The sequence below is a fragment of the Lepisma saccharinum genome, chromosome 2 (assembly GCF_977018435.1).
Source record: "Lepisma saccharinum chromosome 2, izLepSacc3.1, whole genome shotgun sequence".
NCBI classification, from domain to species: domain Eukaryota; kingdom Metazoa; phylum Arthropoda; class Insecta; order Zygentoma; family Lepismatidae; genus Lepisma; species Lepisma saccharinum.
The window spans coordinates 126,226,782-126,348,677 of NC_139230.1; the positions used below are offsets into that span (position 1 = coordinate 126,226,782).

The 121,896-nt window shown below is 37.5% G+C and overlaps 2 protein-coding genes and 1 long non-coding RNA gene across 3 annotated transcripts; 2 read left to right on the forward strand and 1 right to left on the reverse strand.

Annotated features, from left to right (window-relative positions):
- Positions 1-24,853: 24,853 nt before the first annotated feature.
- On the reverse strand, positions 24,854-28,187 carry LOC145984490 (uncharacterized). The gene is made up of 3 exons (XR_014441329.1): positions 28,091-28,187; positions 27,361-27,487; positions 24,854-25,692 (listed from the first exon to the last, which is right to left on the reverse strand). It is a non-coding gene; the product is annotated as an uncharacterized LOC145984490 (long non-coding RNA).
- A 5,186-nt stretch (positions 28,188-33,373) lies between these two features.
- On the forward strand, positions 33,374-41,043 carry LOC145984130 (uncharacterized). The gene is made up of 4 exons (XM_083117566.1): positions 33,374-33,459; positions 36,269-36,557; positions 37,234-37,327; positions 38,579-41,043. The coding sequence occupies exons 2-4, from the start codon at positions 36,269-36,271 to the stop codon at positions 39,867-39,869; spliced, it is 1,674 nt and encodes a 557-aa protein (XP_082973692.1). The 5' UTR covers positions 33,374-33,459; the 3' UTR covers positions 39,870-41,043.
- Positions 41,044-72,813: 31,770 nt separating this feature from the next.
- Positions 72,814-121,000, forward strand: LOC145983633 (uncharacterized). The gene is made up of 6 exons (XM_083116697.1): positions 72,814-72,834; positions 74,973-75,065; positions 77,184-77,363; positions 81,478-81,636; positions 118,169-118,693; positions 119,393-121,000. The coding sequence occupies exons 1-6, from the start codon at positions 72,814-72,816 to the stop codon at positions 120,998-121,000; spliced, it is 2,586 nt and encodes an 861-aa protein (XP_082972823.1).
- Positions 121,001-121,896: the final 896 nt, after the last annotated feature.

The following is a 121,896-nucleotide window of genomic DNA, read 5'->3' on the forward strand; positions in this document are numbered from 1 at the left end:
TGTCTATGCCATCGGAAGTTTGATATTCCGATGGTAATTTTAGGTGTCAAAAGAGTGGAGGTGTGGGTCAGGGGACGCTGTTATTACCGTTAGCTTTAAAGAGATGGAAATTTATTCTTAGTTTTCATCGTCTAGATCCGTCGGCATCACCCATCTCAATAATCCACCGATGGTCGTACGAAATCGAAAATAAAGTATTCCCGGATAACGAAATTACGCCCTATTCACGTCAGACAAGGCGCTATAAAGAAAAGTAGCTGGGGATGTATAACAATATCGCGTCAAGTGCAAAATGTATACATATAACAGAAGTTGTATATGCAAGTCGGAGCCAGTGATTGCATCATAGTGGGGCAGAGCGCGGGCGCCATAGTTCACAGCCAAACTAGTGCACGAAAGAGTCAGCCACTTCTGGCTCTAAAAGACCGAAGCTGGCAACAGTGACCAGCATCTGCCGAAGAGACAAGAACCTAGGGAAAATTGTCCCTCTCCCCCTTAAGAAAAGGCGACAATCATTGTGTGGCTTTTGGTTACAACAAAAGGTTGGAAATAGGGTGACCAGACGTCCTCTTTTATCCGGACATGTCCTCCTTTTTAGATGTCTGTCCGGCGTCCGGGCGGATTTTTTAGAATTCTGTAAATCCTCCTTTTCTGGAAAGAGCATAGCATCGACCATAGCAAATGTGCTGCATAGAGAATGCTTCCAGACATAACGATCATCATTTAAGGCATATTACTTAGGGCGAGTTAAGTGTTCGAGCAATGCTCAAATAGCATCTGTGAGCTGAACACGATCACTTTCCTAACTGAATAATTAGTAGGGTGCGGATTTATAGGCACTAAAAACCTCTGAAATAGGCACCAAACTGATGAAAATAGGCACTTAAAAAGACACTATAAATTAGGAAAGGTACGAAAATAGGCACCCTGAAATTTAAAAAAGACATTAAAACAGACAATGAATGTGAACATATTTCAATTTTCTATTTGCAATGCACAATTATACTGTATTGGCACTTCAGTTCATTATAAAAGTGGGATAACGATTAACAAACTATGATCGAAATTCACATTTGCGGGGAATCGTCAATGAAAGTAATTCTCACAAAAAGAGCTTGTGCTAACGACTGTGCGAATTTAAACAATTGATGAAAAAACAATTTGCACCATTGTAAGGAAAAAATATTTTAAACAATGTTCCAATTGAGACCCTCAAATCTGTCGAATACCAGATTTCAGTCAGTACAACATAAACAAAGCCTTCCATCGTTCAATGTAGGGAAAGCCAAAGGAACGTAAAAAAAGCTGAAGTATGCAAATATTGCAGAAGAGCCATTTTTGGCATAATAGAGCAAAATAGGAATTTATAGGCATTATTAAAATGCGTTTTCGGACTAGAAACACCATGAAACGAACTTTAGACATTAAAGCCTATATTTTACTACAAAGGAATATAAAAGGCAAATATGCAAAATTCATCACCCTAGTCGTTAGTATTATTCTAACTCGGTGCTTCGCCTTCTGAAACGGCTAGAACGCACGTATTCTGTGCAGTTCCTTTTCGATTGATTGATTTGGTTTATTTTACTTCGCTTTTCTGTCACTTTTAGCTAATCGCGAAGATGAGGATGAACGATGATATGATTTTGATGAAGGGGCACTCACAAAGAACACACATGCCCAGGCCGGGATTCGAATCCGGGACCGTTGGCTTTGTGTGACGCGGTGTGCTAACCACTCCGTCACGGGGGTCGGCCAGTTCCTTTTCGAGTTATGCATACGCGATACAGAAATGTGTAGTGAGAATTTTGATTATTAAGTGATACTTACTTTTATGAAATAACGAAGCGAAAGTGTAAATTCAACAATGATCGTGCCAGAAAATATCCAGCTTTTAAAGGATGGAAGAAACAAATATGAGATAAAGTGTACGGTGGCTGTCACTTTCCCCTGCTGTTGAAAGAGAGCTAGAAATGTTCGTGGCATTAAAACTATATTTCTCTACCCAATCTAAACTACCCAAAATTTTAATTCGGTTTTTGGAAATAAGTTAGAGCGAATCTTACTTGTTACATTTGCATTCACTTGTTGGTATATTACATTCTAATATCCAAGAATTAGAAAAGGAGTAAAATTCTGTGCTTCAAATTCTAGATATTCTTTGTCATTTGTTAAATAACATATTAGAAGATTCTTTCTTTGCTTAAAGGTAAGAGGAAGTTATTGAAAGAGATCACCTGAAAAGTATCTGTGAGCAAGATGTTAGTAAGATATTTTTATATTGATTAAGTTATGAATAATGGCAAATGTTTTGCCATTTTTTGCGGTGTCCTCCTTTTTATGGATTTGTCCTCCTTTTTCGCCTGCTCTGTCCTCTTTTTTGAATGTGTGTGTCTGGTCACCCTAGTTGGAAACAAATATTTTTTCTCGGGTATCTATACATAGTTTTCAGGCAGATCCGATACGGAAAAATCAGTGAATTCAGGCAGTAAAGCGAAAAGATTGGACACAAACACGAGGGAAAAGCTCTATAGTCAACACTACATCAGCGGAGTAATTCAAATGAAAATATTTTACGTGTTTCGAAAATCATAATTGAAGATTAAAATTGGTAAACCCTGTAAGTGCCACAATAATTCAAACACCGTTTTCCACGTTAAACTGTGAAATGTGCCATGCTTTATAATGTGGTAAACGTGAAATGTGGCGGGTAGCCCTCTAAGTAGTTCAAAGGGCGTGTAAAGAGGTCTCTAGTGTGCACGTTCTTACGGGCTGATGTACGGAAGGATGCGATTTCCCAACACTTTCGCTTTTGGCATTTACAACGTTTACCACTTTTAGTCCTCAATTGTCTAACGCACATGTGTTGACTATATTTAAAAATTGAAACTGTTTATAATCGTCCAGAATTCCAAAAAGTATAATTTTATAATTTAATGTAATCAATGTAAACTTTATTAGTAAAATTTTTACTAACTTCTAAAGTCATTTCTTGAACGACACATGCAAAAGTTAATAATAAAATACAATAACTGTGCATTTCATTATTGTAACTGTTGTGTTGGATATGCATTCGAATAGCATTAATAAATAAATAATAATAATTTTATTTCATTAGTTTAGTAATTATTTATTGTATAACACTTATAACAGTTGTAATTATAATTATAATTATTATCATATCTACTATTCTACTTTCATTACTGGCCTTCACCCCCTACAAAAATTTCTGACGACGCTCTCTCTAAGCCATATGATAAAATAAAAGGGGCTGTGTTTGACTACACAAAGTCGAAAATTATACATTTTACTGTTGTAAAATTTAAGTATTTCAATGTTTATAATTTTTTGTTTCCTGTTAATCTTCATGCAAAAGATCCGGGAAATTGACAATCTTTTCTTGGTACCTTTGTTTCTCTATATCACTAAAAAATTTCAAGTGATCCATTTTGTATCCGATCTTCTATAAGAAAATAAGCTCGGTGACGATTTGTATTCCACTTGCTTACATTGGAAAATTGCCCAAACCGGAAGTTTTTTCCCCGCCATCTATAATCGAATTGTCTGATCGATTATTGTTTGTTTGGTCAGGAATAACCCCCATAGAATATTTCGAAATATTGATATCATCGATTAATAGATATCGATTATGCTGATCCCGAACCACCATAGATAAAATTTCCGAACGCAGTATGTAATCCGCTCTAAATAAAACCGTAACAATTCTCACTGATTACCTTAATACACTAGGTCTCAATATTTCTATACCAAAATCCAAAATAATTATTTTTAACTCGCGAAAAGTGGGTAGTTACTCCCAACAACATCCAAGACATACAGCACATTCCAGTAGTTGAAAATGTAAAATACCTGGGAGTATACTTTGACAGGAAACAAAATTGGGCAAAGCATATACAATATTTAAAGGGAAAGGGGAAACAAATTGTTAATATACTATGCTGTATTTCAACAACAAAGTGGGGAGGTCACCCACACACACAATGTCATTATTTTATAAAGAATGTTTCCGCGCACTGTTTGATTATGCAGCTCCAGCATATGGAGGAGCCACTCAAAAACTTCTTACGTCCTTAGACGTCTTACAAAGACAGGCCCTACGTACCTGTCTAGGATTAATGCCGTCTCATACCCTTAGGTATGTGGGATCTTTTGGGAATGTAGCTCACTAATCATCATTCATCCTTGATGGTAAAGCACTCTCTGCTCGTGGTGAGCTTGGTCGCAAGGCGCTAGAGGTACTAAATTTACACACTTGAATGGCAACACATGACACTTGAGTTTCACACTCCTAAAGACTGGATCAGTATGGGTATACCTGTCTCTGTACTCCAACTGAAGATCTGCTGGGAGAGGTTATGCTTGTGATTGTACGTAGAGTCTGACTTGCGACTCGCGTTATCACGCTCTCCCTAGAACCTTCTCTTGTCTCTCTATTTAGTCGTAACTTGCTCCTCAATAACTGAATTCGAACTGACCCCGAACTCTCTGCCTCCCAGACATTTATTGCAATTCAATTTACTAAACAAATGCACAGTCAGGACTGTAGCTTCTTCCTGGATTTCGTCTGTTTACATGTTTATACCGCTGATGACCAGGAAGAGCTTCAGTGCTGTCTGACACTGCATTCCTGTGATGTTTTTGAATATTTCCTGATTGGAAAACGATGGTTGAATGACTGGAAGTTGGAGTTCGTTGTCCATAATAATTAAAAGATACTACGGATCGCTACGATGCCGTCCAGCCCTAATGTTAGTGCATATTTATAAAGCAATGAACCCTCTTTTTCACAACGTCGTATCAAATTTACCGTTCCATATTTGTTCAAATCGTGGGCACCTTTCAATAAAACATTTCAGATACAAAGACAATGGCATAGCTTTCCGACCCCACCCCAATAAACGTTTATTTTTCCTAAAGTGTTACAATATTGACCCTGAAGCATACCAACGAACCTTTACACATCCCGACCCACTTATATATCAACTGAACATTCCCACAGAACCCCGAGTAGAGATCCAATATGAAGATCATGGCAGACATGAAAAATATCGAGCATTGTGGCCCACATCAACTTTTATTTATACTGACGGGTCGAAGTCTGCAGACGGAGTAGGATGTGCTTTTTACATACCATCCCATAACATAACTCGACAATTTTTCCCCCCACCAGATATGTCTATCTTCTCGGCGGAATGTTACGCTATATATAAAGCGTTACAACTTGCCCTCCAGTTACGACTCGATCACTATTTAATTCTCACGGACGCAATGGGTGTACTTCAAGCATATAAGTTATAGTCCAGTCCCTGGCCATAAGATCCGCAGAAGTTTTGAGGTGGACTAGTTTTCTCTTTTGATCCTGTTAGGGCATACCTAAAGAAAGGAAAAAATCTTGGGTAGATATCTGGCATACCGGGCCCAAGTTTTCTAGGGGGCCATAAATTCAAGATGGCCGCCAATTTACGCACCAACAAAATAAATCGATCATAACTCCTTTAATATTGGTTTTTGACAACTTTGCATAAGGACGTATTTTGTTCAGAATTAAAAACGGAACATAAAATATTCTTACAGATTTTTTTCAAATCTTGCACTGTTATGGAGATATATTCAGTGAAAGAATTCCGTACCCTTTTCTGCAAGGATTCTAAGCAATATTTTATATTGCCAGCTCCTGGTCATAAGACCTGCAGAAATTTTTGATGTGGCCGAGTTTTCTCTATTGATCCTGTTAGGGCATGCCTAAAGAAAGGAAAAAATCTTGGGTAGACATCTGGCATACCGGGCCTAAGATTTCTAGGGGCCCATAAATTCAAGATGGCCACCGCTTCACCACCCACCAACAAATGAAATCGATCATAACTCCATTAAAATTGTTTTTTGACAATTTTGCATAGAGACATATTTTGTTCACAATTGAAACGGAACAAAACATATTTTTACAGTTTTTTATATCTTGCACAATTATGGAGATATATCCAGTGAAAAAATTCCGTACCCTTCTCTGCAAGGATTCTAAGCAATATTTTACATTTTACTTGACATTGCGGCATATAAAGGGCAAAACAATTACTGCCTGTGATACTTTGTTGATACCTACTATTGTGGCGCATGGTCTATGTGACATTATACATCAAAGATGGCTGCCTCTGAAGACATCAACAAAGAAAATCGACCATGTCTCCTTATCTCATTCAGAGGTCATTTTCACCATTTGTAGGTTCGTTGGGTTTTTGAATGAAGGGAAGACATGTGTATGGAAGATGCCTTCATTATGAGGCATGCAATCATAAGTATGATACTAGGTGTTTTGCTGGACAGTGTGTCAAGAGAAGATGGTGTCGAGAATCCAAGATGGCGCCACGGAGGTTTTGAGCATAAAATGCTGTAAATATCCTGATTTAGAGTCGTTTATTAGAATTTTCCAGAGGTATTATCTCTTAATAAATAGCAAGTGAAAATATATTATTATAATTTTTGTAACTACAGAATTGTCCAAAAGTTGACGAAGATATGAGAAAATGTGTTATTGATGAAGTGTCATAACTGCACAAAACATAGTGAAAATTAATCAAAACGTTACGTGAATTAACAATTGTTTTTTTGTGTGAAGACAAAAAGTCGAAAAATAAGAGAATTGAAGATAGCTTCCTTAACAAGAAAAGGAGGAATTTTTCACTGGATATATCTCCATAACGTTGCAAGATATGAAAAAAACTGTAAGAATATTTTTGATCCGTTAGCAATTGTAAACAAAATATGTCTCTATGCAAAATTGTCAAAAAACAATTTTAAAGGAGTTATGATCGATTTCATTTGTTGGTGGGTGGTGAAGCGGTGGCCATCTTGAATTTATGGGCCCCTAGAAATCTTAGGCCCGGTATGCCAGATGTCTACCCAAGATTTTTTGTTTCTTTAGGCATGCCCTAACAGGATCAAAAGAGAAAATCGTCCACATCAAAAATTTCTTTAGGTCTTATGGCCAGGGACTAGATTATTAACGGTGTTTCCCTATGATATCCTTCGCATCATGCTAGAACTTCAACATAAAGGTCTGTCAGCGACCTTTACATATATTCTAGCATACAGTGACCTCAATAAATATCAAGATCGAGTTGATGTAATGGCTAAACAAGCAAGAACGAAAGAACAAGTTACCCCGATGCGCCTGCCGTACACTGACCTCCTCCCACGAGTCAAAATAAAATTAGAAAAACAATGGGACGATTAGTGCACCCAACAACTACAAAATACAAAGTGGCATGCACAAGTCGAAAACAAACGTCCTTGGTTTCAAAACATGAATTTGCCCCATGCAGTATTGGCGTTTACCATGCGAATGCGTACCGGTCACGTCGTCATACACTCCAGTTCATATACCGTGCCTGCAACTTCCTGCCAGTGTGGAGAACCTACACAATCAATCACACATTTGTTTCTCCAATGCCCCCTTCGACAACAGCATCGCAACACACTTTATAAACAATTACAACGTGTGGATATCCCATTTCCGATGTCCCTTTCGACTCTACTTTACGAACCACGGACTGACGTCATGTGGATATTATATAGCTTTGCACGGAAACACAAAATCGTAACATAAACAAACACAGACTTGAAATGTAAACAAACTTTCAAATAACAAAAAACGCACGTGTTTCCACTTTAGCGACATGGTATCAGAAGAAGAAGTGTGTTATTAATATGTAGGTGTTCTTGAGAGAAGTGTACTGTTACCAAATAAAACCTCTGGCAGGAAATCGCTAATAGGCGGTGTCTGCCACACAAAGAAGACGACGACGGTAGTATGTAATCATCTCATTGTAATCTGTGGATGGGCTTTGGTCAAAACAAACTATTGAAAGTGGCAGCACCCCTGTAGTGTCCCCACTAGTGATGGGTTATGGCCATTCCTTTTCGGGAGTCAGTTCGCCGGAGCTCGCTCACTGCAAGGAGTCGTTCAAAGAATCGATGCAGCTCGTTTTTGCGAGGCAGTTCACTGGAGCTTGCTCACTGAGGGAGTCGTTCAAAGGAACGACCGACAACATTCTCCGTTTCTTTTCTTGCAGTTGAGCGAAGGGGGTGGGGAGGATTGTTGCTGGAGTTATTCTGAGTGAAAAGGATTAGGGAGGGAGGGAACTTCGCTACTATTCAACATGAAAAAAAGGAGAAGATAACATACACAGCAGGAAGGAAACAATGTATCGGTCAGGTTGCGAAATCATTGAAGTCTGATGGGGAGGAGGGGGGGGGGGAGAAAAATCTTAATGTATTTCAACTTATAAATTTTTTTGGTGTTACATAAGTTTGTCAGATTCTGCGTCTTCTTTGTTGGATTCAGGTACGTAGCCAGGGGAGCGGCTCGGGATGCTGAAATCCTACAAATGTGTAATTTAAATAGTGTAATATGATAAATAATTTTACTCCCTTAGCAAGATTGAACACCTTGCATAATAAGTTGTAATATACTGAGAAATTCATCTTCTACACCCCTTTTTTCTTCTTTAGATGGCGACTGCTGATAAGATATGAGCCCCTCCCCGAAATGAAATTTCTGGCTACGGGTCTCGTTAGATTCGTTGCTTACGTTGCGTCACATGTGACCATTGAACATGGACGTACGCAGTATTTTTTTCTGGGGGGAAGCAAACGAGTCATATTTTTCCATGCATTAGTGGGACAGTCCTTTAGTTTGAAATTGTCATGTTCCTTTTACACCATTCTAATAATGAACAAGTTACTGCGACCGAAATAAAATAATATGTGTTGAATATACATAATTGTATTTTGCAAATCATTTTTCAGGGTACCGTCGTCCCCTTGCTCCTCCACTTACGGATGTGCATGCAATTGGATAAACGGCCAAACAAACACCCATAAGAGAATGGAGGACACAACGCTAATACTTAGATTGCAAGTAATAGCACTTTAATGCACACGCTCTCCCCAGTTCTCCCGCCCCCAACTTTTCTTTACGATAGTAGTTCTGCCGATTGAAAGACATTTCAATAAAGAGCACAGAACAGGAACCCCGTGTGTTTCATCGGAGCTTGTTTCCGAATTCCCTTTTATAGTTATTCTCACGTTGCGAAAACATGTCACAGTAAGTGTTAAAAGTGAATAAGCAGCCCATCCCTCCCTCCCTCCCTTGTTGTTCAGTTACTGTATTGTTGTTATAAATAGAGTTGCTCGCATTTTTCTGTGGAATACCGCCACGACAATACGACGAGCAGAAACAAAGCACCGTCGCTCTCTTTCGCAGGTACTTGGGAGTGAACGACTGGGAGCGGGAACTGCTGGTGGGAGCGGCTGTCAACACACGCAAAGCTCACGGCCCCGAGGAACGAGGAAAGACCGCAGAATAACTGTTCGTTCACCCCGAAGGAGCGAGCAGTTCACAGCTCCCAAGAGGGAGTCGTTCCAACGTACCCCAACACATTCCCCCCTGGGCCCAAAATAGTGTTGCGCGCTATCACTCACGAGATTACTGTTGTGGAGGTGGTGGCCACAATCCTACCTTTGTCCGGCCGATGTATGTATGTCTAGGGTTACCAGATCGCTGTAAGGGAAATGTAGGACATGCTGTCCCAAAATGTAGGACATTAAGTCAAAATGTAGGACGCAACACATTCTCAATAAATAATACATATTTCTATAGAACACGTTAGGAAGTAGTTGAAAATGTCACTTTTCAGTTTTTTAAAAAATATTTCCCAACGAATGTTTAAATGCAAAATTTCAAAACTTGCAATCATACTAATCAATGCACCTCTTACTACTTGATTTAAGTGGTACTTCTCAGAGGAGACAATTTTTATCAAAATTTCAGGTTTAGTCAAACTATATATTGATGTTAGAGTGGACAGTCAAACTCGTTGAAATTATAGGGACCAATACCAAACATTGTACAGAGTTTATGAAAAATAATTCTCTCGTGAGTCTGTTGTGCTGATGGTAATGAAAGTACTCTCTTAACATTGGAATTACGACCTGTAATGGCAAGCAAATATTCAGCAATTACTGTAATTTAAAATAGTTTCATCTTGGCTAGTTTTTAGTTCAATAACAGGGTGTCTACCAAAATAATACATCCAGAAATCTTGACTTTTCTGGACTTTTCTACATCCTACTTAGGTAAAGTTGGAAATTAGTAATTAAGAAAATAAATATTTTTTTATAATGAAAACCCCTACCAAAGGGCCAGTTAAGATGAAAACCGAAGCTGAATTTAAGAAGATAATTAGATCTGCTATTTCGTATTAATGCATCCTGAACTGTGTTTGGCAGACAAGCGAGGCTTTGGTGTCTGGAGTCACAGCCAGTATAATTTTATATGGGGTTTGTGTCGGTTGTCCATGTTTATGACTAGTATCCATTCATCCATCTTATCTTACCATCATTCATCCTCATCTTCGCGATTAGCCAATGGGACAGAAAAAAGTGAAGTAAAATAAACTAAGTCAACCAATCAATAGCAAAAATTCTTGACCACAAGAATAATTTATTGCCTTTTTAGTGACTTCTTGACCTACTTGTTGCTTTTCATATTTTCTTGACTTCCATGACTTTCTTGACTGGCAGACATCCTGAATAACTTTGTTCTCTATACCCCTGCTTTTCAATCAAATTATATTGAATATTGAATAAGAATGGGCAACACCTTGTTCCATCAGTATAAACCCTAGGGCAAGAAATTCTGCTCAGGCATTGAACAGTGACGTTATCAGAAAGTGGTCCCAAGACTTTGTTCATTAATTGCTTCCGTTTTCCCGTTTGTTTAAAAGCAGGACAAACTTTTTGTGCAATGACTGAATCAAAATAAATTTCACTATTGAGTTTGGAAGCGCAGTCCATAGACTTGTAATTTGCATGACTTTTTTCTGTTACGTATTTTCCTAATATTAGTGCCCAGTGCCCACATTTGTTGGCGCCTGTTGGCAGTTATTGATCATGCCCACAAACTATGTAAATAAAAATTGATCGTGAAATTGTTGGTATTATCAGTTACGAGTAGGCAACAGTGATCTGCAGTAGTGTTATCAAATTGACCGTTGCATTCGTTTTGGCGTTAGCTATTGTTGAAGTACGTTGTAGTTGATAAGTCTACGAGCATGGCGAGTTCCAGAAGGTAAGTTATTTTCTCATTGTTTTTAAACAGGTCTACCTATTATTTGTTAGGGTCATTTTAAACTACTATGATCTATGTTTATTATTATAAAGTAAAAGGTTCTTTGAACTTCATAGCATAGTAACAGTAAGGGTTTAATTTTTACTGCCCACTTTTGTTGGCACTGGTCACAAGAGGGTGGGTGAACTTCCACAGCAGTTTTCGTAGCTATTTTTTTTAACATTGAGCCGTAGACCTATATTTCACATGAATTGTAGTTTACACAAAAACATTGATTGCAAAAGGAACATAGAATATTTACTACATCACATTTATAAATTATATACCAAAACGATTGAAGTTTATGAGTTTTCTTCATTGCGGAAACGGATTTCCTTTGTATATATTTTGTTATATAGCCATCGGTTTTTTTTCTAAATGGAAGGGTATAAAAGGTAGGCTTGGAAATACTGTCATTTATTGCCTCCTTGCCGTTCCTTCTTTTCAAGTTGAATGAAATTTTGTTTATATCTAATAGGTATCAGATAAATACAAGCATTTATTTTTCTTTCCAGGCTAAATGTTGAAGAAATCGCAGCTCTTCTTGAAGAGGATGACGTAATTCATGCGGATGTGTATATTCAACCACCTGAAAATGCATTGACCAGCGATGAGGATAGCGCTTCTGAAGAAGATTTTGATATCACACATTTATCTGGTAATCAGCTTCGAGGTGGAACCATACCAGGGGGCCTCAACAGGTAATACTATTCCTGAACTTGGAGTAGGTGGTTCTGTTGTTACGGAACTGGTCAACAAAATGCAACATGAAACTACATATTGCCTGTACATGGACAATTTCTTTACGTCCCACAGATTGTTTGACTCCTTACTTCAAAAAGGGCATGATGCAGTTGGTACAATCCGAGTAAATCGAGTTGAAAAGGCGCCTCTCATTAATTCCAAAGTGTTCAAGAAGGAAATCCGCGGTTCGTATAACCAGGTCACGGACACAAAATCTGCAATAACTTTGGTGCAACACAATGACAACAACGTTGTAACTGTAGCATCGACGAGCTGTGGTGTGCATCCATTGGGGAAAAGTAAAAGATGGTGTCGAGCAGAAAAGAAGCACATTTTTATAGATCAGCCAGCTTGCATTGCGAGGTACAACACTTACATGGGTGGAATAGACCAAATGGATCAGAACATATCTATTTACCGCATCACAATTCGAAACAGAAAATGGTACTGGCAGCTCATTGCTTATTTTTTAAATGTTACAATGAATAATGCTTGGCAGCTGTACAGATTAACACCCATTGGACACCAGCAGGGTCTAGATCTTCTCGCATTCACCCTCTTTTTTGACTAGATGGTGCTCTTCACATCTTAGAAACCAACAAAACACTAATACGATGTGGAGAGTGCAAGAAGAATACTAGGAAAAAGTGCAGAAAGTGCAACGTGGGATGTCACATCAAATGTTTTGAAAGGTTTCACAGTCACAAATAAACTTTTGAAAAATCGAAGAGATACTTTTATAAATCCAGAAATTTGCATTATAAATTTATTTGAAGCGCATGTAGACGAAATATTTTGGGAGTAATTTACTAAGAAAAAAAAATCTACCATTATATATACAAGGAGATATTATGTAAATTCTAGTATACTTCTTTGCATAAAATGTTTAACAGACCAACTGTACTTTAATAAATTTAGAACCTTTGCATTATAAATTACTTCAAAGCTCTTGTAGAAGAGTGACTTATTATAATTGCTCTATCATAATAAATATCAGGAGATCCATTAGTGCCCAGTGCCCACATTTGTGGGCAAGTAAACATCCCACCCATTAGTGCCCAGTGCCCACATTTGTGGGCCCCCCTCCACTCTTTAACAAGTAAATATATCATATCGAAACTGAAGTTAAGTATAATATTTGACCCTCAATAGCCTTATATTCAAGTATAAAACAGATATCTGAAAAAAAATATTCTGGGCACTAATGGGTTAATATTATGTGACGCTCAAAATGTAGGACATTTACGATATTTTTCAAATTCTTCCCGGACGCCGGACATAAGGCTAAAATGTAGGACATGTCCGAGAAAATCCGGACGTCTGGTAACCCTATGTATGTCGTCCTCCGTCCAGCGCTGGTCCGTGTGCAGGGTCACAGGCAGTGGCGTAGCGTTATAGTACGCCCGGCGTACCCAGTTTTAAAATTTCAAAAATGCGTAAATGCTGTGAATATAAAGTAAAACTTGACTAATTCCATATATGTTTGACCTTCATGGCATTATAATAGCTATTTTTCGCGATCCGCTTGCAATTCTCCACTCTCAACACTCGTTCTAGCATCTCTTTTCAATGCCTTTCCCGGCCGGACGCCGAGCAGGTTCGGCGTAAAAGACTCTATATTCCTTGCTGCCTTTCTGGAGGGAAAGCTTCGATGTCTACAGCACGCGCGTAAATGCTCTCTCGTACGCCAGCGTACGGAGCTGCAGCAGAGGTCTACCGTGATTGGTTTATGTGACCTTCCTGTCTTCTGAAACAGACGACAGGGGTAGAATTCCTACCTGGTTCTTGGCGCTCATGCAACTCGTGTTATGTGATGCTACAATACGCAATATTGACTGACGTAACTTTACCAATCTCAAATATACAGCTTCTTAATGGCCACTGCATTGTATAATTTATCGCACGAACAGCGATGTGCATTTGAAACTAAAACATCAACACAGTTTTTGTCAAATAAGTTGGTGAAGTCCTCGTGGCAGAAATTCAGCCTGTAGCTGCTCTACCACTTAACCCGCAAAACTATTATTTTTTTATTGTTATTATTTTTTCGTTAGCATCTAACTGCTTAATATTGTGTCAATGGAAATGTTTACCATTCATTTGAAAACTCTTAACATCGAATTGTCTCTGGACAAAATTATTTTAAAATGTTTATCAGCATTCTCAAGATGTAATAAACAGTGGTCTGAATTACTAATCGGCACTGTTACGTCAGTAGAGTGTACGATATTTGGATCATCCACTCTGCTGTTCACAGTGCGCCAAGACGACAGAGGTCCCTGGTTCGAATCCCGGCGTGAGCACGGGTGTTCTTTGTCAGTGTCCCTTCATCAATATCATCACTCATATTCATATTCGCAATTAACCAAAAGTGGTAGAAAAGTGAAATAAAATAAATCAAATCAATCAGTAGTTGGATCATCCACAACAATGACGTCTACTGTTGTGCAGAGGCGCTTCTGATTCAGGTAGGTTTTTAATTACTTGCGTCATGAAGAAAGGTATAAAAAAAGGTATAAAACACCAGAGTTCAAAACATTTGTTGCAAAGTGAGGCATCTAATTGTCTAGCTAAAACATGCATGGATGATGTTTTATTGAAAACCCAGCTGACTTCAGGCAAATAAACAATACCTGTGGCGACTCATACCATAAGTAAATTATTAAGCAAGAAAGGGCCGACCCTTCCTTCGGACTTGGCGTTCCCACCCGAAATGTCCATGCTACGCCACTGGTCACAGGATCACAGCGGGGTCGTCGTTTCGAGTTCCGACAGCATGGGAAAGGAAGCCCGGGCAACGACACTACGACTGCGGTCAGTGCGCGGGGTTACACGACCGTACCGAATCACAGTCCAGGGTCACTCGAACACATTCGTAACAGACAGTTCCAAGCCAACTCGGAACCGTACTTATTTGTATCACCAAAGTTTTGAGCTAACTACTTCCGTATATCTTCGCGGTAGTACATCAAGTGTCAAGAAACTAACTTCTCTATCTCACCGCAGTTCTAAGGCAACTGTCCACTTTCCTTGATCTATCGCCTTCGTACGGTCACCTATGATTCCCGGGGTTGCCATATCTCTTGGCGTCATTCCCTCCTTTAAGATGACCACCGAATTTAAAGGGAGGCCAATAGACACTCTTGGATCCGTGGTACTGCTGAAAGCGGCCCTGGGGCAGTTGCTCGCCGGGACCCGATAGATTTATTTGCTGTCCAATGCTGCCGTCTAGGGGACTCCTCCACGCAAACACGCACACACCGACGAACTAAATTTCCATCTTCTTGTATTTTATTTCCATGTTATGTACAGTTACATCAATTAAATATCACCCCCAATACACTGCTTCACTGCACCCAAATATTCCACCTTCATCAATGAAATAACACACACATCCTCTATACAATATCAAAGTCCCCCCTTTAATAACAAATACATGGTTCTCATTAACAAGCTGAACTACCCCTAAACACAACATTAATACTCTTATTAACTGAACTTATGCCGATTGTGATTGAGGGAACGTTTTCGATACGGAATATGAAGTATAATTTGGATATGTAGATGGTGAATTTCTAACGGGGTTTGCGATCCTGCTGAGGGCAAGCGAAACATGGTTATCTACACTGACATGGCAGAAAACAGACCCCTTCTTGGACGCAAGTGCGGAAAGCAATGAATTAAGGCTTCCTTATACATTTCTGGACAGGGGAAGCGGAAAAACGATGCCCACCGGCGCTTAGGTTCAAGGAAATATCGGGCGTCGGTCCTACGTTGTGACTTGTCGTCAGTAACGAAGGACTTAGGCTCCTTTTTTAATACAAAAAAAACAACAGAATTTGGTTGAAGACCGGGAGAGGCTAGCGCATGATTGGGATGGAATAATGGTGCATGCCGATGTTTAGATAGAATTCCCCCCGTACCCGTGAAATTGGGAAAAGTGGATTTCGCAATAAAAAGCATTCCTGGAGCCGAACAAGGGTGTCGAAGAACGCGTTCCTCAACAGGCAGAGGGAGCGAGCAACGAGGCAGGCCAATGTAAAACATATCTATCCACACATACGTAAAATTTATATTTATATATAGCAGAAAAAAGCTGTACATTACAGTACTTTTATTTTTATAGTTGTTATTAATAACTGACTCCTATTTTTTTTACGTGATATCATACTTTTCCTCATGGCTAGTAAATATTGTTATCTATTTTATACATACACATTTATCGAGAAGAATAGTTATTACAAAAATATTTGATGGGGCCTCCCCGATGGCGCAGTGGTAGCGTCGTCGCCTTGTAATCAAGGGGTCCCGGGTTCGATACCCGGTGGAGGCACAAGTGGTTCGGATCCCACATTAAACAGTAGGTCCAGTCCCAATTAGCCTTACTGTGCATAAAGTGGACTTAAAACAACAAATCAAATCAAATCAAAAATATTTGATATTCTGTTTCATGTCTCGCAGCCTCTAGGGCTTTCCTATTTACAGGAATTATAATTTTAAAATTGTTGTAATCCGAAACAAAAATGACAAAAATATGGGGATGAAACGTATGCTTAATACAAAGAAAACAAATGTTAATATTAAGTTATCGGATAGGGCATAGTGTATAATAATAAATATCATGAGCTTACTCACTCAATATTTTTTCTTTGTAATGTGGTGAGTTTATCCGATTTCTACTCCCGCCTTTGAATTACACATATTCGTAAGTCGCAACAAAACAAGAGGAAACATAAAAGCGTAGTGTAAAAATCTTAAATTTTTGTATTAGACTCATGGCAGCTAGGGCGACCAAAATGACGTCAAGTTTAGTGGTCTTTTGCGTAAACATAGTGTATTTAGACCGTCTGAGCTACCCTGCCGTTGCGCTTTAATATATTAATTGTTAGGTTCAGTAGAATGTAATTTTCGGAAACTTATGACTTGCTACATAATCTTAAAGCTTTGCTAAACGAACGCATTTCTGTTATCGATTTGCACGATAAATTCTTACCTTCGTTGAAAATAATGTTTGAATAGCCATCCTATCACTAAAGCTTAGGACAACTAGATGACGAACGAAATTCTTTAGGGACGCAACAGGGGTGGCGCCTCTGGCGGAAAAGTTTGCCAGTGACCAGTAGTGTACGGTGGTGCTTCCCAGTGTTGCCACATGAAGGGAAATTTCCCTTTTGCAGGAAAATTCGGACCGAAATTTTAGCCAAAAGGGAAAAGAGAATTTCGATGAAAAATACCACAATTGCAGGGAAATTTTAAGGTCATCTGACTAAATTATTCGCGATTAAAATTACCACCTGAGCGCTAGTGTCGCTTCCAATATGGCCGCTCTAAGTAGGATAGATCTTTGTTTACATTCAGCAGTAGTACAAAAGAGCAGCGTGTTGGCATGACTGGTATGGTAGAAAACGTTTAAATTACGCATTATTTTTAAATATTGCGAATGCGATGTGAATTCCAGATACTCTAACAAACGTGAAGCTGTACTGAGAACGAAGCATTTAATTATGATAGGCAAAAATAACACGGAAAATGCAGACGAAACTATGTATACGCACTGGTTGTCCAAAGCAGTGCTGTATCATCTGCACGTCATGTAACTGGGGTTCTCGGAAATTATTTGAAAATAAAGGAATTGAAATTGCCCTGTACTTGAAAAGCTGGGACAGGAGAAAATTGCGAACATATCGTTGGAGTTCTTTCTCGAAAGAGAAAGGCTGGTTTAATAATAATATTCACGATTTTATGACCAGGCTATACTCACTGAAAAAGGACATCGTACTGAATGAAACAGTAACATTAGCATGTCCACTTTTTTTCTGGTTACATTTGACATTAATTCATTCTCAAACTATTTTCATCTTCCCTCTTAATCGACTTGCACCTGTTCCAAATTTCACACATACGTAACACCGGTAATACATGGACGCATTGGTTAAGACGCTTCATGATTTTTCGAAAAAAAAAAGCTTTATTTATAAAGTACAATTTAAAACTTTACTTTCATGGAAATATATATTTATCTTTCGATAAATAAAGTAAGCAGACTCGTGCATTCTTCGTAATTTCCTTGCCGAATTACAGTGTTATATCCCCCATACCAATCTTCTGTCAATGGACATTTCCACTTTGACATGAAAAACGTTTTAAATCCATTCATTTTACAGATAATGACACAAACATGAGACGTGCAAAATATCTCGGCGATATTTGTTTCGGTTCTCGAGAAACACGCCTTCAAACACCGCTGAAATTCACCTACTACGTCACGGATTTGAAAACGTCCTCTCCACAGACAGGAGGTCCTCTGACGTCATCACTTAGAAATGCGTGTAGGCGGGGCTTCTGCTCGTCCCGTCAACTTAGCATGAGTCGCGGAATCGACAGCAAATTCACTTGTTACTGTGTAAAACAAGTATCTTACAACTTCCAGTGTAAAAATCTGTGCTCCATTTATTGGAGATGAATTATGCCCTAGCAGTATAGTAGTATTTACCATAATTCAGCCACTCGGTAGAGAGTTTTCCCATTAGGGTGACAAAGCAAACCTTGTAACAGTCAATGGCTGAACACGTGAACAGCCTTGTTCATTGCGAATACGTAGGTTAGTTCTGACTGGCAAGAACTTAATATTATAGGAATGCCTTTTCTGGAATTACAATTATTTTCGTCATAATATTTTCTTCACAAATTTTAAGATAATGCTTTTAGAACACACTGGTTTACACGCCAATTTCTACAATATAAAAGGTGATACGGTATAAAAAGGTACGGTGAGTTTTTAAATTTCCTGCAGTAAATGACAGTTTTCTTCAGTTAATATATATATATATATATATTGCAAATTTTTGTATTTAGCCTACTTTTACGTCGCTTTTCCGTTCACTTTGTTTAACCGCAACAATGAGAACGGATGGTTAATTTATTATGTATCATCTCTAACATCACATTTCTTCCCACTTTTGGCTAATCGCTACAATGAAGATGAATAACTACAAGCAGTATTCGAAGTCGGGATGCAGGAGTACACCCCCCCCCCCCACACACACACACATTACTACCAACTGCACAATCTAAGTATCATCCAAGCTGCCATGCTAAGAGACGAACTTTTTGTTCTGTCCCATCTCATTTTGAAAACATTTACTTGTCCCATCTCCTTTTATGAGACGAGACGGAACATGCCTCGTCTCGTGAGCAACACTAACATTAACAATAGAAGCAACCCCCTAGCTGTCCCCAAAGTCTCGAGCAAACATCCTCCCGTGTAACAATTTCCAGTTCAATGAAATGTCACTCACAAGGAAACAGTCATGCCCAGGTCGAGAATCAAACCTGGAACATGCGACTTCCTCAGATAAATCATGAATTTTGTGTATAATAATTACAACGCCAGTTCATTCCTGGTAATTCTGAATCTGCAGTTTGGTTTGCATATATAAGTAGGATAATATTTAGTTTTCGAGGGCTGTACCGTCGAAACGAGGAGTCAAAATAAAAATAATAAAAAGAAAGTGTTTTTTTTTTGTATTTATAATGATAAGCCTTTGCATACGTGTTAATTCTATATTTGACTTGAGACGAGAACGAGAATTGCTCTTCCAAACCGAGACGGATGTTTATAAATTGAGACGAGACTGTCAATGAGACATTTACAAATAAACACGAGACAGACATTTACAACTCTCAACGAGAACGAGACCAAGGCTGCCATGTCTCGTCTCGATGAGATCCTTAGTGGTGAAGTTGTGAACCAACCAATTAATGAGTTCGGGGTAACGAGATGAGGCGGCTTTTTTCGCAGTACAAAATTCAAAGTAATTATATCGTACCATTTCAGTATGGGATATTGTTATGCACATGGACGTATATATAGTTCACGGGGGGGAGGGATGGATCACCATTTGGTATGATTAGGGTTGCTTTATTTCGTAAGTGAAAATCCAGGACACTGCTGGCCGGAAGCTTGTTGGGCAGCATGGGGGGAGGGGATGTTGGACCCGACAAAGTTGTGTGTTTGTAGTCAGGAAGTCACGCTACTTAGTATTGATACTTTTCTGTTCATCTTTTGTCACTACGTTTTTAAGAACCAAATTTCTTTAATATGATTCGAGGGGGAAAAATAACTGATTTGACAGTCTCAATGCAGTTTCATATCGCAGAAATTCCGAAACTATCAGGAAATTGCAGATATTGGTCTGCAGTCCCATCTGGTGTGTGGAATTACGAAATTTCCTTCCCATCCGTATCCCGTCCTATACGTCTCTAATTTAAGAGAATGAAATAAGTCCGAAGGAATTTTTTATGAACAAGCGGATAGAACAAGGAAACTGGTAATTTTAGTGAACCAAAAAAAGAGGGGGGTTGGACCCGTTGAATCCCCCTTAAATACGCCCATGGTTATACACATTATTTCCTTGTAATGATTATACATAAACTAAGTATAGATATGTGCAACTAATGTAATCTTCTAGTGTATTTTCTCTTATCTGCACAAAAATATTTGATCATAATTTGCACAACAGAAATGGAACACAAACTGAAATTGCTTTATGGTAAAGAAAGTTAAATAGGCTTTATAAATAAAGTGAAGAATGTGAAAATTCCTATTTTCCACTACATAGGTTACGGTAAATATCGATAAATATAAGTTTAGAAAATATTTTTGAGTGTCTGGTCAGCAACCAATTTTATAAGCAATATTTTTCGCATGGCCTGAGAACACACACGCAGCTGAACCCTTTCATTTATCTTGCACGTGAGCAGCACGGATATTTCATAGAAGAATGATCATTACAAAGCATAGCTTTCCTTTCTCCTATCGCTCCTTCTTCCATTATTTAAATCGGTAAAAATTTGTAAAACTGCTGCACGTGTTCGCTCACCGTGGGCTACCCATCCGGAACTGGACGCTCGAAGCAGACGACAAACGAGCTCTCCCTAAGGAGTGACGTAGTAACATGGCGGCGGCGTGTTTTCAGCGCAACGCTAGCCTCGCAACTTTGGAAGACTCGTTTCTGCCTTAAACTGGACGCAGAGAAACGCGAGAACTTGCAGGGGTCAATTTTCCAAGGTGTAGTTTTTAAAATTGTTGTAAAAAAAATTGAGTGGAAATGTCCATTACGTTTTCCCTGATTTATTAACAAATTTCATTTTTTTGATTCCACGGGGTGGAAACACATGAAAACTTTTAATTTGCTCTGACCCATAAAACTATTTAGAGCAAAAAAAAAAAACCTGAACAGTAGACCTTACTTTCTCGCATATTCACCATGCTTTAACGACTTCAACACAACGTATCCTACTTAGAGTACTTCCTGAAAATCCCGGCAGATGGCATATCGGTTAATTTTAATCGTGAATTACAGTTTATGGTTAACGTAGACGTTCCTGGGTGCTTAGTCCCGACTCTCAATACGTGAGAACGGAAACGACCATTTCGTTATCACCCCAACTCGTGATTGGAGAGAAAATCGTAGTCCTGACTGGTCGTTAACGAGTGCCGACTTCGATGGCTTACGAGTTCTCGCTAACGACTGAGAATATAGTCTGTGATGCACTCAAAACAAGTTTGTCGTAGAGGCTACACCCAAAGAACCAATCAGATGGCGAGAATTGAAATCGAGAGTCGTGAAGAATCGATCGATCTTCCTAAAAATCGATTGTGGTTTGTTTACTGTCTTATGAAGTTGCCCAAATGTCGAAATTGATCTTAAATGTAAAACTGCACGGAAAAATAAATAGTGAGTTTATTCGAATAGATAATATTCATGTATGTATGTGAGTGGCACTCCATGCGGATTTTTCGGGAGAAAAAATAAAACAAATCTATGCACTTACCAAATTAGCTAATAACGTCAAGACTTAAAAAAGGAAGAAAAAAGTTGTACAATGTTATGGATGTCCAGCCCAATATTTTTTAAAGATGTAATAGTAGTTTTCTTCACTGCATAGAAGGCAGGGAGAGGGAGGGTTGTTTCTTTCAAATTTATTATGAAAAGAGGTGTTTCAAATATGTGGTCCAAGTTCCGATCGTTTAATTCAAAATTAATGGTATTTTTTACACGGCTCGATTTTTTTATCTGTATTAACACATCGTTACCACACATTCTTTATAGTTTTAGTGATTTCTTGCTGCATCTCGTGTGAAGAACGATTTTTCCCCTTCACACATACCTACATGATTGTTTGGGAGTATATATATATTGCAACATATTGAAGGTTAGGTTTTCCTTGGTAAATAATATTTTACGAAATTTTAATGGCAAAAATACACACATATTCCTAAAATGAATGTTTTGCTTGTCTTTGATACAAATAGCTGATTGGTATCTTACGTTTTAGGTTAAGCAGGTTAGATTTAAGGCTCTTAGAATTAATAAAACATTCCTAAATACTTTCGTTGTAAGGTTGGGTTAGTCAGGTTTAGGGTTCTTAGCATTATAACAATATCTCTAAGTGAACAAAACATCCAGTCTCAAGCACAAAACTCCCTTCGAACCTTGATGAAAATCTGCTAAAACTCCATGTCTTACATAACCGGAAACCAAGAATGATTATTTGCTGCAAATCACAGCTACTCGTGTAAGCTCCTTTAAAAATCGAAGTATCTCGGTTAAATAATACTTTGTGTAGAATTTAACAGTGCTAATTCATTTCTCCAAGCTTCAAACTTACCTTCACATATTGTTTCCAGTATTCCAAACTACTTTCTAATACATCTATAAAATTTGCAAAAATGAAAAAGAAAGAAAAAAGAAAAGAATAACATTCAACATTCAGAACCGTTGCCAACTTCTCTATTAATGGCAGAATATTGATTTTCGGTAGGTAATTGTGGGAGTTTGTGAATGAGGGGTGATTTTCTATGAGCATTGTAGGAATATGTATGCATTTTATCCTATATTTTCCAAATTTTATTTACAAAAAAAAAATATTGAAAAATCGAACGAAGACATCAAACATTGGGAAATACAGGAGTTATCCATTGTTGACATAACATTAAAGTGCAAAAGCAACCTTTTGATGTAATTCTTTTATGGCACATTCCTGGTAAATCCAGGTTCCTCCCCTCACTAATTCATAATTTATTGAATGGAGATGGAAGTATACAGAATTTCTTTGCATTACCAATTCAAGTGTGATTTTCCTCAGTGAAATGTACAGAAAACATACCTCAAAAATGACAAAAATATGCTGTCATACAATGAATTTGCTAAAAAATATGCCTGAGGTTTTTTATGCATTTACATGACAAATGACAGCATCATCATAGCGTTCACAGAAGATAGGAAATTTAATTTGGTGTGGAGAAACAAGCTAGGATAAAAACATGACAAAACTCTGAGGCCTATAAGGGGAAAAAAATCTGAAAATATACTTACTGATTTCATAAAGGTGCTTTGTCAAAAATGAAAATTGTTACTTCTGGAAGTTTATGACAGCCACACAATCTTCATTGTGTACCTCAACCTATCTACTTACCATTCAAGTTAACATTTCTGGAGGTGTGAATATCCTTAGCTAGTTATATGCAATAGCTTATGGCAAGTTGTGAATATGCTTAACTAGATGGCACCTCCATTGCAGGAAGAACACAGTAATTGCATGACAAATTGTATGCTGTAACTTATTAATGCCTAACAGAACCAAGAAGTTACAGAACTGGCATTGTAAATTTACACAGAGATCCAAGTTGTGGAAATTATGGGAGTGCAATACACAGGGTTTTTTTTTTTTTTTGGAAACTCTGTGAGCATTGGCACATAATACCAAAGACATGTTTTTCCATTTCATAAATTTTCAGTCAATTTTAATGTCTCTAACATGTAAATTTTGCATTCCTAGATGCTATTTAATGATTGGTACAACAACTATAATTCCTCAAAACTATTTATTTCAGTCGTTATAGTACCGAGACAGTGATGTGAAAAGATTTATGAATTATAATGACAATCTTAGTGTAGGATTTCCCTTACTCTTTGAGTGGAGTGGAGTTTTAAGTCAACTTTTGTGCACAGATAGGCTAATTGGGACTGGACCTACAGTTTAAAGTACGATCCGAACCACTATGCCTCACCGGTTCTCAAACTTGGAACCCCTTGATTGCAAAGCAAATATGTTACAACTATGCCATTGGGGAAGCACCCGTACCATTTGAAGTAGATGATGTAATAAAAATTATTGTGGATGCCGTATGAAAATTGAAATATAGCATCAAAAGGTAAAAATAATAATAATAAAAAGTCTCTCAAGAGATTGAAAATGAAATCTGGAGTCCCCTTGATGTTGAGGTAATTAAGATTTGACTAATCTATTAATGGGGAGACTGTTCAAAGAAGTCCTCCCATTAATGACTATTGCAATATTGTTGTACGAGAACCAGTTGGACCTAACTTAAATTTATGTAATTTTCACGAGTGATTATGTCTGAATATAAAAAAGTCAGTAATTTGAAGATACTTAAATCCTCTTCACCACTAATGAGAAAAGCTGGACATGGGTGAATCGGATTCCAAACACGGCTTTTTTAGAGTTACGTTCCTCTGGTTCTCACACGGCAACATATGACATGAGGTCGTCTTTATGCACAAAGAAGCTACAGTTTAAAGTGGTATCTGAACCATTAAGTGCCTCTGCTGAGTATTGAACATGGAATCCCTTGATTACAAGATGGCAACATGCAACATTTCCAATACACCAATGAAGAGGCTTGAACTGTCAGTGAGCAAATGAGTAAAGTAAACCAATTTCAGATAGAACAGCACTGAAAAACATATTTGCAATGAAACTTTTCTAAATCAAGTGGGAGGTGATTGTGTAAATTATGAAACATGTATTCATGAAATCAGATACACACTGATGCAGACCTTTTGTACACAGAAAAGGCATAGTTAAAAAAAAAAAAACTGACTACATGGGAACTTTGCATGTAATATCAGCTTTCTAAAACTTCAGGAAAACTCTTTTGTGTGTTCTGTTACAGCTCTTGCAATAACAATGTTCTACAACAACACACTACTTTATGGCAAAAGTAACTAAGGCAATGAAGTACATTGATATTTCATAACGACAAACAAGGCTTAAAAACTGTTGCAAAGGGGAAGCTTTAAACAGAATAAAATAAACCTTTTCATGTTTCATCTTGCATATGAAAATATAAATCTCCTTTCTTTAAAGAAATATATTTTAAGGTAACAGCCATCCAAGCCATATGAAATGGCTGATGTGCATTTTACTGAAAAATTATCTGAAAATTCTGGCTCAAGCAGATATTTAGTTTTCTGTTGGTTGAGTCCCAATCTTCAAGAAAACTTTCCAGCAGGTAGTAAAAATAAATAAGTGAACCATTTAAAGTATTCAATAATTAAATGAAATAAGTGAGGAATTGGCACTGCTAACAATATTGAAATAAAGTTCTGGTGTACCGTTACAATGTTATATTTCAAAAAGAATGTCACAGAAAACCTATTTCACACAAACTTAATAACATTAAAGCACATCTGAAGATTCACACACACACACACACATGCAGAGTTGACAGTGGATAGGAAAACTGAATTTTCTTCCATCCCTCCATCTTTGATTTTTGTTGCCATAGAAGGGTGATAGTGAAGCACCATGTTCTTTAAAAGACACCTCCATTTTTGTTTTAGGATGCCAATGGTCCAAATGGCATTAGACAGCTATGCACCTCAAAAGTGTTTTCACCAGCACCATCTATTGGTGTCATGACCCATGGTCCTCTGGATACCCACTGTTACCTGCAAAGATAAAGAAAGGCGTCTCCTGAGTTTCCACTGTAGATAATAAATATCCCAATAACAATTGAAAGTAACTTCACTTAAAAGATTTTAAAGGATCAGCAGGAATTCAAGTATTAACTTATGAGCACTTCTATAATCTATTGCTTTACTTCAAAACATCTAAAGTGCACATATCCGGTGATGGTCCCCCCAGTGTCTTATGAAACAAACTGTATGTTAAATTTGGCAATCCTCTAAAGTGCCACATTTATATAAATTTTGAGTACTTTCGTTTAACTCGCAATGTCAATGTTTGACTTCCAAAAATACGCAAGTGTTCCACAAAAGCTCTATTTCCATAGCAAATGGAATGTTGAACAAATGAACATGTAATAGCCCCATCTAGTTGCTGCACTTTTTTACACTCTGTGCAGTGCAGGTGTATCCAGTGTCAAGAGTAGTGCAAGGAAATCACGTTCAACCAACTAGACGGAAAGCAGTGTTCCAGTTAAGAAGATTCAACAAATGCCTGTCTGCTGCTTTGAATGGTCATTTGATTAGTTAGCACACACCATGTGACCATACACCAGTCCTAAAGGTAGTGCAGATGGTGCAGACACCAAATACACTACTTGACTCCAAATCAACAAACTAGACAACTCAGTGTTGCACCGTGCAACCAAATAGACGCTTCAGTGCAAAGAGAGTCAAAAAGTGCAGTCAACTAGATGGGGCTAATGTGTTATGACTCCTAGGTGTTTTATAAACTTGCCTACAACATCCTCAATTTACATTCTACAAATTCTATTACATTTCAATAATCTTGTTATTTATATCCAAATTAAACATGTATCATATTTAATCACATGCTCATTGTGTGGCAAACATTATAGATTATGCTAACTGTGAATGTTATGTGAAGGCTTCCATGAAAAGTATTGTCTGGAATAAAAATAGTTATATGATTTTATGAAACATTCACGTAGCATTTCTATTAATAAAAATGCTTCCACATAAAATTGTCCCTAGCATGGTCTTGTTGTATACTGGTAGGGTTTCTTCTTATTATTATTATTACTACTTGTATCTAAGAATAAAACGTTTTGATAACATTTGAAGAACTCAGAAATGTTTAAGTTTAAAATTTACGGATAATGCACATTTTGTAATAATAAAAAGGTGATAAGGTAAAAAAGGTAAAGTGCTCCCCTGTGCTTAGCACCACGCCATGAAGGCGTATAGGGGGTGTGGGGGTAACGCCCCACACTTTCTTGATCCGGTCGTAAGTGGGGGTGATGTGATCAGCATCACGCCCCTGACCGTCTTTACCCCCCAGGTACCCATGTTATTCGACGCTGGGTGGGCGCCGGGGCCGCTTCCATCGTTAGAAAAGTTCCCGGATTTGAACCGGCCGGGGATCGAACCCGGGACCTTTAGCATGGTAGTCAGACGCGTTACCAACTGAGCCACCGTGGCCAAAAGGTGAGAGAAGAGAATACTAGACTTATTGTAGAATATAGATAATTATGAAACAATACTGCACATGTATTCATAATACAGTAATGGTAATAAACATAGTACTTCACATCTTTAATAATGCAGTTCATATATGAGATGAGTGCAATTTAAATACTTCATGGAAAAATTATTAACAATAATTATTCCAGACTTAGAACATCTACATACCTAACAGCCAAGTGTTCCTTGTACCTGCCTTATTCTTATATTGACAAAAGTATCTGATGTTGGAATTCCTCATGTGTCCACCCTGGATACCAAGAGTAGTCACAATATTTTCATTTTAATCGGCTATCTGCAAAAGAGGAAAAGTACTGTAACTTTTGCACAAATAATTGGGTTAACAAGTTGAGGTATTGATCATAATAAGATACTGCACAAAGTTAATGATTTTTTAAAAAATATATATATATATACATTCATGTTATTCTGAATGAGAAATACCATCCATCTGATGTTACACATTACTCAGTTGTTTACTTCTGATTTATTTGAAAATAGCAACTGTTTTGAAAACCCCACAAATTCACCTTTTACTGTGTTCCAATAAAAAATAATAAAATATTAAAAGAATATCACTCTGGAACTGTTATTGCCATGAGCACCTTTGATTTGGTTTGTCTTAACAATTATAATTGTATTGTTTTGTCCATGCAAATAGGAATACGAGATAAAAAGTGATACAAATTTGTTTGCTAATCCAGAACTATATGGATAGTATTGAAAATAAACTAGCATGTTCACTTGCACAATATACCTACCTACATGGCCAGTCAGCCACTCATTTCAGTATTTATGTTTTATTACATTTTATTGTAGAAGCTGTCTAAAACCCACCACATGATGGATGTCAATAGGTGTTATTATAATGAAATAAAAATAACGTACACTATCTTACCTCCTTTTAACATCCAGCTGATCTGCTTGTATCATTGGGAACTTCATCCATTGTGAGGAGCAATAACCACCATAGCACTGCACTGCACACTTGCTCTATACACTGGCTGATGACCTATAACCATCTGGCTGGTACCTCCATGTTGTGAAAATGAGAGCTTCTAGCACCTATAAAATTATTTCAGAAAAAATAAATATAAATTCTCTTACAAGGAAACTTCTATCAAACAGTTCCCACTGACTCAAAGATTTTCATGCTTAAAATAAATTCATGCTACCCACTATCAACACATGACATAAGGTAGTTAAACTGAGTGCATTCTGTTGATGGTTTCATATAGAAAAAAAAAAAATTCCCCTTTTCAATTGATGGTTATGAATACAGTATACCAAGTACCCCCTCCCATGCACACACACATATATACATTACTAATGACATTTTTGTCACAAAAAAAAGTTTTCTCTCACCAGTGTCTGGGCAACCGAATGGAGTACTTTCACTTTTACTGGTGCTTAGGCGTTTAGGTTAGATTTTGTGATTACAATAAAAAAAAAGATAATTTTACATTCCCGTCGTCGTGATAAAAAAATAGATTTGGGATAAATTCTAATGTCCGTAACTCTGTAAATATACGTTTCTATGCCCCCAAGCTTCTGATATAGTCTTAACAACAGTTAATCTTTCCATGGGGAATTTTTCCTGGAAATTCGAGGGAGTACGTAATTTAGTACACTCGACCTGCAATTAATACAACTTAAAACATAGTGTCAAAATTTCCTTTAAAATCTTTATCATCAGTTCACGTACTGTATAAATCATGTGTACCATTTTTCCCCCCCTATATATAACATATGGTAGTGGTGCCTAATTGATGTATTTTATAGTACCGTAATTTCATTTGCTGGTTGCAACAGGACAATATGTTGCAGAAAATTAATTGTTCTTATTTTGTGCGGCATCGTTATTTTACATTTTGATGTGACGTTGGTGGAATGTTGGCATACATTTCCCAGGTGTATCAAAATATATTTTGCAGTAGTATTTTATTTCGCGATTGCTAAGCTTAAGGAATGTTGCAAAAATATCAGCTCTAATTCTTACAAAGTACGTGGAACAATGTAATTAACAATAAGAAGGAAAATGGCACGAAGTATTTAATTCTTTAGGTACATCGTAGCAACAATTCACAATACATACGTATTTCACTCTCCCCCAGATTTGTTCCAATTGTCCTTATGTTCATACCCAATAATATTAATAACATACTAACATGACGTACTTACTCGAAATACGACTGAAACGAAGTGGGCTTGCAATTCTTCTTTCTTCAAAACCATCATCCGCAACAGCTGATAGTGTCCATCTTGAAAATCTGCAGCCGTGAACGAACTCGGTAGGTGCCTGGCTTGTGAGTAGGTTCCACTCGTTTTCTGTTAGCGCGTCCGTAACCGTATTCGTTAACGAAGAGTGGAGACTACACTATATGGCATTCGTTAGCCTTTCTTGACAAAAACGTCACGAACTCGTTAGACCTTAACGTGTTGACAGTTCAAGACTTAGGCCCCTGCTACACCCCTAAAACCGGAAGTAAACAATGTCGTGACGTCATCGATGGGAACATGGCCGCAGTGGTGACGTTGTGTAACTGTAATGACGTCACTTCTATCTAATCTTTTCATTGGAGGATAAGGAGAAAGGAGTGCGGAGGAAAGTTTAAACGTCCGGCATCCATATTGTTCTTTCTTTTCGTGTTTGTGAAAGGAAGTTGCATTTCTTGGTGTCATAGAAGACCTTATTTAGCAGTAGTTTCAGCTATATATTGTAAGTACAAGCTTCGTTATGCTTTCGAACTGCATATGTGTGTGTGTGTGTGTGCCAAATTCGTATCCATGCACGTCAGGATTGGCGTATATGCGGGAATTGCAATCTCAGTATCGCGATGGCTTTCAAATTCAGTTTGTTTATAGATACAGAATTCTTGCGTAAAATGTTCCTCTACGGCTTTATTGCGGCATATTTTATACTCATAAATGTCCGATGGGTTATTAAAAGCCCATTACAATTAAAAACGATGGTTGGCTTGACCTGCGATACAACCCTCCATCCCAGATTTTTTGTCGTTTTTTGTTGTATCTCTTTGTTGGCAGTTTTCAAAACTAATTTTCATAGTACCCGGGAACAAGGAAACGTCTATTTACCTAGTTGCATAGGTTGCACGAGGTATCGTTCAGTAATGGCTATTCCAGACTTCAAAGGCGGTCTTATTTTTGCTTTTTTCTCTCTCATTTTTTAGATGCATTGTCGATTAATTTCATTCCGTTGTTAATTTTTAATTCAACGCTTGAATTATGCATAGCATTTTTTGTCAGTTGTTCGATATTTCTCCCATACCATATTTAATAGGTAGCTCTTTGGGGGTCGTTGACCCACTGTACTCCCTCGAGAAATATGTTGAATTTGTTTTTAATCTATAGATTTCGATGTTTTACGTAATATAAATTTGGTTCCCGAACGGAAAAAGCAAATAATGGAGATATTTGACCACAAAGTATGGCCCACGTAAGTTAAAACCTGCAATTTCAGAGTACTTTCGCCGCTTTTTGTTAGAACTGGTGGTATGCACAGTAAAAAAGCGTAAGAACACGTCAAAAATAACTTGTCAGTACCAAACCTTGCAATCCTAACCTAACTATGCAAAATTATATCTGCTGTTGTGGATAGTCGTTTTGGGTGCTATATTCACTTGTGCGAAGCTTTCGGACTGTTCTGCTACACGTTAAAGTAACAAGATAACAGCCGTACTTTACTTCCCAATAACACATTTTGGCGAGCTAAAATCAACTGAAAACGTTCATAAACAACAAAATCTTCATCAACCATGTAAGATATTTCAGCTTCTCAAGGGGGTACAGAGGGTCAAGGGTACAGCTCTTTGTCAATCAGGTCCGGAAACAGGTTGTGTGATAATGTTCGCAAGTTTTACTAGGAGTGAAGGGTCATTTAGTGGATCGATATTTATGGGCATTATTTGGAAGTTTGGAGAATGTGATTAGTTCAGATTAAGTCATTGAAAGTGACATTCAGTCAGGAATTATGCTGTGGAAAAAAAGTTCTCAAGCTATCATGCTTCTAAGGTCCAAGTTCCGATTGTTAAATTCCGAATAAATCATGGTATATGGGAATTTTTACATTTTTTTTTTTTTCAGATCACATTTTGGAGCTGTGAATTGCTTGTGCAATTATTTCATTTTACACTTGTCATTTTCTGTGTGAATACAATGTCTAGCATGACCACAACGGTAAATGTTTACTATCCTTCGGACACCTATAACTTCTGAGTTTCGTCAATTATTGACATTTCTACTTACCTATCTGCTTCGCAGATCATTTTTGAACGTGTATTCACGTTTTTTTGTTCAATTTTTTTTAAAAAAGTGTTTTTGTAACTGAAGAACGTACGTTTCCGCAAATGGTTTGTGGGGCTATGTGTCAATGGTTCGTGGGGCTATGCGAGAATGGTGTGTGGGGCTACAGATATTTTTTTCGAAACCAATTTTTAACTATTGTGACCCTACCTAACCTAACCTTACCACAAATGGTTCGTGGGGCTATGCGTCAATGGTTGAATTTCCGCTATGAAACATTCCGACATCACACAAAACACCTTCCAGATGTTAGACAATACTACAGGAACTTATTACGGTAAGTAGTTTCTTCTGTAGAAATGAAGAAATCTGTCCGAAGGATAGTAAACTAGTACCAATTAAGCTCTTGTGTTTTGCCAAACCTTATGTTGAAAAACCCATTATATGACTTCAGCATTGCAATGATCCCTACAAATGCTTACTTGATTGTTCTGCAAAGTAAATTGAATTGTTACTAACTTGGGCATATTTCTCAGTACTGCTACGTAACCATAGGAAAATATTTTAACTAATTAAGATGGAAACTGAGTAAATATGACCCACAAGCAAGATTGGTTTTAAAGTCTCAATTATAATTTTTTTAAAGAGCAGCCTATTTTGCTTTGTCCAGTATGGACTGCTGCTTGCCCCATAGCTACACATAAGATACCTCTGTGACTAAAAGAAATATGGTACATATGTTCCCTTGCTTGTCGTTGATTGGTCTGTGTTTGATGTGAGCTTCATTTCTTTTCCTTTGTAAATATTGATTTTGCAAATCCTGCTGTGGTGACCTTTTTAACTGAACTTTTTAATACACAACATTAATCTAAAGTTATTAATTGAGAATGGAATTACATTGTGTTTTTTCATGTTGCAGGTTTTTTCTCCGGAACCGCATACAGGTACTGCTGGAAGAGGACGGAACACTGCAGGAGACACGTCGAGGGATCTATTCCAACATCCATTGTGCATAGGAAGGTAAGTGCTTGTTTTTACGATTCTCGAAGAGTTTATTGTTTATTAAAATTTTGCATGTGCAATTTGACACAAAAAGCTGTTTTTTCTAAGGGGAATGCACACGATGGAGTGCCAGATCTATAAACCGTCAAACCCAACAGAGCAAGGGGGATAAGGAAACCTTTAGAGGGGTCCTTGCCTGTTACATACTCAAATAGGTTTACAATAAATGTAGTATATTGTACAGCTTTTGTCCCAGCCTCGAGACATTCCATAATCAACTGAAACAGGCAATTCACTCGCATTTCGACAGTTTTCAACAATCCACAATCTCCTATAGCATGCCAAGGAAGTACCTTAACCTGTCGTTTTAATTGGTTTATTAATACTCCCAGCTTCCCCATTGTTTTCATTGCTTACCTCAACTTATCATAGTTTCATCTGCATGTGCAATACAATGTAATTCTACATGGCTCTCAAGAGGTATTTCGACCTTCATGGAGGAGTAGTTAGTACAGTGTGTTATGAAGCCAAGAGTACTGGTTCAAATCCTGGCCTGGGCATGGGTGTTCTTTGTGAGTACTCCATCATTTTCATCCTATCATCACTCATCCTCATCACAATTAGCCGAAAGTGGCAGAAAAGCAACACTTTATAACAAAAGCCAAATTAAATTATATCTTTATAGAGGTGTGTGTGTGTGTGTGTGTGTGTACACACTGAATAAACTTAATAATAGCAACAACTTTCACATGTTCTTTCATAAGTACGTGTGTTTTATATAGCAGGGATGGTAAGGGGTGGTAATATTTTGTGGAAGTGCCCAAAACTTGTAGATCGGCACTGACAACATGACCTAATGTTATTGGTTGAGATTGGGATTACATTGTTTTTTCATGTTGCAGGATTTCTCCCCGGAACTGCAAAGAGGGACCACTGGAAGAGGACTCACCAACAGGATGACTCATCGAGGGATTTCGTCCAGCATCCATTGTACATACGAAGGTATGGACTATGAAAGACATTCCTTGCTATTCTCATACTTTGATGAGAAATGTTACGTTTTGATTGGTTGCACCGTAGACAGTAAGCGCGTTCTTCCGAAACATTTGTTTTGAACTTTTTTATATGAAATCACAGGAACAACAATAAATAAAGTAATGTGAACACATAAACATATGTTTAAGAAAGGAATGTTAGTTAGGTATTTAGGTCCACACACCGAAAATGTTAACAGGTACGTTGTAATTTCGTAACTTAGATTTTAATGAGTGCCTACTGACTGCCAATACAAGATTATAAATCTATAAATAAAAACTACTGTTCTAGGTTAGGGTAGTCTGTTTGAAGTTGGTAAATTTAATTATATTAAAATGGCATTTCAAAAGAGGTCTAAAGATGTCCATGCACGAAACGCCAACACCTGAAACTGCTTAGGACCTGAAGCTTTTATTTTTAATAAAACAACATATGTAATCTATATTACGTGATGAGATGGTAGTCGTTCGTAAATGTATCTTGTACATGTAACGGATGATTATTTTTTTCAATTTTTAAGTGCTCTTTGAGTTTGTTAGGAATATGATATAATTTCCATTTGCACTGTTATTAAGTCAGCCCATTTTCAGTATGCTGCATAATAATTGTTTTGATTTTGTGATTATATTAAGACTCACGTTATATTAAATAACATGTTTTATTGTACAGTACTTACGTACAGCTATGAGCTGAATAAGTAAATAGGTTAGGCAGGTTTTCTTTATTTCTGTACTTGGTTAGGTTAGGCAGGTCAGGTTTGGTGCTTTTAACATTTATCTCCAGGTTGCTACAGCTGTCGCTAGCCGCTTGTGGTTGCACACACTGTGATTCACAATATAGAATGAACATTTGTGTCGAGCATTCTCTTCACTGCAAAATCATTTTTTTCCATTATGTTAATTGGAGTAGGTGGTTAATAACTTGAAAAGTTCGAAAGAACAATTCCCTACTATTTTCAAAGATTGCAGGCTACATTGTGTAATGTCAGATTTATTTTACATTAAATGAGAGTACAGGACATGTATTGCCTATTTCTAGGACAGTTGCTTCATTTTAATTTTATCTCTTAAGTTTTCTGACATTTTTCAGTTTAAAAACACCATAAAATTGGAATGGTAGTTATAAGCAGACACAAGCATAAACACAACAAACCATGACCTTCCTCAGTTTCTACGTAATCCACTGGAAAACGGTGTGGACGACGACACCGAATATTTTGGTAAATAACTTTACCTTAACAAATTAAAATATGTAAAAGAAGGTTACATTATTTTAAAAAGTCATGTGATGTTTTGTGTTTATGGTTACAGTGCATTGAAGGTGGAAGCCCAATATGAATTTTATAAAATTCATGTTCGTATAATTAACTATAAACATACATTTTTGGCAAAATTAATAAAATTTGAAAAATGTGTGATGATCACGATGCCATTATTGACAAAACTTTAAAAAGTACATTGATACAATATTTCTCATTTAACTTACATGTGATTTCTGATTTGCAGTACGAATTTATAATATGAAATGGGAAAATTATTTTTGCTGTAGAAAGAAATCGAACTAGTGTACGTTTTGCGATGGTATGCAAATAATGTGTTCAAATCGGTTTGGTATAACCTTTCAACACAACTGCTGGCATATGCAATTTCGCCATCTTATTTCCGACAACACAACGCACTGTTAAGAACTTCAATGAAGCAAAAGAGTGCTTTTAGATTTAACGACGACATTAGAGGTCTGTTAGCCTTAGCGAAAGTTGTAGAAATGCCTCGATGTGTTAATGTAGTGTTAACTTGATTTAACGCTTCTTTAAAATTTAACATGCGTTGATCAAACCGGGCAATGGCCTAATGAAGGCTCGACTGGTAACAGCATGAATAATTTTGCAATACATTCTAATGTACGGCAGGCACTATGATATCTCTGCAGATTTTAGAATTTGGCTAGCAACCGTGCATAAATATTTAATTGTATGTTATTCTGATTTAATGGTACACATGATACAGAAAACGCACAACAATTAAAAAACCCTGCTGCACTCATTATATGAAAAAAGTAATTGTAATTTCCACAAGCGACTCAAACTTTTTTTTAGAAGTGAATTTTGAAAATTCAGGCACCATGGAAACTGGGGACCCTGGTTTTTAACTATGTGGCACAAATATTCACATTCAACCAGATCAGAAACCTGTGTGTGTAATATGTTGCTTTTTCCACACTTTCCTTTCTATCCTGCATCTTCTATGATGAAATTAATTTCACAGCAACTTTCAAGCCTTAACTGAAACAATCTACTTTCCACGACAAAAACTGATAATGAAATTCATCCATCTTGCATTTTTGAAAGGTACAGAGTTCTCCAAAGTGGAAACTTGTCTCTACACTGAGTTTTGGGTCTTGTGAACACCTTTATCTTGTGTTGTATAATAATTACATCGGAGCTCAGATAAATATTAATTTTCCAGTTTTAGCCATAAATATTTTTAAAATCTTGTATTTAATTCATTTTAAGTGTATATTCTATTATACATTCAAACATTCTATACATCATATATTTCACATACATATTTGAAATCAGTCTCGTCTTATAAGATCACAGACACTTCTGGGATGTAGCAACTTCCAATAGGATAATTTAAATGTAGAAATGTCCACAATCGTAGAAGCCAAATTGATATTCAAGTAAAATAGCTTCACCATTGTGAATAAACTCTGATGTTTTTCAGTATATAATATTTCATTCACTTCTACTCACATGAGACTTTTCTAATTACAGATGTTTCTTATCGTTGGACACAGCCAGGTTAAGTACCTGCACACATGTGAAGGTGAAGGGAATGACTACCATTCCCTGGCTTTTCCTGGGTCAAAAGTGCACCAGTTGTGGGAACACATTGAGGACCTTGTGCCTTATTTTGATGTTATTGTGATCCACACTGGAGCAAATGACCTGTCAGAGAGAAGTGGGAGACCATTGACAAACGTTGCAGCTGTATTGCACAACTTTGAGGTCTTGCTGTCGAACATCAGGTCGCTTCACCCAACAGGAAGTGTTGTTGTTTCAGGTATTGCATTATTTCTTTTCTTTTCTTAGTTTTGGGTTGTTTTTTTCTTTTTCACATTTGCATGGTACTGTTGGGGATCAGAAATGCATAAATTCTTTGCACCACACTCATAAATCTAGACTAATCTCATACTTATTAACTGATTTCTTTGTATAGACTACATGATGAAAGTTGTGCAAATTACTCACAAATTTAATGTAAAAATATAAATAACTTACGTTTTGCGAGTATCTAGGTAACTCCTGCGACGTTTCAGGATGCAACTGCTCCCTTCCTCAGGCTGCTCACATTTAGGTTATCCGGGAAACAGCATGGTAGTCTGACATGCACCTGTAATGGCTTTTAGATTTTTATTATTTTTTAACCACGCCCCTTTTACCAATCATATATCCTGTACCTATGGTGAGTTCGACGTGGTTATGATTTATACATAACCTAAATGTGAGCAGCCTGAGGAAGGGAGCAGTTGCGTCCCGAAACGTCGCAGAAGTTACCTAGATACTTGCAAAACTTAAGTTATTTATATTTTGTATAGACATTCAATCGCAAGCCATCTGCCTATAAGTGTGAACTTAAACTCTGTAGAATGGAATGTACGTTGTTTTTTTAAATGTTTGTCTGTTTTTTTTTTGTGCAGATAATTGCTAACTTTATATTTGATTTGTCTTATTTTCAGGGATTTTGCCCAGAAATGTGAACACCTTTGACCTCAACAGCAAGAAGTCTCTCTATCCAGAAGAAATTTCTCGGGTTGGGCTGATCAACGCTTGGTAAATCCATTTCTTAACCTCTTTAATCTGTTTTCTTTATTATTATTGTATGTGGGCCATTCTCAAAATATAAGTTTATAAATTATATGATTTCACAAAACCATAAAATTGTTTTAAAATTTGTAGAAATAATTAAATGTTTTGTTCTCAAAGAACCTAGTCCAATTCTAACCTTGGCCAAGATCATTTGCTCCTAGTTAATCTAAAAATTATAAATTGGTAATAATTGGCTTGTCCACAGAGTGAACTTCCATCTGCATAGTGGGTTTTTGGGTCGTCGATGTGGATTTGTGTTCTATTGCTATTATTTAGTAACATTACTAATAAAATTACTATTAAAAATGAAAATATAAAATAAATATTAAAATAATTAGGTATCGTTTAGCTATCAGCAGGACCATTAATGACAATATGAAAACAACAAAATGTGCTTGCTAGCAATAACTTTTTCATTATATTGCTACCTAACATGGTTATGAGACACCTGTTGCAAATATAAGAACATAATCACACATAATATTGAAGCAGATATCAAATAAAATATTCTAGCTAGCAAGAACATTTTTATTCTATTACTATGTCTATTTCACATTGCACTGGCAGATCTGTAACGAAATATGTATAATACGTAGTAGCTTGCATATGTAGTTTTTGGTGAAAACATGCAATGTAAAGTAACACACTGTAATGTTAATTTTTCATGTTTGAGGGGCGTGAGGTGCATTTTGCTACCATCTTTTGTTATGAAATGAATTGCAAAATGCAAAATAAACTCTTAAACTCATTTACTGACTCAGCGCCATCTGAGGTCTGAATTAGGTCAAATAATGATGTTCGCATCATGGTAGCACCTCCATTTTTCAAATTTCGTTGATCTTTTTTGGTTCTCAACATTACTTTTTGTTTATGTGAATACATATATGCTCAGTTCCACAGTTGGTCGACATGTGGGCATTACACTAACATCTCACAATGTGTTGACGGTGATCACCTCATAGCTCCTAATAAGTTAATGGAACACTCCACCCTATTATATTTTACTACCTGTAAGAAAACAGTTAGACTGCATCTCAGGGAGCTTTCGTGAATTTCAATGTTAGTGGAGCGCTAACATGTCGAACGGCAGGTTAACAGTGTGCACCATAATGTTACTTATTTAGCATTTGGGGGGAGGGTTGCTATATGAAATCTGAACATGGTAACTTTTCTTTACTAATTTTAACATTCTGCTAATGGTTTTCGCTTTTCCAGTGCAAGAAAGCTGAACAACGAGCTGCAGGATCTTTGTTCCAGAACTGGTGCATCATTTCTGGACTGGGGAAGTTTTCCAGGGAAATACCTATCAAAGGATGGACTTCATCTGAATTTTGATGGTGTTTCATACTTGGAGCAGAGGATTCTGGAGCATGTGCAACAGATAAGTACTTGTTTCAATATCTCAAGCATGGCTCCTGATCCTGTCCCCTCACTTTCAGTGTCTAACTTACCTGCTATTCCCGTTCAGTCTCCTCAACCTTCTTCTTTCTGCATCCAAAACCCGCCTCTGACTGATCCTCATACCCTACATAAGCCACTGTATTCCTCAATCGTAAAGTTGCATTCTTCTACCATTCCTCAGAACTTCATTACTACACTATCTTCAAATGCCCTTCATACTCCTTCCTCTCCAGAAATATCTCTTCCTTGCCCCCCACCAGCAAAATCTGACCCTCTGAAGTCTCTTCCTATACCAAATTTTTCCTCTATGAAGTTTTGTTCCCTTTCCACTCTACCTGAATCTGGCCCTTCAAAACCACATCTTTCACAGCCTGTTACTCCTACATTTGTCCCACCAAAGTCTCCTTCTCGTCCTGCACCACTTAAATCTGCCCCACCAAAGTCTTCTTCTTGTCCCACTCCACTAAAGTCTGTCCCACCAAAGTATCCTCCATCCCATCCTGCCCCATCAAAGTCTCCTTCTTGTCCCACTTCACTAAAGTCTGTTCCACCAAAGTCTCCTCCATCTCATCCTGCTCCGTTTAAATCTGCTCCACCAAAGTCTCCTCCATCCCATCCTGCCCCATCAAAGTCTCCTTCTTGTCACACTTCACTAAAGTCTCCTCCATCTCATCCTGCTCCACAAAAGTCTCCTTGTCCCACTCCACTAAAGTCTTATCCTAAGTCTGCCCCACCAAAGTCTCCTCAGTCTCATCCTGCTCCACCAAAGTCTACTTCTTGTCCCAATCCACTAAAGTCTGCCCCACCAAAGTCTCGTCCATCTCATTTTGCTCCGCTTAAATCTGCCCCACCAATTTCTCCTCCATCTCATCCTTCTCTGCTTAAATCTGCCCCATCAAAGTCTCATCCTGCTCCACCAAGGTCTCCTCCATCCCATCCTGCCCCATCAAAGTCTCCTTCTTGTCCCACTTCACTAAAGTCTGTTCCACCAAAGTCTCCTATATCTCATCCTGCTCCACCAAAGTCTCCTCCATCCCATCCTGCTCCACCAAAGTCTCCTACGTCTCATCCTGCTCCACAAAGTCTCCTTGTCCCACTCTACTAAAGTCTGTCCCACCAAAGTCTCGTCCATCTCATTCTGCTCTGCTTAAGTCTGCCCCACCAAAGTTTCCTTGTCGCACTGCACTAAAGTCTACGCCACCTAAGTCTCCTCCTGCTCTTCCAAAGTCTCCTCTTTCTTGCCGTACTCCAAAATCTATCCCTTTTGATCTGTCTACCCCACTGTCTTCAACCTCCCACAAGCCACTCCAAATTTCAGATGTCCGACACAGTACTTTCAGTAAATTTGTTTTGCTTATCTCCTCCCTGTCCGCATCCTTTGTGACTACACATATAATTTGTAAAGTAATTGTTTTAGCATTTATATGCTGTACTTTGCTTCTTTTACCTCCATCTATATTTTATAACACCTTTCAATGTCCTGCATTTCCAACCTTTTTCTCAGCATCAGAATATTGTAGCCATTCTATTAGCCGTGGTTTGTCTCCTAACACATCTTCAATTTTCTCATGCTTCTTCCTTCACTGTTGCCCCATACACGTGATTTCTTTAATGTTCCCTTTAACTCATAAGGTATTTTCTCTGTTTTGTTCTGACTTGTTACCAACCTGTCCAATCTTGAATGTGTGTCCAGAGTGTGTGTGTTTTCTAATTTCTTTCTTTCCAGTAATTCTTATTTCACTGTTTTCCACAGCAAGCTCTTTCATCAAACTATTTGGAATTTGTTGCAAAGTTCAGGAATGTCATTCGTACAGGCAATATATTTTCGAGTCAAAAAACTGTTTAAACCATTGTTCTTCATGTACGCACACCAAACTGTGGGGAGGGGGTGATCTTCATACTGGCATGGAGTTTGGATCATTTCAAGATTTTATCATTGCATTCAATCAATGGTGTTGCGAGAACTTTCAGCCAATGGTTGTCCGAAAGTCTGAAAAACATGTTGGTGATGATTGTACAGAAGAAATTTTGTTGAATTTCCCTATTAGAAAAGCTAAATATTACTGTACCCATTTTGGTAAGCCAAAACCACGGGGCAAAAATATTAGGAGAACACAATCATTTCACGCTTTAGGTTGCACAGCACTTGTTAATGTCAATTTGGTGACCAAACCATTCAGATACAGAATTGGGAAAGTTGATACCAATCACTGCCATGAAATTGGTGAGTCTCTGTTTGCATCGTATAATAGAAATCGGTTATTGACAAAAGAAGAGAAGGGTAGATATGCACATCTCTTTGAGTATAGTGTTAGTACCAGGGAGTTCAAACGTTACATTTTGAATATTACCGGGAAGAAATTAACCTCTCAGGATGTTAGAAATATTCGCAGGGATTTACGAAGAGACAACAATAAAGGTAAGACTGAATCTGAGCTCTTCATTGATGTTGTGCAGAACTTTCAATCCAGAAAACCCTAATGGTAATGTTGTTGTTGGAAAAAATGATGATGATACGTTTTCGTATGTTTTTTTCCAAACTGAAACAATGAAGGAGCTTGCTGAAAAGTACAGTGATGTTCTGTTTGTTGATGGAACCTACAAAGTTAACATTGAAGGTTTTCCTCTATATACAATTTTATGCGAGGATGGGAATGGCAAGGGGAGACCTTTGGGGTATATCTTTGTTGAAAATGAATCAAGGGATGTTCTCTGTGCTGCAATGTCCTCTTTCATTGATGCAAATAAATGTATTTGTACAAAGTGTAAAGTTTTAGTAGTTGATAAGGACCTCAATGAAATCCATGTACTGAAATGTCTTTTGCCTGATACATGGATAATACTGTGTATTTTCCATGTTATTAAGGCATTCAAGAAGAAAATACAAAGCATTGGTAGTGCCGAAGTACGGGATGTATTGATGTCTCTTATCAATAAGATGGTTTATTCCCCACATGAGGAAGATTATAATGAATGTCTACAGTTGTTGGAGAAAACAGATACAGATTTTCATAAATATTTTTTTACAGAACTGGCATTCATGCAAGGAAATGTGGGCCCCTTGCTTCCAACAGGGCTTGTGTCATTTGAGCAACAGAACAAACAACAGAATGGAGAGACATAACAAGCTCCTGAAAGAAGTCTTAAAACCACATGATCACCTTTCTTCGGCTCTTCACAAATTGATACAGTTTGCAGAAAATCTTGGTGATGAATTGGGACAATCTGCATACAATCAACTAAAGACTACACTTGATACGACAATGTTGAATTCCACCACCCTGTCAGTTTCTAGTTGTTGCACGTCCATGGCAAGCAAGTTGATCTTCTCCCAGCTCCAGTGGTATGAGAAGAACAAAGTATCGTATACTGTCTGCATGGAGGCTGACAAATGTACAGTTTCGTTGGGCAAGAAGTCTTACTGTGTATTAAATAACGCATGCTGTTCTTGCGATTTCAATGTAAGGATGGGTCTCCCATGCAACCACATATTTGCTTCAAGGGTCCATTGCCAGTTGGAGACTTTTTCTTCTGAATTGGTTTCTGAAAGATGGCTAAAGTCTCAATTCCTGGGAAAGGTTAAGGTTGAGCCACCAACTGCCAGTGTAATGCAGACGACTAAGAAAAAGCCAAAAATGGACAGTCCTGAATCAAAGTACTGTCATGCAATGGTGCTTCTCAAAGGAATGGGCTCCTTCTTGTCAACCTGTGGAGAGCATGAGTACTGGGAAAAGTACAAAATGCTGGAGCATTTATTCAAGGAGTGGAAAAGCAACTCTGATCTTGTGCTCGTGAAACCTGAAACTCTTGCTGACGAAGACAGGGAAGTTTGTATCTTATCTTCAATTGATGATGAGATTAAGTCTGTGGAAACAAACCCCACACAGGATGTTCAGCATCAAACTGTTGAGATTAAGGAAAGGTGCATGCAAGTAAAGGATTATGAAGAAATCAGAGTTGCAAAGGTAACAGGATCGCCTCAAAATGACAAGCAAGAAGACATTGAGGTGAAGGAAATGTTGATAAATGATGGAATTAATGTTGAACGAAAGATAAATCATGAACTGGAAATGAGCGGCATAAATGGAACCTGTGGACATGTCACATCAAGTAACAATGGTAGTTTGGACAACTTTGTCATCACCATCAATGCTGCAAAGCACAGGCGAGGAAGGCCAAGAGAAAAAAGGAAGGCTCTGCTGAAACCAAATGTACAGATGAAGATGGATGCCTTTCTAAAACCTTTGGAAACATGCATGTCAAACATGATGGCTGCTGAGTTCAATCATACCTGTCTTCCTCCATCAACAGCTTCATCACATGATGCTGTTGATGTTGAGTGCAAACCTCCAGTGAAGAGGGTCTGCAAAAGAAAGGATGGTCCTTCTCAAAAGCCTGCTCTTCCTCAAGACAGCTTAGTTCATGACCGAGGGCTTTCAAAAATTTCGAAAAACGATCAACCGTCACCTATGTGGATTACTCACCTTGATCTGAGGGAAAGTGACAGGTTGGAACTTTTAGGAGAAGGGCTCATGGTGAATGATAGGATCGTGAATGCTGCACAAAGGTTGATTAGAGATCGCTTTCCTACAATTCAAAGCTTGCAAGATTCTGTTGTAGGTCAATGTTTGCAGTTTCAGCCGGTTTCTTCTACAGATAAATTTGTGCAGATTTTACACTGTGGGTCTTTTAGACATTGGATCACAGTCACAAATATTGATGCACCTTCACATACTGTATATGTGTACAATTCTCTTGATCAAATGATATCAGTTGATGCTCTCCATCAGGTGTGCAATATTGTCAAGTGCGATGCTAGCAGAATATTGTTGTTACAAAACCGAGTCAGCTGCAGGCGGGAGGTACTAACAATTGTGCCTTGTTTGCAATTGCTAATGCTTTTTCTGTAGCAGCCCAATTGGATATGACTGCAGTTGCCTATGATGAGAAGTTGATGAGGCAACATTTGCTGCAATGCATAATTTCAGGAAAAATGCAACAGTTCCCAGCAAGTGTAGAACAGCCCAGGAGGACTGTTGAGCGTGAAGAACAATTTGACCTGTACTGCATTTGCCGGCAACCATACACACGCGGTAAAAGCATCTACAGTCACACAGACATAATGGTGAAATGTTCCAAGAACAAATGTGAGGAATGGTATCATAAACAGTGCCTGGGCATCGATGACACTGTTTTTGATGTCGAGGGAATTCCATTTAGATGCCCCAAGGAGCACACCTTCTAAGTAGCTTGACATTTTCTCCCAAGACAAAAAAAAATTATTTGTGCCTGGTATAGTAATTCTCATTGTGTATATTTATGTTTATTTTATGTTTATATCTCATATTTTATATTATATATTTTTATTATATATATTTTTATTATATTATATATTTTTATTATATTTAAGATTCTATATTTTTATATTATACCATATACTTTGATACTATATATTTTTATATATTTTATGTGCATTGTTGGTTGACTTTGTGTGTGTGTGTGTTTCCACTTGGCATACTGTGACTCTTTGGTTGTTTCCCTATACTTTTCCTTCTGAAATGTTAAGTGTATGTAAATTCCAATCCCCAGTAAGTTTTCATTTTTGTATTTTTTGCCTTCTTTACCCAGTGATATTTATTTATCATTATTAATATATTAGTTTCATTTTTACTAGGGATAAGACCGATTAATCGGTACTCTATTGGTATCGGCCGATATAGGCATATCGGTTTATCGGTGAAATTACCGATTATTTTACCGATCCGATATATTGATAAATATTTGATAGTTTAGTGCAAAATTCTGCCATTTTGTTGTAATTTTTATGGATAATCTCCATGCCCTACCTTTTTAAAAAGTAAATGTCTAAATATGCAATTTCTCTTGCACTGCAGACACTTTGAAACACACATTTTTTAAGGAGGTCAATGAACCTTTCAGGTTTTTCCAGGACCATTTCTAATTTTATATCGGATCGGTAGAATATCGGGTATCGGTAAATTTTATATCGGTACTTTATCGGTATTGGCCAAAATTTCATATCGTCCCATCCCTAATTTTTACTTTGCTTTTTTTTGCTTTGCAAAAGATGACAAAAATCTTCAATGATGTTATCCCAGTTTGTCAGTGGTGTGTGATGATGCATTTTACATTTATTTTCCCCACTCTTTCATTCCACGCTTACAACATAAAATGGCTACAATTAATTTTCTTCCCAAAATTTATCTTCACTTACACATATCCAGCTTTAGTATCACTTGGATTTTAGTAATGTCTTTCTACTTTAAAGTATTGCAGTGAACATTATTACCATGCTAAAGGTCCCGGGTTCGATCCCCGGCCGGTTCAAATCCGGGAACTTTTCTAACGGTGGAAGCGGCCCCGGCGCCTACCCAGCGTCGAATAACATGGGTACCTGGGGGAAACCCTGGGGGGTAAAGGCGGTCAGGGGCGTGATGCTGGTCACATCACCCCCACTCACGACCGGATCAAGAAAGTGTGGGGCGTTACCCCCACACCCCCTATACGCCATCATGGCTTGGTGCTATGCACAGGGGAGCACTTTACCTTTACCTTTATTATTGCATGCATATTTTCCATTCTTATTCCTTTAATTATTCTGTAAGGATGATACAAGTCCTAGCAATTATCATTTTTGATGATGCACTTGCACATCATTTTCCTTCAATAGTACCTTTTTTTGTGGGGTATCAATAAACCTGTTCCTACTACCCTTTTTGCTTTCATGTGGTTTTGTTTTTCGCAGCTGAAGAACATTTATTCATCTGTACAATGGGTACCACAAATAGAAGCCTGTAGGTGAATTTCCATTATGCGGACCTGTTGTGTTTCGAATTTCAATGAAAAGATAAGTGGCACTTTCCTAATTTATATTGCATTTACGTAGTTTGTTAATTTATCTAGTTTTCTCTGTTCATTTATCCAGTTTGCCCTGATTCCCATTGACCTGTAAAACAAAGTGAGTCAGTGGAATTGAAGTTATATTATTTTTACTAAGGGTGTTTGTCAGACCTTTTTTAACCTGATTGTATGCAAGGGGTCATGCTGGGTAAATATGTATTGCCCACAAGCAAATTTCCTTAGGAAATTGAATTAATTGTAGCATGTAAATATTAAAAACCTATATTGATAAATGCCATTTTATTAAGTGTGAAGATTTTATTTAACATAATTCAGAAAGTAGAGAAAGAAGACTAAAACAAACATTCTCTGTTATAACATAAGAACCCACTCTAGGTATGTAGCACACAGGAAAAAAAATACTTCATAGGTCTGCATTGTAATTGCTTTAAAGTAGGGCAGAACAGGTGCCAATGATCTACCAATTACCACTGATGTCGATACTTGAAAATTAAAGTAATTAAAATTTGTTCAAAATATTCAGTAATTAATCTTCTACAATTATGTGCATGAATTTTATCAATAAATTTGCTGTAGAATATTCAAGAATTACACGGTAATTACAAGGTAAAGGACACCACGCCATGAAGGCGTATAGGGGTAGCGCCCTACACTTTCTTGATCCGGTCGTGAGTTTGAGAGTATTAAAAGTAGATGTTATGGAATAAAAAATAGTTTTTCTTTCATAATTTGTGCGAAAGATAGAGGAAGTTAGAATTTTGCATGATTTCCAAGATAATTCAACTTTAAAAATGTCACACGGTACTTTCGTGGACTCCGTGAAAGACCAGTATGCCGGAAAACAATCTTGTCAGTGAATTCCAACCGATACTTTCCAATACCACTGTTAACTGCCAATACCGATGCCCTATTTTATAGACAACAGATAATTTTGAACATTTAATTGTATTACAGAATTTCCTGTTGCCATATTAATATGCTTTTCCTTTCAGGCTTCGTCATGGATATGATGCACCGTGTGAAGATTTTTGATTGAAGATTGTTGCAGGGTGTTGAAGTTTTCTTCTTTGTCTTTCTTTTAATGTGTAATTGCTGGGTCTTGTAATCTTTATGTATTCTATTAATATGTAATTCCTGGCTCTTGTAATCCTTATGTATTGCATTTTTAATATGTAATTTCTGTGTCTTGTAATACTTATTTATTGTTTTTTTAATATGTAATTTTTATATACAGGGTGGCCCAAAAGTAGGTATACAGTACCAGTGACTTTATTCATCAACAATTAATGAACAATTTTTAGTGGGTAGTAGGATGACTGTGTACTTTCAAATTACTAGCCATCATTCATAGTATCAAGATATCTTAAAAGGATAATGAACTTACAAAGAACAATGTCAGGCCGACAGTCGTATATACTGTATACCTATATTTGGGCCACAGTGTATTATATGATCAATATAAACAGGGTTGCTACGCGACTGGAAAACAGGGAAAAGTCAGGGAATTTGGTTGGTTTTGCATATTTTCTGGAATTTACGTGCATTTTGGAGTTGCAGGAGAACCAGTTACAAAATGAACGAATGGTTCATTTCCACTTCCGAATTCAGTTCTTGTGATTCCAGTCCCCCCAAAAGATTCAGTTCAGAAACTTGTTTCTCTCGTCATTATGACTTCTAGTCTGTTACGTACAAAATTATGGTTCCTTCACATTTCAATTCTATATTTATTCACTCTCGGATCTAGGTTCTTGGATCCGTTCATTTTGCGACTCTTTTCTTGAGAACTTGTTCAAGACCGGAATTTGGAGAAGTGTGAGATTTTTCCTTAGAAAACAAGCTACTCAAGACGAAACCTACGCGCCAGCCATCCTCAGAATTTCTTACGGAGAAAATGTTGCTTTAGCTTTGTGTGTGGTTAGGAAATTTCCTTTCTGCAAGAACACACCCATTCGGAACCTGTTCTCTTTTGATACGTGAAGCGGAGCAAGTTGGTGTTCGGACAGTTCATTGGTTTTGGATCTGCAATAAAGCTTGAAGAGCAGAATTTCATGTAACTATCTGTGGTTGACGTCACACTGGACGGGTGTGGATGCCGGGTAAAAACAAAGGGACTCACTACTTCGTTCACCCCATGAACCCATTCTGTGAATTTGAGTCCTTCGTTTGCGACCCATTCAGAAGCAACCTCATCAACTAGTTCATTTGCTTGTTGTCGTAGTTTTTACATTGCAGAGATGTGTTACACCCGACAAATTAGTGATTTTATGCAGTATCAGTGACGTCATTATTCAAATATGCACGTGTTTTGTGCATGTAGAACGAATTTTTTTTTTAAAAACTGGTGCGAAATAGAGGAATTAAACGTATGCTGGTCACACATCGTTGTTAGGTTAGGAATGTTGGTTTCATGCCGATAGTAATTTTACGTATTGTTTGCATGTAGAATGAAATTATGCTGAAAAGTGGTGAAAATGAGCCCAAGTTCCTTTTGTTTTATTACGATTTCATTATGCTACAAATGCAACTTTTACATGGTTCGATTTCGATTTATGTCTGTTAACACATACTGCAGAGTTTTAGCGATTACTTAAGATTTTGTGAACAGAGACCTGCACAAGACCCGGAGAAAACCCGTCTGCGAGGAGGCGCGCCTACAATAATATGCAACACGCACATCAAGCCCAGGTGTTCAACATCGCGCAAGCGAGCTTCACGTCACAGTGTTGCACAGGCTTCGATGCCTGCCAGGCTTTTCTATTACCCGGGTCTTAAGAAGACCCGTGAGACTCGATGTAGTTCTTGCAGGTAGACGGCGAGCACTACTGTCAGTGTTGCCAGCGGCCATTATATTTCACTACGCATGGAAATATTTGAATTTCTGCTAGGCGCAGGTGCCTTGAGGTTGTAGAATCATTGGCGTAGCAAGGGGTGAGCGAAGTGGGCGACCACCCTGGGCCTCGCGCATATAGGGGCCTCGCGTCCTATGAGGTTGATACGAAAAACGTAATAAATGGAAGTGAGAAAGATAGAAAAGGCTATTTTTTGTGGGCAATAAAATTAAGACCTTTTTAACTGGCTTTATATTCTAGTTTAACGTTATAATTTGAATGAATACGTCAAATCAGAGGCGGGCGGGAGCTCTAAGCCTAAGGGGCCCCGAAAAAGTCAAAATAATTCTCATTTCTCATGTGAAACATCAACGCAAAAATTGCTTGGACAATTTTATCCATTTTTCTTCTGTGTCGTGACCTTGCATAGCCTACCCGATTTTAATATGTTAATGGTAAAGTACCTCAAACTGCCACGGAGCAAAGTATGGGGCATTTAAATGCTTCTGGTATTTTAAACTCAAGAAAGGTATGGATAATATTCGCAGTTCTTCCTTCGTTCCTACAACTTCAGACGCAGCTATTGCCCTCTGTAACGGGCACGAAGATGATTTATCTTCCGAATTTCCTGATCAAGTTCTATGTTTCAGGAATGTGCTTAAATCTGAAATCAAGTGCTTTAGGAAAGTTTCTTCTCCTTGATAGCTCTACACTAACTTCCAGTGTTCTCTGTATCCTGTACTGCCTTCTGTTTGGGGGAAGGGATAAGTAAGTATTTGTATTTTCTTCTTTTGAATACATAAATGTCAAAGAAAGATATGTTGTAATATGTGAAAATTCAGAGTTAGAGCATCTATTTGTATAGTTATTAATGTGAGTGCAGCCACAACCAGCCATTCTAAGTAATTACGTAAATTTCCTGGAAGAAGCTGACTGTACTTGAGGGACCCAAGTTTATTTCTTGCGGACGCGTACTTTACGATTTTGTTACGCCACTGCGTCAAATATTTAATATTACAAGAACATTAAGACGTAACAACAAAATGAGATTCACAGTTATTATTATCATCTAAGTCCTAAAATTCAAAGTTAACTGGTACAATTTATGTGCAACAAAGTCAAAATTGCTAATTAAAAAAAAGTCAAAATTGCTAATTTAAAAAAAAAGTCAAATTAGCTGTATCAGTTGATTACACCAAACATTTCACATTTATTGTGCAAATGACTATCGTTTTAAGATTTGCTGATGTTGAAACCGATTGTGTAGAAGAGCTTGTAGGTAGATACATTGGGCCCCTAGACAGGATTGTGATTTAGCGCACTCCCTTCCCCCCGCTCTATCAAGCACTGACATTTTATGTGCATCCTTCCATATTTTCTACTTAAGCCATGGTTTGTGACATTTACATCCTACAAACTTCGAAATGAGGAAACAAAGAACGACTCATTAAATAATATATAGGTTATATTTCAAGATTCTTACTTTGTATTTCTGATTTTTTTAAAAAAAAGTTTAGCACACTTAAGGATATTTCAGTTATCTTACTGCCTAAAGAACATCTTAAAAAACGTACTATTACTACTACTTTGGTTAATGAAAATTCCAGCAGCGTGTTACTATAGCTCTGCCAAGTGTAAATTTCTCTGTCGCGTACTATTAAATATAATTTTCGTCAGAAATTAATTATTATTGTAGGCTATTATATAAATATGATAATTTGCTGACGTTTCCTTGATGACTGTGTATCGATTTACATTGATATTTCAAACTTAAAGAATGATGGGGCCTTGCATTCAAATCTCGCCCAGGACCTCGCGATATGTTGCTAAGCCACTGCACCTAAGATTTTGTAACTTCTCAAATTAGTGTCATTATTATGTCAAACCAACTACCACATATTTTCTAAATTTGTTTCGATGGTCTTGAAATGGGTTTGTGTGTCTTGTTCATTTTATGTCACGTTTCTGGTCTTGAAATCGTAAATCTTCTGTCGGTTTCATTTTTACGTTGTTTGTTTGTTGAAATGTGTAAATAGCATTGCCTGTTATTTGCACCCGTGTGAAAATACAAGCTAACAATTATATTTTGTATCGTATTACTATCAATGCGGTCTGAGAACAAGATAACTAGCAACAACACTAGCGAACGACGATTTGTTGAAAGAGATGACAATATTCAAAAACCTTTTATAATGCAAATTCTGATTTCATGTTCCATTTTATGGACCATCGTGCCTTAGTGTTCAAGGGGGGGGGGGATCTTGAGCAACTAATTCGGATATTGAATTGTCAAAATTACACCAGAGAGAAAATCTGTTTGATTGATTGATTCATTTATTTGGTCAATTTATGCACAATAAGGCTAATCGGGACTGGACCTATAGTTTAAAGTGGGATCTGAACCATCATGTGCTTCCACCGAGTATCGAACCTAGTACCCTATGATTACAAGGCGACGACACTACCACTGCGTCATAGGGGAGCACCCCCAAAAAAGTATAATGTAGAACAACCACCAGTCACACAAAGTTCCAAAGTATTTACGATGGCACTTTTTGCGAAACTTGGTTCGTACTCCTGTACAGGTGTCAGCAGTGGCAGCAATTAGGGGCGGGGCCGAGAGAGTGCAGTTGCCCCCCCCCACTTTTTGCTACTTTTGCACCACGCTAACCTCATGTACGAAGGGAAATTAAATTATCCTTGCCCCCCCCCCCCCCACTTTTTGCTACTTTTGCACCACGCTAACCTCATGTACCAAGGGAAATTAAATTATCCTTGCCCCCCCACCCCGTACATTTGCACTTTGGCCCTCTAGTTTTGGAACCCAATCGCCGCCACTGGGTGTGAGCGATACAAATGTTTTCTAGCAAGGAATAAATGTCTGCAATTTCAAATTGATAAAAGTGATGAACATTTTAAGTGCTCCTAGAACAGTTTAGAATCTAAAAGTTGGCAACGGTGACTGCGTGACTCATGTATCTGGAGACGGTGCAAAACCGGAATGAGCGTTCGCTGAAGACAAGCAAGCTTCGTCTTGCAAGGCCTTCCAGTTACCCGTGGGCTTTCGATGCTTGACGGGTCAAAAACCAGGTATATAGTTTTACTCGCCCGCCCGACCAACCAGGCGGGCCTAGTAAGCGATTCTGGCCGTTGTGCAGCCCTCTGTTTGTGAATATATGCTTTTGTGGTTAGGTTAGGAATGTCAGCTTTGGTTGCCTTAGAATTAAAATAAAGACCCTGAATGCACTCTACTAAGGTTCCGATTTATTTCTACATTCATTCCCACTAGTTTACGATACTTACTGTCGCTTGTCAACCGGAGAATACCTTGTCCGTGGGAAGCGTATATGATCGAGTAAGGTTATTTTGAACTTTTTTTGAATCCAAATAGTGCTCATTATTTTAAGGAAGGTTCAAATTTCGTGTCACAATGATTGCCAAAATTCTATGATAATTAGTCTTCCTGCTAGGAAAATTTGAAAAAAAATAATCATAAAACATTCGGAACTGTTACCTTTTAAAAGACAGATTTTGATGTTTTCCGTAATATAAAATTGGTTCCAGCATGTGTGAAAACTCAAATAATGGAGATATTTGATTCCAAAGTATGGCCCGCGTACATTTTTATTTTAGGTGTATGGTTGGTCACTGGCCCCATCCAAGTTCTCAATTTCCGTAATATATACTATTTTCAATAAATTAAAAAATATAATCATTAAACTTATTGCATATTTTCTAAAGGTACATGACCTAATTTTCTGTTGTTTCTCATTTGTATTGATATAGACTAATTGAGGTTGTATACAGGTTACATTGTAAAGCTTTGATATATGCCACATATTTTATTGATTTTTACACCACCTTAATTGTAATGACTTAGTGAAAATGGGGAAGTACAATAGTTATTTATTTTTTCATTGAATAGCATTATATTAATCGCTAGGTAAGTTTTCAGCTAATAACTGTGTATATTCATATTCATAATAATTAACGTGCCTGCATATTTAATTGAAAAATGTGAGGTTCAAAAGCAAAAATCATGATGACAAACATGTCTGGAAAAATTTTATTTCTGGTCTGGAAAACCTGGAAAAGTCGGGGAATTTCATAATCAAAAAATCGTAGCTACCCTGATAAACTTCCTTTACTTATGCATTGTTTTTTTTTAATATGTAATTTTTATATATTATATGATCAATATAAACTTCCTTTACTTATACATTGTTTTTTTTAATATGTAATTTTTATATATTATATGATCAATATAAACTTCCTATACTTTTACATTGTTTTTTTTTAATGTGTAATTTTTATATATTATATGATCAATAGAAGCTTTCTGTACTTATGCATTGTTTTCTTAATATGTAATTTTTATATACCATCCATATATACTTCCTATGCTTTCAATAAATTAAATATTTGACACATTGACCTTTCACTTTCTTGGAGAATTCCCTTCATCATTCTGTGATGCCGCACGTATGTTGTAAGTTGCTTTACATGCCATGAAGTAAATATTAGGTTGTAGTGTCTAGAGCAGCTGTTCTCAAACCTTACCTTTTTTTTGTTGTTGTTGTGGGATACGATTTCACCATGCATAATGTGTGTTCATGTTTTCCCATTTTTATAATGTTTCATATAGGTTTTCATGGTTCACTCTTTGAGAACTGCTGGTCTGTCAAGCAACTTAGACTGATGCCTCTTTGGCTTCAGCAGTAGATTTTCTTCCATTACTGTGTCTGATACATGGTGTATATGATAAGGTAACAGTATTGAGTTTTTATTCATTATTCCTCATCTTGCAGTGTTTTATGGAATGGTATTGAGGTGAGACTGCAGCAAGTTTCCTCTGCATTTAGGCATTGCCATTTTACTTAGATTTTCACATTGTCTGAAACTGAGAGAGCATCATAATAGAAATCAAACTTTTAACTTTACCATCAGCTGTGAATGTCTAGTGAATCATTTGTCTGTGACATGCCAAATTTGAGCAGTTATGCTTTATAGTAACTTCATTCCTGTAAGAAAATGAACCACGTGTATGTTAATACAAAATACAGGAGTCTGGACATTTTGAGATATTAAAACATTTGATTAATTAATACAATATTGAATTAAAGGTCTTGAATTATTTCTGCTGGAGTGGCATTCAAAAAGACTCGACTGGTAACAGCATGAATAACTTCGCAATACATTTTAATATGCAGCAAATCCAAATATTTTAAAATTCAGCTAGCAACAGTAAAACAATTTAATGTTTATTATTCTGATTTATTGATGCACGTGATACAGAAAACACACCACCATAAAAAACATACTGTATTTGTTCTTTTTTTAAAAAAGAGGTAGTGGAAATTTCCATTTTTTTTAATAGAAAAAGAAAATTCAGACACCATTTGAAAATTTCCAAATCTCATAGCAACCATAATTTTTCTACCCCTGCTGATGATGAATATACCAATTTCGTTACTAGATTCATTGATTGAAATTAAAATTTTGGTGACATCAGCACAGGTTCTTTACTGAAGTGTATGTGGATATGCATTTCTAACAAAGGATGCATGATGGGATCCATGTGTAGTTGGGTCTACACAGCATGTGAACAGTAAATCTCTATTGGTGTTTGGTATTCTCTTTGAGAATGAGCTATGAATGTATGTAATATAATATAGTTGTGTGTGTAATGCCATGAATTATTTTGCTGAGAAAAGAAACAAGGAGTAACTGGGCTAGTACCCTTTGGCAGTTGAATCCTCAGGATTAAGATAACACCTTGCTTACAAAATAAGTTTCTTCAACAAAACACAAGGAATTAGACTACACTGTGACACCATTGTCTCGGTAAGCACTTCTCTTCTTGGTTCTATCTGCTTGATTTGCTTTTTTCTCACTTCTCATTGTCGAGCAATTGCTAGCGTAGGAAGTGTGAAAGGGTTTACCACAAACCAGTTATGAAAGAAAGATCTTTTGCATTTATTGTAATTTTCAGCTTCTGCTGCCTCTGTAAGGTAATTGTGATGATTGATAATGAAATGTTAAGTAGGAAAATTTGCTAACACCTCAAGGAAACACCCGTGCTAACATCAGGACTCAAAGATTGCATCTGTGGTGGTCAATCAGTCAACATGTTTAGCCACAACAGTTGTAAGTGAAAATGTATGAACAAATGGGAACAACTAAGGAGGGTATTTTTCTATACGCGGAACTTGCAATTTAATTTACTCTTTGATTTGGCTATGAGGATACAACATTTGTTTATTTTACCCTAGATGGAGAGATAAATTATTTTCTGTTTGAAACATTTCAATCTCGTTCAAGAAGACATTCTAAAGGAGGGCTATGTGTGTGTGGTTATATTCTAAACACACAAAAAATTCAAATTCATGGAAGTTAAAATTCTTTCATTGTGGTCTGTCTACACACTATACCAGCATTTGATATACTATTTCAAAAGAATTTCACCCAACCGATGCATAGTGGTAATGTTGTCACCATGTAACCCAGGATGGGTTCCATACCCAGTGGAGGCCCATTGCACAGTGGTTCAGATCCCACTTTAAATTGTAATTTCAGTCCCAACTAGCCTATCTGCATAAAGTGCACTTAAAACAAGAATTCAAACAAAAGAATTTCATTCTAATTCAACTGCAATACATTGATATGTGATAAGGGAAAAACACCTAATCTAAAAACTTTGTTATTCAGAACTGTTTTAAATATCTCAAAAGCAGATAAGCTGGTAATATATAGGGTGAGGCACTCAAGCGGGAAGATTTAATAAATTCACAAAAAATAGAGATAGCAAATATATTTTTTTTTAACATGCATGTACTGTACATGAGTGAAAATTACTAGTGTACCTGAAATTTTTTTTTTTTTTTAATATGATGTCAGCAAGATGGCATTCTTGGTTTTGCACACATTCTCAGAGTCTCAGAGTAAATCCGTCCATGAGGTTGCGAGAGGTGGGGTGCATTATCATCTTGTGGAATCATCGACCTCTACTTTTTCGAAAATGAACACGGTGACGGTAAATGCTGGACGTTATGCTGACATGTTTGTAACATTTTCCTGCCTGCCCTTGATGACTAGGAGCCAGGTGAAGAAACTCTTCCAGCAAGATGGTGCAACTAGCCATACGGCCAGCGTGTCTATGGTTGTGCTTAGACTCGCATCAGCAGATTCGGGGATATTCCATGGCCTGCACGTTCACCTGACTTAGAAGCTCCTGAAATTTTTTGTTTGAGGTTACCTCAAATCCAAAGTATTCAAGGACAACCCTCGAAGAACCAGGGAAGATTTGATGGAGCGAATTTGGCAAGAGATCCACAAATTCCATTGGAGATGCTATGCAACGTCATGGAAGGATTTACTCCGAGAATCCAACAATGTGTGTTGCACATTGGATGTCATCTTACTGTCACCATATTAAAAAAATGAACATTTTTCAGGTACACTAGTAATTTCCACTCATGTACAGTAGATTCATGTCTAAAAAATAAATAATATTTGCTCTCTCTATTTTTTTTAAAGGTTTTAAATCTTCCCGTTTGACTGCCTCACCGTGTGTGTGTATATATATATATTAAAAAAAAGTTATATCGAAGAGTTTTCTATTTAACTTGGCAGCTGTGTTTTAGCTCCATAAAGCAATCAACAGTACAGAGGAATGTGCATTGTAGTCACCGGCCCTTTCGGGTTGTATCAGTGCGGATAAGATTCAATCAAATCATTCCAATACAGAAATATTTTTGATCATAACACCAATTATTCAGTACTTTTTTCAGAGGTGCGTTTCCTACAATTCACCATCAAAATAAATGCCAATCTCGAATTTTTTGTTATCTTTTGTATCTATGGTCTACAGGAATGCTATAAGTCGAATTTCGTGATGTTCAGACAATAAATCTAGATTCTAGTGCGAGGGGGTAACACGAACACTTTTCCAGTTTACTATGAAAATGAAGAGGAATGTGTAATTTTCTTTTATCAGTCGTGTCTATGGTCTATACAGATGCTCTCAGCCGAGTTTTGTGATGTTCAGATAAAAACTCTAGATTCTAGAGTGGGGGGAGTAGCATGAACGCTTTTCCAGTTTACTATGAAAATGAATAGTAATGTAAATTTCTTGTTATCGCTCGTGTCTATGGTCTATATGGATGCTCTCAGCCGAGTTTGGTGATGTTCCGATAAAAACTCTAGATTCTAGAGTGGGGGGTGTAGCACGAACGCTTTTCCAGTTTACTATGAAAATGAATAGGAATGCCGAATTTCTTTTTATGTTTTGAGTCTATGGTCTACATGGATGCTCTCAGCCGAGTTTCGTGATGTTCGGATAAAAACTCTAGATTCTAGAGTGGGGGTGTAGCACGAACGCTATTCCAGTTTACTATGAAAATGAATAGTAATGACGAATTTCTTGTTATCGTTCGTGTCTATGGTCTATATGGATGCTCTCAGCCGAGTTTCGTGATGTTCCGATAGAAACTCTAGATTCTAGAGTGGGGGGTGTAGCACGAACGCTTTTCCAGTTTACTATGAAAATGAATAGGAATGCCGAGTTTCTTTTTATGTTTTGAGTCTATGGTCTACATGGATGCTCTCAGCCGAGTTTTGTGATATTCGGATAAAAACTCTAGATTCTAGAGTGGGGGGTGTAGCACGAACGCTTTTCCACTTTACTATGAAAATGAAAAAGAATGCCGAATTTCTTGTTATCGTTCGTGTTTATGGTCTATATGGATGCTCTCAGCCGAGTTTCGTGATGTTCGGATAGAAACTCTAGATTCTAGAGTGGGGGGTGTAGCACGAACGCTTTTCCAGTTTACTATGAAAATGAATAGTAATGACGAATTTCTTGTTATCGCTCGTGTCTATGGTCTATATGGATGCTCTCAGCCGAGTTTCGTGATGTTCTGATAGAAACTCTAGATTCTAGAGTGGGGGTATAGCACGAACGCTTTTCCAGTTTACTATGAAAATGAATAGGAATGCCGAGTTTCTTTTTATGTTTTGAGTCTATGGTCTACATGGATGCTCTCAGTCGAGTTTTGTGATATTCGGATAAAAACTCTAGATTCTAGAGTGGGGGGTGTAGCACGAACGCTTTTCCAGTTTACTATGAAAATGAAAAAGAATGCCGAATTTCTTGTTATCGTTCGTGTCTATGGTCTATATGGATGCTCTCAGCCGAGTTTCGTGATGTTCGGATAGAAACTCTAGATTCTAGAGTGGGGGGGGGGGGGTGTAGCACGAACGCTTTTCCAGTTTACTATGAAAATGAAAAAGAATGCCGAATTTCTTGTTATCGTTCGTGTCTATGGTCTATACAGATGCTCTCCGCCGAGTTTCGTTATGTTCCGATAGAAACTCTAGATTCTAGAGTGGGGGGTGTAGCACGAACGCTTTTCCAGTTTACACGTCCGTGAAGTTAGTACCGAATTGAAATGAGAAGTAAGCGACCTGAACGCAGCTAAAGCAAAGGATATAGATGGTAGCACAGGGTTGCCAGGAGTGTAAAAAAAAAGCCACCCAATTCAAGAGAGCCGGAAAATTATGCAAATAGCAGTTTATGAATTTCTATTTGTTTTCGGGAAGGGGGGGGGGAATACACGAAAGTCACTGATATTACAAAAATGTATGCACGTACGGATACAAATGCAATTGTAATGGGTAAATTGAAAAAAAAACACCGCAAAAAAAAACCCTAGGATTTCATAACTACAACATTTTTCTATAAGCCTGCATACTCCACATCATTCTTCCTACTATATTCTAGCATCTAGAGTACTCCCACCGAATTGAAATGTCACAAAATAACGTATACGAGGGAATAATGAAAAACTTAATGTCCCGCGGTGCCCAACCTGTGGCCCGCGACGATTTTGTTTCACCATGAAATCAAAGTACGTTCCTTCCGCAATCACCCTGTATGCTCCATATATTTCTTCGAATCGGATTCTAGGTTCTAGGCCATTTTCAATGGAATCCTACGTACCGAGTATAAGGGGGAAATTTTAAAATTCCCTCATGTCCAAACTGTGGCCCGCGAAGATCTGATAATCTAGGGTGTCGTAAGCACATCCTTTGTTTATCACCCTGTATAGTCAAAATATTTCTTCGAACGATAATCTTGCTTCTGGGGAACAAGCACCGAATTGAAATGTCACAAAATAACGTATACGAGGGAATAATTAAAAACTTAATGTCCCGCGGTGCCCAACCTGTGGCCCGCGAGGATTTGGTTTTACCATGAAATTAAAGTACGTTCCTTCGGCAATCACCCTGTTTGCTCCATATATCTCTTCGAATCGGATTCTAGGTTCTAGGGCATTTTCAATGTAATCGTACGTACCGAGTATAAGGTAAAAATTTAAAATTCCCTCATGTGCAAACTGTGGCCCGCGAAGATCTGATAATCTAGGGTGTCGTAAGCACATCCTTTGTTTATCACCCTGTATAGTCAAAATATTTCTTCGAACGATATTCTTGCTTCTAGGGAACTAGCACCGAATTGAAATGTCACAAAATAACGTATACGAGGGAATAATGAAAAACTTAATGTCCCGCGGTGCCCAACCTGTGGTCCGCGATGATTTGGTTTCACCATGAAATCAAAGTACGTTCCTTCGGCAATCACCATGTATGCTCCATATATTTCTTCGAATCGGATTCTAGGTTCTAGGCCATTTTCAATGGAATCCTACGTACCGAGTATAAAAGGGAAATTTTAAAATTTCCTCATGTCCAAACTGTGGCCCGCGAAGATCTGATAATCAAGGGTGTCGTAAGCACATCCTTTGTTTATCACCCTGTATAGTCAAAATATTTCTTCGAACGATATTCTTGCTTCTGGGGAACTAGCACCGAATTGAAATGTCACGAAATAACGTATACGAGGGAATAATGAAAAATTTAATTTTCCCGCGGTGGCCAACTTGTGGCCCGCGACGATTTGGTTTCACCATGAAATCAAAGTATCACCCTGTATGCTCCATATATTTCTTCGAATCGGATTCTAGGTTCTAGGGCATTTTCAATGGAATCCTACGCACCGAGTATAAGGGGGAAATTTTAAAATTCCCTCATGTCCAAACTGTGGCCCGCGAAGATCTGATAATCTAGGGTGTCGTAAGCACATCCTTTGTTTATCACCCTGTATAGTCAAAATATTTCTTCGAACGATATTCTTGCTTCTAGGGAACTAGCACCGAATTGAAATGTCACAAAATAACGTATACGAGGGAATAATGAAAAACTTAATGTCCCGCGGTGCCCAACCTGTGGCCCGCGACGATTTGGTTTCACCATGAAATCAAAGTACGTTCCTTCCGCAATCACCCTGTATGCTCCATATATTTCTTCGAATCGGATTCTAGGTTCTAGGCCATTTTCAATGGAATCCTACGTACCGAGTATAAGGGGGAAATTTTAAAATTCCCTCATGTCCAAACTGTGGCCCGCGAAGATCTGATAATCTAGGGTGTCGTAAGCACATCCTTTGTTTATCACCCTGTATAGTCAAAATATTTCTTCGAACGATAATCTTGCTTCTGGGGAACAAGCACCGAATTGAAATGTCACAAAATAACGTATACGAGGGAATAATTAAAAACTTAATGTCCCGCGGTGCCCAACCTGTGGCCCGCGAGGATTTGGTTTTACCATGAAATTAAAGTACGTTCCTTCGGCAATCACCCTGTTTGCTCCATATATCTCTTCGAATCGGATTCTAGGTTCTAGGGCATTTTCAATGTAATCGTACGTACCGAGTATAAGGGAAAAATTTAAAATTCCCTCATGTGCAAACTGTGGCCCGCGAAGATCTGATAATCTAGGGTGTCGTAAGCACATCCTTTGTTTATCACCCTGTATAGTCAAAATATTTCTTCGAACGATATTCTTGCTTCTAGGGAACTAGCACCGAATTGAAATGTCACAAAATAACGTATACGAGGGAATAATGAAAAACTTAATGTCCCGCGGTGAACAACCTGTGGCCCGCGAGGATTTGGTTTCACCATGAAATCAAAGTACGTTCCTTCGGCAATCACCCTGTATGCTCCATATATTTCCTCGAATCGGATTCTAGGTTCTAGGCCATTTTCAATAGGATCCTACGTACCGAGTATAAGGGGGACATTTTAAAATTCCCTCATGTCCAAACTGTGGCCCGCGAAGATGTGATAATCTAGGGTGTCGTAAGCACATCCTTTGTGTTTTATTCACATAATCATCAACATAATATGTATAAGCAACTTACGTTATTAGACTTACAGTACATGTCCTTTTCTCTCATGAAGAATGATACAGATTTGCAGTATATATGATGAAAAACAAGTCAAGAGAGCAACTGTAGGTAACATATAGTAATTAGGTGTGGCTCACACGGATGACACAGATCAGGTCTGGCTTACATCTTTAGTCAGTATACGACCGTCATGCCAGGCAACGTAGTGTAAAAAAAGTGAACATGAAATGTCTCCTTCCAAAGACTGGAAAGTAGATTATTACATTTTTTTTTGTGCATAGTTTGGTTTCACGTTCACTTTTATAAACAAAATAGCTTAAGCCTAGGAAATACATGCACGTGGACCTTGCGTAGCAATAATCAGATACAAGTTCTTCGTGTTCTGTTATATTTGCAAGTGTAGTTAGTTTTAAAAGATGAAGAATTAGAAATGATGATACCTGTGTCTAATTGACTGGTCAGTAGAACAGAGAGGTCTAACTCACTTACACTTATTGAATGCAGAGGAAACAAAAATGTAACTAATTAGCAATGGATGCTCTAGAAAATTGAGAAAATACATGTAGCATTGCTACATAATATTTCTGAAAAAAAAAAAAAGGCTTGCCTGACTCATAACAACAACTTACTGATAACTTCACTTTAGCAGTCGTCACTTTGGAAAAGTGGGTTAGACCCCTGTTGCACTGAACCCTTGCCATTGCAGTATTCCGATTTCTTCATTGTAATATGACTTGTGTTGCATACATCACACAAATTCTTTTCATGCCTGTAAGCATGTGACAAGAAAGCACAGTAAACACTCACTGTGTATTTGTGCAGGATGATATATACATACAAGGTCCACCCATAAAGAAACCGAACTGTCAAAAAAAAAAGGCACCAAACCAAATAAAAAGGTACCGTATTCAGGCAAAACTGCAAAGAGCTATATCTAAACTTCCCATCAGTGCATGTTTCAACCTGTTACAGGCAGTCAGTATCGGGGCAAGCATGCGTCAGATGCATGTCTTGTGCAGGCGGCATACAAAATACGCACACCAAGATGGGACAACGTTACAACATAATGTTTTGTTACATATTGGGTAAATCATTTACCAAAACATTACAGATGATATGGGCAGTGTGTATGGTGATGAAACATTATCAAGAACGCAGGTGGATGACTGGTAGAGTCATTTCAAAGGTGGACGTGAAAGTATCGGGGATGAACCAAGATCAGGACGCCCTTCAACGTCAAGGAATGAGGACAATGTGGAGAAAGTTCATGCACTGGTGAAACTTTAACCACGTAGCAACTGTCAGACATGCTTCATATCAGCAAATAAATCAATCAGTGGTATTAGAAGGAATTGCTTGGTCGACTCAGAAACAGGATGAAGCAGGTTAGGAAGGACCTCTGTGATTCTGGCCAATGTTTTCTGTTACACGATAATGCTCGACCTCATACCGCATTGTCTGTACAACAATACCTTGCTAAGCATTCAGTGACAGTGATCAATCACCCTCCATACTCTCCGGACTTATCACCTGCTGATTTTGTCCTTTTTTCCAAGCTTAAGATGGCTATGTTCAGTGGCGAAGCGTGCTGTCTCTGGAAGGGTAGGCACAGCACGGAGCAGGGATTGGGGGGAGGGGAAGATGTGATTTTTTTAACAGTACTATATGTTAAAATATAGCCCCAAGAAAATAAAAGATAACATATTGCCTGAATCTCGTTTACTACTGTTCGAAAGAGTCGGGATAGTGATTGTAAAGGATAATGTAGTGATTAACGCTCTCGCCTTATAATCAAGAAGTAGAAGGTTCGATTCCCACTGGAGGCATTGGTTCAGATTCTACTTTAATCTAGTCTCGATTAGATATCTGAGAATAAAGGCGCTTCTGTCTCGAAGGTCAGAAAACAGTGACAATGGGACTCGATGTTCTGACCACGCTTCACCCAATGAAAAAGCCGTTCTGTCAGACCCTAGCCATCTTACATTTGTTAGATTAAAGCTGCTCGTAAAATTATTTGCTACTTCAATAACAGTATTGTAAATGTTTCTCTCATTACAGAAATGGTTGGTTCACTTGATTGTCACTTAGCGTTTATTTCTTTTTAATGCTGACCTTCGCGGCGGATTGGTTATAACAGCGTGCTACGACAAGGACCTCAGGTTCGAATCCCCACCTGGGCATAGGTGTTCTTTGTGAGTGTCCCTTCATCAATGTCATCATATTATCCCTCATTCTCATCTTCCCAATTAGCCAAAAATGGCAGAAAGCCAAGTAAAATAAACTAAATCTATCAATCAATTATTTCTTTTTAACTCTTTTTAAATGCTAAATGAGAACACGGACACCTTTCTGTGTAACACACCGACCAGAAAATTTCAGTAACATGGATTTTCTCTATAAGTTTGCATTGTACGAACTTTGCCCCATTTTAAAAGTAGCGCGTTTTCAGTTATGTCACTAATCATGAAAGTATCCCTTTCCTCAAAGAAATAAAATACTTTCCCTCTCTGAATCGAGATTGGTGTGGGGTACATCCAGCAGCTAACACTTCGCGAAAAGCGGTTCCTCAAAAGAGCTGAAAGCATCAAACTTTACACTGGTAACCAACTTGCATGCATTATTTGCAGTTAGAATTCTAATAATGCCTACTTTGATAGGTTAGGAGGCCAGGCTTAGAGGTGTTAGCAACACATTTTCGCTACATGTTAGCAGCTGGCTGTGCTCCGCTCGCGGCACAGCTCTGAATCTTCATGGAAACGCTGCTTCTCAACAAGCTCTGTACATCCACTGCCTGCTTCGTCACGCGCTCGTACACGATCGGCACTCTTCGGAAGTCAGGGAGAGAGGGTGAGAGAGAGAAAAGAGGCCGGCCTCTCAGGTTACATTACAGGCAAACGTGCCCCTGAAATTATGCTTTCCCGCACGAATCACATAGGTTGTTATGGGACCAGCTGAGGCACTCTCAGGCGGGCCTCACTGAATGCGCAGATACGGTTCCAGGCAGGGTTGCAAACTTGCGGTAATTATCGGAAGACCTAGAATTTCCGTTTTCTTTTATTAAGAGTCGTTTAATGAAATTTATAAGTAATAAAATAATCCGTAATAGACAAATATATTAGGGTAGGCCCGGCCTCCGGGCCTCATAGCACGCTTCGCCACTGGCTATGTTACCCGTTTTTTGTGAACACTTACTGTCAATGACTATCAACAGTGTTTCCAAGACCTGTACAAATGCTGGTCAAAATGTATTGCCTTCTCTGGTGATTATTTGAAGGTGATAAAGTAATTTGAAGGTAATTACTTGTTTTCTTTCCTTAAAAAAAGTTCGGTTTTTTTATGGGTGAACCTTGTATATCAACCAACACTTACGCTTTCACATTTTGTCTCCCAATAATCAACCATATGTTAGCTGTTGCCTTGCCTGGGAGACAAGCTAGTGCTGCCTTTTGTGCAACATTTCAAGGTGGTGCAAGATCATTTCATTACTTGATATGATGTTTTATATTTTACTTGTTAACCTGTTCCTTATTAATATTGCTTTTATGTGCTGTTGAATGTAGGTTAGATCATTTATATTTGATTGCATGATTATGCCATGCTAATTGTTCTACTTTTACCCGAAGTATTTCACAATCCTCTCTGATCCTGCTGGTCTATTTCCTGTTCACATACATTATTAAATTTTACCACCACAATGTATTTATGATCTTTAAGGGAAATATTACATTGTTCATAGAGAGGCATTCCAACACATGAAACATCATAATTCATCCATGATGCACAATCTTTTCCAAAAATTCAGTCATGAATACTTCCTAATCTAGAAGCTTATTTATTAGACCAGTGATTCCCAAAGTTTGCACTGCCATGCCCTGGGATACCACATATGGCTTACAGGGGCACAACGAAATATTCCAATATATTCAATCCATGATGTGAATGTTTCAAATATGTGCTTATTTAATACTTTTACAGAAAAAATGTTTCTGGATTTGAAATATGTGTTTATATTTTAACTTTAAGCAAGCAACCTAACCACACTTACTGAACGTTGCAAGTGTTGGATAGGCCTACATTCTGACTTTGGAACTGTGGAAAAATGTTGAAGAACTAAGGGTGTCATGAAACAAATAAGTTTGGGAACCCCTGTTTTAAGCATTGAAAATACTATGCAGAAAGAGCAGTGGAGCAGACACTTCTGGATGGACTGTCAGGAGATGGTTTCCTTACAGGTGCCTTTGCATGGGCTGACATGCTATCTCATCACAAGTTCTCATATTTGTAAATGTGTGAATCAATATCTGAAAATTACATTTATGAGTTATTAATCATTGAAAACAGTAACTGAGGTGAAATGTTTGTACCAGGAAGTAGGTTAGAAAACTTTCTGTAGTCACTCTTGCCCTTGTCTTAAATAAAACTTATATTTTTTGGTATACATTATTAAATAATAATTAACTGAACTCTAGATCTAGTTTTCAGTGCCTCTTGGAGCAGGTTTCAGTCTGAAAACTTTACATGCACTGGACAAGTTATGACCCCATGTATTTTGTTAGTGCACCTAGTTAGTATTGAAACAACATTTAGTTTCAGTGGTGTAAGGGGTGAACTTCCACGTTGTTCACCCAATTGTCAACCTCACTTCCACATAGTTCACCCTGGACAAACGAGGCGCTGGCGACTGGCCCTATGGCCTGTATAATTCTGTGTGTTGTCCTGTGTCTGTCCTTATGTGTGCTGAATGCCTCTTTACAGCCTCAGCTTTTAACCAAAGTCAGAATATTTTAGTTACAACACGACATTATAGTAATGTTTATTTTAGTTTTGTTTTGTTAACTTGAGTCAGTATATTTTAGTCTTCCAACGTTACAGTTATGTTATTTAGTTTAGGTAAGGGGCTGGACCCTGTATATAGTGATGGGTGCAAAATAGCCTAAGGGCTGATGCAGCCAACATTTTAAATTCAAATTCAAACATTTAGTTTCAGTTTTTGATTACACAGGGTGTGAAATAGAAACTGTTGCATGCATCCTACGAGGTTCGATCAGCATTCTCTGCCCCTGACAAACTTCTAGTCCTTGGAGGGAAAATAATATTTGAGGTGCTGCAAAGTCTATCTTGGTCATGAACACCCTTCAAGTTTCTTTGATCTCATGCTTTTTCTTTTTGTTTTATGGGTGACTGAGGTGTGAGAGGTGTAAGCATTCCAAAGAAGTTGGAGAAAACAGAGATTTGTGCAGTGATTAAATATTTGCTGAAAACAAAATGTTACCAACAGACACTAAGCTGCTCGTCAAGTCAACCTTGCAGCAGGTTTTATGTATCAATCCGCGCGAGAACTGAGCTCAGAATCTTCCGTGCCAGTCTTTCCTCAACCGCCGAGCTGCTTACATCGCAGACACTGAGAAAATCCACAGTATTGCCAACCGCACAACACATCAAAACCCGCATGCATGTCAAGTGGAATGTATTTTTGCTTCTCTTTGTCTCCTGAAACATAAAATTTTAAAAGTACTTTCTGCGCATAGATTATTTAATAAATGTGTCATTACTTAATATAAATGCGAAATATCTTCGAAACATGAGAGCGTGTGTGTATATTTCGAGCACGCAAAAATAAAAATGAACAAAGATAAAAGTAAACAACGATAGGCCCTCTTGAATTTAATGACATTTTTTTTTTTTTTGGTTTAGAAAGAAATACATTTATGAAAAACGTGGTTGCTTCGTCCGCAATACATCCGTTCCTGTAAGACACACGCAATTCAAGTTATACCACCAAAAAAGCATGATTTGTTATTGGTGATATATACAATCAGGTGCATTGTCTGTCGCTATTACTCTGGTTTCAATTTATGAATCACTTCACTAAACCCGGATTCAAATCTTGGTCTGTCCATTTCTTGCGGATAATCACCCTTCCCTTTCTTTGCGCGGAACAGTAAATATGCACCTTCAACAAAGCTTTTATTGCAGCCAGTGGGTGAAACAATAAGCCTCCCCCTTCCCCTCATCGTTGGTTTCTTCAGCCCTGGCGTGGTTTTGCATGCTGGTATCCTTCCATGTTTTATTCCCCCTTCCCCCACCCACCGAGTTGAAGGACGTCTCGTCCAAATAATAAACATGTTTCTTCTCACTGCGATATCTTTTAATACCGCGGAGATTCTTTTGTCGTCAAAAAACAAACAATCGTTTCCTCTTGCTAAACTCAAACAGCAAATCATTCAACACCCGTGATACAATTCGTGCGCACATTGACGGCAAATCACCTCACGCCCTGTTTTACTTTGATCTTGTTGCCGCAAGGAGGATTATGCATTCAAAACAACTTGCTTGTCTTTGAAGAAAAGTTCCCTTCGGACGAAGTCCAAAATAACATTCGGGTAAAACCGCGCGCTGAACAGTAGATTCAGCCATTCTCGCCGCTCTACAATAAACATAGGGTTAAAAGAGTGGGATGTGCAACACTGGTATCGCCGATTCCACGCGTTCTGCAACGCATTCAGTCTCGCTCGACTCGCTCTAAAGTTTCAGTGTCTCTTCAACGCACTACACATTGCAGTTGGCGAATCTACGGTTCTAAGTTCGTCTGCACAGTGATTGCAACCAATTAAGTCCATACCTGCTAATGGATGTACTATTTTGTCTGTATATTACAAATTAAATAACTGTTTTCTTGCAAGTATGCAGTTGTGTCGGAATAGAATCCGTCTCAGTGGAACTATGTTCTTGCGCGCACGTTTGGAACTACATATGCGAAAACCTGCTGCAAGGTTGACTTGACGAGCAGCTTAGGTGAATCTGAACCCTCATATGAGATGGTTAAAATGGGGTGTATAGGGTGACCCTTCCACATAGTACACCCTGGACTGCATTTTGTAGACAGACTAACGACTCTGTTGTCTGAACCTACCACACCTATAATCCTTGTAGGATTCTGTGTGTTTTGTCATTGTGTGTACTGAATGCCCCTTTACAGCCTCAACTTTTTACCAAAGTAAGAATATTTTAGTCTGGCATTACAGTTACTTCATATTAGTTGTATTTTAGTTGTGGTAAGGGTTTGGACCCATATAATGTGGCTAGTGCAAAATAGCTGACACACCCAAAATTACAAATTCAATCAATTAAGACATGGTTAAAAGGTGGTGTCGGGATTTTAAGTGTGGAATAAAGTCGTGTGAAGATGAACATGCTGGTTAACCCCCAATGACATGTGTCTGATGAAATGATCAGTAACATCCATTATATTGTTAATGGTGACCATCGTGTACCCATCCCATATTTTGCAGACATCTCTAAGAATTCATATGGTAATGCACAGGTCATATTGCACATGAGATAGAATTCAGTGCGATGGGTTTCAAAAATGTACATGCCGGATCACAAGAGGGATTATCAAGTGAAAAGTCAACAGCTTCTCTCCTCATTAGAGCCTACAAAGATAAGTTAATTCAAAGTTTTGTAAGATTGGGTCAAAAATGTAAAGCATGCTGTAGGAACATCATACATCCTCGGCACTGAAGACGTTCAAGGTTTGACAGTCCAAAGGCAAGCTCGTGGCTTCCATATTTTGAGATGCAAAAGGAATACTGCTGATGGAGTACCTTGTACATGGCACCACAGTCACAGGGAGTTACTATTACAGCCTAATTGAAAGAGTATGAAACGCTATCAAAACAAAGAGGTGGAAAGCTTGTCCAGGTATTCTCTAGCGTAATGATAATGCACCAGTTCACACATCCCCAATTGCAGTCGCTGTTATACACAAAGCACAATTTCAATTGGTTGACCACCCACCATATTCTCCAGACCTATCCCCCAGGGACTATCTCCTGTTTCTAAATCTCAAAAAACACCTGCATGGGAAGAGTTTCAGCACTGATTTTGAATTGATGGATGCTGCAAACTTATGGTTTCAAGAGTAGTCAGATGATCTTTTCCATTGTGGAATTGAACCTGTAGAGCACCAATTGGAAAAGTTCATTGAAATTTCAGAAGACTATGTTGGAAAAAAAAAAAGTAGTTACAGTAGAATAGGTAAGACAAGAAACTCCTCGCGGCCTCACGCCCAAGCCATACGTAGGGGAAGGACGCACAGAAGCAGGGTTGGCAGTGCATACGGGTCAAATGTCTACGCAGAACGAGAACACAAGAAAACTAAGCAAGACGATCTGAGTGGTATGGTGGTAAACATACAACTGAATGACCGCGTTCTGCTAAGATGGAATCAATTTTGAACATCTTCAAACGGGGTTTGTTAATTTTCACCAAGGAATACAATTCTGGTGTGCGTCAAAGGGGGTGTTGTTTTGAACGAGCCACTGAATGAATCATAATGTCTTTTCGGGAGGAGGAAGAAGTCGCAGGATTTATTTGTACGTTATGGCATGAGGCGTTGTCAACAACAACAACACTGTTTCGTGTCAAATTTGTGGTATTAATCGCCAAAAGATTTTCCAGATTTGAACATTAACCTCCAGCATGTACAACAATTACACGTTGCCCTTTAGACACCGGTGCTTTGACGGCAGCCGCGGTTCCATCCACCCAAGCTTCTTTCTTTGTTGTCGAGCTGTGAAAATAAGTCCGTCAACGTAAACAATGGGTCGTCCTTGTCGACGAAAGATTTTTATGGCTTTGAGGTACGATGAACGTAAACTTCTTATTTCGTCCTTTTCTATAAGCAATTGTCTATTATTTTCTGCTTTTCCCACTTAAACTCTAGGTCACGTATTATCTTCCGCACACACCAGACACTGCCTTGGAACTCTATTCTTTGTTTCAAAACCCTTCGGATACCTTCCCCGTCCGTAAGGTGAAATTCGTGCACAACACGCCTAACAACACACTTATCGAACTCGTCTATATGACTTTTGATTTTTCGGCGAGATCGTGTTCTATGGGGCGTATGAAAGTGTTTCTTCAACGTAGTGCATGCTTTAATTTCTATTAGTACAATTCTTCTCACACTGCTGAAGGAAACACCACATGCGCGAGCCACCCTCCTTTGCAATTGGTTTTCGGACATACGAACTCCCACCTGGTCTTTCATAAATGCATTGACATTATATACAATTTCTCGCCCTTGGCTGTGGATTACTTTCCATCCACCGAGTTTACTTGCTTTCTCTGAACTGCAAGCTTCCATGCTAGCAAGTACACTGCACACAAAACAAACACACACTTTAAATGAAGACAGGCAAGTCGATCGCATTGTTTCTCGGTGCTCACACAACATTAAGACGTTCGGCAACCCTGCCTGTGTGCACGATAGGGGAAGTTCGCGCATGTGCTTGCCGCGTTTCCGATCCAGCACATCGGTGGGAGAGTTTCTTGTCTCACCTCTTCTACTGTACATGGCCCTCTGGCAAAGCATTCTAGGTCAGGGTCAGAGCATGCTGATCAACCCTCATTTCTTATATTGTGTAAGTGTTTTTAATAACATTCTTTCATTTTGCATTGTTATGTATGCATACATTGCCCTTTATATTGTCCTGCTGTCTATCTGCTCTTCTATCCAGTTTTTAGCATAGGTATATTTCTCATAATGTTGTTTTTATCTTGTTATAATGACTGTCTTCACCAATATTTCAAGTTTCACTTCATATTCTCTTTGATATACATTTTAATGTGCACTGCAAGGATATATTTTTTTAAAAAAAAAAGCATTCTGATAGTTCATTACATTACATTTTAAAATTTCAGGCATCAGAATCGATGGATAAGAATCTTGAGAGCAGCCGTGTAGTTGGAATTGATAATACTCTGTGTACCAAGAATGAACACAAGGTTTGTGTAAATATTATTGACTTTTTTAATCCAATACTTAACATATGATATTTGTATTAAATCTCTTTTTATGGCATATGGGCTAATGAGTGATAAAAACCACCGCAATATGCACCCACTGGATATGGACCCCTTGATTTCTTCAAGGAGATATACATAACACTCTTAAGAAAGTTGTATACATGATGATGCTTATGCATATTGTACTTGCCAATTTATACACATAGTCATAAATACGTCTCTGCCAATAATGATTTTGTTCCCACATTGAAAAATCAATATCCACATTTGCAACATCAATTAATAATTTAGATTTCCATAGGTAGAAATCTCTTCATGGAGAAAATGCATTTCTTTCATGTTAATAAAATATTCATTTATCTGGTCAGTGAATCTAAGGTCTGAGCAAAGTTTTGCTTTGCTTACTTAGTTTTGGGTTTGATGGGTTTAGACATTTAAAAATTGTGGTGGAAAATGCTTTTAACATATGACAAGGCTTGTATTAGACATTTTTGTGTAGATTTGTTTGAATGTAATCTGTGCCTCTGTGGAAACAAAGAATATTAGATTCGATTGCCAATGGGGACACAATTTACTTCTGCAGATTCCATTCCGACTGTGAATGACTTATCTGTGCATTAGGTACATTTAACCTGTGATAGGTCATAGGTGAGCGCTGCATTCACTTTTAGTTGTAATTAAGTCTCATTTAAACACTATTTAAAGTACTTGTCTGTGTTGCTCTCTAGCTGACTTTTAGAGTGTTAAAAGTGATCTCATCACATATGTATGAGATTATGAAAATGGCCATGTGGGAGAGATTATTGTTGTGGAAAAGCATGCTGTCAGAGTGTCATGTTAGTAGATAACACAAACAATTTCTAAGTGGTTTTATATTATACAGGGTGCTGGGAAATTCCCCTTACAAACTCCTAGGACTAGTAGAGGCGACTGAGTAGACAATATTTGGGATAGCAACACATGTCTGGATACATACAGTTTCCGTGCTACAACCATGATAATGTGTTGGATGTGCCTGTATTGGTATGCAACTGGGTAGGCAGTACATGATGTCAGATCACTTGCTGACCTAAAGTGTAATAATTTATTACAACCATGTCCAATGAGGTGTTATGTAAGGTACAGAATTGAATGATTTGTGACTCAGCCCATAATACAAACAAATTTATTTGGTAACAATGCCAAGGGATCAAAAAAGAGACGTACTATTCATTGATTACAATAACATTTGTGCCGACAGTGGAACGCAGCAATTTGTTTCTGTCTTCTGCACTGGATGTGTCGCATACGGCACTGCTCAACTACAAAAGTGGCTCGATGTGATGACCACCAACGTTGTTGCACACATTGTACCAACGAATCATGAGACTACAGGAGTCTCGTACACCATATTCTTCACACAACCCCACAAGAAATAGTCCAATGGTATTAAATCAATCTATTGTGGGGGGCCACATGATTGGACCACCTCGTCCTATCCATCTTTGCCCGAATCTTCAGTTAAGATGTCTCCGAATGTCACGTTGAGGAGGTGCGCCATCGTGCTGAAATCACAGTTCCTGATGGACGTTCAATGGCACAGCATCCAAGAACAGAGCCAATGTTTCCCGTAGGAAGATCAAGAATGCGGCATCCATTAGCCTGGCTGGAAGAAGGTACATACATCACGTAACCGTCCAGAATACCTGCCCACACATTGATAGCAAATCTGTGCTGGAATCCCCGGACATGCATCGCATCAGGGTTTTCGTCTGCCCAGACATGGCTGTTTTGAGAATTGTGAACACACTCCCTAGTGAATTTACATTCATCTGTGAACAGAACTAAACGTGGAAACTTCAGCAGTGTGCAGAAACCACGTGCAGATGTTAACATGTTGTACAAAATCTGCTGGTCTCAAAGCCTATACTCTTTGGTGGTGGTAAGGATGTAGTTGTTGCTCATGCAGAACCTCCCACATGATGCTGCAAAAAACACCCATTGCACGCGCAATTGTTCGTGTACTTGTTGACGGGGCCTGTTCAACATGGTGCAGTACAGCCTTTTCCAATTCGGGCATGTGGCATCTCTTTGGAGCACCACAGTCATTCCTGAATGCAGTGAAGGTACCTCGTTCTTGGAGCCATTGCATAATGCTGGCAAAAAGAGTATGCGATGGAGTCGGAAGTTGTGGATAATGCTCTTCATACAGCCGATGAGCTACTCTTCCATTCCATTCTACTGAGCCATACACAAGGATAATGTCCTTGTATTCTGCAAGCGTGTACACAACCATGTTCATCGGAGATGCAAAGGTACGTGAATATGGCTCCAGGCAGGATATCGTGGCAGGGTAGACGTCACGTGCCATCAGGTGATCTTCTGACATCATGTACTGCCTACCCTGTTGCATACCAACACAGGCACATCCGACACATTGTCATGGTTGTAGCACTGAAACGGTGAATTTTCCAGACATGTGTTTCTATTCCAAATAGTGTCTACTCAGTCCCCTATGCTAGCCCTAGGAGTTTGTAAGGGGAATTTCCGAGAACCCTGTATCTGCTTTGAATACTGTGAAAATTGTCTGGTCCAGACAAATTAATCAGGGAGCAGCTAGAAGAAGATATAGACACGGAAGTTGATCTACAGTTACCTTCTGAGTTCGAAAACTTTGTGATAGAAGTCAGCAAAGCTCAAAACAGTGATCAGTGAGAAAAGAAACCCGAGGAGGGTGAGAATAAAAATTTAGAAATTTAGTTTGAGTAATACAATATCTTGGAAATATATTGTATTGTGGATCACCCATTCCCCATCACAGCATCGCCAGAAAAGAAGGGGAAATACAATTGAAGACCCTGGTGCAAGAACCAGACAGCTCCACTTTTTGGTCAAAATTGTGTTTTTGCTGTAATCTATCATGAAAAAAATGCTCTATCTGCTGGTGCAAGAATCAGACAGCTCCAGAGATTTGTTGCATAGTAGGAATGGAAAAGGAGTTGGCTGGCATGTTTCTGCCGGCGCATCATCGCAGACAGCTCCTGGAGCAGTCTGGTTCTTGCAGCGGCTATAGTTCAGTATTCGGCCACTTGGCGGCATGCAGCAGTTGCTATTGTAACAGCATACTTCAATATGTATGTTACTGTTGCTTCTAGCTATTGCATGTGAATACCTCTTACTTCTTCAAAATTTCATTCTTTTATTAATTTTTTGTGTCTCCTGAAAACTTTTATAATTTGGAGCTGTCTGGCTCTTGCACCAGAGTCTTCAATCATTCATCCAACATGATCCCAATATGTTACAAAGAATGCAAGAACTATCTGCAAGTTTTCCAACCTTTTTTTGTTGATCAAGTTATTGAAGAGAGAACTCAGTGTACCAGTGCAAACCTGAAGACTTTCAGAGAAAACTTTAACAAAGAGGGAGATGGTTTTGACACAAATTTAGATGAGATTCTGCCTGTCATAGGACTTCTCTGCTTGTTCTGGAATAATGAAGACTGCTCACCAATGTTTGAAGTTTGTGGAGCACAGACAGAACTGTAATAAAGTTCTTCAGGGCAGTTTTGAGGAACATGTGATTTTTGTTAGCACTGATAGATATTTGCTTTGACAATGTATAGCTTTAGTGGGAAACATGTAAAACCTAGGGCTGAGCCGATACCACTTTGAACTGATACTGATGCCAATACTCATACCAATACTTGAAAATTGCAATAATTAAAATATGTTCAAATTGTTGATCAATATTGGTGTGTAAATATTCTTCTCCAATTATATGCATCAATTTATCAAGGAATTTGCTTTAGAATATTCAAGACTTGTATCAGAATATTAAAATATATATTATGTAATCATAAAATTAAGTTTTTCATGCAAAATTTGTGCAAAATAAAAATAAAGTTTGAATTTTGCAATTTCCAGAATAATTAAGTCTCGGCGAAAGCATTCTTGCGAACCCCTTGATAAACCAATATGCCTGGCTGGCTGGTATCAGTGGTATCATTAGATAAATTCCAACTGATACTTTCCAATACCACCGATACATTGGCATCAGTATCGACTAAGCCCTAATGTAAACATTTTAACACAAAATACTTCTCCACATCCTTTGATCACATTAGGTGGTAATTTATTGGGTTCTGCTGATTGCTTGGGTTGTACATCCAAAATACTTATTTCCATAACATTAAGAATGTCCAAAGTGTTGTGTGCTGTGCTTATCGGTAGTGGCGGACCCATGTTTCTATCTTCCTCAAAGTTCTTATGTAGTAATTGAAAGTGCTGCACAAGTGCTTGTTCGAAAAGGGTTAAACACTCCTTGGGTTTGTATGTGTCACTTTGTGAATAGCCACAGTAGCCTCCACTGCCTTATGATACTGTTTGAGAAATCTGTGTTGAAACAATATGCTTGATGTAGAAATATGTAAATTAAATATTTATTTTTGTTGTAGGTAAAAGTGAACTTAGCATGTGGGTGTAAATCCTATTCACTACAATGGAGTGCTGTTGTACACAGAGAAGAAAGTGAACAAGGATTACCAAAGGTAATATGCTTACATATACAGTGCATTCGAAAAGTCCTCGCCTTCATACTTTAAAAAGAGGCTACTAAGGAATTCTTCTAAATGAGTTGGCAAGCTTGCCAGTAGGGATTGGTTTGACCTTGAAATGAGTTTATGTTATGTTTAGAGCAGTGCTACTATTATATTCCTTGGTGTGAGACTTACAATCACAGTTTGTCAACAATACCTTTTATGCACATCACTTACTGAGACATGGAGAAATGCAGAGAGATGCATCTACAGAACTTCTGTTGTCCAATTCTATTGAAATCAAATGGTGTAACCCAATACAGTGAAACATGTGGAACCGAAGCACAGAATTTCTGTGCCAGAAGTCTACAGGTTATCTTTCAGGTTATCGCCCACTGATATGCCGAAAACACGTTAGAGCCTCCCCGATGGTGTAGTGGTAGTGTCATTGCCTTGTAATCAAGGCTTCCCGGGTTTGATACCCGGTGGAGGCACATAGTGGTTCGGACTCCACTTTAAACTGTAGGTCCAGTCTCGATTAGCTTTACTGTGCATAAAGTGGACTTAAAATATCAAACCAAACCAAACGAAAACACGTCAGTTGTGTTCAGTTGCCTTGTTGCTCCACATCTCAGTGAGCATTAATCGTTACATGCATACAGCAAATCACTATGCTGTAAGCATATTTTGAGTATCTCATATGCAAGATGTGTGGAGAAATGGAGAAGTCTATTTCCTGATGATCTGGCACCAGCTAAAACTGCAATGGATGATTGATTCAAATTTAGTGTCAATATTCTTTCATTGTATTTCAATGCACAGATAGCTGGCTCCCATGGCTGATTGTTTACAACATCCTGCTATGATGCCAGGGGTCCTGGGTACAAATCCCAGCCTGGGCATGGATGTTTATGAGTATCCATTCATTAATTTCATCATATCATCTCCATCTTTGCAAATTAGACAAAAGAGGCACAGAAGTGAAGTAAAATAAATCAAATCAAATCAAATCAATGCCCAGAAAGTGGTTTGCTGTCTTGTCAGTTTGTTACCAACCTTGGAGATTGCAGTATTACTCACATTTAGTTTACAAATTATTTTTTTGTGTATTTCAAGATATAGTTAACAAATGTATGTATCCATTACTTTCACAAGTTCAATAAATTATGAGCAAAAAAATCTCAAACTTTGAGTGTGGGGACTTTTTGAATGCACTGTTTATACATGTATATATGAGTAGAGAAAATACAAGACCTGCCATTTAGAGGACAATGTTTGTAGTTTGGAAATATTTAAATCGAAGGTCCAAGGAAATACTTCTCCATGACATAATGTTACAGATCTGTGCATTTCTGTTGCATAAAAGCTGTAAAGGTGTTGGAGCCAGCTTAGTACAGTAATCTTCACATTTTCATTGCTCTCAAGCGTATATCTATACATAATACAATGGATAGAAATATTTTCTGTCTTTCAGAATACACTCATTCACATGTTCATTGTTCACATCAGTTGCCTCAGTGCTAGGCTAACCCTTTCTCTGAAGGTTTTGATTTCCCATTGAATGTAGAATAAGTATGAAATGCCATTGTTTTTTTTCTCATTTATACATATGGATTGGTTGATTGATATAGTGTTTTAAGTCCACTTTATGCACAATAAGGCTAATCAGGACTGGACCTACAGTTTAAAGTGTGATCTGAACCACTCAGTGCCTCCACCAGGTATTGAACCTGGGACCCCTTGGTTACAAGGCGAGGATGTGCCATCAAAGAGGCCCTCATTTACATATTGTAATCAATAATATGAACTAACTTATTTCATGAATCACATACATTCAAATGTATATTTATTCATCATATACACATATGATTTGAATCTGCAAATGTTAATTATGAAATACAAATATTCCATTAATTACACTTGTAAATTTATTTGTAAATGAATGATGCACATTAGCATAGAATTTAATGTGTTCAACATGCACTTTTTTATTTGGAGAAGTAATGCAAATGCTGTACAGTAGGGTATAGTGAAGAAAGATGTACAGGGGGGTGGGAGGTGGACAAATTAATGGAAACACTTTAAAAAGTTATACAATACCCTCTTAATACATCCTGGGACTCCCTTCAGCTTTTAGTTCAGCTAGGATTTGTCATGGAAACGAGTCGTACAACCCCTGAATGGCCTCCAGTGGAATATTGTACCATTCTTCCAGAAGCACACCATGCAGTTGCTGGGGAAATGAGAAGAGGGAAGCACATCACCAATGGCTGCAGAAGTAAGGACAGTGGTTCATTAATATTGAAGTCGGTGATTGCCCTGGCCAGAAAAGGTGTAGAAGTTCATCTTCATATTCCATAAACCAAGACTGAACAGCTCTGGCAGTGTGAATAGATGCATTATCATCTTGAATGATTGCATCCTTGTTGGGAAAAGACAGCTGTGCCATAGATTGCACCTGGTTGCCTAGAATGTCCACATAGCTGTGGGCTGTAATTTCACCTTGCAAAGGAAAAATGGGGCCAACAGAATACCAGGAGAATGCTACCGAAACCATTACAGATCTGCCTCATGTCTGACAGTAGGACACAGGCAGTCCAGAAAGTATGCCTTGTTAGGTGTTCACCACACATACACCTGCCTCAAAGTCGGAAACAGCAAGAAAAGCAACTCATCTGATCATATTATCTTTTTCCAGTCACCACAGGGCCATAGTTTGTGATCATGGCACCATTTTTTTCCAAATTTATTTTCCATGCACTGGTGTTAGTGATAGTAATCAGAGGATTGTTGAGTTGTTGAGTTTATGAAACTCCCATCAGATTGCTTTGTGGAAACTGTATCGGCCAGATGTTCATTGAATTCTGCTGTCACTTTTGCCACTGTAGTTCTACGGTTTTTTGTGACAATGCTCTTCAATACTCGGCATTCTCTGTCATCTAGGGTTGGCTTTCATCCACTATCTATCATCACTGATGTTGTCTTGCCACAACTTGTCATGATTTATGTTTGCTGCCATAACCTTCGACACTGTCCTCCTTGTTACACCAAATAAAGTGGCAGTCTCAGTTACTGATGCACAAGCTAAATGTCTTCCAACAATCTGCCCTCTTTGGAAATTCGACAGGTCTCCCATTGTATAGCTTTACCTTGGGAGCGTTGCACGTGAATGCTCATACTGCATTGATTCAGGCACTACATGCAATGGGCAAACATGGTGATAACATATGCCTGTCGCAATGCATGATGGTTCAGTGATTCCGACTCAGAATGAATTACCATTCCCTTAGCAGTGTGTTTCCAGAAATCTGTCCGCCTCCTTTATGTTAAATGTTTAGTGATGATATGATGAAATTGATGCTTTGGAACCTCTCCTGGTGAAAGCAGAATCAATATGACCCTTATTTGCAGAATCATTAGAATCAAAGAATTTCATCGAAAACACTTACCAGAACTCCTATTACAACCATATGAACTTATCATACCAGTCAGATTGAAAGTTTCTTTCATTGCAGCCAGGCCCTGCACTTTTTAGTTTTCAAAAAGGAAATTCTAGGTTGAAATGATCCCCTTAATATCTTGGAATCTATCTTCATTTATAACACAAGTGGGATCATTAGAATCAACATAGGATGATTTTATATGATACTGGCCTGAAAAAAGGATGTCTTCATTTTCTTCAATGTTGTATTCTTCATTATTCATAATGTTACTGGTAGATGTCTTCTCCGACATGTCACTTGAACATGTAGTCATTTCTCCATGTTCTATTTTATTTAATTTATTATGCATTCTTATCACAGACTTATCCATTACAAGAGCATGGTAGCATGGTAGGAAGCTAACAAAACACTCATTGAAATGTCGAGCATTTTAAAATAATATTATAACTGAGGACTAAGAGTGGTAAACGTTGTAAGTGCCAAAAGCGAAAGTGTTGGGAAATCACATCATTCAGCACATCAGCCTGTAAGAACGTTCACAATAGTACCTCTTTACATGCCTTTTGAACTACTTACAGGCCTAGTAGTCACATTTCACATTTACCACATTATAAAGCATGGCACATTTCACAGTTTAACATGAAAAACGTTGTTTGAATTATTGTGGCACTTACAGCATTTAAAAATTTTAGTCATCAACTCACTTCAAACTGTGAACAATTTATATTGCTGCATGAATCAACAATGTACTTTTTCAGGTTTATCATTACATATTATGCAAAGCATATGTGAACTGTGTTATTGCATTGTCACGAACTGTAGGTAATGAAGGGAGAAGGGATCGTGCTAACTGTATTTGAATTCGAAATAATTATTGCCTAAGAAGAATACTGATAAAATATCCAACACAAAAATAACAAATTTGAAGGAAAATACAATATTTAAGTGTCAGGAAATTAGAGTAAACTTATGGTGATCTGTTTGGGTATGCATAAAATAAAATGGATGTAATTTTTTTTTGGTCAAGTGTAATTACCTAAAATATTGTATACAAAAGACTTAAAGGTGGGAGTTTTATACACTACTAACAGTTCGGTACAGGCAAGAAAAGATTTTCATAACTTAAATCTGAATTTTATGGCTTTTGCACTTTTTTTATTAGCCTAGTATATTTCATGCATCATTGACAAATTCATACACACATAGACATCACAAATAGACATTCAGTATTGGCAAAAATGTTATTTAATAGTTGAGGTAGGAAACCAAGATCATGTTGCATGCTTAACAAGTGACAATTTATATACATTGCATTAGGTTTTAGAATTTTATTTTTGGCTATGGCTAAGTATTAAAATTACTCCTTTGATCAGTTAATCTTGTAATCTATAAACTAGAAATATTTCTGCATAAAAGTTTATTAATTAATATTTTCATATTTGGAGGATTGCAAGTGTCAATTAATTGTTATTTGCTACTAGCTTCTATACATGGTGGTTTAATCGGTAGTGCATTTCCATGCTGGCTAATCACTGGGAATTCCTTGATTTCCGTGAATTATGTGTGAATTATTCACTCAGGGAATTATACATGAATTCTGCAGGAATTTTGCTTGTTGGACGTGAAAAATTGCATCTTTTATTAAGCCTGATCCCATTTAATCTATACATATTCATAAATGTTCTGAGGCATGTTTTTCAGAGTTTTGATTTTGTGTTTGAGGAGGATGTGAAAGAAAGCTGCATTGGAAAATATAAAACAGAATTCTTCTCTGAACTCATGGTGGGACAAATGTATAATGTTGGTAGGCTATGATAATTGCTAAATGCGACGAAAGATCCCAGAGGAAAGTATAATGAAATATGTAACTTCTCATGCAGTCTTTCCTTATTTTAGTTTGCCTTACTAACTGTCATTGGTTTTAAACTTATTTGTGTGAACAATGTGTCATTTCTAAAACTGTTAACATTTATGTATGAGTACAATATCAGAGATAGACCATTACTTTGCATAATTTAAATTTCTTTAGGATAGAAACAGCAAATCTAGTATTACTTTCCAGAACTGTAAATATTATTTTTTTATCATATGCTGCAATCTGACAGTTATGGAAAGTAATATACCAGACCAGCTTGATGTGCTTTATCCAATATTTTGTGCTCTTCTTATCCAAGCATCCTCCCACAAAAAATCTTGTTTGATGCAACACAATCTGTTCAATTAGAACTTTTCAGAGAACAAAAAATCTTTCAGGACTCTAACTATGAAATTTTGAAATAATTTGCTATTTATCTATCTGGTCAGGTCCTACTTTAAAGCATTATTTATAGAAGGCATTCATTATAGAAAAAGCAACCCCACTCTAGTGGAAATAGTGGGGTGAAGTATGTTGGTTTATTTCACACTGTTGAGTACTAGCATGCAACACGGTCCATATTAAATCTTAGATGATCCTATTTTTCTTGCCCATAAATTCCGAAAAACTGACTTCAAATTATATGGCAATACTGAATTGCGTTTAATGACTCACATAACATTTTAGAAATACAACGCCATTTATCTATATTGTGTGTTTTAGTGTTTTTGTAACACAAGATATATATTGTAAAGGTAAAGTTTTCCCATGTACAGTCACCAACAATAAAAATGGGACATGGAGATCCTGAAATACTCACTTTCCTGCAAGGCATTATGTGTGTTGCCTAATTCTATGGCGATAAGTGGATTTTATTAGCTAATTTTGAATGGGAACTTCTACTAGCGCCATAGATTTAGGCAACACACACAACACCTAGCAGGGAAATGAGTATAAAGGATCTAGGTGTCCCATTTTTATTGCTGGAGACCGTACATTGCACCATGATATTCAGGAATACAGAAAGTGTAGAGGATAGATCTTCATACATATAAGAACTGTTATGTTGCTGTTTGCATTATCACTGTATTTCTTTAAATTTATTATTTAAGTCTTCTACTTTCAGGACATCTCAAATTCAGAGAAAAATCATGAGGGCCATATCACTCCATCGTGCAGTCAATTTTTTAGTGACAGAGACAAAACAATGTGTGATACTCCCCACACAATCAGTCTGAGTTCTATCGAGACTGAAGTTCCCATGAACCAAGCAGAAGAAGTTTCTGTAAGTAGTACATTATTTTATGTCAGTATTACATTTTTTTGTCATTATTTCTCATACATGTTACATGTATAGTCTCAAAGTTACATCAGATGTTGCTACCTTAAATTAAATTAGAGTTGGCAGGACTCTTGAAATAAAAAAAAACAAACAGGGAAATAACAAAATAGTTTTCAAATGTTAGTGTAACAAATTGTTTTTCCAACTTTGTATTTAAAATTTACCTACACCAAGAATTAGACTGAGATCAATTCTTGGAAACAATCTGAATTTACCGGTACCCAATGGAGCATGTAATTTTCAATGTGAGTACTATGGCTTTTGCACTCTATTTATTAGCCTATTTGCCATGTGTGTGGCATGGTAGGTTGTTGGTTTTGACAAATGGACATTTGTCCATAGCGCACTGTGCCAGAGGATTCTCAGAAGCAGTCAATTTGAGAATTCCATGCAGCTCTGTTACTGATAGTTTCATTACAGTATTTCACTTCACTACAGAACTTTCAACAGTAACTTCTATCTGTCATAATATACAGTGTTTTCAAAATGGATTGGTGAGGTTAAGTGAGGCAATTGTGAATGATACATTGCATGGTACATTGAAATTTATTTGTTAGGTTCAGTAATTGATTCAGTTACTGAACCTAATGCATGGGCTGCAGGTTAATGCCATGAGATTGAAAGAATGAAACATCATGAACAACTGCACTCTGCATTGTGTGAAAATAAGATTTACAACTGTTCGCAGACAGCACCATAAGGAGGGAAGTGGAGAAACATAAAGAAACAACTACATGCTGCATTGTGTGCTACTAGGTAGGAAGTTTTATTGTGCTTTTTTGTAGTGTGGTAATATGCTATGAAAATTATACTATAAATATAACCCATATGAGGAGACATTCCATGTAAATGGTTTTGTTAATCAGAGCATTCACTAAATTCAGAGCTCAGAACAACCATATTTTCTTCATGTTCAAGACTCTCCAAAAGTCAATTTGTGGTGTTGCCTCACACACAAGAATTTTGACCCATTTTTTGTTGAAACAAGCATTAACCTGGATATGCTGGACAATTTTTTATTTTCTCAGATTGACTGAATTGAAAATGGCATGTATGTTTAAGGTCATCTTTCACCACCTCATTTTGAGGTGCATGTGCAACATGTGTTAAATAATCGCTTTCCAGAATGCAAGAAAGAAACCAATCCTTTGACCCACAAGATGTCCAGACCTTGCCCATTAGACTTCTTCCTGTGGGCATGTGTGAAGATCTTAGTTTATTGAAAATTAAATGAAAGATTTTGAAATGTGGAACATCTCAAAGCAGGAATGAGATCAGCAATTGGCAGTGTTACTCCAGACATTCTTGCTGGAGTATGGACTGAAATGGTATTTCATTATGTTGTATGCCATGCTGCCAATTGTGAGTACCTACTCTCATAGGAAAATTGTACAGAATGTGTTTCAGTCAACATAGCATTTGTTTTGGTTAGTAAACCATCTGTTTGCTTTGTGTAAAAACTGTTTGAGGAACTGAACCTAATTAAACCACTTTCAGTATATACCACATAATGTATCCTCCACAGTAACTTCACTAAACCTCATCATTCATTCTCGGAAACACTGTATGTTTGTGCATGTTTTCTGTATTTATATCTATACATTTGTTTGTGTGCATAAACTTTCAGCTAAATTTAACATAAAATAGTACCCTAGTATATTTTTATAATATGTAGGGAAGACCAGGCCAAAATGATCCCTGTAAGTTATATTAAACCATATTTTGCATAAACATCGCAATACATGAAGACATACATGTTTTCATGCATATCTTAACTATTATTTAAAATTAGAGTAGTGTAATTGATGATACTACTGGCTCGATAAATGATGAGCCCCTCTCAGGCAGATTTGGCTACACTTAAAACAGGCTCAACATGCCCATATGAGCTTTTTGCTCAAGTGTGGAACTCTGCCTAATCCAAGATTTTTGTGAAAATGCCCTCGGGAAGTTCCCGTGAAATGATGACCCCTCTCAGATTGATTTGCCTACACTTATAAAAGGCACTTCTGTGAGATTGTTGTCCATAAATTTGTTAAAAATATGCCCCTCTTGATATTTTTTTTGGATACACTTAAAACTAGGCCAAGATGCTCATAAGAGCTACCCCCCCGCACACACACACACACACACCCACACCCACCCACACCCACACATATTTACTTCCGGTCCACTTCCGGTCCACTTCCGGTTTGCCTACTTCCGGTCCACTTCCGGTCCACTTGTGGCCTATTTCTGGTTTATTTATATTGCATCATGTTTTGCAACAAATTATTAGACATGTGTTGTTTTCTGATTGGTTGGTTATGACATAATGTGATGATGTGTTATATTCTGATTGGCTTATTGTTTCAAATATTTTCAATGCGGTCTGTGCTTAGGCTATATAAAGAAATTTTGCATTGCATATCAGCCAGTATTGTGAGAGTTGTTGAAGAGTAAGGGTGTGTTGTTGCAGTGCTGCTTATATTTTTTAAACACAAAAATATTGCAGATTTGTATAAATTGAATTACAAATCTATTTGATTTAATAGACAGAATTTTTAACAACCTGTCATAGGTTTATTAAGTATAAAGTTTTGATTTGAACCCCAAGAAATTTTATATATTAACACACATACACACATACACATATACACATACACACAAATCACACTGCTGAACCCAACTGATATTTTTTATTAAGCATAGAATTTTGATTTGGACCCCAAGAAATTTTATATAATAAACCGACAACAAAAATGCCAAATCAAAAATATTGTAATCAATGCAAAAAAAATATATCCAGCCCCAATTGGGCCAGGCACCAAAAGAATTGTAATCCAGACAAATGCAGAACTCCCACTAAAATATGCCCTAAATGCCATAGAAAATATAGCATGGAATATTTCACATATAAACATAAAGGTACTTGCTCTGCACAGTCATCAACATTGCCCCCACAACCATCTACATCTGGTCTGAAAAGGAAGCATGAAGCACCTGTTAATGCTAGAGCAGCAAAGCAGCCACGCTATGCACTACCTATCCATAGCAGTTTTGCTGGCCAATTAAGGGATTACCGGTTTGTATCAGAGCCAAGATGTGGTATTAAGAATTTTTTGAACAGTTTAAATCCTGATGTGCAGGCAATTCTAAATGCACAAAATGGCTCTTGTAAGCTGTCCCTCAAATTGTTTACACAATATAAGAAGCCAAATGGCACAAAATTTACACAGCCCCACATAACAGAAACTGTACCTGTATATTCAAATACAAATTCAGACAAAATAATAAGCAGTTTGATAGATCAATTGATTATTAAACACTCTGAATTTGCTGCAAAAGAGTCTGGATGGAGCCTATGCGGTTCTCCACACAAGTTATATGTTAATATTTCTGAATTCAGCCCATTACAAGGTTCCACTTATGTGCCTTTACCTGCCAATATTAAAAACAAACAAGCTGTGCTTAATATAAAAAATAATGATAGGAAATGCTTTTTGTGGTGTATTTTAGCTGCTTCGTATCCAGTTTCAAGGAATCCTGAGAGAATAAGTTATTATAAACAGCATGAAAATGATTTTGATGAAGCAATGGAGGGTTTAGAATATCCAATGTCTGTTCAGAATATTGATAAATTTGAAAAAAAGGCCCGGGATATCAATGGCAAACAATTATCTATTAATGTATTTACTTGTTCTACTGGCCGTGGCAATTGCTTGATAGCACCTCTCAGAATCAGTATATTTGATGATGATTCTGCTGTTCCGATTGATCTGCTCTTAATTGAAGAGGATGGCACATATCATTACACTCTGATACAAAATCTTGAAGCTTTAGTGAGAACACAACTAGACAAATCCAATACAATATTCAAGTTGTGCAGAAGATGTTTAACTGTATTTGATGGTAGAAAAATGGTGAATGGTGTTTGTGAAAAGAATGCAGAAATGGCTAAAAACAAGTTAATTGAGCATCTGAAATACTGTGGCAACCATAAACCTGTTCATATGCTTATGCCTAACCCAAATGAAAATGCCAAATTCAAAAAATTTGAAGCCTTGTTGGAACACCCAGCATATATATTCTGTGATTTTGAATCAAACCTCAAACCTCTTGCATTCTGCAGTCCAGATCCTGATGAATCTTCAATTACATCATACCAGTTACATGAACCTTCTAGTTTTTGTTATGTGATTGTACAGGATGGTGTTGTTAGTAAAGAAAATTTATACATGGGAGCAGATGCCATCAAAAAATTTGCAGATGAAATAGAAAATGAGTGCCATGACATAGCATCTAATGTCTTATTAAAATCAAAACCTATGTTGCCTTTAACAGAGAAACAGATTGAAGATTTCAACAATGCAGAAAAATGCCCGGTATGTGATTCTGAATTTTCAGATACAAATATAAAGGTTCATCACCATTCTCATACAGATGGTAAATTCTTAATGGCCCTGTGTAATAGCTGTAATATTAAGATCCAGAGACCAAAATTTATCCCTATATTTTGCCATGGTGCATCCAATTATGATTTTCATCATTTGATCAGGTACGAGGGGTTTGACAAGCAGAATTTAAATATTTTAGCTGAAAATAATGAGAAATATATTGCCATTAGCAAAATAATTAAAGTTAATGGTGTTCCTATTCACTTAAGATTTCTTGATTCATACAGAATTTTATCGGCTAGCCTGGCTACACTGGCCACTCAATTATCTGATGATCAATTCAAAATCACATGTGCTTTGTTTCCAAATCAGGACCTGAAATTAATTAGGCGGAAGGGTGTATATCCATATGATTATGTTACAGATTTTTCTAAATTTGATGAGTGTTCTCTGCCACCACAACAAGAGTTTTACAGCAAAATCAGAGGATCTGGAATCACTGATGAAGATTATCACCATGCCCAGTTGATGTGGAACAATTTAAAATGCCAGACATTTGGTGATTATCACAAGGCATATTTAAAACTTGATGTGACCCTCTTAGCTGATATACTGCAGGCATTCAGAAAATCTTCCATGCAAAATTATAAGCTGGATCCAATGTATTTTTACAGTGCTCCGGGCCTAGCATGGTCTGCAATGTTTTTAAACACTAAAATGCAATTGGATCTGATCCAGGATCAAGATATGTATCTGTTTATGGAACAATGTATAAGAGGAGGCATGGTGCAATGTTCTCAGAGATATGCCAGAGCAAATAACAAATATATTCCTGATTATGATCCAGCACTGCCATCAAATTATATACTGTATGTAGATGCCAACAGCCTCTATGGTTATGCCATGATGAAAAAACTGCCATATGCAGGGCTTGAGTGGGTTGAAGATTTCAATATTGAAGATCTTCATGATTTTGATGACAGTAACTATGGCCTATTCTTAGAGGTTGATCTGACAATTCCTGATGATTTACACAACACATTTTCTGATCTGCCCCCAATTCCCGAGGTTAAGTGTTCACCTGGCTCTAAACAGAAGAAATTGATGATGACTCTGGAGCCGAAACAGGGTTATGTCATATATTACAAAAACCTCCACTTCCTGATGAATCATGGTGTTCAAGTGACCAAAGTTGGAAAAGTTTTGAGGTTCAGGCACTCAAGATGGTTGAATCCATATATTGATACAAACACAGTGCTTCGAACATCTGCAATGAGCCAATTTGATAAATCTTTGTTTAAATTGATGGTCAATTCTGTGTATGGCAAAACCATAGAAAATGTCAGAAAACATACTGATGTTAAATTAATTACTGACCCCAGCCGGAGCAAAAAATTGATAGCAAAGCCCAACTTCAATTACAGAAGAATTTATGATGAGCATATGGCACTTTTCAACATGAAAAAAACAAAGATTAAGTTTGATAAGCCTATTTATGTAGGGGCTGTGATATTGGAATTGGCCAAATTACACATGTTAAAATTGTATTATGATGTGTTGAAGCCTTTTTATGGTGATTGTGTAAAACTGATGTACATGGACACAGATAGTTTTGTTCTTGATATTCAAACAGAAAATGTTTATCAAGATATAACACAGCCTGAATTGTTTAAATATTTTGATACCACTGAACATTCAAAAATTAAACCCCACAACAAAAAGGTGCCTGGCAAGTTAAAAGATGAGACACTTGGTGATGTTATTGTGGCATTTGCTGGGTTAAGGGCCAAGATGTACAGTTTTGAAACATGTAGTGGCGCTATTGCCAAAAAGGCCAAGGGCATTGGCAGAGTGACTGTAGACAAAGAGCTTGAATTTGAAGATTACAAAAATTGCCTCAAATCATGTAGCACAATCAGAACATCAGAATCCAGAATTCAGAGTGTGGATCACTTGTTGACTACAAATATTGTAAGAAAAGTGGCCCTGGACCCACATGATGATAAGAGATGCATTTTATCATGTGGCATACATACTCTACCATGGGGTCATTGTGATTTGAAAAGTGGTAATCAATGCCCAATTACAGAGCATGATTTGAAATAAATAAACATGCCTATGAACTTATTTGGGTTCAAAAAACAGGCTATTATGGACCTGCCAACACCACAACCCTCTTCTGATATAATATCTAAACTAAGTGCTTTGTTAATTATTCATCTGAACAGCATACTTACAGATGTTGATGATGAAACAGGTAAAACATTGTACATATTTAACAATAATTTAAATCATTACCAATTACCTGTAGGTGGTCAATTGCAATTTATTACAACCCCTGAGGGTAATGTCAAGATTTCAGTAGGGAGAAATATTTATAGAATTAAGCACTCAAACATGGTTTCTGGCCCTGTATATACTGTTTCTGCTGGTGACTGCTTATATATTGAGGTCCCGGGATCATATGACAAGCTTATACCTTTTTTTATAGAATTAAGAATCAGATATTCAATAATAAATAACCACTAAAACAAAATGCCTAATGATATATTTGGCCATACAAGGCATGAAGATCACAGTGATGAGATTCTGATGCTTGATGTCAGAGTCAAGAAATTAAGAAGTGATTTACAAGCTTTACAAACCACACTCAACGCCAGTCTTCAACTACAAATTACAAATTTACAATCACAATGCATGGACCCTCTTCTTAAAATTGACTCAGAACTCAAATTGCTGCTTCAAAAATATACTGACTTGGCCACATTAAATAATTTTCAAAGTTTAGAAGAAGCTGTAGCAGCTCTTCAATCCAAATTTAAGACCCAGGCCACCAACTCTGAGCAATTGAAACAACAATTGGAAGAGCAGATAAATAATGTCCAGACACAGCTCCAAACAATTGTCAAAAGCATAAAATTACAAGAAGATTTTGATCTAGTGATTTCCACTCTAAAGGAACAGATTCAATCACTCCAGATACCTAATCTGGACCCCTTGAACAATGCCATAGCCGAGGTTAAAGAAAAAATTGAGACACTTGAAAATTTTATGAACAACTTGCCATCTTCTGATGCTTTGAGTGCAATAACTCGGAGTGTTGCAAACATCAAGCTGCAACTTGAAACATGAAGATTTTGGAAAAATTCAAAGTACCATAACCCATCTTGAGGGTACAATAGCAGCAGTGCAAAGTGATTTGACAAATGTACAAGAATCTCTAGAATCCCGCCTGCCTGGTATTGTAGACACACTTGTCAGTGTCCAGCAACAGATCACAAAGCTTGAAAACCTCAACACTGAATCTGAACTATCTCATTTTCATCACTTGATAGATGATATCCAAACAAAACTTGAAATTTTACAACAATCAACACCCACTCAGGCAGATATAGCCCTGCTCCAAAATGCTATGCAAAATGTGGCTGATGCTTCTGAATTAAATAATGTGAAATTGGCACTTGAATCTTTGCAAAATACTGTATCAAATCTGCCTACATCACAGGAACTTAAAAATATTAAGAGAGCAGTGAATCGCATATTGAAATCAGAAGATATCAAGAATATCCAGACAGAGATCCAACAACTTACTCAGACAGTGGCCACTCTACCAACTAATCAACATATTAATGAACTGCATGCCCTGTTTGAGGATATCAGAAGACAAGTCCATGATCTTACTGCTCAAAATTCAAAATTGGCAGTTATTGAAAATTTGCAACAAATTGTAGCTAATATCAAGCAACAGCTAGGGACCATGGAATCCAATCAAGCAAATGCCCTGTCTGTTTTTGCCACCCAGCTTCAAGAGATTGTGCAACAATACAAGAAACTTGTTGTGGACATAAAAATCAAGCCAGGCCATGATGATGTTGTTAGGACCATCAATGAGCACCTTGAATCTGTAACAAGCAGATTGCTTACAGCAGAAAAAGAAATAACCGTAATAATTGAGAATCCAAAACATACAGTAATTCTTGAATTGTACAGCATCCCCAACAAAGAATATGATTCACCATTTACACCAGGTGGCAAAATATATATGCTGTCCCCTGCACAATTTTATTACCAATTTTTTGTTGGGGCACACTGAGACCAATTAAGATCAAATATTGGCTTCAACCACAGGCACACCACTACCCCACCTTATCAATAACAAATGCTGACAACAAACCAAAAATCACCAGTGTAGAGTTAGAGGATTTTACAGATCCCAATACATTAGAAACATCTTATGCTGAAGATGATGGCTCTCTGGAATTTCATATACAAATAGGAGACAAACTGTATTTAGAAAATCCTGCAGTATCAGCTGCTGAACACCCCATAGTTGCAATATTCTTGTTTACATATTATGTCTAGACAAATTATTGTTGATGAATTACACAGACAAGCCAGACATAATTTTAAGAGACTGCCAGTAGTCACAAAAGGCATAGATGATTTATGGCAGAGCGACTTGATTGAGATGGCAAGTGGACAGCTGAAAAACTTAGACAAAATCAACAAGGGCTACAAGTATCTACTCACTGTCATAGACACATTTTCAAAATTTGCCTGGGCTGTGCCACTCAAATCCAACACCGGAAAATGTGTTACAGAAGCCTTCAGGACAATCATCAATCAGAGTGGAAGATCACCGCGCTATTTGCAAACAGATAATGGCAAAGAATTTTATAATTCTGTGTTCCAACAATTTATTAAAAGCCAGTCAATACAACATTATTCGAGTTACAGTGATCTCAAAGCCTCAATTGTAGAGAGATTCAACAAAACCCTAAAAAATCTTATGTATAAACAATTTACACTTCAAGGTAATTATAAATGGCTTAATATTCTTCCAGAACTTCTACATAAATATAACAACTCGGTCCATTCCACAATCAACATGAAACCCTCTGAAGTAACTTCATCTGATGAGCAAAAATTTATCAGGACTGTTTATTATCCTAGAAACCAGCCAACAACAAGAAAAGCCAAATAGAAGGTGGGTGATCAAGTAAGAATCAGCAAATATAAGCACTTATTCAAAAGAGGCTTTACCAGAAACTGGAGCACTGAATTATTTACAGTGGTTCAAGTTAAACCTGGGACCCTTAACACATATATAATAGAAGATCACCGAGGAGAAATTCTCAAAGGCAGATTCTATGAAGAAGAACTCAGCAAAACTAAACAGCCTGACACATATCTCATAGAAAAAATCATCCGCAGAAAAGGCAACAAGTTACTTGTCAAATGGCTAGGACTTCCAAAACACAGCTGGATCGATGCAGACAAAGTGATAATATGAGCACCTGGGATGTTATAAAAAGGCTGCCAGAACCTGAACAGCAGATTAAGAGAAATGGCAAGTTGCTGCCTGATAATATTAGATGTCTTATTGTTGGGCCATCAGCTTGTGGTAAAACTGCACTAATGATTGATAATTTTTTATTGGCACCCAACTGGTTAGACTGGAAAAACAGGCACTTGTATGTTTTTTCTAAGAGCTTGGAACAATTAAAATATCAGCAGCTGATGAAGCTATATGATGGATTGGATATTGCCACTTTTGAATCAGATGTTAAGCCACTTCATGAATGTCTCGATAATTCTGTTGTTGTGTTTGATGACATTATACTGGATAATCAAAACAAGGTTAGAAATTTCTTTACACAGGGCCGACACAAAAACATTGATTGCTTCTACCTGGCACAGACTTTTTCAAAAATACCGAAGCAGCTGATCCGAGACAACAGCAATTTTATATGTGTGTTTCATCAAGATCATACCAACCTCAAACACATACATGATGAATATGTAAGTGGGGACTTGAGCTACAATGATTTTTCCAAGTTTTGCAGTAGGTGCTGGAACCAGGACAGTTATGGGTTTGTCACAATTGATATGACAAGAAAACCCAATAGTGGTAAATACAGAAATAAAATTAACAATTTTCTAGACATTGAAACATATATAAATAACCATGAAAAGGCCAATTATTGATGATCTTAAATTAAGAGATTATCTTGTAAAAAGATTTAAGGGATGGAAATCAGAGAACCGAGGAATTTATGAACAACACAAACAAACAGAACAGCCTATTATTGATGCTATTAGTGAATTAGGTAAAAATATCAAAACTGTTACAGAGCAAAATCAAAATTTGATCACAGAGCTTGTACCTGTAGCTGCAAGGAACATATTAGATTATCCAATCACCCCACTTTCCAGTATTCATACACCTAGTCCTGTTGCTCCTCGAAGAATTGAAGCTACTCTGGATCCTATTGAATTGGGTCTTCTTGCTCAAAAATATTTAAGCACACCTAAAGACAACAAAGATGAGGTTTTTGGCTTATATGCTGACACAGAGCGTGATGGTAGCATCATACATAGAATTGGCAATTTCAGAGTAACATTTATGGGAGATGATCTCATTGTATATTCAGAATCTCATCTTGGAGAAAAAGGTGGTTTTGTTAAATATCCTGGAACACCTGGATTGTGGGAACTGATGACTAGGAAAAGGCCTGGCAACTATACAGATCAAGATTATGAGCACTACAAAGAAATATTAATAAAATCAGATGCTCTATACCAGAACAATGATCCCACACAAAAAAGAGTCAAGTCTAGCAGTGGAGCAAAATACAACAATTTAATCAAGCCCATATGGTCACAAATTAAGACAGGCAGTGGAATCAAACAATACAACACCCTGCCTAAAGAATTTGTGTGGGTTGATGATGTCAGGAAACTTGTAGATAGGTTATTGGTGATAGCTGGGGAGGAAAATGCTGGCAACCACAATTTTTACAATGAAAAGGTTGGAATTATGGACATGATAAGCACAAAATTGTCTAATTTTATAGTAAATGACACTAAGGGGATTGGATATCTTATAAAAATTATTAATACTCTACCACCTAAATTTTGGAATATTTCTGAGGGTCGGGGGTTGGTTAATGACATTATAAACAAGCTGCCATTTGAACTACATATTCCAGGCTATCAGTATTGTGGTCCAGGCACAAAATTGGAGCATAGATTAAACAGAGGTGATCCTGGTGTTAATCCCCTAGATGCTGCTTGTAGAGACCATGACATAGCATGCAACACACATTCTGATCTAGACAAGAGACATGTTGCAGACAAGAAATTAGAAGAGGCTGCATTTGGTAGATTTGTAAGCAAAGATGCTTCTTTAAGTGAAAGAATAGCAGCATTGGGGACCACCATAGCTATGAACACCAAACAAAAACTGGGGTGGGGGCTGTGAATATGTATATAATAAACCTAGAATGAAGGCCAAGGGTGTTATGTATCAAATACCTTATGCAGGTCTTAAATCTCTTAAAACTATTGATAGTCTTTTAACCAAAAAGCAGCGCAAGAAAAAAAGCTCTTGTCTTGCCAAGGGCCATGGTATGAAATTGTTGCTTAGTACCCCCCAATTAAAAAATTACAGCAATCCAGGAAAAAATCACATGTGGGGGGTTTCATATTTACTATCCCGGCCATCTTAGCAGTACTTGGGGCTGTTGGGAGCTTGGCTGGGGGATCAGCTGCCATAGCAAAAACAGTAATAGATGCCAAGAAAAATAGGGCAGAATTAGATGAATTGAAGCGCCATAACCTGGCCATGGAGAAACAAGGCAAAGGTGTTAAGAGAGCCATGAATAAGTTTAAAAAAAACAAGAGCCGCTTACAAACCAAGATATTGAAGCTTTAATCAAGCCACTGGGCATCAAAAATTTTAGAGGAGTGTACATGTCTGATTCTTTACCAGAACAACCACTCAACAAAGAGTGTGGCATTGTTAATTTGGATAAGTACAAAAATCAGGGCACTCACTGGATTTGTTATCTTAAATATTTAAACAATGAGGCATTTGTGTTTGATTCATTTGGAGGTGTTCCACCTGAAAATTTAATAAAATATCTAAAATCAGCTAATCTTTATTACAATAATGCCCGTGTTCAAATCTTCAAAGATGTTAATTGTGGACATTTGTGTTTATCTGTTCTCAGATATATGTCTCAAATAAATAAACCATCAATTGAAAATTTTCAAAAAGCCTTGTGGTATTTAAAACATCATGGGGGTATTCCATCTCACCAGCCAAAATTCAATATTGAAACTCAAATTACATGATGATATAGTGTATCCCAAAACAATAGCTCTCAGAGCATTTTATGGCATGTACTTGATCCCTAATATTACACACCACAACAACAAAATTGCAGTAGGGGATCAAAAAATTGTCATCACTCCAGGGCAGTATAATCTGTCCACTCTAAATGCTCAATTACCCAGAGGTATAGTTTTAACTCAAAATTCTGTCACTCACAGAGTATTGTATCTGCTACAGAAACAGTGGATCTGGGTACTATAGGAGAGCTGTTAGGCTTTGAGAACAACACAAAACTTGAACCAGCCATCAAACACACTGCTATTAATATACCTAAATTCTTAGCCATAGAGACTCTGAATATTCACTGTAATGTGGCTGAGGGTATGATCACCAAATCAAATGGCATAGGCACTCACAAACAAACTGGCATCATTGCAACATTTAAACCTAATTCTGAATTTATGGAGCCCATCATCTACACTCCATCCCCAACATTATATTTTCCTGTGTGCCATAATAGAATAGATAACATTGAATTGATGGTCACTAATGAAAAAGAAGAATTAGTTGATTTTGCTGGAGCCACAACAACTGCAATCATAGAGATTAATATTTAAATAAAAATACATACAAAAAAAATGGAAAATATTGAGAGTTATGAGCTACAATCATTCCCTCCAAACAGGAGGACATTTGCAAATTTAAATCAACCCAACACAGAGATTGAGGTTGATCTTGATGTAGGGGATGGCTTTATACACCCCCACAGAGCAGATCTATACATCAAATTTGATGTTGTAAAGCTCGATGGAACAGATTATCCGGCAAATTCAAATATAAGATTGGTAGACAATTTTGTGCCGCATCTGTTCTCTGAAATTGAGATCAGAAAGCATGGTGTTGTTATAAACAGAGTGGATTATCCCGGCATTACCTCCACAGCTTTGGCCACACTAAAATTATCCAAAACCGAGGCTTCTTACTACAAAATAGGTGGATTTGAGGCTGGTGATAAAATATTATCTAAGAGCCACACAGTGCTGTTCCCTATGAGCCTGTTGCCAGGATTCTTCTCAGATTACAAAGATATTATGTGGAAGGGTGGTTTAAGAATCACATTTAGAAGAGCTGCCAATGATAATAATGCTTTGATGAGGTACAGCACATTAAACTCTACAGGGGAAGCTTTGCCTAATACCCTACCTGATGAAGGCAAATGCGTTATTCAGACTATGGAGCTAAGAATCCCAGTTGTTGAATATGAAGCCAGTTATGCTCTTAAATACAAAGCAGATATAATAAAAAATCCACAGATTCCTTTACAATTTTATACATATCAATGTGTACAGAAGCCTGCATCTGGTACCTATTATGAGTTTGATGCTACAAATTCATTCTCCAGTATACAATATGACATGCCGGATTTTGTGGTGGTACTGTTTCAGACTGGAAGACACAATAATCAGGAAAAAAATTCAAGTAAATTTGATAACTGCAACATCAAGAACATATATCTTAAAAATGGCAGAAATGAGGTATTCCCTAGAGAAAATTATAATTTAGATATGTCCAGGGATTATTTCCTTAAATTATATGAAGCATTTACAGCATACAAAAGGGTCACTACTGGCAATACTGACATGTATTACACACCAGATGAATTCAAAGCACAGAGACCCATGTTTGTCATCAACACTTCAAAAAGAAAACAAGTTGTGGTTAATGACAGGACAAACATTAAAATTATCTGTGAATTCCACAATACACTCCCTGATGACACCATATGTAGTGTTATTCTCATAGGGGAAAAATCATATGTTTATGATGTAAGAAATGAGAGAGTCACAGAACAATTCTGGAAGAATTACATTGTTTTAGTACTAGATATATGAGTTGAGGCTGGTGTCCAATTGAACTTAAACCGGAAGTAAATATGTGTGGGTGTGGGTGGGTGTGGGTGGGTGTGGGTGTGTGTGGCTTAGTTTTAGGTGTGGGCAAAAAAAATATCAAGAGGGGCATATTTTTAACAAGCTTATGGACAACAATCTGACAGAAGTGCCTTTTGTAAGTGTGGACAAATCAATCTGAGGGGGCTCATCATTTCACAGGAACTTCCCGAGGGCATTTTTACAAAAATCTTGGATTAGACGGAGTACCACACTTGAGCAAAAAGCTCATATGGGCATGTTGAGCAAGTTTTAAGTGTAGCCAAATCTGCCTGAGGGGGGTTCATCATTTCTCGAGTTTATAATAGTACAAATCACACTACTAATTAGTTTTTAAATTTTAAATCAGAAATGTAACACAGAGTAAAGGCAAACATAAAATGATGAAAATGATCACTTTGTCTCCTGTGTATGGGGCAATATGATCACCTGCTCCTTAGGTATGTTTCAACAATGTAAATTCCTTGTCAAAAAGTAGAATACTAAAATGTTACTTATGAAATGAAAAACATAAACAGCAGTAGCACTTGATACATTTAACTTTTTTGGACTTGGCATGAATTTTCATGTATTACTTACAGAGATAACAAATTAAGTCAGTTGTATCATCCACTCCAGCACATTGTTCATGAGCCCATTTGTTGCACTTCTGACACATAATGCAACCTTTGCCATAAACAGAACATGTCACTGCAGTAAATACACTCTGAATTATCATTACCACTATCAGAACTGTCACTTCTTATGGGGATCATAATACTCCAACTGCTGTTACCACAGAAAATACAGGGCCTTCCCTATGGCGTAGTGGTAGCGTCGTCACCTTGTAATCACGGGGTACCGGGTTCGATACCCGGTGAAGGCACATAGTGGTTTGGATCCCACTTTCAACTCTAGGTCCAGTCCTGATTAGCCTTACTGTGCATAAAGTGGACTTAAAACACCAAATCAATCAATCACAGAAAATATAATGCTGTGACAAAATGACATCTTGTATGGATGGACAGAGTATATGCAAGTAGCTCTATTATATGCTTTAAACACCTAAATATTTGTGATTATTTTCAGAGTTACTATACTCTACTTACAATATTAATATACGTTCACACCCCTTGCATCGAGAGGTCTTGATGTTTTGCCATAAATTTTAAGCAAATGATTGTGAATGAAATTACTTTCACCAATTGTCTTCGCCTCAACAGAAGAGGTATTCAAATGATAGTATCACTAACTGAGCAGATATTATGAATTATTGTTTTGCCCCAGGGGATCATTTTCCCCTTTTCCCCCTGAGTGTGATGGTGATTAAGTGCCCTATGTAAAGTTGGGCTTCACATATTCTCCATATTTTTTGAGGACCAAGTGGCAACCGCTCAACTATGCTTCTCAACCTATTAATTTTCTTAAAAATTTTAGAGGATGTGACGAAGTGATAGAACTTCCAAGTAGTTGCTCCACTCATATTAAATTATCATCTATCATCCTTTTCTGTGGGGATTCGAGAAGGCACAAATATGATGATCACATCTATGTTGACTGTTCATTTGTCTATTTGAGAAATACACTAGCAAATTAACCATGTTCTTCATTCTGCTGTTCCAAGCAGTTGTGTGCATGTATGTGTGAAAGTCTATGCTATACTTTTATACTGTACTGTATTTTTAACAGGCACACATTTACAGTATTCGGAAGCAAATATTGCTTCAGTTTTTGGTACTATTTGTAACAAATTTTACTTGATCTAACTATTACATTTTGTACAATGGATAAATGTTTAGGTGAAAAATTATGTTCACAAATTTCTGTAAAATTAACATAAGTGCTTATTGAAATGAACTATTGTGGAGACATGCATATGTATCATTATTTTTTTATATTTAAAGTAAATTTATTAGAATTTTATTCATGTCACAAATGTTATGCGACAATTTTTGTATATGTTAAATAATTGTCACAAGAAGTTTTAGTTTTGTAATTCTTTATGTGGACAAAAGAACAAATTTATCCTGGTACAAAATTTTCCAATATGTAAAATCAACTGAATTAAGTATATTTTATTCTGTCAAGAATCAACCTTCATTCCAAGTGGAAGTCATAATTGGTTTGGGGAAAGATATTTGTGATATATTGATATATTGTGCTCATTTGATGTAGGTCCTCCCTGGTCTTCTTCTTCTTCTTCTTCTATGGTGCTCTGGTCCGTATTCGGTCCATGGCCTCCCCAATCTTCCTCTTCCATCCCGTCATATCCAAGGCTGCTCTCTTCCAATTCCTAGTTCTAAGCAGTTGTACTGCATCTGCTTCAACCGCTTCTTCCCATATATTTCTGCATCTTCCCACTGATCTTTTCCCTCCAAAACTTCCTTACATCACCTTCTTGGGGATTCGGCCATCATCCATCCTGATTACGTGTCCTGACCACTGTAACCTTTTAGCTCTTATATAAGCTGAGATGGTACATCTTTGGAAAGTTCAAGTAATTCCTGATTGTTTCTTATTCTCCAGATATCTTGCACTTTTATTGGCCAAAATATTTTCCTCAGTATTTTCCATTCAAACATGTCCACCATTTCAGCTGCGCTTTGATGAAATGTCCATGTTTCACTCCCATATATAATTAATTATGCTTTGAATTAGGGTTTTATACAATGTAACTTTGGCTCTATGGTTTACTCCATGATATTTAATCAATGGCTCTTTTTAATCCATTTCTTACTTTTATCATCTCATCATTTTTGTCTGTGATGAATACTCCTAGATAAGGAAAACTTGATACCACTTCCAATTCATGTTCCCCAATTTTTATATGTTTTTCTTTTGACTTATTGCTTTCTTTGTTTGGACTAATATTTTTGTTTTATTTGTGTCAATTTGTAATCCTTCCCTTTCTCATCTAGTGTTTCCACTACTTCTTTAATTGACCTTATTTTCTTCCTATGAAATTGATATCATCTGCTTACCCAACTATTTGGGTCGACTTACATCCGCTGCAAAATGATTTCGGACCTCATAACAAAAGCCAAATAAATTCAGAAATATCATGTGAAAAGCTATTTTTTCAGATTCCGTAAAAAAATTTAATTCCATGTCCAATATTTAGGCTTTGTTTCCATGGAAACCTTTGTAACAATGGAAAGTTGAATCTCATTTTTAGCCATTGTTGTTGTTTCCATGGAGATGATTTGAAATATACAATTACCTAATTTCAAACGCTCATATCTTCGTTGCTAATTAACATAGAGAAATGATTTTATGCGCAATGGATTCAGCTCGATGTCTTCTATCGGATTCCGTAGAAAATATCATTCCATGTCCAATATTTAGGCTTCGTTTCCATGCAAACCTTTCTAACAATGGGAAGTTGAATCTCATTTTTAGGACTTAAATTACTTCCGAAGTCTTAGTGATTCCATGCCCAAGCACATACAAATGGTTCTCAAAAGTAAAGGCAACATGACTCCGTATGCATTTTGCTGTATCTAATAGCTTAATAATAGCTTTCACATGAATATTCTATATTTTTTGTGCTTTTGTTATGAGGTCTGAAGTCATTTTTCTTTTGGTGTATATTCTAATGTTCTTCTGGTATCTATCATTAGTTTCCATATCACATATGGTAGAGACAGATTGGACAGGAGTGGTGCCAAGCCATCTCCTTGTTTGAGAACTTGTTTAACTGAAAAGTTCTCTCCCATATTTGCTTGTTCTTTAGTGTTCTGCATCGTCATTTCTACCAATCGAATTAATTCTGTTTGTATTCTGAATGTACTCAATATGTTTCCAATTTTAGTTATATCATTGGATTCATAGGCTTGTTTAAAATCGACACACACATGTGTTATTTCTATGTTCCCTTCCCAACACTTCTCCAGTATCTGTCTGACTGTGTGTATTGTAGACCTGCCTTTTCTGAAGCCAGCTTGGTACTCTCCTAATGCTTCTTCTGCATATGGTTGTAGTCTTTCCCTAAATATGCTTGTCAGTATCTCGTATTCTACACACAGCAATGATATTCCCCTGAAATTTTCACACATTTGTTTATCACCTTTCTTGAATATGGGGCAAACTATACTCTCTTTCCAGTCATCTGACATATGTTTTAGGCTCCAGACCTTGCACACAAGTAAGTGTAGGGATTCTATCAGCTTCTTCCCTCCATATTTCCATATTTCTGCTGGTATCCTGTCTTTCCCTGGTGCTTTGTTATTTTTTAGATTCCGAATAGCTTTTTGAATTTCTGCTATTGTGGGTGGCTCTTCTGGTTCTTCTGACTCTTCTTCCCTCCTTGGTCTCATTTTTGCTCTTCATTTTGGGTTTCTGTGTTGTTCAGTAACTGTTCAAAATATTCAACCCATCTATTTAATATTTGCCTTTCATTCCCCAGTAGTTTTCCCTCTTTATCTTTCCAGATGTTTGTTCTTGGTTTAAATCCTTCCCTTATATTCTTTATTTCCCTTTATGACATGTATATTTCTTTGTTTAAAGTCTTGATTCATTTTATTTATTTTCTCTGTTACATGTTTTCTTTTCTTCCTATGACATATGTTATACACTCTTTTTTGTAGCTCTTCCAGTTTTTGTTTCTTTGCTCTTGTTGGTCTATCTAGATATACTGTATCTCTTTCTTGGATGGCTCTTTTGCATTCTTCATCAAACCATTCCTTCCCTTTGTTGTACTGCATTGGTCCTAACACTACCTTTGCTGTTTCCTCAATATTTGATTTTATCTTATTCCATATTTCTTCCACTTCTGCTTCTTCTGTTACTTGCTTGTTGGTTGTGCATACTTGTTCTAGTTTGTGCGCTAACTCTTTCTTCAACTTCTCACTATGAATCTCTGCCCGTTTCTTAATATCGTACATCTAATTCGTTTCTGTTTTGTTTCTTTGTGATTGTGTTATTCATCCTCTGAAGACTACTTTGACTAAATAATGGTCTGTTCTGCAACTGGCTCCTCGGTATGATCGTACATTTATAATGCTTGTTGCTCTCCTTATTGGACTATTTGATTGTTGGTTCTTCTATCAGGTGATCTCCATGTATATTTATGGATTTGTTTTCTGGGGAACATTGTGGATGCTATTATCATAATTTTACTAATTGCCAGGTCAATGAGTCTATGAACATTATCATTCGAATATCCATGTAAGCTGTGTCTTCCAATTGTTTCTTTATAGATTTCTTGTTTACCTATCTGTGCATTCAGGTCCCCCATTATTGTCTTCGCATCACTGGATGGCACACTGTCTATTGTCTTTTCTAGTTTATCATAGAAGTAATCTTTTATTAATTGTTCTTTCTCTTCTGTAGGTGCATAGACATTTATGATGGTTACGTTAAATAATTTAGTTCTCATTCTTATTTTACATTTTCTCTCATCTATAGGCTTAAAATCAGTTATGTTCTCTTTCATTCTTCTCTCTACTATGAAGGCCATCCCTGCTTCTCTATTTCCTTTCTTTTTGCCACTACTGTATATAACATGTCTCTTTGTTTCCCATATATCATTCCAAGGGTCTCGGGTTTGAATCCTGGTCAGGCTTGGTTGTTTGTGAATGTCCATTAATCAATTTCATCATTTCATCACTCATCCCCATCTTCGCAAATTAGCCAAGAGGCACAAAACGCGAAGTAAAATAAACTAAATCAATCAATCAATCAACCATATATCATTATCTGTCCACCTTGTTTCCTGTAGAGCAGCTATCTGTATGTTATATTTAATCAGTTGGTACGTGACTATTTTCAGGGCCCCGGGTTTGACAAGTGTTCTGATGTTCCATGTACCCATCTCAATGTGCATATCATTTTACCTTGGTCGTCTTAGTTTATGTCCATCCTTCTGAGGCTCTGATTGTGGTTTTGTTACTGTTGGAATTTTTCAGGGCTGAGTTGTCGGCACATCACCAAACCCCCAACCTGGATGACCAGGATTTTCTTTCAGGGTTTACTCCCTTAGCCTTTGAAGTTCCCCTTCTCCACAAGGCAGTGGTTTCCCTCATCTCCCAAGAGGGTGGGTTGCCTCTTCCACAATCTCTGCTGTTCCAAAATGTCTCCTTCTTCACCACAGATGCTGTTAAGGTCTTCACCATATCTCTGGTAAGGGGCCCTTACAAGGTGCTACCATTCGTAGTGAGACGGACCAAGGTTTTTTAAAGAGGTATTACTCCTCTAGGTTCTTCCGCCTCCTCAGCCATTGAGATGACCATCCAATGACCAGCATGTAAGCCCCACCACTAACTACAAGGTCCTGCAACCCCTAGGTGGGAAGGTCTTCCCTGAGGTCTTAGTGATAACAGCATTGCCTTCTGACCTTGGGGACCCATGTTCAGTACCTGGTGAAGGCACATAGTGGTGCAGATCCCACTTTAAACCTTAGGTCTATTCCTCGTTATCATTCATGTGCATAAAAGTGGACTTGAAAACAAACTAACTCAAATGATGAGTAGCAGAAAGGTACATAATTATTGTAATGTATCATGTAAGATCTTTGCAATTTGGTACTTAGCTACATTCTGCAGTTTTTACATATTTTCATCAGAAATATATATATATATATTTTTATGTACATGTGATTTTTTCTGGTGCATAAGGTTCCAGTGTTTGTTGGAAAAAGTAGAATTTAGGAACTTATTTGGTGCAGGATTTGATGTGCAAGGAATTACATGGCAAATGCTCCACCACTCAATATGATTGTTTTGTGAGAAACTTATTGTAGTTCGATGAATTTTGTAGACAAACTTGTTTAAAGTTGAATATTAAAATTATTAATTACTTTTATGTTGAGAAATAAAACATTGCTCTCTTCTAAATTAATCTGTTCATTAATTCACGAACAAAGAGATAAACCCATATGAAAATGTCACTGTAAATGTCATACTGTCTTGCTGAATTTTTTTCTCCAAATGGCAATCAAGAACTTGTGAAGCATCATTTGACTGTTATCATAAATTGCAAGTTTTTTTTTTCAATTTTCCTAGAAATCTGTATTATGTCCAGAATGTAAATGCTCAGTTGTATGGCAAAATCTGAAATGTTCGCGTGAGAGAGAAATCATCACGTAGTGTAACGTACATGCCAAGTACCAATCCTGGATTGTGATTGCTGGACATTGCACTGCAGTTTATTTTTATTCACCTTCCCTCTTGCAAGCAGCACAACACAATCCACTAGCAGATAACACTGATGACAGAGAATATGAAACAAAAGAGTTACCGTGTTGGGGGAGGTAGGTATGTGGACAATTCTGCCATGCAGGAAAACTGTTTTCTTGAACTGGTTCACATCCCATTCCACACCGATTAAAACCGAACTAAATGTGCTGTGTTTAATTAAACAAAGACTGAAACTATAACCTGAACCTAAACATTTCGGTACTCCCAAAACTGAAACTTCCTCTCAAACTTTCAGTTCAGTGAACTGTTAATAGTGGCCCACCAGTAAACAGTTTGTGGTACTAAAACTGAAATTTTGTAGAATCAATTCCAGTGCAAATTAAAATTGATCCAAAACTCTGTGCTCACTTACGTGAGACAGAAACTTGACTCTGTAGGTTTTGTTCAGGTTCAGGAAGACTGAAAGTTATTTTTTATTTCAGTTCAGTTTAAGCCATAATCCCTGTTTCATGGTTCCTTTTTCAACACAATCAGTGCATGGAGCACATGCATTGTGGACTGACACTTAATTAATCTTACAAATTAGAAGTGATAAAGTTCATGATGTGAGATCGAACCCTGGTGAGATCACTATTATTATTTTTTTAAGGTAAAGAGTGTCATGTGACAAGTTTCGAAATTAGACTTCATTGTTTCGGCTGAATTTGTCAATCCCAAATAATACATAACAAAATTTTGAAAGCTGTAAAACTTTCAATTCAATAGCAAACCTTCAGATGTCAAAAAGTAATGCCCAAGAGAAACCTATATTTATGAGCTTTTAGGAAAATATACACAAAAAATAACAAAATTATAAATTTATTTTAAAAAATATTTTATTTTCAAAGTGACATGATTCTGGCAAAGTGATTTTTTAACCTTCATAAAATTTCTGAAATTGTCTGTTTGTCACACTTCAGAATATTCGGGAAATTTCTCCTCTGCCATGGTGTGGACTTAATCTCAGAATAAAATGTTGAACTGCTTTCACTGAAACTGGTTTCTGAAGTGGTGCAAACCAGAGTGCTTTAGCATGTGGAGCTTTGAGTTTTGGTTCGTCTGGACGAGAGTAGAAATTGCCAGTGACAATTCAAGTTCAAGTCTGAATTACCTATCCAATTTCAGTCTGCAGCGCTGAACTAGAACTAGGAGTGATTTGGGTTTGAACTGAACCAGAACTTAAACTGAAATTAATTTCAGTCAAACCTTGTTCTTGCTGCTTCAGGAGAATGATATGTGATGGAATCACATGATTTGTTCTTCTCTTTCTCTTGCACTGTGGCCACAGTGCGAGAAGTGGAAGTTCATATTAGATAATCTGTTTACTGATATAATTTCATTTCTTTACTTCACTTTTCTGCCACTTGTAGCTAATCGCAAAGATAACAAAGATAAGGATGAATTGTGAAATGGTGACGTATTCACAAACACAAATAAACAGCATACACATGTAAGTCTGTAAGGGGAGTCTCTCCTTAAAAAATGAATGTCAACATAAAATTATACATTTCACAAAGAAATTTCATTTCAGTCACAGTAATTTGTGTACATTTTTGTAAAGGCACTGCAGGGACTTGATGACTTCAAACTAAAATAGTGTTTTTGAGAGGGCAACACTATTATGGGTGGAAAACTTGCCTTGTTTGACCCTTTGAAAAACAAATTCTGTGGTTCCCTCTCCTGCGAATATCCGTGACACCACCCACCCCACCCCACTCCAATGCAAATCCTTATACTGACTGTGAGTCAAGACATCAGAACCTTGCTTGTAACCTCGGATCATTTGAAACAAGGAGCAAAATTCTCCACGGAATATAAAGTATCAAACATTACCTGTAAATCAATAAGCCATGAGAGATGTCACTTACAGAGGATAATTTGGGGGTGAGAACCACATATTTGTTAATTTTCTTACACTGAGAACACTCTCTCTCCTCTTCTTATTATTCCATTCACGACTGAGGGATATTTTGTTGGCTTTCTTCCTCAAAAGCGGAAGTAAAGAGAAGTTGTGTTGCTGGATCTCAGCAGAACCATCAGGTTTCTCTCTCCTTTTTTAGTGAGAGGTTTCCTTTTATCTCTTGCAATGAGACATATCTCAGGAAAATAAGTTTCTAAGTTTCTTGGAGAATAACTCTTTATGTTGAATCAAGAATTCAGTATATTGAATACACGTGTGGAAGAACTTGTATGGGTGGGCAAGTATGAATGTGTGTGTGCACGTGTGTTTGTGTGTACAGTTGTTTGCCTGCAGCTGACAGAAAATTAGCTACTTCATAGGAATTCTCCCTTGAAATAGGTTAGTCAATATGAATTTGAACTTTGAAGACATGATGCCCCAATATTTCCTATCTACATTATGTGTGAAGAGGTTAACCAAGACTGGTCACACATAAATATACACAATCCTAAAGATGAAATTTTTATCTCAATTTTATATTTAGCCTTATCAACAAATAATCTAAGTTCTAATACCTTAGAAAAAGCATATACTGATTTCGATGAGTCAGACCTCTGTCGGGCCATTATTCATCCTCATTGTTACAATTGGTCCTGTCTGGAAGAAAAGCTATGTGCAATTAAAAAATACCGATAAATTGTGCCACCCACACAAGGCACTATTTTCGCATTATTGCTCCTCCTACAACCTGCTAACATATTGTGCCAATAAAGATCCAGCTTCGTTTCCTCGCATGCAGACATCAGTAACTAGCTCACCACGTTAAGATTATGATCACTCAATTCAAGATTAGCATATCTGCATAAAGTGCATTTCAGAAAACATCTTAAATCTCGTGTATTGTAATGATTGAATCACTACACGATCCTTTTTTTATTGGTGTTTGTGTATTTTCAATGTTATTTTTTTTAGTAACAGCTATACTTCTTTTTTATGCAGTTTCCAATGTAACCTGCTGTAGGGCTGGCCTACGTGATGGTGAAAGACAGCTTGCAGAAGGTGGTTGGTTAGTTTCAAAATCTTGTACCTTCAAACCTGTGAGGGTGGAAAATTCCTGTTTACTTGTCTGTTTTTGAATCGCCTATATAAAGGGAAGATACTGGAAAGTGGGGTTGTCATTCTTATGTTTTGGGCAAGAAGGGAGTCCTTGGAAGATTCCCTCGATGCCGGTAGAGTGGCTGTGGCTAGTCCTATGGCTATTGGCCACGGGTGTACGATTTATTTCATGGAAATGCATAGATAAGTCCGCACAATTTTTATTCGTTTTGCGACAAGCCAACACTTAGTTTTTGGTTGACAGTATTACATTTTTTCGGGAGAGAGGGGAGATCTTGAAAGGTTCTCTTGGTGCCGGCATAGTGACTGTGGCTAGTCTCAAGGACTAGAGGTCACGGATCAACCATTTTTGCATGGAAATGTCATTTGGTGTCAAGCCAATGCTTAGTTTTCGGTAGACATTGTAATTGTTCTTAGAGAAATGTCATATCCGAGTGGATTAAGTGATGCGTTTATTTACAAGTCTATCCATTTGTGAAAATGCTTGTTGTGCGAAATTATTAGCATAAAATTGTAGATTCAACATTGTTAAGGTGTCCGGTATTTACTTAATCTGGGATTAAAGGGACAGTGAGAGGGTGGAAAAAGAATCACCATAGTTTTGTTTCATATAATTTCAAGAATTTTGCATAATTAGTTGTAATTTCCATCAAGTTTAGTCTCTTTTTTGCATGGCAATTTATAGAGCAACCAAGAAGGGAGGGAATTAGAGAACCATGTCATTTATACATATACAAGTGTCAAGCTTGGTACATATTGAAATAGTACTGATGGTCTAGGCCAACGTGTATATATATATATATATATATATATATATAATGGATAAAAGCAAGGAGGGCCAAAAGGGCTTTCATCCATTATTATCCACTTTTGGTATGAATCCTTTTGCGTATAACTCCTATCAACTGAACCGCCTGCAATCTCTTATTGTTTCCTATACCAAAGCTACATCCCATGCACGCTTCCTGCACTCATGTTTGATATTAGGCCTAACACCCAAAAGCCTCACACCCAAACTGCCATTTTCCGCCATACCCCCAAGCATAAAACCCACAATTTTCCCACTAGCGAGAAATTTCGCTATTGAACTCACCCATGCCATGTACCGGTCTCAGCTAAATAGCGCCCAAGAACTGTCCATTTCTATTCAATCCCTTGCCAAAATCCTGTTGCTGACCCCAGGTAACCCCCATCACAAAATGGACTCCTTCTGGTACACCGCCCATTCCATTGCCAGTGACCTTAACACTAAACACCTCCAAAAACTCTCAAATCTCTGCCATCAAGCTTTTCAGACTGGCTGCACCCTCCCCCTTCCACTGCTGCCCAATTTCAGTCCCACACGAACATGCCCGCTATTACCCAACCCTCCTTTACCATTGCCCACCCCTCCCACACCACCACAGACCCCCCTAAAAACGAAAACTGCACCCCCACACATCGCACCTTGGGAAACAACCAGTCCACAGACAAACCCAGCCTACCAGATCTATGACCACCAATGACCCTAACCCACTCAAAAACAACCAGACTGTACTCAATTTATCCAGCCATAAACTGAGCACTGATGAAATAGCTGTTTTATCCAAAGACCTGACCTTCTCCCCCACAACTCCCCCCAACCAATTCCGCCTACTTCTTGACACACACCCACCGGAGCCTCCTTCAATTTAGCCCCCCCTCCTCCAAAGATCCACCCCCCCCTGCCCACCAACCACCCCTTGGAAAGATACATCACTGCATCATTTCCACAACCTCTGTCAGCTCATTCTTAAATAACTTTCACAACCAACCTAACCTCAACACCCCCCCCCCCCAACAGAAAGCTCTAAGAGACCTCCGCAACAACCACAACATCAAAATCCTCCCAGCTGACAAGGGGTCCACCACTGTGGTCTTGAACTCTCAAGACTACCTGGTGGAAGCCAACCGCCAGCTGACTGACCCCTCCACCTACAAACCCACCACAGTTGACCTATCCGCCGAACACCTCAACAAAATCCAGGACTTCATCCACACCCGCGGCCTCCCTGAAGGCCTGACAGCTCGTACCACTGCCATGTTAATAACTGACAATCCCCGCACCCCCACCTTCTATCTATTGCCCAAAATTCACAAACCTGGCAACCCTGGTAGACCCATTGTGTCCAGCTATAACTCACCCACAGAAAGAATCTCAGCATTTGTTGACTCCCATCTCCAGCCTCTTGTGAAAGCTCTGCCCTCCTACCTCCGTGACACCAACCACTTCCTCCAGAAAATCAGCACCCTTCCACCATTGCCCCCAAATACCATCCTTGCCACCATCGATGTCACTTCCCTCTACACCAACATACCCCACTACCATGGCCTCCGCTCCATAGAATTCTACCTCAATAGCAGACCCAAACCTCACAACCCCAGCACCAACTTCCCGACTCACCTAGCCCACCTTGTCCTCACTTGTAATAATTTCTCCTTTGAAAACCAAAATTTCCTACAGATCCGAGGTACAGCCATGGGTACCAGAATGGCCCCATCCTATGCAAACCTCTTCATGGGCAAACTTGAGCAAGAGTTTTTGGCTACCCAACCCCTCCAACCCCTCCTCTGGCTCCGTTTCATCGATGACATCTTCATGCTCTGGACACATGGAGAACCATCCTTGTCAGCTTTCCTGGACCAACTTAACCACTTCCTTTCCCTAAAATTCACCTGGATGCACTCCCCCAACCAGATCACCTTCCTGGATGTGGACGTGCACATTGAGGGAGGACACCTGACTACCACCATCCACATAAAACCCACCAACCACATGCAATACCTACACTTCTCCAGCTTCCACCCGTTCCACACCAAAAAAGCCATTCCATTCTCTCTGGGCCTCAGGGGACAGTGCCCGAACACTTCACCCACCTCCCGCCAGAATTATAACCTCCGCCTACACCAGCCTATATATATATATATTTCAGATCAGAATTTCAGTGTTTTAATTAAAGGGGATCGTGTTTTTTTTTTTTATGTGGGGATATTCTAATGTAATTCTTCGTATATATTTAGTCAACGAGATAAATAGTCTTGTTATATATTTCTAAACTGAACGTCTGGGCTATCATTCAAAGATAAAAGAACTGAGTTTTCCCCCTAATATCCATGGTAAAGAATATGGTAGTTATTCAATGTCTTTAATTCGATTGAACCATATTGTTATTTTTTTTAAAGTGTAATGGAAAACAAGTAACAGGCCAAGCCAAGGCAGGTTACTCTCCACCAGAAGAAATGTAGCAAAACAGCACATATGAATTAATGTGTGCGTTATGTAGTATTAATTCTGTACATATCTGGGTGCTGGTGTCCATATTGATTTCAAGCAAAGATGTCAAGGGGATGAGTATGTTTTGAGAATTTTCTAAGAATGTTAAATTGTTTCTCGAAGTTGAGTTTATGCCTTAGGGTTGCAAAAAGGGGGAAAGATAAAATAAAGAAAATAAATTATACCTAAGAGAGATGCATCGAAAAAGGAAATAAATAATAAAAGTGAAACAAAAATACCAAGACACATGGAGTGAGGTAGTATTAATGAGAAATGACAGAAAAAATTGCAAAATTATAAATACAGAGAAGAAATTTATGAGAAGAAAGTTACTTTGAAAGTTTATTGAAGAACTGCAGAAGCGAGCATGCACCAAAAATGTGTGTGTGTGTGTGTGAATTGAGCGATATGCTGTATTTATGAGGGAACGCAATAAAATTCAATTACCAGTGTAACCCAAAATTTTCCCACTTAATTTTCAGTGACTGTCTTGTAATGAAGATTAAAGTTTCATCTTCCATTGGGATTTATTACCAGAAAATTTTAGCAGGGTGTAAGGGATGACTCTTGCACATAGTACACCCAATTGTCAAACTCACTCATGTTTATTGGAAAACTAAACAGCAAAAATTGGGAAGATATTTATAACTTACCTTCCACAAAAGAAAAATTTAATCTCTTTCTGAACAAAATTGTCTTGTTACACAATGAATGTTTTCCACCTAAACAAGTAAACATATCCACCGAGTGTAAACCATGGGTCACAAACGGAATCAGAATCTCAAGTAGAAAACTAAAAATGCTCCATTCTGAAAGCAAGGTGAATCCCAATTCATCTTTTCTGAAATATTACAAGAGGTATAAGCAAATATATAAAAATGTACTCCACCAATCAAAAGTTAATCATAATGACCGTAAAATCAATAATTCAAACAATAAATGTAAAACAATGTGGGAAATTATAAGAAATGCATCAACAAAACACCAATCTTTAGGTAATAATATGGTGATATGCATTAATGGAAAAGAAGTCCAACATCCCCCTAATATTGCGAATGCTTTCAATGAGTATTTTGTAAATGCAGTTCCAAATAGAAGGAATGGGTTTATGGCGGCTCCAGAAGAATGTTCTACACACATAACAGTGAATGACAAATTCTTGTTCATTTCCCCCATTACTGAACAGGAATTAAAGATAATCTTCAGGCATATAAAAAACAAACGATCTTCCGGCATTGATGAAATACCAGACTTCCTAATTAAGAAATGTTATAGTTCCCTATGTCAACCATTACTAGATATAATAAACAATTCCATTGAACAGGGTATTTTCCCACACAGGCTAAAGATAGCTGTTGTTAAACCATTACTGAAGAAAAATGACCCAAAGGATTTATCAAATTACATTTTGCAACTCTCAGTCTTCTCAAAAATTATTGAACATGCAATAATGATGAGAGTAGAAAATTTCTGTAGTAAACACTCAATCTTAAGCTTGTCGCAGCATGGTTTTAGGTCTGAACGAAGCACGAAAACAGCATTAGCAGACTTAGTAGAATGTGTCACACAATCTCTGAATAATTGTAATCACATGTTAGGAGTCTTTTGTGACCTATCAAAAGCTTTCGATTCTGTAAATCACAAGATATTGCTGTGGAAACTTCAAAAACTTGGTATTCGTGGGCTACCACAAAAGTGGTTTCAATCTTATCTTACCAATAGAAAGCAAATTGTAGAAATCGCTCACACCACAGCAAAAGGATACGTGACACATCAACACTCCACCACGAAAAGTGTAACATGTGGGGTGCCTCAGGGAAGTATTCTTGGCCCTCTTTTGTTTCTTATGTACATAAATGATTTACCAAATGTTATACCTGAGGCAAATGCAATATTATATGCTGATGATACAAATATTATAGTAACAGACACTTACAAAGATGCTCTACAATCTAAGGCTAATAACGTATTAAACAAATTAGATGACTGGTTTTTAAATAATAATCTACTCCTCAACAGCAAAAAAAACAAATTACATTACATTTTCTACAATCCAAACCAGAAACCAAATAAGCCTCAATCTAATATCTGGGAATACACAACTAGAGCCTAAAAAAAATTCAAAATTTCTTGGTATCATTCTGGATGAACACCTTAGCTATACAGAACACATAAACACGCTACAATCAAAATTAAGTAGTGTGTGCTATGCCCTTCGAGAAATGGTAGACATCTCAAGCACCCAAACTGTAAAGTGCCTTTATATGGCAAACTTTGATGCTTTACTAAGATACGGTATTATGGTTTGGGGTAACAAGGGCCACTCCAATGTCCTTTTTATGCTTCAAAAAAGAGCTATAAGAATCATAGCTGGAGTAAAGAAAACTTATTCATGTAGAACTCTTTTCCGTAAAATTAATGTGTTAACTCTCCCCTGCATATACATTTATGAATGCTTAATTTATGTTAAGCAAAATATTTCCAACTTTGCCACAAATGAGGAAATACATGGCCTAAACACAAGAAATGAAGACAAACTTCACATAAAACACTGCCGCCTTAACTTATGTAAGAAAGGTCCCTTAAATTCTTCCATAGATCTCTACAATAAACTACCACAAGATGTGAGGAAAGAACCAAAATTGATGATATTCAAGCACAAGATAAAATCAATGCTTCTGAAGCATGTTTTTTATTCTATAGCTGAATACATGGAAGCGACTTTTACATAAGACAAATGTACATAATGTAGTTTAATCACATATTATTCTTGTAAAATTAAATGTCAAATGAAAGTGGGTAATTAGTATATCTTCTCATGTTATATTTTTTTGTGATTTTGATATAATACCAGAGTAAGACCCAATTTTTTACAATTTTTGGCTATATATTTTGTATTTGTAAAATCTATTAATGTACCTGTATTGTAATGTAAGTATTGAAATGTCCTATATTACCATGTACTTTAATTTGTACACACCGGTAGTCCTTGGACGCAAATAAACTAAACTATACTAAACTAAACTTAGTGCACTCTGGACTGTATTTTGCAGACTATCAAGGCTCTGGCATCTGAACCTAACACCAGTTTAATCTTCATAGGATTGCATGTGTGTGTTGTAGTATGTCTTGTCCTGGTTTGTTCTGAGTGCCCTTGATGGCCTCGGCTTTTAACTGAAGACAGAATATTTGATTCTCCTACATTCTATTTTAGATAGGGTAAGAGGCTGGATCCCATATCATGTAATCATTATCCTTCACTGTTTCCTGCCTCTGGCTGGGTCAGCATAGAAGTCAAGTCTCTCCATTTTTGCCTGGTCTTCAACCACTCCTCTCTTTGCACAGTGTTCCAAGTTTGTCCTCTTCAACTAACGCTCTCCACTATCTGCTCTTTCCACCAACATATTGGTCTCCCCCTTGGTCTTATTCCCATTACTTGTGCATGGTAAACTCTTACTGGTAGTCTTTCTGCATCCATCCTCTTCATGTGTCCGAACCACCTCATCTGTGCCTGATCCATCCTGTCCCGAAGCTTCACCAAACACACTGTCTGTCGGATCTCCTCATTCCTTATTCTATCCCTTCTAGTCTTCCCTAATATACTCCTTAAAAATTTCATCTCCACTGCCTGCATCTTTCTTTTGTCTCTCTCTTTCATTGTCCAAGTCTCTGCTCCATACATAATTATTGGCACATACTATGTGTTGTATATTACATTCTTGCATTTCATAGGTACTCTTCGCAACATCTTATTTGACCGCCTCAAAAGAATTCTAAGTCCCGAATTCGTAAATTTAGCAACATTGCACTTCGGCTCCAGGTGAGAGTAGCCAACTTTGAGTAGGTCCTTCCACTAGATGAAAAACGCTGTGGTGAGAGGTTTACAATTTTGCACTTTCCATCAACTTAGAAACTATAAACCGCTATTATAATACACAATCAAAACGAAATAATAAATTGGAAAAATAACCTTGAGGAATATTTATGATTCTGCTTGCTTGACTTGAAATTTGAGGGGTTTGAAACACTGAACAAAGTTTTTCTCCACCTGGAGGAAATCAACATCAAGTTTGTGCAGAAAGAAGCAAATTTGTGAGGAGTTTATGCGACATTTTATTTACAATACCTTGCATAATATCGAACAGTACTCAAAAAGTTATATTTGTCACGACTAGTCAAGAAAATGTGCTTGGTTCACAGGAAGGTGGGAGTCTTCATAAAAGTCAACATGTTTTTAAGGGCATAACGTCATCAAGTTAACGTAGAGCAGTTGGTTATGGTGCTATCTTTTTCGTCAAGCGTGAAAGGTCGTGGGTTCAAATCCCACTCTCTCCTCATTTCTTTTCTTTTGTTTGCTGAACAAAGATCGTTGATAGTAGAATATTTAAAAAAAATGAATCCGATGCTCACTTGAAGGACGTCCCTTCTGCGCATATTTCCCCTTAGAGGTTGCAGATTTCCAGTTTTGAAGGTTAAATGGTTTTTAGTTATTATTCATATTTTGTGTTAACACACATCATGATTAATTCACAAATCACATATATGTATTCAGGTTGCAAAATGTAATGTTATTTATGTTATGTATTGTTTGTTCTTCTCTGTCACCTAAAATATTGATTGTTTGATTTCGATATACTATAAAAAACATATACAGTTATGTTAAGTAGTGATGTAGAGCATTACTGTAATGAAGGAAAGTGTTTAATGAGTTCAAATTGCTAATATTGGTAATTTTATGTCCGTTCCTTCCTAATAACTGTTGTCAATCCCTCTCACCATCATCTTACCATGCATCTAAAACTAATAGTAAATTGCCAATTTACATAAGTAAATGGTTATTGCAACGGAGGTCGATTCGATAAGAAACTATTATAAGTATTTATATAGTGAGTGACAAAAAAAAATTCAACGCCTCAAAATGATCGTTAATTCGTCACTGCTTTGCATCTAAAATGTTTGTCTTATTTGAACAGATAGTACGAGTATCAGATTCCCACTAACTTTGCAATATTTGAAACCACATTACAGACTTAGCTCAACATAACTTGATTCTGTGCATTCTGACTTCCTCCTATCCGAAACAACTTCCTCTTACAATTTCCTTTCACCTCGTGAAATACAGAGACCAATATTAACTCTTTAGCACGGTGGATAAACTTTACATCCAAAGATAAACTCCTGAAGAAAATCCTGCCTTAATGGAGAATCGAATGTACGACCTCCCTGGTGAGAATCAAGCATGCTACCTTTTCTCCAGGTAGGTCATGTTAAAATTTGCTACCAGTTTGAAGAAACCAATTCACACATATTTTCATGTATATAACTTCTTCATGGCAATTTTCATGAGTAAACAAACTCAGAAAAAATTGAGAAACGCTGAAACGGAAAAATTATGTACATGTCTATTGGTGTTTTGTCATATTTTGTAAATTGTGTAAAAATTCCGTATTTTGAACAAGCATCGTTAAGTTACGAAGTCTTTTGTTGTTTGTTTAAAGTAGGAACACGAGAGCGAAAAGGAGTAATTTGAACCTGAACCCGGTTGCCAAGAAACTTCAGCTTCTTTCCAAACACTGTATGAAAAGAGAGAGGAAAGGGATATTCAACGTATGAAATATAAAATATGTGTGAAAATAAAACAATGGAAACCCTGCAAGATAATACAAATGAACTTCAAACTATGAAAACATATTTTCGTGGTGGAAAACTGCAAATCATTTTCGAAATATGAACTTGATTTTCTTTCTGTATTAGAAAGTGGAGATATGGGATGATAGGATCCCTCAGCAAGAAAAATTTAAGCAAGCCGCTTCCTTCCCTCCAACTTTTTCAATGGTCATAATTAGTAATTAGGGTGTGGATGTTGATGAAAAATCAACTTTTTCTCTGACCCTTAAAAACAATGCTAAACTCTATATCATGTCATTTTCCCTTCAGTTAGAGCCTGAAAACACTTTCTATTTTACATTTCTTTTGCATTTTTCGGCCTTTTTTACCTTTTAGTTTACTTGTCAGTATTCTTAACAGTGTCCTCCTCCGTAGCCGTGAGGTCTAATGCACCTTGCTTTGGGCGGTGGATGCGGTATGGCATGGGTTCGATCCCAGGTTCAGTCTGCAGGAATTTTCAGCCTGTGTATAGGGCTGGTGGAAAACCACCATCGTGAGGAAATTGGGGAGCTCCAAGTGAGTGAGCGTAATCCGGTCGCGAAATTCTACAACAGCTGTCCCCCTGGTGGCCCACGTGGGAGGGAGGCCAGCAGTCGGTAGGCAAGCCAGGGCCCAATATTGGGCTGTAGTGCTATAGGGTTGCATTCTTAAATGTGTTTGTTGCATTTTTATTTACTTTTTAGGTTAATTTTTCTCCTCCCCTGTTGTTTCATGCATTTTAAATGCCTTTACTAGTAAAGCTTACATAATTAGATTTCTTGACATGGTCCTTTTAGCAAATTCATTATGAACCGAAAATAGGGTCAATGGAATATCATAATATCATTCTTAACTGAAATGTTTGGCAATGGATTAAAATACTTTGTGTGAAGACTACTTTGAGGTTCTTCATCTGGACACTGTTATCGCTTTAATCTGTGGTTTTAAAGTAGAATTAGTCACAATATTAAATGAAATTATACTCTGGTGTACGCAAAGCAGAACTGTATTTTCGAATGCTGGCCGACTACAGTATTGTAAAAGGCTCACTCTGATCAAGAGATTAATTGGTTGATTTGGCGTTTTAAGTCAACTTTATGCACAGTTATGCTAATCAGGACTGCACCTACAGTTTAAAGTGGGATCCGAACCACTGTGTGCTTCCACCAGAAAGGAGATGAATGATTTTTAAAGAAAAACCTTGAGGTATATTTTATGTAACCTTGAAGTAAACAAAGAAATCTACATTATCACTTACTTGCTCTTTCCCCTTTGCTTCAGTAGTTTCAACCACCAGACAACGGGCTTCATCGACTTATTAGACAACTTACTCTCATGTAGTTTATGAAAGAAATCAAGCTTTCATTTTCACAGTAAAAATTATTTTATAATATTTTTTTTACTATTTTTCGGTCATTCTATAGGTCATCTTATGACTATTTTTTAGGTCATCAACTTCCGAGCCCTAGTCATAATGTTTAATCCTACAAGCATTCCTCAGCTATCCTAAAGGCTCGAGCAAACACCTAAAACTTTCCACTTCACACAGCAGTACACTACAACAGAAATGTGTATGTCTTCATCCTTTGAACCGAGTGCATAAAATAACATGAACCGTGTGGCGTAGGGGGATCGTGTTTGCTTGCAGAATTGAAAATCATGGCTTCAAACCTACTTGTTTGCAAAATCTTTTTCGGGAAGAAAACGGCTTTGGACGAGATATTTCCGCTAAAATTTATGCAATTTAGGTCCAGCTTTTCCTGATGCAGAAAGATGTGATGTAAAGTCTGAGGTGGGTAGTTTCAAACGTTGAAAATAGCATAATATTTGTCATTTATCATTTGAAAATCCGACATATATTTAGGTCCGCAGTGAAGAGAACAAACAAAGAACATCGTATTTCTGTATGTGTGTGTGATGGTATGTGTGTGTGTGTGTTGTTGTTGTTGCTGTTGTTGTTGTTGTTGTTGTTGTCAATGTTTTAAGTCTACCTTATGCACAGTTAGGCTAATGGCGACTGAACGAACAGTTTAAACAGGAATCCGAACCACTGCGCAATGAGCCTCCACCTGATATTAAAATGGGGGCACCTTGATTACAACATGCTGTTCAAGAACATGTATTTATGATATAGTAATTCTTAACGTGTGTTAACATAGCTTTTGACAGCTGAATGAAAAGAAGGATCTTGCCAAAAATCCTGCCAATCACTGAAAAATCAAGAAGATGAGTAGAAACATTCCCGAGATATGCATCGCATAAATATTTACAGTGATTTAATATAACCCAGCGGTAGGAGCTCAGATGAGCTTTTTTCCGAGGCGAGCCTCAGCAACTGGGCGGGTCGCAGGTGGCGGATAGCGAACGGCCATCAGATATGATGGTTAGCTGCGAATAAGGCAGTGCCGAATAAGCAGTCCCGGACCGAGGCGGCAGTGCTATCAGGGTCTGGGAGAGGTTGGTTTTTGGCAGGACCATCCTCAATAAAAACCCAGAAAAGCCCTTTTGATAGCACTGTGTCATGGCGAGAAAGTGCCGCCATTAAATAAGCACTGCCCCTGCTGCCTTGCAGGGAGGGGAGGGATCCCCAAAGGCTAAGGGAAGGAAACCCTAACAGAAAACCAAGGGTAGGGAGGACTCTTCAGGCATGGTGAAGCCAGCCTCCCTAGGGGAGTAAACCCCAAAAAAATCCTGGTCCTCCAAGCTTGGGGGTTTGGCGTGGGACTGACCATTCTACCCAGTAAAAGCACCTATTGTTGAGAAGCCTTCAAATCAGAGAGCCGGACTGGAATATGTAAGACGAACTGGCAAGAATAAGGATATGAGAGTAGGAACATGGAACGTATTATCTCTATACAGAACTGGAGCCCTAAGAAACCTTACCGAAGAGTTTAATAAATACAAGCTTGATATTCTTGCATTACAGGAAATTAGGTGGACTGGGAAGGATGTGTTGGAGCAGAAAGACACAGTAATATATTATAGCTGTGGAGAAAAACATGAGTTTGGAACAGGTTTTTTAATAAAGAAAAAGATGAAAAATCTTGTAATGGATTTTAAGGCAATAGATGATAGAACCTGCATTTTAAGAGTTAGGGGAAAGTTCCATAACTACAGCTTGATAACAACCCACGCACCAACAGAGGATAAATCTGAGGAAGAAAAGGATGCTTTCTATGATAAATTGGAGAGGGTTTACGATTCATGCCCCCAATATGATATCAAAATAATGCTTGGAGATTTTAATGCAAAGGTAGGCAGGGAAATCTGGGCTAAACCTGTGATAGGATCTCATAGCCTGCACCATGAGAGTAACAATAATGGAATAAAACTGATTGATTTTGCAAATAGGCATCAAATGATCATAGCAGGCACCTTTTATCCTCACAAAGATATACATAAAGCAACATGGAGAACTCCAGATGGGAGATCAAGTAACCAGATAGACCATGTAATTTTAGATAGTAAACACAAATCAAGCATTTTAGATGTACGTAGTTTTAGGGGAGCAAATGTGGACACAGATCACTACCTGGTGATTGCTAAGATCAAGAACAGAATATCATGTATACACAAAAGGCAAGAAAGTAAAATCACAAAATATGATATATATAAATTGAAGGAAAGAGACAGAAAGAAAACATATCAGCAAAAGATTACTGACAGACTGAAAAACCTGGAAGATGGTGTGAACAACACCAATCCCAATGAAGAGTGGTGCAAAATACGAGATGTAATAATAAAAGTAGCAGATGAGGAAATAGGGGAAATGAAGAAACAAAACCGTAATGAATGGTTTGACGAGGAGTGCAAGGAGATAACCAAGCAGAAAAATGAAGCATACAGAAATATGATACAAAGTTATTTTACAAGAGCAAAGCTAGAAGTATATAGAGAACTGAGAAGGAAGGAAAAGAAAATACATAAGAGAAAGAAAAAAGAGAGTGTGGAAAGTAAAATGAGACAAATGGAATCATTTAATGGAAAACGAGAGAGTAGAAGATTCTATAGAACTGTCAATGAAATGCGAGGATTCCAAACTGGAGCATATATATGTAAGGATAAAGACGGACGACTGTTAAGTAATGACCAGGATATTTTAATTAGATGGCAGGAACATTTTAATGAACTTTTGAATGAACAAAACCAGAATGGAAGTGGAATGGAGCAAGAACAGAATCAGCATACGGAAGAAGATCAGAATGTAACAAATCCCCAGCTTAATGAACAGGAAAAGCAGGGACCTAGCCTTGAAGAAGTTAAGAGTGCCATTGAGAAGCTGAAAAACAATAGAGCGCCAGGATCTGACAAAATAACAGCAGAGATGATGAAACTTCACGGAAGGGATTTCTTGAGAAGCATTCAAAATCTACTAGATAAAATATGGAAGGATGAAGAAATCCCATCACAATGGGAAGAAGGTATAATATACCCCATATATAAGAAGGGGGATCGCCTACAAACAGAAAACTATAGAGGCATCAGCAAACTTAACACCGGATACAAAATTCTCTCTAATATACTTTTCCGAAGGCTCTCCCCGTATGTAAACAAAATAATAGGTGACTACCAATGTGGCTGTAGAGAGGGAAAATCGACCTCAGACCACATACATACAATTAGACAGATATGCGCAAAGACAAAAGAATTTGGAATAAATACATATCACCTCTATATAGATTTTAAATCTGCGTATGATACCATACGAAGGAACGAGCTGATTGAAGCCATGAGGGAATTCAACATCCCACAGAAATTAGTAAATCTAGTAGAAGAGACTCTAAAAAACGTGCGATGTAGAGTACAAATAAGAAATCAGCTATCTCAAGAATTCGAAACAAAACAAGGATTGCGTCAAGGAGATGCCCTGTCATGTATGCTATTCAATATTGCACTAGAAAAGGCTGTCAGAGAATCAGGCATAGACACTAGAGGAACTATAATAAACAAGTCAGTGCAAATGATGGCATATGCAGATGATGTGGTTATAATAGCCAGAACAACAAGAGCATTGCGTGAAGCTGTAGCTAATCTCCTTACAGCAGCACAAAAAATGGGGCTTGCAGTAAATGCTGCTAAAACAAAATATATGGAAATAACCAAGGTGCATACTAGTACTACACATCTTGAAGTTAACGGGCTCTCCTTCGAGAGAGTACAGGAATTTAAATATCTTGGTGTGTATATAACAGAAAAAGTAGATTCTCTGACAGAGATTCAACACAGAATAAGTATGGCAAATAGAAGTTACTTTGGACTTGGAAAACATATGAAGTCCCGGTATATCAGAAGGAAAACAAAAGTTAAGCTATACAAAACGTTAATAAGACCTATTTTAATGTATGGATGTGAATCATGGATTATAACTAAGAATGCTGAGACAATGATCGGAAGTTTTGAAAGGAAGATCCTGCGCAGGATCTATGGTCCTATATGTGAAAACGGATTTTGGAGAAGAAGATACAATAATGAACTATATCAACTCTACCAAGATATAGATATTGTGAAGGAAATTAAACTAATACGGTTAAGGTGGCTAGGACATATATACCGAATGCCAGATAACTCGATGTGCAAAAAGATAACGTTTATGCATATGGAGGGCAGGAGAAAAGTAGGAAGACCACCTTTAAGGTGGGTTGATTCGGTAGAAGAGGACCTAAGTATGCTGGGAGTTAGGAGTTGGAGAAGGAAGGCGCTGGATAGAGATGGATGGCGGAAGATTCTGAAGGAGGCCAAGGCCTGTGATGGGCTGTAGTGCCGGAAAAGAAGAAAAGAAGATTTAATATAATCTTATATTACATTATTACAACACTTCGTACTCGGTAAATAATAATAATAAAAAAATAATCAGGAGTGGGTGAGATTTAGCAATTATGCTTCATCAGATAGTGTCTGCATGCTGTTCAAACATTGCTCATAGAATGTATGTAAAGATTGCGTGTGTTTATTATTGAAGGCAATTGTACATTATGGTTTTGTGCTTGTTTCCACCCCCAAATGATAATCGTGCTCTAGCTTCAAATAAACATAGCAGTTTTACTATGTGATGTCGAATCTTATTAGTCATTGGCACATACATCATTATATTTTTAAATGATTTATGTCATGAAGAAGAGTAATTATACCTGGAATCCACGAAGACATTCATTCACCCTGTACTGATTTTGCGAGATTTGTTATCCTACTTTTGTGTTCAATGACATGCTAGGAAATCAGTATGTAAGTAAGAGAAAGAAATGAATGTGATCCTGAAGTTACATCATTTGGGCCCTTACAGAAAGAGAGATACTCTTATTGATTTGGATTGTTTATTTTCTCCCGTCTGCATCTTGAATCTCAATTCGATTTACTTTTTGTTATTTAGAGTCACTTCTCTTCCACTTTTGGCTAATTGCAATGATGTGGATAAATGATGACATGATAAAATTGATGAAGTGACACTTGCAAAGAACACTCATGCCCAGACTGGAATTGAAAGCCTTGTCCCCTGGGTGAATGACTACTTTGTTGTTACGTTATGCTTGGCTAAGGGGTAATCGAACCATCATCCACTCTCATCTGCTTTCAAATAAATACGAGCTTTTCCCCAAGTGAAGGAATTGAGTCAGTTTTTTTTTTAATTACTTAAGGGATACTGAGATTTTTGAACCT

Bases quoted from the DNA above. Each gene is read 5' to 3' on its own strand.
- LOC145984130 (XM_083117566.1), top strand. From the start codon at position 36,269: ATGTTTCTTATCGTTGGACACAGCCAGGTTAAGTACCTGCACACATGT. The intron at 36,558-37,233 runs GTATTGCATTAT...TCTTATTTTCAG, and splicing joins AGGAAGTGTTGTTGTTTCAG to GGATTTTGCCCAGAAATGTG. The intron at 37,328-38,578 runs GTAAATCCATTT...TCGCTTTTCCAG, and splicing joins GTTGGGCTGATCAACGCTTG to TGCAAGAAAGCTGAACAACG.
- LOC145983633 (XM_083116697.1), top strand. From the start codon at position 72,814: ATGTTCATCGGAGATGCAAAG. The intron at 77,364-81,477 runs GTGATTGCCCTG...TTCTACTTTCAG, and splicing joins GTTCATTAATATTGAAGTCG to GACATCTCAAATTCAGAGAA. The intron at 118,694-119,392 runs GTAATTTTAGAT...GAACAAAACCAG, and splicing joins CAAGTAACCAGATAGACCAT to AATGGAAGTGGAATGGAGCA.